This window comes from Artibeus jamaicensis, unplaced genomic scaffold, assembly GCF_021234435.1.
Source record: "Artibeus jamaicensis isolate MK-2021 breed Jamaican fruit bat unplaced genomic scaffold, CSHL_Jam_final contig_1879, whole genome shotgun sequence".
NCBI lineage: Eukaryota > Metazoa > Chordata > Mammalia > Chiroptera > Phyllostomidae > Artibeus > Artibeus jamaicensis.
The window spans coordinates 3,517-134,510 of record NW_026521383.1 but is presented as its reverse complement, the minus strand read 5'-3'; the positions used below and the strand labels follow the sequence as shown (position 1 = coordinate 134,510).

At 42.8% G+C, this 130,994-nt stretch overlaps 1 protein-coding gene, 1 long non-coding RNA gene and 1 pseudogene across 2 annotated transcripts; all 3 read left to right on the top strand.

Moving 5' to 3' along the window:
- Positions 1-9,499: 9,499 nt before the first annotated feature.
- On the top strand, positions 9,500-10,414 carry LOC128628397 (heterogeneous nuclear ribonucleoprotein A1-like 2; annotated as a pseudogene).
- A 9,673-nt stretch (positions 10,415-20,087) lies between these two features.
- LOC119044118 (uncharacterized) lies at positions 20,088-96,621 on the top strand. The gene is made up of 26 exons (XM_053672062.1): positions 20,088-20,324; positions 21,455-21,562; positions 22,231-22,341; positions 23,059-23,169; positions 25,222-25,415; positions 26,007-26,099; positions 26,738-26,933; positions 27,046-27,288; positions 46,417-46,524; positions 47,184-47,294; positions 48,012-48,122; positions 50,141-50,334; positions 50,938-51,030; positions 51,669-51,823; positions 51,972-52,216; positions 54,765-54,911; positions 76,893-77,000; positions 77,669-77,779; positions 78,493-78,603; positions 80,654-80,847; positions 81,449-81,541; positions 82,180-82,337; positions 82,486-82,730; positions 84,732-84,877; positions 95,780-95,970; positions 96,123-96,621. Exons 2-26 carry the CDS (start codon positions 21,545-21,547, stop codon positions 96,314-96,316), a joined length of 3,681 nt encoding a protein of 1,226 aa, XP_053528037.1. The 5' UTR covers positions 20,088-20,324; positions 21,455-21,544; the 3' UTR covers positions 96,317-96,621.
- Positions 96,622-115,867: 19,246 nt separating this feature from the next.
- LOC128628398 (uncharacterized) lies at positions 115,868-121,581 on the top strand. The gene is made up of 3 exons (XR_008392787.1): positions 115,868-117,301; positions 118,596-119,054; positions 120,978-121,581. It is a non-coding gene; the product is annotated as an uncharacterized LOC128628398 (long non-coding RNA).
- The last annotated feature ends 9,413 nt before the right edge of the window (positions 121,582-130,994 follow it).

The following is a 130,994-nucleotide window of genomic DNA, read 5'->3' as shown; positions in this document are numbered from 1 at the left end:
ATTTTGGTGTTCTCTTTTCCCCCCTTGCTCAATGAATCTTACTAAGGGCTTGTAATTTTTATGCATGTTTATAGAATCAGCCTTTATGTTTAAAGTGTTCTCTATTGTGTTTATTTTGTTTATTTAGGATCTGGCTTTTATTATATTTTTTACTAACTTGTTTGGTTCTTTTTTATTTGTTTCTTCTGGGGTAAATTTAAATACTGTTTGGGGGAAGATTATTTCTGCTTTTAAGGTAGATCTGTATTAACCAGAAATGTTTCTGTTTTCCTTCATACCATATATTCTTAGGTTATATTTTTCATGTTGATTTCTGTCAGGTGAGATAAGTGCTTTTTTCCCCCTTGGCATTTCAGAGGAGTAAAGTGAAAGGCAGTGTAACTATTTTAAAGTCACAGCACTCACTTGTGGCATTTCCATGTTTTTGACCTAGAACCATGTGTTTCCTCAGGCATCCATATCCTATTAAAAATGTAGAAAGGAGCCCTGGCTGGTGTAGCTCAGTGGATTGAGCGCCGGCCTGCAAACCAGACAATCGCGGTTCGATTCCCAGTCAGGGCACATGCTTGGGTTGCAGACCAGTTCCCTGCAGGCCAGTTCCCAGCAGGGGACGCACGTAAGGCAACCATACATTGATGTTTCTCTCCCTCTCTCCTTCCCTTCCCCTCTAAAGATAAATAAATAAAATATTTAAAAAAATGTAGAAAGGAAATTCAGGGAGCTTAAGGAGAAAGCTGGAATAGACTATTAAGGGGCTGTGAGCAAGGGGCTCTCAGCAGTGTTTGTACAAGTGACTCCGAGGTTCTGAACTTCACAGAGTCTAGGCGCAGGTCCACTGTGTGACACAGGACTAAGATGGTAAAGGTGATGCTGAAAAGACCTCAGGGAAGGGCGAGCTGGTGAGATGGATAAAGAACAAGCCACTATCTTAGAACGGGATTGGACCAAATCCAGGGTACTGCCAGGCCCTCCTCACCCACAATGCCATTCTCTCCTCCCCAGCACATGAAATGTAAAAGCAGGAGGCCCTTCCTCTGAATTCAAACAGCACTACCTACTTTTATGGTCTTGGAATCCATCTTCCAGCTCCATACATGAGAAATTCCTCCACATGCAAAGAATGATATGTCATTATCCTCTAGGATATATGTGGAGAAGACCTCAGGTGATATGTAATTTGACTGTCTGGTTCTCTGACTGAAACTGAAGAGCAGTTAAGTGTTTCAGGGAGGGCTTACTAGAATAAAGAGTATCAGACACAGAGTTGAATGAATAAACTGTACCCAAAATTATACCTAGTATCTGAGGAGGGACTTTTCTACTGCCCCTAAATACAAATATTAAAATTTTTTTTAATGCATAGAAAAACTACTAAGTGATGAGGAGATAGCCAAGCTATCAGATGCAGAGTTCAAAACCCTGGTAATCAGGATTCTCAGAGAAATGATTGAGTACAGCCACAAAAATCAAGGAAGAAGTGAGGGGTATGCAAAGTGAACTAAAGAAAAATATACCAACAGTGAACTGAAGAAAACCATGACTCAAATCAATGATTTGGAGCAGAAGGAAGAAATAATATTTCAACCAGAAGAGAATGAAGAAACAAGAACTCAAAAAAAAAAAGAAAAAGAAAAAAGAAACAGGAGAATTTAGGAACCTCTGGAAAAATTTTAAATGTTCCAACATCAGAATCATAGAGGTTCCAGAAGGAGAAGAGGAAGAGCAAGAAATTGAAAATTTATTTGAATATGTAATGAAGAAAATGTCCCCAACTTGGTGAAGAAAATAGATATCCAAATCCAGGAAGCTCAGAGAGTTTCAATAAATTAGACCCAAAGAGGAACACACCAAGACACATCATAATTACATTACCCAAGATGAGAGATAAGAAGACAATCTTAAAAGCAGCAAGAGAAAAGAAGAGAGTTACTTACAAAGGAGTTCCCATAAGACTGTCAGCTGATTTCTCAAAAGAAACCTTACGGGCAAGAAGGGGCTGGAAAGAAGTATTTGAAGTCATGAAAAGTAAGGACATACATCCAAGATTACTCTTTCCAGCGAAGCTATTTTTTAGAATGGAAGGGCAGATAAAGTGCTTCCCAGGTAAGGTCAGTCTCAAGGAGTTCATCATCACTGAGCCCTCATTATATGAAATGTTAAAGGGACTTTTATAAGAAATAAAAGAAGCTCAAAATATGAACAGTAAGATGACAACAAACTCACAACTATCAACAACTGAACCTAAAACAAACAAGAACAAACACAAACTAAGCAAACAACAAAAACAGGAACAGAATTACAGAAATGGACATCGCATGGAGGATTATCATTGGGGAGAGAAAGGGGGAGAATGGGGGAAAAAGTATAGGCAATAAGAAGCATACTTGGCAGGCACAACAGACAGGGGAAGGTTAAGAATAGCGTAGGAAATGGAGTAGCCAAAGAACTTATACGTATGACCCATAGACATGAAGTAAGGAGGGCAGGACAGAGTGGGATAAAAGGGAGAAAAAAACTAGACAACTGTAAGAGCATAATCCACAAAATATACCCAGAAAAAGAATTTGATTTACATTCAGCCTTTTAGAGTTTCATCTATTGAATGAAATAGGATTTAATTTTATTGAAAAAGAAAGAAAGAAAGGCTATAATAAAAGCAATGTTTTAAGTCCTGGCCAGGTAATTGATGAGAGAAAAAGTCACACAAACCAGGAATCACAGAGAGTCCCAATCAAGAGGAACCCAAAGAGGCCCACTTCAAGACACATTATCATTAAAATGGCAAAATTCCAAGACAAAGAAAGAATCTTAAAGGCAGCAAGGGAGAAAAAAGAAGTAACATATAAGGGAGCCCCAATAAGGTTAGCTACTGACTTCTCAATGGAAACACTCCAAGCAAGAAGAGAATGGCAAGAAATATTCCAAGTAATGAGAACCAGAGGCCTACAACCAAGGCTACTTTATCCAGCAAGGCTCTCAATCAAGATAGAAGGCCAAATAAAGAGCTTCCAAGACAAAAGAAGTCTGAAAGAATATGCCTCCACCAAACCAGCCCTACAAGAAATACTAAAAGGATAGCTTTAAGGAAAGGAAGGAAAAGAGGGAAACAGAGAGGAACACAGGTACAAAAATGGCAATGAATAAGTACCTATCAATAATAACCTTAAACGTAAATGGATTAAATGCTCCAGTCAAAAGACACAGAATAGCTGAATGGATAAGAAAGCATGGCCCACACATATGCTGCCCACAAGAGACCTAACTCAGGACAAAAGACCATCACAGACTAAAAGTGAAAGGCTAAAGACAAATTTTCCAAGCAAATGGACAAGGAAAAAAAAGCTGGGGTAGCAATTCTCATATTGAACATAATAGACTTCAAAAAAAGGGTCATAAAGAGAGACCCAGAAGGTCACTTCATAATACTCAAGGGAAGAATCCACCAAGAAGACATTAACATCATAAATATATATGCACCAAACATAGGGGCACCCAAATATATCAAGAAAATCTTAGAGGAATTCAAGAAAGATATTGACAGCAACACAATTATAGTAGGGGATTTTAACACCCCACTATCAAAAATGGACAGATCTTCCAAACAAAATATCAACAAAGATATTGCGGCATTAAACAACACCCTAGATGAAATGGAGTTAACTGAGATATATAGAGCCCTTCATCCCAAAGAAGCTAAATACACATTCTTTTCAAATGCACATGGAACATTTTCAAAGATAGACTACATGATAGGACACAAAACGAGCCTCAAAAAATGTAAGAAAATTGAAATCATACCAAGCATCTTCTCTGACCACAAGGGACTGAAATTGGAAACCAACCCCAAAGGAAAAAACCCAAAGCACCCAAAAACATGGAGACGGAATGGTATGCTATTAAACAATGAATGGGTCAAAAATGAAATTAGGGAAGAAATCAAAAAGTTTCTGGAAACAAATGAAAACGATTTCACAACAACCCAAAACTCATGGGACACAGCAAAGGCAGTCCTGAGAGGGAAGTTTATAGCAATACAGGCCTACCTAAAGAAGATAGAAACATTTCAAACAAACAACCTAACCCTACGCCTGCAAGAACTCCAGGAACAACAACAAAGACAGCCCAGAGCAAGCAGAAGGAAGGAAATAACCGAGATCAGAGGAGAATTAAATGACATAGAGACTAAAAGCACAATTCTAAGGATCAATGAATCCAGGAGTTGGTTCTTTGAGAAGATAAACAAAATAGACAAGCCTTTAAGTAGGCTCATCAAGAAAAGAAGAGAGAGGACACAAATAAATACAATCAGAAATGAAAGAGTGTAGATTACAACTGATACCACAGAAATAGAAGGGATTGTAAGAAATTACTATGAACAACTGTATGCCAAGAAATTTGAAAACCAAGGGGAAATGAACACACTTCTAGAAAAAGACACTCTTCCAAAACTCAATGAAAAAGAAGCAGAAAATCCAAACACACGAATAACAGCAAAAGAAATTGAAGCAGTAATCAAAAACCTCCCATCACACAAAAGCCCTGGACCAGATGGTTTAACAGGAGAAATCTACAAAGCATTTAAGGTACAGCTAACCCCTATTCTCCATAGACTATTCCAAAAAATTTAGAAGGATGGAAAACTCTCACATTCTTTTTATGAAGCCAGCATCATCCTAATTCCAAAACCAGACAGAGACACAACAAAGAAAGAACTTCAGGCCAATATCGCTGATGAACATAGACGCTAAAATCCTCAACAAAATATTGGCAAATTGCATCCAACAATATATCAAAAAGATCATACACCGTGACCAAGTGGGATTCATTCCAGGGATGCAAGGATGGTTCAATCTTTGCAAATCAGTAAATGTAATACATCACGTAAACAAAAGCAAAGATAAAAACCACATGATCATATCAATAGACGAGGAAAAAGCTTTTGATAAGGTACAACACCCATTTATGATAAAAACACTTAGCAAAGTGGGAATAGAGGGAGCATTCCTCAATATAATAAAGGCCATATATGAGAGACCTACAGCCAATATCATACTCAATGGGAAAAAACTAAAAGCTTTCCACTAAGATCAGGAACAAGATGAGGATGTCCACTCTCACCACTTCTATTCAATATAGTATTGGAAGTTTTAGCCACAGTGATCAGGCAAGAAAAAGAAATAAAAGGCATCCAAATAGGAAAGGAAGAAACAAAACTGTCACTGTTTGCAGATGACATGATAGTGTACATGGAAAATCCTATAGACTCTACCCAAAAAACTGCTCGAACTAATTAATGAATTTGGCAAAACAGCAGGATACAAAGTCAATATCTAGAAATCAAAGGCATTTTTGTATACCAACAATGCATCAGCAGAAGCAGAAATCAAGGAAAAAATCCCATTCGATATAGCAAAAAGAAAAATAAAATATCTGGGAAGAAACCTAACTAAGGAGGTAAGAGACCTGTATGCAGAAAACTACACAGCCCTGAAGAAAGAAATCAAGGAAGACACAAACAAATGGAAACATATACCTTGTTCATGGATTGGAAGAATTAACATCATCAAAATGTCCATACTACCCAAAGCAATTTACAGATTCAATGCAATACTTATTAAAGTATCAATGGCATATTTCACAGACATAGAACAACCACTTCAAAAATTTATATGGAACCATAAACGAGCCCGAATAGCAGCTGCACTTTTGAGAAAGAAGAATAAAGTAGGAGGGATCACAATACCTGATATCAAACTGTATTACAAGGCCACTGTAATCAAAACAGCCTGGTACTGGCATAAAAACAGGCACATAGACCAATGGAACAGAACGGAGAGCCCAGAAATCAACCCAACTCTCTACAGTCAATTAATATTTGACAAAGGAGGCAGTAACATAAAATGGAGTAAAGCCAGCCTCTTCAACATATGGTGTTGGGAGAACTGGACAGCTACGTGCAAAAAAAGGAAACTTGAACACCAACTTACACAATACACCAAAATAAATTCAAGGTGGATAAAAGACTTAAATATAAGCCTTGAAACCATGAAAGTCCTAGAGGAGAACATTGGCAGAAAAATCTCAGATATTTCATGCAGCAATATTTTTACTGATATGTCCATAGAGCAAGGAATATAAAGGAAAGAATAAACAAATGGGATCTCATCAAAATAAAAAGCTTCTGCGTGGCTAAAGAAAACAGTATTAAATTGAAAAGACAAGCAACTGTATGGGAAAGCATATTTGCCAATGATACCTCAGACAAAGGTTTAGTCTCCAAAATATACAAAGAACTTACATGACTCCACTCTAAGAAGACAACCAACCCAATTAAAAAATGGGAAAAGGACTTGAACAGACACTTCCCCAAGGAGGACATACAGAAGATCTAGAGACACATGAAGAAATGCTCAATATCCCTAGCTATTGGAGAGATGCAAATTAAAACCACAATGAGATGCCACTTTACACCAGTCAGAATGGCTATCATAAACAAAGCAACCAACAACAAATGATGGAGAGGTTGTGGGGAAAAGGGGACCTTAGTTCACTGTTAGTGGGATTGCAGACTGGTACAACCATTATAAAAAACAGTATGGAATTTTCTCAGAAAAATAAAAATTGACCTGTCTTTTGACCCAGCAATTCCACTGCTAGGATTATATCCTAAGAACCCCAAAACATCAATTTCAAAGACCCTATGCACCACAATGTTCATAGCAGCACAATTTACAATAGCCAAGAGTTGGAAGCAACCTAGGTGCCTATCAGTAAATGAATGGATCAAAAAATTGTGGCACATATACACCATGGAATTCTATGCAGCAGAGAGAAAGGAGGAACTGCTGCCCTTTGCAACAACATGGATGGAACTGGAAAGCATTATGCTGAGTGAAATAAGCCAGGTGTTGAAAGACAAATACCATATGATCTCATCTTTAACAGATAGCCAAACAACAAAACAGACAAGCAAGCAAAATAAAAACAAATACACTGAAATAGAGAATGGGGACAGCGACCAGAAGAGAGAGGGGAGGAAATTTAAAGGGAAAAAATGGGAGGGATTTAGAAGAACAATAACTAAGGGGAGTGGAAGTGGGAGGGAGGTGGGGTGCATGGGGGACGGGTAGGCTGAGATGGGAGAAATAAACAGAAAACTGTACTTGAAAAATAACTAAATAAAAAAAACTTGCTAAAAATTTGCTCTGGTGTATGTAATATTATTACGTTTGTGCATTTTTCGTGCTTTCTGTCATTGAAAGTGTTATAGAAATGGTAAAGAGATGAGTGCAGAAAAAACTTGGGAACATATTTTTAAATTATACTTTTTATTAGCTATATTTTGTATTGTTTGCTTCTTGGTAGCAAAGGAGGTACACAGTACCTGTATATTAGTAAAACAAATGTGGTATTGTTGGGGAAAAAGTCACTCACACTCAGTTAGGATGGTGGAGCACTCTATTACGCACGGGCTCAGAGGAGTCAGTCTCCAAATTCTGAGCCTTGTTCTACGGGTTGGTCTTACTTTTAAAGGTTGCGAAGTGGGTTACAGAAGCAGAAGGCGGTTAGATATTTTCTTATCTGGGGTGCACACAGTTCGGGCAGAGGCTAAGCACACTCTATCTTACTAAAATGTTACAAAAACATCTTTGAAAAAGGGCACTTCATTCCCCCCTTTGATGCTTAGACAGCTTCTTTGCTAGTCTCAGCATCTGAAATACAGCACTTCCATGACCCTATCCTGCTTCAGTATAGCTTGAAATGTAAAAATAGGTGAGTTGGATGTAATATGCACCTTTTATTTATGTCAAAATACTCTTGAAAAAAATACACTAGTTGCTTGATAATAGGCCAAAAAGACAGGAAACAAAGCAGACAAATAGGTTTTGGCCTGTGTTAAAGTATTGTATTCTAATGTGTGTTATCTCAACCACGTATTTCACTTTTCGTAGAAGAAACATTTTGGGGAAAATATACTAGTTGGACTGTGACCTTTCAGCTGAAACATACTTGGGCGCTCTTATTTGCAGATGAGAAAACAGGCTCAAAGAAATGAAGTGTTTTACATAGTTGGTTACTAATTCAGTATTAGAATGCAGGTTCTGTTTTACCCTCAGTCTAGTGCTCTCTCTGTTTGGAGGTACTACGAATTGGAATATTCCTCAAATCAGGCCCCTTACTGTCCTTTAGACTAGAGAGTGGCTTTCATACTTCCCTTTTTAACAGATTCTGCAGGGTGTAACTTAAGAATCACTACTCTAGGGAATAGAAATCAATACATACGGTACCTGTGACTCAAAAATTTCATTATATCCCAGTGATAATAAAATATTACTGTTAGGTAAAGAGTATGCACAGCAGCTTTTTAAAGAAATCTGTATGCTACCATGGCTTTAGATTTACAGGAAGGTTGTGAATTCCCTTGTACCTCATACTCAATTTCCTGTTATTTTACATTAGTGTGGGACATTTGTCACAATTAAAGAACCAATAGTGACACATTATTAACTGAAGTCTATAGTAAACTTACATTTTCTTAGTTTCTGCCAAATGTCCATTTTCTTTCGCAGGATCCCATCCAGGATACATTGAAGTGTGAAATGTTTGAATACTTCTTATTAAGTTCTACTGGTGTTCCAAGAGAACTCTGAATGCAGATGATTTAAGATACGCAAGTAATGAGAGGCTCAGAAAATATGGAACATTTTTTCTCTGCTAGTAGTTTCGTGTAGTTATATGGGTGGAAAACAAAACCTAATTAACTTAGGTTTTGTTTTCCTACCTCTACAGAAGTAAGAATCATTGTGCATCCTGGAAGCAGAACTGTGTTTTAATGGCCCCGTTGCTCTTGATCGATTAACTGTGCCATGAGGGGCATGCCAGTCAGTCATTCCCCAGCCCTTTTTTGCAAAGGTTGGATAACATGCTTTTGTTTTTCCCCCTTCAAGATGAAGACACTTGGATGTGGGCAGAACTTAGGAGTAGTAACAGAAAAAATTCGCACGTGTATATGGCACATTGAATCTGGGAAGCAAATGATACAAGAACTGAAATGCAGCAGGCCAGATTATTTCTATCTTGAGTCCTCAATAATAGGCCTAGTGGATTTTGTAGGTTAGTTAGGAACTGGGATGCTTTAGATAAATGTTGGCTGTTGATAATATCATTGAATAATACATCCTTACTATCCAGGCCAATAGTATGGGGTGGTAAAAATGACCATTCAAACTGAAACTTCAAATGAGTCCTGCTAAGTGAGAAAAATTACAATCATTCTGTGACATTTGGAAGTGTTTGCTAAATGGTTAGAAACGCTTCTTGTGGAAAAAAAAAGAAACTTTTCTTGTGGAGATACTTTCATTACATTACTCCTTTCTGCCCATGGATGCTGCTGAGTAACATCGTTGAAGTCCCCTCTCCAGCAGTCATCATGTCCAAGGAAGAGCCCCCCAAGGGTAGGAAGAGCCCCCCAAGGGTAGGAAGAGCCCCCCAAGGGTAGGAAGAGCTCCGGAAGCTATTTATTGAAGGTTTGAGCTTTGAAACAGCAGATGAGAGTCTGAGGAGCCATTTTGAGCAATAGAGACCACCACAGACTGTGTGGTGATAAGAGATCCAAACCCCCAGCGCTCCAGAGGCTTTGGGTTTGTGACCTATGCCACTGTGGAGGAGGTGGATGCAGCCATGAGTGCAAGGCCACACAAGGTGGGTGGAAGAGTTGAGGCGCCAAACAGGGCTGTTTCAAGTGAAGATTCTCAAGGACCGGGTATCCACCTCACACTGTGAGAAAGATTTTTGTAGGTGGTACTAAAGAAGTCACTGGAGGACATCACCTTAGCGATGATTTTGATCAGTGTGGGAGAGGTGAAGTGATTGAAATCATGACTGACCAAGGCAGTGGCAAAAACAGAGGCTTCACTTTTGCAACCTTTGAGGACCATGAATGTGTAGACAACACTGTCCCTCAGAAATAACATGCTGGAAGTGGCCACAACTGAGAAGTAAGGAAGGAACTATTGAAGCATGAGATGGCTAGTGCTTCATCCAGCCAAAGAGGTTGAAGTGGTTCTGAAAACTTTGGAGGTGGTCATGAAGGAAACATCATTTGGCCAGGTTCCGGCCGGGCGGTGGTCGAGGTGGCTTGGGTGGTAGTTGTAGTGGTGGTGGATATGGTGGCAATGGGGATGGCTATAATGGATTTGGTAATGATGGAAGCAGTTGTGAAGGTGGCAGAAGCTACAATGATGTTTGCAATGACAACAGTCAATCTTTAAATTTTGGACCCATGAAAGGAGGAAACTTTGGAGGCAGAAGCTCTGGCCCCTATGGTAGTGGAGGCCAATACTTTGCCAAACCACAAAGTCATGGTGGCTGTGGTGTTTGCAGCAATAGCTGTGGCCATGGCAGAAGGTTTTAATTACTGTTGGAAAGAAAGCTTAGCAGGAGAGGAGAGCCAGAGAAGTGACAGGGTAGGTACAGGTCACAAGAGATTTGTGAACTCAGTCAAGCACAGTGGTGGCAGGGCCTAGTTGCTATAAAGAAGACATGTTTCAGACAATACTCATGTGAATGGGTGGAAACCACCAGGACTGTATTTGTGACTAGTTGTATAACAGGTTATTTTAGTTTCTGTTCTGTGGAAAGTATAAAGCATTCCAACAAAGGGTTTTTAATGTAGTCTTTCTTTTCTTTTTTTTTCTGCCTTCCCTCCCTCCCTCCCGTCCTTCCTCCCTCCCTCTCTCCCATGCTATTGATTGCTCAGTATAGTCTGATCATGATGGTGAATAAATGTGTCTTTAAAAAAACCCCAAAATCTTCTTTTGGTTACAGTGTATAGGATATTATAAAATAGTAAACTCATGTTTGTTTAGTAGGCTGTCGTTCCAACTGTGGAGACATTAAGAATTAGAGTTTTATTTCTTTATAAATTTCACAAGTGCAGTTTGAACAGTGCTGCCTTTTTCTTCGGAGTAGACAGCTTGTGATGCAGCACAAGCATATCTTCTATGCTTTGGTGAATTGTCATACACCTAAGTTGGGATCAGCTTCCAGTGTTTTGTACTTTGTGCCTTCACTGTTAGGAAATCTCTCTGAGAGGATATTCTGAGGTTTTCCACTTCCTCTGGAACCTTGCCATCCCTTCTTCACAGTTACTTTCCTCATTTCCACACACAAACTCACCTTCACAAAGTTCCTCTGGCTGCTCCTCTAGAGTCTCAAGTATTCACGTGGTGGTGGGGGGTTTTCTTCTCTAACCTATTTCCATGTGATTTATATTTCACTTCCAGCATTGCCAGTTATTGTTTCTTTCCTGCACTTTCATCTTTGTGGGCTAATTTTCTTTTCTGAGTATTTTTATAGAATATCACATGGCTTTCCTCCCCACTCTTAGACAAGTAGGCAGCACAAGTACATGCTTTGCTATCTAAGTGAACTGAGTGACAAACGTGCAGTGACTCATCATCAAACAGACTTTGAAGGGTGTAAAGCCATTGGTAGTGTGCTCAACTCTTATTGACATAGTGATTTCTGGACTGAGGAAATAGCAGCCAAGTTGGCACTTTATGCAGTTTCTCCCAGTTAGTGTACAGTGGTCCTGAAGTCTGAACTGTGTTGTTGGGAAAGTGGTGTTATTTAACGCAACTATGGTTACTGGAATCATCAACAATGAAAGCAAAGATTGCCCAGATGTGGAAACAATGAAAGCAAAGATTACCCAGATGTGGAAACTTCTACATTGCATTTATTTGGGGTGTTCTTTGATATAAAAGAGGAGTTCAGAGAAGCATATATGGGGCATGTATATTGGAAGAAATAGAATAAACTGTTATGTCTAAAAGCTTGTTTTAAAAGGAGTTGACTTTTTAAAGAGCAGATGTATTTTTAAATATATTTAATCGATTATGCTACTACAGTTGTCTCAGGTGTTTTCTCCCCTCTATTTCTCTTCACACTTTACCTTCTTCCCTCTAGGATTTGCCATGGTTTTAAGTTTTAAAAATAAATTTTGAATATTAAGCCATTATGAGATGTATTAGCTTATAATTGCTTTCATTCTGTAGGTTGTTTTTTATTTCTTGATGGTTTTCTTTTCTATGCCAAAACTTTTTAGTTTGGTGTCGTCCCATTTGTTTATTTTCCCTTTATATCCGTCGGCCAGTGGTGTATTGGTGAAAATATTACTGTGTGGGATACAATAAATTTTCCTGACAATGTTCTCCTCTAGGGTTTTTATTGTGTCATGACTTATGTTCAAACCTTTTATCCATCTCGAGTTTATTTTTGTGTATGGTGTAGTCGTTGCTTTAGTTTTAATTTATTTTGTAGATTTTATTTATTTATCTTTAGAGGGGAAGAGAAGGAGAGAGTGAGAGAAATATCAATGTATGGCTGCCTTTCGTGCATCCTCCACTGGGAACTGGCCTGCAACCCATGCATGTGCCTTGACTGGGAATCGAACCTGGATCCTCTGGTTTGCAGGCCCATGCTCAATCCATTGAGCTACACCAGTCAGGGCTAATTTTTTTTTGCATGTACATGCCCAGATCTCCCAACACCTCTTATTACAGAGGCTATTTTCAGTTAACTTTGTCCTCCTACTCCCTGAATCTAATATAAATTGAACCTGGCAATGGCAATTGTAGTTGAGCCCTTTTGAAAAGCCCAGTATGTGTATTGTGGTATAGAGGTGCCCAGCCAGTGGATCAGTTCTCCCGTGGGGTATCATGACTGCATTACAACTAGGCTGCTGCGTGACTTGCTCCTGTTAAAACTTTCTCACCATGAGTTGAGGCAGCAAATGCTTACTGTGTATGTTTAAAGTAACTCCCTGAAGTTTGTGGTTATTCTCCCAAAAATTGAAGTGTTACCAGACCAATTACTCTTATCATTTGTGACATTTTTCTTGTTAATCTGTAAGAAGTAACCAGGAACATCCCTTCCATTGCTATCTGTAAAAAGTAATTACCTAATGGAATTTTATGCAGCAGAAAGAAAGAAGGAGCTCCTACCCTTTGCAACAGCATGGATGGAAATGGAAAACATTATGCTGAGTGAAATAAGCCAGACGATGAAAGACAAATGCCATATGATCTCACCTTTAACAGTTAGCTAAACAACAAAACAAACAAGCAAGCAAAATAGAACCAAAGGCACTGAAATAGAGGACAGGCTGACAGTGACCAGAGGGGAGAGGGGAGGGAATTTGAAGGGAAAAGGGGAAGGATATACAGGAACTAGTATAAGGACATATGGACAACAACTAAGGGGGGTGGGAATGGCAGGGAGGTGGGCAGTCCTGATGAGGTGACTGGCTGGGATGGGAGTAAAAGTCAGAAAACTGTACTTGAACAATTGAGTAAAAAGTGTAATTACCTAAAGCAAACCTAAGCATAGTGAATGAAAACCTTCTTTGATGTATGCTATTAGAAAGCCAATAAAAGCCTGTCAAGGCAAGGGCCAACATGCTTTCTTTTGAGAGAGTGGTCGTGCCATCCCTTTTCCTGCACAGGAGTTGGTAGTCCATCTGAATTTGTCTCATATCTCATCCCTAATGCTGCAGACACTGTGGGCCAGTGTCGGCATCCATTTCTGTTTCTGATATTTTATTGTTGTTGTACAAAAATGCCTTTGATTTTTTGAATATTGGCCTTCTATCCCACTGTTTGCCGAAGTTCATTTATTAGGTCTATGAGCATGCTGATCACCAGTGTTTTGAACTGTGCATCTGATAGGTTGGGTGTTTTTTGGTGGCTTAGGGTTATTGGCTTTGGGGCTTTGAGTTCTTGAGCCATGTTTTGGTCTGTTTGTGCCTGGTATGTATGAGTAGCCAAGCCCTAGGTGTTCACCAGGGTGGAGCAACTCAGTTGCTGGGTTGTGACATTGTATGTGGGGGTGGGGTTAAAGAGGGGCAGTGGTGGTCCCCTCTGCTGCTTCCTGCTGCTGGGACATGCATGGTCTGTCTCACTGCTGGCTCCTTCACCCGGTTTATCTGCGTGCCAATGTGTGACCGGGGTCAGCCTGCTGCCTTGCGCCCTCACTGGGTCCACCCATTGCTACCCCACAAGTGGGATCTGCCCACGGCTGCCTGGGTGTCTGGGTCAGTCCAGTGGATCTTTCTTGCCCAACTCTGCTCCGCCACTGGCTCTGCCTTTCTTACCAGTCTGCCTGAATGGTTCGTTGTTGTCGGACTTTCCTATAGTTCAATTTTCTGTGTTTGGCTGCATTTTTGTTATTAAAACTTTGTTGTCTTTAAACTTGGTTGTGTGGGGAGGCTCGGTGTTCCCACCTAGTCCTCCATGTTGGCTGGAAGTTGACAAGTTCATTAATTAGGTTGACTAGGTTTTGGGGGGAGTCTGTAGGATTTTCTGTGTACACTGTCATGTCATCTACAACCAATGACAGTTTTACTTCCTCCTTTGCAATTTGGATGCCTTTTCTTTTTTTTTTTTCTCGTTTCACATTTCACAATCTTGTTTGATTGCTGTGGCTAAGACTTTCCATACTATGTTGAATAGGAGTGGTGAAAGTGGGCATCCTTATCTTGTTCCTGAATTAGTGGGAAAACGTAGTTTTGGCCCATTGATTATGATGTTGGCTGTAGGTCTCTCATGTCTGTGCTTTCTTATGTTGAGGAATACTCTATTCCCACTTTTCTGTGTTTTTCTTATAAATGGGTGCTGTACCATGTTCAATCCTTTTTGTGCATCTGTTGATATGATCATGTGATTTTTGTCTTTGATTTTTTTAAGGTTAGTTCTTTTTTTTGACTTTAAATATATTTTTTTATTTTGTTGATTATGCCATTACATTTGTTCTATTCCCCCCTGTTCTCCTCCACCCTGCACACCCTTCCCCCCACCATTTCCCCTCTTTAGTTCATAAACACGTGTCTCAAATTCTTTAGATTCTATATTTCCCCTGGGGGGTTGTGGGGGAGAGGGGGGGGTGGGGGAGGGATTCTTATCCTCCCCCTATCTATTTTCTATCTACTGTCTGTGCTACTTATTTTCTGTACCTTCTCTTTCCTTCTCCTTCTCCCACTCCCCTGTTGCTAATCCTCCACGTGATCTTTCTTTCTATGGTTTGCTCCTGATCTAGCTGTCCTCTTAGTATGCTTTTGTTTTAGGTATTGTTGTTGATAACTTGAGTTTGCTGTCCTTTCCCTGTTCATCTTTTTTATCTTCTTTTTCTTAGGTAAGTGCCTTTAACATTTCATATAATAAGGGCTTGGTGATGATGAACTCCTTGAATTTGGTCTTATCTGAGAAGCACTTTATCTGCCCTTCCATTCTAAATGAAAAGTTTGCTGGAGAGAGCAATCTTGATTGTAGGACTTTGGTTTTCATGACTTGGAATACCTCTTTCCAGCCCCTTCTTGCCTGTAAGGTCTCCTTTGAGAAATCTGCTGACAGTCTGATGGGAACTTCTTTGTAGGTGACAGTCCCCTTATCTCTTGCTGCTTCTAGGATTCTCTCCTTGATTTTAATCTTGGCTAATGTAATGATGATGTGCCTTGGTGTGTTCCTTCTTGGGTCCAACTTCTTTGGGACTCTCTGAGCTTCCTGGATTTCCTGGAAGTTTGTTTCCTTTGCCAGAACGGGGAAGTTCTCTTTTATTATTTGTTCAAATACGGTTTCCACTCGTGACTGTTCCTCTTCCCCTTCTGGTACCCCTATAATTTGGATGTTGGAATGTTTAAAGATGTCCTGGAGGTTCCTAAGCCTCTCCTCATTTTTTTGAATTCTTGTTTCTTCATTCTTTTCTGTTTGGTCATTTTTTCCTTCCTTTTGGTCTGCTCCCTTGATTTGAGTCCCAGTCTCCTTTCCATTACTATTGGTTTCCTGTGCATTACCATTCATTTCCATTAGTTTCGCTTTCATATGTTTCTGTAATTTGTGACTAAAATCAACCAGTTCTGTGAGCATGCTGATCACCAGTGTTTTGAACTGTGCATCTGAAAGTTTGGCTATTTCTTGATCGCTAGATTTATTGGCTCTTGGGCTCTAAGTTTTTGTTGAGCCATGTTTTTATCAGGTTGTGCCTGTGATGTATGAGGAGAGGCGCCTTAGTCGTTCACCAGGGCGGGGCCACCCAGGTCCCTGGTGTGTGATGCTCTATGTTGGGGCGGGGTCAGAGAGGGAGCAATGGTGGTCCTTTCTGCTTGCCCAGTCTGCCTCACTGCTCGCCCCCTGCCTGTTTATCTGAGTGCAAATGTGCAAGCCCGCAGTCCTGCGCCAGGGCCTGTGCAATCTGTCTCAATGCTCACCTTTTCACTGGTTTATCTGCATGCAAATGCGCGACCAACCGCAGACAGCCAGCTGCACCTCTTCCCTAGTCCTCCCATAGCTACCCTGCACCTAAGATCCGAGCCCCCTATTGCCTGTGTACTGCCTGGCTCAGGGGATCTTCCCTGCCCAACCCGCTCTGGTACTGGCTTTGCTACTCTTACCTGTTTAGCTGTGTGGTTTGCTATTTTCAGACTCCGTGTTGTCAACTTTCTGTGTGGTTTGGTTGCATTTATTGTTGTTAAAACTTTGTTGTTTTTAGGTTTGGTTGAGCGAGGTCGCAAAGTGTTTCCACCCACACCTCCATCTTGGCGGAAGTCCTGTCTTTGATTTTTTAAAATGTGGTGTATTACATTTATTAATCTTCAAATCTTGTACTATCTTTGCATTCCTGGGATGGATCCCTCTTCATCATGGTGTATGATTTTTTTTAATGTATTGGTGTTGTGAATGCCAGTATTTTGTTGAGGATTTGATCATCTATGTTCATCAGCAATATTGGCCTGTGTGTTCTTTCTTTGTTGTGCTTTTCTCTGGTTTTTGGTTTAGGATAATGCTGGCTTCATAAAAAGAGTATGGAAGTGTTCCATGTTCTTGGAATTCGTAGAATAGTCTGAGAAAGATGGGGTTGGCCCTTCCTTAAATGCTTTGTAAAATTCTCCTGTGAAACCATGTGGTTCAGGGCTTTTGTGTGTGAGAAGCTTTCTGATTAGTGTTTTGATTTCAGCAGCTGTTATTGGTCTGTTCAGGCTTTCTGCTGCTTCTTCATTCACTTTTGGAGGATTCTGTTTTTCTAGAAATTTGTCCATTTCACCTGAGTTTTCCAATTTCTTGGCATATAGCTTTTCATAGAAATTTCTTAGGATCTTTTTTATGTCTGTGGTGTCACTTGTACTCTCTCTTGTTTTATTTGTGATTGTGTTTATTTGGGTCCTCTCTCTGTTTTTCTTGATGGCCTCGCTTTAAGGCTTGTTGATTTTGTTCATCCTTTCAAAGAACCAGATCCTGTATTTATTGATCCTTAGAATCACTCCTTTAGTCTGTATGTATTTTAATTCTGCTCTGATCTTGGGTATTTCCTTTCTTCTACTTGCCCTGGGCTGTCTTTGTTGTTCTTCAAGTTCTCGTAGGTGTAGGGTTATGTTGTTGATTGGAAATGTTTCTTTTCTTTTCTTTTTTTTTCCAGATAGACCTGTATACCTGTTACCTTCCCTCTCAGGACTGCCTTTGCGATGTTGCATGCGTTTTGGGTGGTTGTGAATTTCTTTACATATGTTTTGAGGAAGTTTTTGATTTCCTTCTTGACCTCTTTCTTGATGCATTCATTGTTTAATAGCATGCTATTGAATTTCTATGTCTTTGAGTGTTTTTTGCATGTGTTTGTTGAGGTTGTTTTCTAGTTTGAGTCCCTTGTGGTCTGAGAAGTTGTTTGATATGATTTCAGTTTTCTTGAATTTGTTGAGGCTTGTTTTGTGTCCGTCATGTGGTTTATCTTTGAAAATATTCTTTGTGCATTTGAAGCCATGTGTATTTTGCTGCTTTGGGATGAAAGACTCTCTATACATGAGTTAAGTTCATTTGATCTAGGGTGTTTTTCAGTGCCACAATATTTTTGGTTATATTCGGTTTGGAATATCTGTCAATTTTTGAAGGGGGGATGGCTTAAGACCCCCTAGAATAACTGTGTTTCTGCCTATCATCTTTCTTGAATTCCTCTACAATTTTCTTTATGTATTTGGGTGCTCCTGTGTTGTGTACATATAAGTTTATAATGATTATGTCTTCTTATTGGACTCTTTCCTTGAGTATTATGATGTGTCCTTCTGGTTATTTTTTTTATGGCCTTGTTTTTGAAGTCTACTTTGTGTGATATGTGTATTGCTAGCCTGGCTTCTTTTTCTCGTTCATTTGCTTGGAAAATTTGTTTACATACCTTCTCTTTCAGTCTGTGTAGGTCTTTTGTTCTGAGGTGGGTCTTTTGTAGGCAACATATGTTTGGGTCATGTTTTCTTATCCATTCAGCTACTCTATGTCTTTTTATTGGAGCATTGAATCCATTTACATTTAAGGTGATTATTATGATTTCTTTTTCTGGCACATATTTAAAAATTAAATTGTTGCTCAAGTACCGTTTTCTATCATTCAATCCCATCCCCAGATCACCTTCCCTACTGTTCCCCACCTCCTTCCCATTTCCACCCCCCCTTAGTTGTTGTCCATGTGTCCTTTATACTCGTTCCTCTAAATTATTCCCCTTTTCCCCTGAAATTCCATCCCCTCTCCCCACTGGTCAATGTCGGCCTTTTCTCTATTTCAGTGTCTTTGGTTTTATTCTGTTTGCTTGTTTGTTTTATTCTTTAGCTTCCTGTCAAAGGTGAGATCATATGGTATTTGTCTTTCAATGCCTGACCTATTTCACTCAGCATAATGCTTTCCAGTTCCACCCATGCTGCTTCAAGGGTTCAGGAGCTCCTTCTTTCTTTGTCTTGCATAGAATTTTATTGTGGAAATGTACCATGGTTGTTTGATCCACTCATTTACTAATGGGCACCTAGGGTGCTTTCAGCACTTGGCTATTGTAAATTGTGCTGCTATGAGCATTGAGGTGTGTAGGTTCTTTTGGATTGGTGTTTCAGTTTTCTTAGGGTTTAATCCTAGCAGTGGAATTGCAGGCTGAAAAGGCAAATCTATCTGTAGTTTTCTAAGACAATTCCATACTGTTTTTGCTTGTGGTTGTACCAGTCTGCAATCCCACCAACAGTGCCCCAGGGTTCCCTTTTCTCCACAACCTCTCCAACACTTGTTGTTTATTGCTTTGTTTATGATGGCCATTCTGACCGATGTGAAGTGATATCTCATTGTGGCTTTAATGTGCATCTGTCTGATAGCCAGAGATAGTGAGCATTTTTTCATGTGTCTCTGGATCCTCTGTATGTCCTCCTTGTAGAAGTGTCTGTTGAAGTCCTTTTCCCATGTTTTAACTGGGTTGTTTGTCTTCTTAGTGAGGAGTCGTATAAGTTCTTTATATATTTTGGAGATTAAACCCTTGTCTGAGGTATCATTGGCAAGTATCTTTTCCCATACAGTTGGTCCTTTTTTTTTTATTTTAATACTGTTTTCTTCATCCATGCAGAATCTTTTTATTTTGATGAGATCCAATTTGTTTATCCATTACTTTATGTCCCTTGCTCCTGGGGAAATATCAGTAAAAAAGCTGCTTGTGTGAAGTATTTGAGATTTTCCTGCCCATGTTCTTCCCTGGGATTTTAATGGTGTTATGGCTTATATTTCAGTCTTTTGTCTACCTTGAGATTATTTTTGTGACACATGAGCAAACACTAGGGTGGATGGATATGGAATAAAGAGGGGAGGGCTGTGTGTGTGGGCTGGGATGGGAGTAAAAGACAGAAAACTGTACTTGAACAACACTTAAAATAAAAAGAGCTTAGATGCAATAAAATACCAGTGGGGTGTAAACATGGGAAGGAGTTGAGGAGGTATGGGTTGGTGGGCGGTGTTGGGAGGATAAAGGTAGAAAAGTGTACTTGAAAACCAGTAAAAAAATGTTAAAAAGTAATAAATAAAATGGGCAGAGATTTGAACAGATATTTTACTAGAAGCCACTGTGAAGGTTCCTAACACAAAAAATAACATGAGGCAGTTGGTTTGCTTTTAAGTTTAACAAAAGATTACTGGAAGATTTTATGCATGTAGAAGATAATAACTGATCTTTTTGTAATTTCATCTCCTTAAGGTGCAGACCTAAAATCAGGCTTAGTTGGACCCTGTGTTCCTAAGCTCAAAAGGTTGTCCTTGGGCCAGTTCAGATCGATGTTCCACAATATGCCCCAAATGTCCTTGTAAATCTTTCATAAAAGATTGTATTCATTTATTTTTGGAGAGATGAGAAGAGAAGGAGAAAGAAGGGAGAGAAACATCAATGTGTGATTGACTCTTAAGCATCTCCTACTGAGGACCTGGACCAAAACTCATGCATGCGTCATAGACTTGGAAGCGATCCAGCAACACTTTGGATTGCAGGTGCGCATTCAAGCCACTGATCTACAGCAGCCAAGGCCTTTCTTGTAACTCTATTACCTCTGTTTTTCAACATCAGATTCATGGGATGTCAGTCCTTGGGCATTAAGAGACATTATGTCATTCATACTTGAGGATGCCCTTAGATAATGGTTTTCTCCTCAATGTGAAACCTGGGAGACTGGGGAGGCCCTGAAAGCCCAAAGGCTTCCTCAGGACACAAAACTGGTGAGAAACAGGAATTCTGAACTAAGCTTTGTCCCCCAAACCAAGGACCTAATATGTTCCCAGGGACCTGTGGAGAAGATTGTGTTCACTGTCAGTGTACAGATACAGAGATGACATGAGAGTGGAGGGTGAGGACTCAACATCTTCCACGGGACATTGAGAGGCTCTGATTGGAGGAAGAGGCTCAGGTCATAGAACCTTGAAGGGGTGACCTCACTTTCTTTATGACAGACCCCCAAGAGAAATTAGAACTCTGGTAACTAGGCAACCCTATTCTAGAGACAACTGCCCATCCAGGTCAGTTGACTGTAGACAGTCAAGAGGCTGGGATGCCTGTTTGTTGTTTCCCCGTTTTTCGAGGCTCTAGGCCAAAGAAAGTTGATAGTGAGAAAAGTTTCTCATGCTTTAGATGGTGGCGCAAGGGCAGGCGTCATCACCACCTCCCACCACTTGGCAGGATACACCCTCAGGTAATGGTGGGTATGAAGGGCTGGTGCATTCACCCCAGGCTAGCAGCACTGGGATCCCACTTGGGCTGCATCCCAGCACTTGTCCCTCTTCTTGCATATATGTGTGTGTGTTGGAGGTGGGGAGGGACTCCAGATAAAGGGTGCTCATGCTTGGTACAAGACGCTTGTTAGGTGCTAGAAACCTGAAGGGACTGTCAAAGTCATACCGCAGGTCATGGCAGGCAAGATGGGAAGGTGAGTGTTGGAAACAACTCCTCTTCTCACTGGGCCCTCAAGGTGTCATTTTAGTTCTTCCCAGACTGGAGGTGTTTTCAGGTGCTTCTCTGTGCCTTCCTGGTGTGGGGAACAGAAATTGTGGTGGGAACATGCTCCAGTGTCAAGGTGTAGACAGGCCCCTGGCAGCAGCTGACCATTTACTGGGCTTGGTCTTTGCAGAAGTCCAAGGAGGATATCGTAGAGCTGGCTGATGGCTTCTCTTATGCCATTGGCCTGTACAGTGGACCAGTGCCCCAGGCCAGGAACACCATGCAGTGCCGGGCTGAGGTGAGAGCTGTCCCACTCCCAGGGCCCTGAGGTGAATGGGGTGAAATCATAACCTAGAATCAAACGTGGGGCTTTGAGGATTTCACATGCCCACTCCCAAATGACTCTGTACCTGCAATCCTACTACCAGGTTTCTGGTAGGGCAGAAAGCCATTCTTCACATTTGTAAAATCATAGAGAAATCTTGCTGTTCCATTATACTTGTTTTGAATATTTACCTTCCTGTAAAATGTACCTTGTGGAGCCATCACCTCTGCTGTGCTTGAACATCTTCATGTCTACATATCATGACACAGAGAGGGTGGTTTTGCTAAAACCACAAAGAAACCAACATGGGAGGAATGTACATATTTGTTACTATTTGTCTGCAACTTGGCATCTCACAGAACACACAAACCATTTTAAGCCAGGCAGCTCAGCAGCTGTGGACTCGTATATCTCCATATTACCCTGTAGAGAAGGTAATTTTTCTCAGTGATTTTCTTGTTAGACCTTGACATGATGCCATTCTGCTGTAATTTCAGCAGTGTGAGTAGAAACAGCCTCACCGTCTCCTCATAGACTCATAGACTGTGCACTAGTTTGCTAGGTCTCCATTACACAGGGATGCATTTTGTATGGAACGTTACTGAGGACTCCTGGCTCAATACACGGCTGTGTCTTTGCAGAGCTCCCATGATGACATACTTGAGGAGCTAGTGCACGAGAAGGACCATAACATCTACAAGGTAAAGGTACAGGTGCACCAGACCTACACCACCAACCAGCAACAGGCTCAGGTTAGAGCTGGCCCAGGGAGTCTCCACCCCCAGGAAGCCGAGGGGACATGAGGGGACCTACCATATAAGCTCAAATATGAGGATGGTTGCCTCATGGCCCTCCCAGTGCTCTTTCTAAAGTGTTCCACTATCCCCTGCACAGAAGAATCTGGACCTCCCCTTCTCCCACCAGCTATATAAGTCAGGAGAAAGACATTCCTCACATGTTTGTGAGAATGTTCATGAAAAATGTTACACTTCAGAGTAGAGATGGTGAACATGAGCATCTTGCTCTTTTCATTGATTTTCCTAGCAGCCCCAGAATTCTGGTTGAGTAGTCAGCTCTACTGTCCTTGCAGGCCTCCAGATCTTACACATCATCACACTGGATTAGAGGTGTTGTACACAAAATTGACATAGTCAAATATAGGATCATTCCTCTGCACCTTTTCAGTTCACAGAGCAGGACAAACCATGGTAATTTGGCCAATTTAAACAATTTGACTTCATTTACATCTGTACTATCTTATAAAGGAGGTTGTTTCCACAGTCAGCCATTCACTGACTTTGGACTTTGACATGATTCAGTTCTGCATCTCCTTCATCAGGGCTGCCAGGAATGTCCTCACTGTGTCACGCTAGAATGGACACCCTTGTCAGGGCGGCCTTAAGACAGATGCGCAGGTTGCTTGGAGGTTTCTGATGCTTACTGCCCTGATACGGGGTTTGTCTTTGTAGAGTTTGAATGAAGACATCTTGGAAGAGCTTGTCAATGGATTTAACCATTCTACTGCACTAGACAAGGGCAAGGTGCTTTGGTCCACTGATGCCAGCATATGTTGCTCTGAGGTGAGAACTGGGTCGGGAGAGACTCTACATCCGAGACCAAAAGATGACATTCAGGTGTCCAGGAGCAGGATCAATTTGGGGACTCCCACAGGGGCACCCAGTGGCATTCCCAACACTGACCCACAGCCAATGGGATACACAGGAATATGGACTTCATTTTCTCCCACCACCTAGAAGGGAGACTAGAAGTAAAATACTTGTTGTAACCCGAATACTCGGAAAGATCTTTTTGTCATGATACACAACAAGCATATTTGTATTTATCTTAATCTTTTCTCATTGTTTTTTAAATTACCTGACCACTTACTATGCAGAGCAGTGAGTACAACAGTCATTGAAGACAGTCTCCAATAATGGAGGGTGTTCGCCACAGCTCTGCAGCCTGTCAGTGCTGGTAGACATGGTGTCCTTCACCTCAGATGCCATGTCAGCAGTCCGCCAGATCACTTCAGTGTGTCCCAAGGGTCTGGAGTATTGCTGAGGTTGCCATAACATAGGACCCCCTGAGTGATGTAAAGGGCAGACACTTAATTTTTCACAATTTCAGAGACTAAAAGCTAGAAGTGGGGCTGTGGGCACGGCGAGTTCTTTTAGAAAGGTTCTCCCAAGTTCATACATGGCTGTCCCTGACTCTGTGTCACATGCAATCTAGTCTGTGCCTCCTTGTCTTTTCCCTTCTTCTTCTAAGGGCACTGGTCATATTGGGCTAAGACTCACATCACTGAACTCTTTCCACCTTAACATTTCCCCTTCAGTTCATACTCAGAGGCATATTTTGAAGCTCCAGGGCTTCCACAGATGTGGAAGTTGGGTGATACTCTTAAGCCCTCAATGTTTACCTGCACTGTCCTCAGCTGAAAGGACATGCGCACGTAAACTTTTAGTGACCACATCCAGATTCCGAAAGGAAAACTAGTGTTACAGTGCCAACAGAACTTTTGTGATAAAGGCTGCTCCCTTGCACCCCGTGAGTGTTTCTCATTCGTTGTTCTTTAGAGCAATGTGGGGACAATAGGGACAACTGTAACTGAACAACAATTTAAAAGGAAAATAATGAAAACATTGCCAATCCGGTTATAATGTGTCTGTGGCGGTCCCGGTACGTTTTGGTTTTGCTTTTTCCCCAGCACACTTCCACTCACTTGTCAGTGTGTGTCCATCCACAGAAATGGGATCTAAGTGAGTCAGACTCTGAGTCCTGCCTGGTGACCAGCTTTCTCCAGTCAGGTGTCACCAGGCATTTGTCCCAATGCTGTTTCTGCATCCCAAAGTGAGTTTTAATGTGCGAGGGAGGAAAAGAAGTGTTGTTTTGGAAATCACTGGTTTTCATAGGCTGTGTGTGTCCATCATGCACACTTCCCACATAGGGAGAGATGGTGTTCCCCCACCACTTCCGCCCATGTCAGGAACAGATGCGTCTCCGGTAGCTAAGAGGAAATGCCAGGCATCACTAGCTTTGGACAGTTCTCACTTCTAACCTGCATGCCATTCACCAGCTATTTGACATGCACGAGCCTGTGTGATTTCTTCGTTGTAATGACAGTCTGTTTGCTGTTTCCTGGGTGGAAAGCTCTTCCTAAGATGCTGTCTATGGAAATATGTCACTCCTTATCTTACAAAAATGTCTAAGAAACTAATAAATGAATACCCATATTCCACTAAAAATTGATAGTACGTTTTTTGAAATATTTTTGCAGCTCTTTTTAATTTTAATTGTTCAAGTACACTTTCTTGTCTTTTACTCCCATCCCAGCCAAAACACCAAGCCCTTAGAGTAAGTTCCCACCCTCCTACCTCCCTTCCTTTTCCACCCCCCCCTGTTATTGTCCATGTTTCCTTTATACGTGTTCACACGAACACTTCCCCTCTTCTGCTGTAATTTTCTCTTTTTAAAACAACTTGATAAAATCCTATTGAATATGGGTACTCCTCACTCTTCTCTTGCACAAGTCCCTGATGGTCCTGGCAATTTTGGATGAACTCCATACCTCATTCCTCCCCATTGGTTCATAATGATGCCACTGAGTTGATGACTGTCCTGGTCCCACACAGGGTGCATCTGAGTTGACACTGAAATTGACAGAACCCTGCCGACTGCGGGCCCTCCAGGGAGGCACAATGAAGATATTGGCGGAGTTCGTGTCTCCAGCGATGAAGGGTGGAAACTTCTCCCACCTGTCTACCTTCGGGACCCTGCAGCCATCCTTCTCCCGAGCCCTAGTGCTCTTGGGTGATCTGCTGACTTGGTGAGCAAGTGCCATCTTTTCCGCACAGCTCTTATTCTGCCTGCTGCAATCAGAGTGCCATAGAAATGTCAGCACATCTCCCTATGCCCGAGTTAGCTCTTTGAAATGTGGGGTGACAGAGGACAAACCTCATAATATTGTCACGGGGACTATGGAGGGAACAATCCACATAGGTTTCACCTGGCACCTGTCCCTGCAGAAAGGCTTCTGGATGTGCTGTGGCAGTTCATGCCAATTTCTTTTTCTGTCCACCTGGGAAAGTCTCCTGCCTCATCCATCATGCACAGTGTCATTTCTGAGCTTGGAAAACTATCTGTCAAGATGTTAGGGAAAATATTTCATGGACACTTGCACTTATCTTTGATATTGCCACATTAGGAATCTCTGGAAGTAGCAGGAGAATCCAGGCCAACTGAGATATTTGGGATGGTTCTGGTTGGACTTCATTTATTCCACCATTTGTATGAAGTACCAAGTACAAGTAGGTCCCATTAGAAGCATTAAGCATAACTCAAAGAATGAAGCAGACACAAACCCAGACCCTCAGTTCTACTCAGTGAATCAATCAGTCATAATCAGTATCTTTTTCAGGTCCTGTCCTTCAGCCATTGGTTCTGATACAATCAGCATCGTAGGGACACCTCTAGACCTACTGAATAATAACGTCAATGGACATGGTTCAAGGTATGAAATACAAAGCTGGGTGTAGGAAGAAAGGTCTCCCTTATTTGGAAGCACACTGGCTTAGGCAGGGAGGTTCTTCCACCAAGGACATATTCTAGATGTGATTTCAAAGGGAGACCTGTACTCTAGTGGCTTCTATCCCCAGAGGACAGAATTAAGAGAATGTTGGATGGGGTCCCTGGCCTCATACAACCAGAAGGAAGCCAGGCTGCATGTTGCCTTAGGGGCCAAACCCCATCACATTCCACTCCCACTCAGCCTGCCTCTCCTCAGAGTCAACTCTCCCAACCACCATCCCAGGCTCTAAACAGGAGATGTGATCATAGCTTACTCAGCAATCTCCTGCTAAGTTCAGTGTAGATGAGCATGTGCATCAAGTGTTGGGTTAGGCAGTGTATAGACCTTGAGGAGAAATGCCATTGGAAAGAAAAGCCTCACAGGGTCTCCATGACAAGCCTGCTGCATTCCCAGGCCTGATCCTCTAAAGTCATCCATACAGGGGTCGAGGTTGGCATCAGGGTGTTCCCTGATTGGACATGGGCATGAACAAAAGCCCCTCCCAAACAAGACTGTCCTGGGATGGTGCATTGAAATAGGATTCCAGACCCTAACTCTGCTGCCCAACTGTATCTCCTCAGGGCCAAGTCTTCTCCAATGGGCCCCTGGCCAGTCCAGGTCCAGGAGTTTGGAGAGCCCCTACATTTGTCCTTCTTCCATCTGAAGCTGGTCTTGTGCGAGGCCCACCTTCTTTGTGTAGATCTGGAGTATCCTGAGCCCCTGGATGTAAGAGCAGAAGGTGAGGGAAGTACAAGTCCGGGTGATGATCTAGGACAGGTTTTTTCATGGGCAGGACTTCCCTAAAAGGCACCAAGAACATTCCTATCCCTGGAAAGGCAAGTGAAAACCAGGTATGTGTTTAAATCTGTTTCTTTCTGATGCTCCAGAGCCACCTGCAGAGCTGAGACTCACTGCAGAGTTACAGGAAGAACTTGCTCAAGGGCTAGTGCCTGTGTCAGCCAGAGGCCTAGCCCTTGGTAGACCTGGTCTGAAGAACTCCCAGAAGCCAGGATGCAGACATCTTTGTGACAGTCACATCTTGATGGTTTTGGTGAAAGAGTTGAATTACTCTTCTTTGTCGGAGAAGTGGAAGATGCATGAGGCCAATGACAGCAGACAGTGCCTCCCTGAGGTGAGACCTAGCCCGGAGGGGTTCCATACTCATGACAAGAAGGTTATATTCCAGTGCCCCAGAGCCGACTCAGTATAAGGTCTCCCCCAGGGACGTTCAATGATTTTCTCTACACTGTCCAACAGGAAAAGTATAAAAACCCCTTGGACGTTCACTTCCCCTGTACTTTCAAGTACCTTAGAAAGAAAATATGGTATGAATAAACATATTAGGAAAATATGTTCTTTTATTTTAGGGTACACAACAAGCATATTTTCTCTTTACCTTTCTTGTTTGGTTCTTTTGGTTTTGCTTTAAACTAGCTGTCCCGACACACTGCTGAACAGTCAGGTGCAGTCCTTGCAGACATTCTCCAACAGTGCAAGTTGTTTACAACAGTGATGCAGGCTCTCACTGCTGGGTGACATGCTGTGTGATTGACTTCAGGTTCCATTTCATCAGTGCTACAGAAAATTCACCAGAGTGTCCCAAGGATGTAAAAGTTTTCTGGTGTTGCCATAACATAGGACCCCACTGGGTGGTGTATAGAGTAGACACTGGATTTTTGACGATTCCAGAAACTGTTAGAATTGAGAGTGTCTCAGGGCTCCTGTCTTTTCAGGCTTCCTTCCCTTGCTTATATACATGGCCACCTTCTAATGTTGTGACACAGAATTTGTTTTGTGCTTCTATATGTAGTCCCCTGTCACTCTAGGGACACTGGTTATATGGATGTGAGACCCACATCACTGAATTCGCTTAATCATAACTAGTTACTTAAGGACTGCCTGGTGTGGGGAACAAAATTTGTGGTGGGAATCAGATAGAGGCAATGGCCAGACAGACCCGCAATGTCACCTAGGGCAGTAAAGGGCTCAGTCTTTGCTCAAGTCCAAGGAGGCCTTCATAGCACAGTTGGCTGATGGGTTCAATGATGCCGTCAGCCAGTAAAAGCCACAAGTGTAGCAGGCTGGGGATACCATCCCTTATAGGTCTGAGCTGAGAGGCAGACAGTCCAAGAGCCCTGAAATGACAGAAGTGGGATCATGATCAAGACTCAAACGTAGGTCCTGAAGGTTTTCACATACCCACTCCCACATTCATCTGTACCCCAAACCTACTAAATAAGTTGCTGTATGATAGAAGTCCTGGCCTCAAATAGGTTAAAACAAAGAGAAAACCCATCTTCCTTCTTCCGTTTTGATCCTTTCCATTGTGTAACTAAATGTAACACGTATTTTGATGAGTAGAAGATGAACTGGCCTTGAACTTCTTCAAGTGTGCTCAACATTATACAGAGAGGTGATTTCTAATAAGCAAAAAAAACCCCCAAAACATTGGATGCATTAACATATTTGACATAATTGTCTGTCTGTTGACATTTCAGAGAGCATGGAAACCATTTTGAAAGCAAAATGTTGGATCGTTTCCTTCAAAGACCATAGAAAATCATTATAATCTGAAAGTTTAGTAGCTGTGCCTTATTCATGTCCATGTTATCAAACAAAGATGGTAATTTCACAGTGCGACTCAGCATTTCACTGTTGATAGATGCAGACAGGATAACATTTTGCACTGATTTCAGGCATGCTACTAGACAAATTCTCCCTCTGTGCTAATAGACTGTTGACACCTTCGTGGGGTATGCTGTCAGCTGGGAGCAGAGATTCTTGGAAGGTCCCTGATGCCTAGCCTGTCAGTACCCGACGGTACTTTTTAAGACTACCAGTAGTAATATCTTCCACCAGCTGCTCAATGAGCCCTTCCATTATTACTACTACTCGGAAAGGGTGACATGCAGCAGTACCACACTGTCCATCCAGAGGTGGACTTAAGTTGAGAGCTATTCAACTGGAGAATATTCTGGAGAATGCTGGGTATTCTCCAGAACCGGGAGTGAAAGGAGACCTGAGAGGACCAAGGACTAGGCTTAAATATGAGAATGGCTTCCTAACAGCACTCCCAGTGCTTTTCATACACTGACGGACAATCGCATGCAGATGACACTCCACACGTCCACTTCTTCCACCAGCTTCATGGGACAGGAAAATGACACTCCTCACGTATTGCAACCAATAGTAGAAAAAGATGCATGTTCCATTTCACTGTAGAACGTGTACATTTACACTTTGCATTTGTTTTTGTTTTGTCTATCAGTTCCAACTTTCAGCTGCAGTAGACACGTCCCCGGTCCTTGTAAGGCACCACCTGTCCACATCACCACTCTAGAAGGAAGAGGGCATGATACAGCAAAATGGGGACAAAATAAAATGATGGGCATTTCCTGTACACTTTCCCTTCGCAGACCATAGGAAACCTTTGTGCAATGGGCAGATTAGTAGCTGTGTCCTCATGTGATCTCCTGTTATGGTATAACGACCGTAATTTGCTAGAGTGCTTCAGCTTTTCACTTTTGTGAGAGGTGGTCATGATAACAAGTGCTGTGAATTCACCAGTGAGACTGAGAACATTCTCCCCATGTCAGGATAGGGGAACCATCCTTGCATCCCTGGGTGAATCCCACTTGATCATGGTGTATGATCTTTTTGATATATTGTTGGATGCGATTTGCCAATATTTTGTTGAGGATTTTAGCATCTATGTTCATCAGCGATATTGGCCTGGTTTTCTTTCTTTGTTTTGTCTCTGTCTGGTTTTGGAATTCAGATGATGCTGGCTTCATCAAAAGAATTTGGGAGTTTTCCATCCTTCTGGATTTTTTGAAATAGTCTGTGGAGAATAGGGGTTAGCTCTTCCTTAAATGCTTTGTAGAATTCTCCCGTGAAACCATGTGGTCTGGGGCTTTTGTGTGATGGAGTTTTTTGATTACTGCTTCAATTTCTTTTGCTGTTATTGGTGTATTTAGATTTTCTGCTTCTTTTTCACTGAGTTTTGGAAGATTGTATTTTTCTAGAAATGTGTCCATTTCCCCTAGGTTTTCAAATTTCTTGGCATACAGTTCTTCATAGTAATTTCTTACAATCCCTTTTATTTCTGTGGTATCAGTTGTAATCTACCCTCTTTCATTTCTGATTGTGTTTATTTGTGTCCTCTCTCTTCTTTTCTTGATGAGCCTACTTAAAGGCTTGTCTATTTTGTTTATCTTCTCAAAGAACCAACTCCTGGATTCATTGATCCTTACAATTGTGCTTTTAGTTTCTATGTCATTTAATTCTGCTCTAATCTTGGTTATTTCCTTCCTTCTGCTTGCTCTGGGCTGTCTTTGTTGTTGTTCCTGGAGTTCTTGCAGGCGTAGGGTTAGGTTGTTTGTTTGAAATGTTTCTATCTTCTTTAGGTAGGCCTGTATGCTATAAACTTCCCTCTCACGACTGCCTTTGCTGTGTCCCATAAGTTTTGGGTTGTTGTGAGATCGTTTTCATTTGTTTCAGAAACTTTTTGATTTCTTCCTAATTTCATTTTTCACCCATTCGTTGTTTAATAGCATACCATTCAGTCTCCATGTTTTTGGTTGCTTTGGGTTTTTTCCTTTGGGGTTGGTTTCCAATTTCAGTCCCTTGTGGTCAGAGAAGATGCTTGGTATGATTTCAATTTTCTTGAATTTTTTGAGGCTCGTCTTTTGTCCTATCATGTAGTCTATCTTTGAAAATTTTCCATGTGCATTTGAAAAGAATGTGTATTTAGCTTCTTTGGGATGAAGAGCTCTATATATATCAGTTAAGTCCATTTCATCTAGGGTGTTGTTTAATGCCACAATATCTTTCTTGATAATTTGTTTGGAAAATCTGTCCATTTTTGATAGTGGGGTGTTAAAATCCCCTACTATGATTGTGTTGCTGTCAATATCTTTCTTGAAGTCCTCTAAGATTTTCTTGATATATTTGGGTGCCCCTATGTTTGGTGCATATATGTTTACAATGTTAATGTCTTCTTGGTGGATTCTTCCCTTAAGTATAATGAAGTGACCTTCTGGGTCTCTCTTTATGGCCTTTTTTAAAAATTCTATTTTGTCTGATATGAGAATTGCTACCCCAGCTTTTTTTTTCTGGTCCATTTGCTTGGAAAACTTGTTTCCAGCCTTTCACTTTCAGTCTGTGATGGTCTTTTGTCCTGAGGTGGGTCTCTTGTAGGCAGCATATGTGTGGGTCATGCTTTCTTATCCATTGAGCTATTCTGTGTCTTTTGATTGGAGCATTTAATGCATTTACGTTTAAGGTTATTATTGATAGGTACTTATTCATTGCCATTTTTGTACCTGTGTTCCTCTCTGTCTCCCTCTTATCCTTCCTTCCCTTAAAGCAGTCCTTTTAGTATTTCTTGTAGAGCTGGTTTGGTGGAGGCGTATTCTTTTAGGCTTCTTTTGTCTTAGAAGCTCTTTATTTGGCCATCTATCTTGATTGAGAGCCTTGCTGGGTAAAGTAGCCTTGGTTGTAGGCCTCTGGTTCTCATTACTTGGAATATTTCTTGCCATTCTCTTCTTGCTTGGAGTGTTTCTATTGAGAAGTCAGTAGCTAACCTTATTGGGGCTCCCTTGTATGTTATTTCTTTTTTCTCCTTTGCTGCCTTTAAGATTCTCTCTTTGTCTTGGAATTTTGCCATTTTGATGATGATGTGTCTTGAAGTGGGCTTCCTTGGGTTCCTCTTGGTTGGGACTCTCTGTGATTCCTGGATTTGTGAGACTTTTTCTCTTATCAAATTAGGGAAATTTTCTCTCATTACTCATTCAAATATGTTTTCTTTTTTCTTCTTCTTTTTTTATTCCTTTTTTTCGGATATTATTGTTTCAACTACAGTATTCTGTCTTGCATTTCTCTTAATCCGTCTTCATTCTTTCGGAGCCTCTTCATTTTCTTGCTCTTTGTGTGAGATGCTTTCTACCTTGTCCTCCAACTCACTAATCCTATCCTCCGCTTCATCTATCCTACTTTTGAAACTTTCTTCTGTGTTCTTCAATTCAGAAATTGTATTCTTCTTTTCCTCTTGTCTCTTACTGATAGTTTCCATTTCCTTTTTCATGTTGCTGTAGTTTGCAGAGAGATCATTGTAGTTCCCCTGTAGTTTCTGGTAGTTCACTGTGAGCTCTTTGAACTTCGTCATAACCAGTGCTTTGAATTCACTATCTGATAGTTGATCAGCGTCTATTTCATCTAACATTCCTTCTGAAGTTTCTGCTTTTTCTTTCATTTGGGGATTGTTTCTTTGTCTTCCCATTGTTTGAGACTCTTCTTGTTAGTCTCTGCTTCTAAAATTGATCTGTTCTGAAAGCCTGGTTTTATGGTGTGAACTTCTGTGGTATGATCCTTGAGAAGTTCAGTGGTGCAGACTCCTTGAAGTTTCTTGATGTTCTTCGTCTCCACCTACACTCGCGCTGGTCCCTGCGTTGGTCGCCTACCACTGCTGAATGTCCCGGCTCTAGTAGCTGCCTCCTCAAGCACCCAGGCCCGTTACTAAGGCAGTGGCACAGAGGCTGGGAATGTCCCGGCTCCCGTCTCTGGCTCTCTCTGCCAGGGCGTACAGGGTTTTGGGGCGTCCGTACGTGACTCCCGGACTGTCTCTATGGCAGTGGCACAGAGGCTTAGAATGTCCCAACTCCCGTACCTGATTCCCCAGAGTCCAGTCCCGTCACTATGTGAGCAGCACAGGGGCTGAGAACGTCCCGGCTCCCGTAGCTGGCTCCTCTGCTGCATCACAGGGGTTTGGAGAGTCCCGGCTTCTGTACCTGACTCCCTGGCGTACAGTCTTGTCGCTATGGCAGCTTCCATTGCTGGCTCCTCAGGGCCCAGGCCTGCCTCTATGGTGGCGTCACAGGGGCCTTTGGTGTCCCAGCTCCTGCAACTGACCCTTTTGTTGCCCAGGCCAGTAGCTATGGCATCAGCACTAGGACCGAGAATGTCCCCGCTCCGGTTCCTGACTCCTCTGTCTCCCAGGACAGTCACAGGGGCTTGGACTGTCCGGCTCCCGTACCTGACTCCCTGGCTCCCAGGCCTGTTAGTCTGGAGGCAGCACAGGGGCCGTGTGAGACCCAGCTCCAGTAGCTGACTTTGCCACCGTCTGGTGTTTCAACGTCGGTCACAATCTCTGGTCTTTTAATTTCATAAATGCTGGGTAACCGATGGTTTATTGTGCTGTTTCCCTATAGATCTGCCAGGATTTTCACCCATGAGTACAGGAGCTAGCATCAGCTCCATCTTACTCCGTCGCCATCTTTCTTCCCAGCATGTCCCAGAGATGGTTTTGATAGTGCTTCTCAATCCCATGCCCTTAGGACTCTGGACTTCCAGCTTTTTCTGCAGCTTTGTTGAACAGGAAAGTGACATTCTTCACATATTTCAACCAATAGTAGAAAAAGAATTATGGTCCACTTTACTCTATAACATGTCCATTTAGACTTTGCTTCCTTTTTTGTTTTTCCTACCAATACCAACTTTCAGCTGCAGTAGCAATATCCTTTGTCTCAGTACAGCACCACCTTTACACATCACCTCCATAGAAGGTTGTGCACATTATACAGCAATATGGGCACAAAGAGAATTTTGCATACTTTCTGCAAATTTTCACTTCACAGTTCATAGCAACCCGTTGAATCCTTGCACATTTGGAGTGGTGGCTCTGTTCATCCCCATGGTACAGTATAAACGTTGTCATTTTCCACAGTTGTTCTTTCTTGCACTATTCTTAGATGTGGACGTGGTGTTTTCCTCTACGTTTTCAGTACTTTGACTGTACATATTCTCTCTGAGTACTTATAGACTTGTTTACTAGGCCTGCCATTACAGAAGCCCACAGATTGCATGCAGTGTCCCTGCTGTTTACTGTCTGTGACCCAGCTCTATCTTTGCAGCAATCAGAGGGTGACATCATCCAGGAGCTAATTCAGGAGACCAATTACAACATCCAGTTGGACAGTTTTACGTTACTCCAACAGCACCGTCTAGTTTTGTTCTAAGTTGAGAGCTGATCTGGGGCATTCTTCAAACCCAGGAACCCAAAAAGACTTGAAAGGGACAACCACGTACGCTCAAACATCGCCCTCAGAGCTCTCCTAGTTTTTTTCTTTATAAAGTATCTTACAATTGCATTCTCATAGGTAACAAGACCTCCACTTTTCCCACCAGCTCTATTGAATGGGAAAAAGACAGTCACATACTTGAAAGAATATTAGTGAAAACTGTTACACTTCACAGTAGTTGACATGAGCATTGACATTTTAGTGTTTTGTTGTTTTTCTACCAGCTCAAGTTTCTGGTGGGTTATTCAGCTGCAATTTCCTTGCAGACCTCTGAGTCTTCTACATGACCCCCATGGACTGTGGCTGGGGGGTGTTGTACACAGAAATGAAGAGAAGCTAAAATGCTGGATTATTTCTCTGCAAGTTGTGAGTTCAGAGGTCAGAATAAACCTTTGTAATATACCCAGGTAGGGGATGTCACCTTATTCTTCTCTATATGATGTCTTAAAATAGGTAGTTAACCCAGTGTTCAGTCATTCCCTGATTTTGGACTTTGAGGTCATTGAATTCTGCTTATACTTCAGCAGGGTTGCCAGGAACAACGTCACTGAGTCCTATGAAGTGTATCAGTTGGCCAAGGCTGCTTTAAGGATGAAACAGAGGTCATTTGGAATGTTTCTGATGCCTACTGTCCTGGTAGTGCCTTTGTTTTTGTAGAGTTTCAGTGAAGACATCCTGGTGGAGTTTGTCAGTGGGTTGTACTATTAACTCTACCTGGATAGACAGGTGATAGGTGCATCAGGCCACTGACACTAACACATGTTACACTGAGGTGAGAGCTATGACATAAGGGTCTCCAAACCCGTGACCCAGAGTTTACGCTCTGTTGCCCATGACCATACTCAATCTGTGGTTTCCACCAAGGTTTCCAGTGTTTTTTTCTTCCCTGTCCCACAGTGCCATCCATATACAGAGGAATCTGGAGCCCAAATTCTTCCTTCAGCTACAAATGAGGATAAAATGAAAATCCTTTTTATAATAGTAATAGTAGGAAGCATGTTTTTTTTGTAGTAATAGACACTATGATATTTACGTTTTTCTTGGTCTTGACAGTTTTGATCTCTTTAATTTTTATTAATTTTGTATTGATGTTGGAATACCATTTTCTCCATTTCAAACCACAGCTTTGCAACAACTCACCCTCCCCCAAATCCTTTCTCAATGCCATCCCCCTTTGGCTTTGTCCATGTGTCCTTTATATATGTTCATTTATGACCCTTTCCCCTCTTTCCTACGTAATATCCCTCTCCTCTCCCCTCTGGTTAGTTTGAATTTGTTTCTAATATATATGTCTCTGGTGATATGTTACTTACTTGTTGGTTTGTTAATTAGGATCCACTAATGGGTGAGATCATACGGTATCAGTTTTTCACAGCCTTGCTTTGTTCACTTATTAGCGTAATGCTCTCCAGTTCCAAACATGTTGTCGCAAAGTGTAGGAGGTACTTCTTTTTTCCTGCTGTGCAGTACTGCATTGTGTAAATGTCCCACAGTTTATTGATCCACTCATTTAATGATGGGTACCAAGACTGTTTCCAGCACTTGGCTATTGTAAATTATTGTGCTGTGAAGTTGGGGTGCATAGGTTCTTCTGACTTAGTGTTTCAGGATCCTTAGGGTATGATCCCAGCAATTCCATTTTCAGATTCTTGAGGAAATTGCATACTCTTTTCCACAGAGGCCGCAGCAGTTTTCATTCCCACCAACAGTGCACTAGGGTTGTCTTTTCCTCCCAAGCCTGCCAGCACTTGTTGTTTCTTGATTTGTTTGTGATGGCTATTCAGACTAGTGTGAAGTGGTATCTCATTGTGGTTTTAATGTGTATCTCTCTGAGAGGTAGTGATGGTGAGCATGTTTCATATGTCTCGGTGCTGTCTGTGTGTCCTCCTTGGGGGGCTGTCTGTTCAGGTCTTTTTCCCATGTCTGAAATGCATCGTTGGTCTTCCTGATATGGAGTCATGTGAGTTGTGTATATATTTTGGAGATCAAAGCCTTGTCTGAGATATCATTGGCAAATAAATTTCCCGTATTTTGGCAAACAGTTGTTGCCCTTTTCATTTCGCTAATGTCTTCTTTAGCCATGAAGAAGCTTTTTATTTGGATGAAGTCCCATTTGTTTATTCATTTCTTTTATGTCCCTTGCTATCTTGGATGTATCAGTGACACAGTTGCTGTGTGGACTGAGAGCTTCTTGCCTATGTTCTCTTCTAGGGCTTTAGTGGAATGATGACTTGTATGTTAGCCTTATCAGTCTTGAGTTTATTTTTCTGTATTAAGTGAGTTGGTGGTGGAGTTCCATTTTTTTTTGCATGTAGCTGTGTGGATCTCTGAAAACCATTTGTTGATAAGCATTTTCTTATTCCATTTTGTGCCTCTCCCTTCTTGGTCGGTTATTGCTGGACCATAGGACACATGGGTTAACTTCTGGGATGTCTGCTTTGTTCCATTGATCTATGTGTCTGTAGTTACTCCAGGGCCACACTGTTTTCATTACTGTTGCATTGCAATAGACTTTGATGTCAGATATGGTGATCCCAGCTCTTTTTGTTTTCTTCTTTTTGATCCAAATTGCTGCAGCTATTCAGGGTTGTATGGCTTCATATAAATTTTTGAAATGTTTGAAATACTGAGAGTTAGGAAGAAAGTCCAGACTAAATGAAAGTTAAACTGCAATTAGTGATGTGAAAGAACAGAAAAAACATGACTCCATAAAATTGTGACATAAGTCATTGGTAATTAAATAGGGATTGCATTGAATCTATCTATTGTTCTGGGGTAGCATGGACATTTTGATGTTTCAAATTCTTTTAATCCATGAACATGGTATGTGCTTCCACTTATTTCTGTCTTCCCTAATTTCCAGCCTGCCTTTGATGACTTGTACTGTGTTCTTTAATTGAGAAAGTCTATTCTTCATGTCTTCATGGCCCTTGTTGATATTCTCTGTGTCCTTTTCTATGCTGATACAGTTTTCAAAGAAGTTTCTCCTAATTTCCCTCTAGGTTTTGTCATTCACGCTGAGTTCATTTAGCTTCCTTATAACTATTATTTTGAAGTCAGTATCTGATAGTTGACTTACTTCCAGTTCATTTAGAATTCTTCCTGAGGATTCTTCCTTTCCTTTTGATTTGGAGCTGTGTCTTCCTTTCCCATGGTTAGTGGGACAACATTTTTTGGCTTCTGTTTCTTAAATTGATCTGTTTGGACTTTCTGACTAGGTGGTGTGAACTTCTGTGTTGGGAGGCCTGTGAGATTCAGTGTTGCAGATTCCTTGATTAGCTGAACTTAATGTTCTGGGGATGACATTTATGTCTTTTATGTTGAATTTCTGCATGCAGTTGGGTTTTTTCATGGGTCCTTCCATGTCACTGTTTGAGGGTTATTGTGGCAACACATCTTGTGTGTTGTAGTGCACGTACTGCCTGAACAAAACTACAGAGTTCAAGAAGCAAACCCACACCTGCAAATAGAACTCCTTCCACAATCTCACTATCAATAGCAGATGAAACAATATTAATAAGGGTGTATCAAGATTAAGATGACTATCAGAAAAAAAGGGTGTGTGCATAGGTTCTTTGAAAAACATCAATTTCAAAGAACCTATGCACCACAATGTTCACAGCAGCACAATTTACAATAGCCAAGAGTTGGAAGCAACCTAGGTGCCAGTCAGTAAATGAATGGATCAAAAAATTGTGGTACATATACACAATGGAATTCTATGCAGCAGAGAGAAAGAAGGAGCTAGTACCCTTTGCAACAACATGGATGGAACTGGAAAGCATTATGCTGAGTGAAATAGGCCAGGCATTGAAGGACAAATACCATATGATCTCACCTTTAAGAGGAAGCTAACTAACAAAATAAACAAGCAAATAGAATAAAAACAAAGACACTAAAATAGAGAACAAGTGGGCAGCAACCAGAGGGGAGAGGGAAGGGAATTTAAGGGGAAAAATGGGAAGGGATTTTGAAGAACAAGTATGAAAGACTCAGGGATGAGGACTGTGTGGGGGGAATGGGAGGGAGGTGGGGAGACGGGGCGGGGGGGCGGCTGGGATGGGAGAAATAGACAAAAAAAAACTGTACTTGAAAAATAACTAAATAAATTTTTTTTAAAACCTGGGTGGATACTGAAAGAGAAATGATTTTGAGAAGGAAGAGGGAGGAGCACTAATAAGAGTTGAGATTTGGGGCAATGGAAGGAGAGAAGGTAACGTTTACCTCAGGAATGAAAAAGAGAATGAAGAGTGTGAAATGCAGTATGAGAAGTGACATGTATAATATTAGGTTTAAAAAGAAATGAAAATACTATAAAGTAAAATGAAGTGAGAGAGAGAGAAAGGGAGGAACATAGCAAATAATTAATAAAAATATAGTAGCCAAATTGGAGAGAAAGGTCTACTGGAGTACTATCAACAACACACAGACTAAAATTAATATAGGTGGCATGGGAATAAGAGGACAAAAGAAACAAAGAAAAGTCTAAGGGATATTTAGAGGACTGGGAATTGCTTTTGTAATGATAGAGGGAGAGGGAATACTGAGAGTTAGGAAGAAAATCCAGACTGAATGAAAGTTAAACGGAAATTAGTGATGTGAAAGAACAGAAGAAAAAGAGAAATGAGGAAAAAATGAGGGCAGAATGTAAGAGAAAGGGAAAAAAGACAAAAAAAAAAGACGAAGAAACAAGCAGAATGAAAATTTGAGTCAAAAACAAATGAGTAGGAGAGGGGCCCAGTAAAATGTGGTATTTGAAATACAGAATGAGTGAAGCTCCAAAGATGACCTTTGAAAACTAATGCAACAACATCTACCCTGTCCACAACCAAGGATAAAATGTGTTAAAGGTGTAGAGAGAATGCCCGTAATTTAGGAGGTTGGCATCAGGATACGAAATGAGCCTTGAGAGGAGAATTCGTTTTGAGTGTCTGGACAGGTGAGAAACAGTAAGAGTGTAGAATGGGAACAAGTTATAGCTAGGGAGAAAACCATATTTGAATGAAAATACTGCAAAGAAAGAGGAAGGTAAAATGGGCTAAGAGAAGGGAGGAGCAAAAGATGTGAATTAAAATGCCCTATTGTACGAAATCTAGTGACTTCTTATATATAAACTGGCTGGATAGGAAATGAATGTTATAAAGCTATGCAGGAAAAAGAGAATATGGCAACTTATCCAGGAGACCAGGGTGTCTTTTGTCTCAGTAGCCTTTTGTATTTACCAGTGTTTTTTCTTTGTGGATCTGCCTCTGGTGATGTCAGATCTTGGCCCCATGTGATGGACCCCATCAGACTTTAGGCAGCCCGCTCCATACTTGCAGTGATATGCTCTCACTGGCTGTCTCCTTCAATTGGTAATTTGGTTCCTGTGAACTCAGCAGTGATGTGGAAGCACCATAGGGTAGGGTGAAGTTTCTGTTGGTGTGCAGGCTACTGTGTCCCCTCAGGCTGCTGGTCTGCCTGAGCACCGTGGTTCCTGCATATGGGTGTTTGCTGAGCACTGCAACCTGCTGGCTACTTTCTCAGTTCTCTGTCTCAAGGCTATGTCCCCAGTCTTTCATCAAGTCAGAGTGAGTCCACTCTGCCCCAGCCTTGCCAGGGATCCGCTGTCTCTGGTAACTCCACTGGCGGTTCTTCTGGTGTCTAGAACTCAGCAGTCAAGCTTAGTCACCAAATAGGCAGAGCAGGGAGCCTCCTAGGATTTTTAGGGCTATTGTATTTTCTCAGGGTCCTGCAGCTGGGAGGGGAGTGGTCTGTCTGAAAGCAAAGGCTGCTTCCTGTCTGGGGGATGAGTCAGAAGTGGGATCCCAGTGGCTACTCTCTCAGTTCTCTTCTTCCAGGCTTCTGTCCCCCATGTGTCCACAGGCATCTGCAGCCCACTATGCCCCCTCCTTTGCTGTCACTCCAGTTAAGAGGCTACAAATGAAAATGTGTGTGTGGGCCTTTCAAAGTCCCTTGGGTGTCCAAGCATCTGTTTCTGACAGAGAGCAAGCCTACCAATTTCCACCACTGGTTGCTATTTGTGTACTTTTTGGGCCCTGGTGTTCTAGGGTGAGAATCCTAGGCTAGGGTTTAGACCCCAGTCTTCTGCAGGGGATGTAACAAGCTGCTTTTTTTTTTTAATTTTAATTTTATTTAGTTTTTTTTCAAGTACAGTTTTTTGTCTATTTTTCCCATCCCAGCCTCCCCCGCCCCTTGCTCCCCACCTCCCTCCCATTTTCACCCCCCCCCTTAGTTCTTGTCCCTGTATCCTTCCTATTTGTTCCTCCAAATCCCTCCCCCTTTTTCCCCTTAACTTCCCTTCCTTCTCCCCTCTGGTCACTATCCCCTTGTTCTCTATTTCAGTGTCTTTGTTTTTTGGGTTTTTTTTTTCTGCTTGCTTGTTTGTTTTGTTGTTTAGCTTTCTGTTAAAGGTGAGATCATATGGTATTTGTCTTTCAGCACCTGGCCTATTTCACTCAGCATAATGCTTTCCAGTTCCATCCATGTTGTTGCAAAGGGTAGTAGCTCCTTCTTTCTCTCTGCAGCATAGAATTCCATTGTGTATATGTACCACAATTTTTGTATCCATTCATTTACTGATGGGCACCTAGGTTGCTTCCAACTCTTGGCTATTGTAAATTGTGCTGCTATGAACATTGTGGTGCATAGGTTCTTTGAAATTGATGTTTTAGGATTCTTAGGATATAATCCCAGCAATGGAATTGCTGGGTCAAAAGGCAGGTCGATTTTAATTTTTCTGAGAAAAATCCATACTGTTTTCCATAATGGTTGTACCAGTCTGCACTCCCACCAACAGTGAACTAAGGACCCCTTTTCCCCACAACTCCTCCAACATTTGTTGTTTGTTGCTTTGTTTATGATAGCCATCCTGACTGGTGTAAAGTGGTATCTCATTGTGGTTTTAATTTGCATCTCTCTGATAGCTAATGATATTGAGCATCTCTTCATGTGTCTCTGAATGTTCTGTATGTCCTCCTTGGAGAAGTGTTTGTTCAAGTCCTTTTCCCATTTTCTAATTGGGTTGGGTGTCTTCTTAGAGTGGAGTCGTGTAAGTTCTTTGTATATTTTAGAGATTAAACCTTTGTCTGAGGTATCATTGGCAAATATGTTTTCCCATACAGTTGGTTGTCTTGCTAATTTAATACTGTTTTCTTTAGCCACGCAGAAGCTTTTTATTTTGATGAGATCCCATTTGTTTATTCTTTCCTTTACATTCCTTGCTCTAGGGGACATATCAGTAAAGAAGTTGCTGTGTGAAATATCTGAGATTTTCTTGCCAATGTTCTCCTCCAGGACTTTAATGGTGTCACAACTTACATTTAAGTCTTTTATCCACCTTACAAGCTGCTTAATTATCTTCCTGATGCTGCTGCCAGGCAGCATCCAAACAGCACTCTTGACTCTGTACCCACCTCCTTATCAGAAAGGTTTTGCCAAAGCTCCTGCTGTATGTGTGACATCATATGCTTCTCTCTTGCTCTTGCTCAGTTTTTTGTTCCAGGTGATTACTCCAAATTGAGTTGAATTTCCATATTGGTTCTGAGAGGACATCAGTGTGATTCCCATTCACTCCTCTGCCATCCCACTTCTCAGTATATGTGTTTAACGCAATTCCACTGCTAGGATTATATGCCAAGAATCCTAAAACATCAATTTCAAAGAACCTATGCACCACAATGTTCACAGCAGCACCGTTTACAATAGCCAAGAGTTGGAAGCAACCTAGGTGCCCATAGGTAAACGCATGGATCAAAAAATTGTGGTACATATACACAATGGAATTCTATGCAGCGGAGAGAAAGAGGGAGCTACTACCCTTTACAACAACATGGATGGAACTGGAAAGCATTATGCTGAGTGAAATAGGCCAGGCATCGAAGGACAAATACCATATGATCTCACCTTTGACAGGAAGCTAAAGAATAAAACAAACAAGCAAACAGAATAAAAACAAAGACACTGAAATAGAGAACAAGTGGGCAGCGACCATAGGGGAGAGGGAAGGGAATTTAAGGGGAAAAAGGGGGAGGGATTTTGAGGAACAAGTATGAAAGACACAGGGATGAGGACTGAGAGGGGGAAATGGGAGGGAGGGGGGAGACGGGGCGGTGGGGGTGGGATGGGAGAAAAGATAAAAAAAAATGTACTTGAAAAATAACTAAACAAAATTTATTTAAAAAAAAAAGTTTCTTTTCTTTTTTTTTTCCAGATAGTCCTGTATACCTGTTAACTTCCCTCTCAGGACTGCCTTTGCAATGTCGCATGCATTTTGGGTTGTTGTGAATTTCTTTACATATGTTTTGAGGAAGTTTTTGATTTCCTTCTTGATCTCTTTCTTGATGCATTCATTGTTTAATAGCATGCTATTGAATTTCTATGTCTTTGAGTGTTTTTTGCATGTGTTTGTTGAGGTTGTTTTCTAGTTTGAGTCCCTTGTGGTCTGAGAAGTTGTTTGATATGATTTCAGTTTTCTTGAATTTGTTGAGGCTTGTTTTGTGTCCTATCATGTGGTTTATCTTTGAAAATATTCCTTGTGCTTTCAAACCATGTGTATTTTGCTGCTTTGGGATGAAAGATTCTCTATACACGAGTTAGGTTCATTTGATCTAGGGTGTTTTTCAGTGCCGCAGTATTTTTGGTTATATTCGGTTTGGAAGATCTGTCAGTTTTTGAAGGGGGGATGGCTTAAAACCCCCTAGAATAACTGTGTTCCTGCCTATTATCTGTCTTGAATTCCTCTACAATTTTCTTTATGTATTTGTGTGCTCCTGCGTTGTGTACATATAAGTTTATAATGATTATGTCTTCTTATTGGACTCTTTCCTTGAGTATTATGATGTGTCCTTCTGGTTATTTTTTTGTGGCCTTTGTTTTGAAGTCTACTTTGTGTGATATGTGTATTGCTAGCCTGGCTTCTTTTTCTCGTTCATTTGCTTGGAATATTTGTTTACAGACCTTCTCTTTCAGTCTGTGTAGGTCTTTTGTTCTGAGGTGGGTCTTTTGTAGGCAACATGTGTTTGGGTCATGTTTTCTTATCCATTCAGCTATTCTATGTCTTTTTATTGGAGCATTTAATCCATTTACATTTAAGGTTATTATTATTATTTCTTTTTCTGGCACATTTTTAAAAATTAAATTGTTGTTCAAGTACCGTTTTCTGTGTTTCAATCCCATCCCCAGATCACCTTCCCCACTGTTCCCCACCTCCTTCCCATTTCCACCCCCCCTTAGTTGTTCTCCATGTGTCCTTTATACTCGTTCCTCTAAATTATTCCCCTTTTCCCCTGAAATTCCATCCCCTCTCCCCACTGGTCACTGTCTGCCTGTTCTCTATTTCAGTGACTGTGGTTCTATTTTGCTTGCTTGTTTGTTTTGTTGTTTAGCTTCCTGTTAGAGGTGAGATCATATGATATTTGTCTTTCACCACCTGGCTTATTTCACTCAGCATAATGCTTTCTAGTTCCCTCTATGCTTTTGCAAGGGATTAGGAGCTCTTTCTTTGTGTTGCATAGAAATTTATTGTGGAAAGGTATCATGGTTGTTTGATCCACTCATTTGCTAATGGATACCTAGGTTGCTTTGAGAACTTGGCTATTGTAAATCGTGCTGCTATGAACATTAGGATGTGTAGGTTCATTTGGATTGGTGTTTCTGGTTTCCCAGGGTGTAATCCTAGCAGCGGAATTGCAGATTCAAAAGACAAATCTATTTGTAGTTTTCTACGAAAATTCCATACTGTTTTGCACAGTGGTTGTACCAATCTGCAATTCCACCAACAGTGCCCCAGGGTTCCCTTTTCTCCACAACGTCTCTGACACTTGTTGTTTATTGCTTTGTTTATGATGGGCATTCTGACGGATGTGAAGTGATATGTCATTATGGCTGTAATTTGCATCTGTCTGATAGCCAGAGATATTGAGCATTTTTTCATGTGTCTCTGGATCCTCTGTATGTCCTCCTTGTAGAATTGTCTGTTGAAGTCCTTTTCCCATTTTTTTAATTGGGTTGCTTGTCTTCTTAGTGAGGAGTCGTATAAGTTCTTTATATATTTTGGAGATTAAACCCTCGTCTGAGATATCATTGGCAAGTATGTTTTCCCATACGGTTGGTTCTCTTTTTATTTTAATACTGTTTTTTTCAGCCATGCAGAAGTGCTTAATTTTGATGAGATCCAGTTTGTTTATCCATTAGTCTATGTCCCTTGCTCCTGGGGACATATCAGTAAAAAACCTGCTGCGTGAATTTTCTGAGATTTTCCTGCCTATGTTCTTCTCGGGGATTTTAATGGTGTTATGGCTTATATTTCAGTCTTTTATGTACCTTGAGATTATTTTTGTGACACATGAACAAACACTAGGGTGGATGGATATGGAATAAAGAGGGGAGGGCTGTGTGCGTGGGCTGGGATGGGAGTAAAAGATAGAAAACTGTACTTGAACAACAGTTAAAATCAAAAGAACTTAGGTACAAAAAATAACAGTGGGGTGTAAACAGGAGGAGTTGAGGAGGTGCAGGTGGTGGGCAGTGTTGGGAGGGTAAAGGTAGAAAAGTGTACTTGAAAACCAGTAAAAAATGTGAAAAAGTAATGAATAAAATGGGCAGAGATTTGAACAGATATTTTACTAGAAGCCACTGTGAAGGTTCCTAGCACAAAAAATAACATGAGGCAGTTGGTTTGCTTTTAAGTTTAACAAAAGATTACTGGAAGGTTTTATGCATGTAGAAGATAATAACTGATCTTTTTGTAATTTCATCTCCTTGAGGTGGAGACCTAAAATCAGGCTTAGTTGGACCCTGTGTTCCTAAGCTCAAAAGGTTGTCCTTGGGCCAGTTCAGATTGGTGTTCCACAATATGCCCCAAATGTCCCTGTAATCTTTGATAAAAGATTGTATTCATTTATTTTTGGAGAGATGGGAAGAGAAGGGGAAAGAAGGGAGAGAAACATCAATGTGTGATTGACTCTTAAGCATCTCCTACTGGGGACCTGGACCAAAACTCATGCATGTGCCATAGACTTGGAATTGATCCAGCAACACTTTGGATTGCAGGTGTACATTCAATCCACTGATCTACAGCAGCCAAGAGTTCCTGTAACTCTATTACCTCTGTTTTTCAACATCAGATTCATGGGATGTCAGTCCTTGGGCATTAAGAGACATTATGTCATTCATACTTGAGGATGCCCTTAGATAATGGTTTTCTCCTCAATGTGAAACCTGGGAGATTGGGGAGGCCCTGAAAGCCCAAAGGCTTCCTCAGGACACAAAACTGGTGAGAAACAGGAATTCTGAACTAAGCTTTGTCCCCCAAACCAAGGACCTAATATGTTCCCAGGGACCTGTGGAGAAGATTGTGTTCACTGTCAGTGTACAGATACAGAGATGACATGAGAGTGGAGGGTGAGGACTCAACAGCTTGCACGGGACATTGAGAGGCTCTGATTGGAGGAAGAGGCTCAGGTCATAGAACCTTGAAGGGGTGACCTCACTTTCTTTATGACAGACCCCCAAGAGAAATTAGAACTCTGGTAACTAGGCAACCCTATTCTAGAGACAACTGCCCATCCAGGACAGTTGACTGTAGACAGTCAAGAGGCTGGGATGCCTGTTTGTTGTTTCCCTGTTTTTCGAGGCTCTAGGCCAAAGAAAGTTGATAGTGAGAAAAGTTTCTCATGCTTTAGATGGTGGCGCAAGGGCAGGCGTCATCACCACCTCCCACCACTTGGCAGGATACACCCTCAGGTAATGTTGGGTATGAAGGGCTAGTACTTTCACGCCAGGCTAGCACTGGGATCCCACTTGGGCTACATCCCACCACTTGCCACTCTTCTTACATATATGTGTGTGTGTGTTGGAGGAGGGGAGGGACTCTGGATAAAGAGTGCTCATGCTTGGTACAAGACGCTTGTTAGTTGCTAGAAACTTGAAGGGACTGTCAAAGTCATACCGCAGGTCATGGCAGGTAAGGTGGGAAGGTGAGTGTTGGAAACAACAAGTCCTGTTCTCGCTGGGACCTCAAGGTGTCATTTTAGTTCTTCCCAGACTGGAGGTGTTTTCAGGTGCTTCTCTGTGCTTGCCTGGTGTGGGGAACAGACATTGTGGTGGGAACATGCTCCAGTGGCAAGGTGTAGACAGGTCCCTGCTAACAGCTGACCATTTCCTGGGCTTGGTGTTTGCAGAAGTCCAAGGAGGACATCGTAGAGCTGGCTGATGGCTTCTCTTATGCCATTGGTCTGTACAGTAGACCAGTGCCCCAGGCCAGGAACACCATGCAGTGCCGGGCTGAGGTGAGAGCTGTCCCACTCCCAGGGCCCTGAGGTGAATGCGGTGAAATCATAACCTAGAATCAAACGTGGGGCTTTGAGGATTTCACATGCCCACTCCCAAATGACTCTGTACCTGCAATCCTACTACCAGGTTTCTGGTAGGGCAGAAAGCCATTCTTCACATTTGTAAAATCATAGAGAAATCTTGCTGTTCCATTATACTTGTTTTGACTATTTACCTTCGTGTAAAATGTACCTTGTGGAGCCATCACCTCTTCTCTCCTTGATCATCTTCATGTCACAACACAGAGAGGGTGATTTTCTAAGACCACAAAGAAACCAACACGGGAGGGATTTACATATGTGTTACTATTTGTCTGCAACTTTGGGTCTCACAGAACACACAAACCATTTTAAGTCAGGCAGCTCAGCAGCTGTGGCCTCATACATGTCCATATTACCCTGTAAAGAAGGTAATTTTTCTCAGTGATTTTCTTGTTAGACCTTGACATGATGCCATTCTGCTGTGATTTCAGCAGTGTGAGTAGAAACAGCCTCACTGTCTCCTTATAAACTCATAGACTGTACACTAGTTTGCTAGGTCTTCATTACACGGGAATGCATTTTGTGTGGATCATTACTGAGGACTCCTGGCTCAATACATGGCTGTGTCTTTGCAGAGCTCCCATGATGACATACTTGAGGAGCTAGTGCACGAGAAGGACCATAACATCTACAAGGTAAAGGTACAGGTGCACCAGACCTACATCACCAACCATCAACAGGCTCAGGTGAGAGCTGGCCCAGGGACTCTGCACCCCCAGGAACCTGAGGTGACATGTGGGGACCTAGCATATAAGCTCAAATATGAGGATGGTTGCCTCATGGCCCTCCCAGTGCTCTTTCTAAAGTGTCCCACTATCCCATGCACAGAAGAATCTGGACCTCCCCTTCTCCCACCAGCTATATAAATCAGGAAAAAGACATTTCCTGACATGTTTGTGAGAATGTGCATAAAAAATGTTACACTTCAGAGCAGAGATGGTGAACATGAGCATTTTGCACTTTTCATTGATTTTCCTAGCAGCCCCAGAATTCTGGTTGAGTAGTCAGCTCTACTGTCCTTGCAGGCCTCCAGGTCTTACCCATCATCATACTGGATTGAAGGTTTTGTACACAAAAGTGACAAAGTCAAATATAGGATCATTCCTCTGCACCTTTTCAGTTCACAGAGCAGGAAAAGGCATGGTAATTGGTCAATTTAAACAATTTGACCCCATTTGCATCTGTACTATCTCATAAAGAAGGTTGTTTCCTCAGTCAGCCATTCACTGACTTTGGACTTTGACATGATTCAGTTCTGCATCTCCTTCATCAGGGCATCCAGGAATGTCCTCACTGTGTCACACTAGAATGTAGAGCCTTGGCAGGGCAGCCTTAAGACAGATGCGCAGGTTGCTTGGAGGTTTCTGATGCTTACTGCCCCGATACGGGATTTGTCTTTGTAGAGTTTGAATGAAGACATCTTGGAAGAGCTTGTCAATGGATTTAACTATTCTACTGCACTAGACAAGGGCAAGGTGCTTTGGTCCACTGATGCCAGCATATGTTTCCCTGAGGTGAGAACTGGGTCAGGAGAGACTCTACATCCATGACCATTAGGTGACATTCAGGTGCCCAGGAGTAGGCTAAATTTGGGGACTCCCGCAGGGGCACCCAGTGGCATTCCTGACACTGACCCACAGCCAGTGGGATACACAGGAATATGGACTTCATTTTCTCCCGCCACCTAGAAGGGAGACTAGAAGCAAAATACTTGTAATCAGAATACTCGGAAAGATCTTTTTGTCATGGTACGCAACAAGCATATTTGTATTTATCTTAATCTTTTCTCATTGTTTTAAAAAATTACCTGACCACTTATCATGCAGAGCAGTGAGTACAACAGTCATTGAAGACAGTCTGCAATAATGGAGGGTGTTTGCCACAGCTCTGCAGCCTGTCAGTGCTGGTAGACATGGTGTCCTTCACCTCAGATGCCATGTCAGCAGTCCACCAGATCACTTCAGTGTGTCCCAAGGGTCTGGAGTATTGCTGAGGATGCCATAACATAGGACCCCCTGGGTGATGTCAAGGGGAGACACTTAATTTTTCACAATTTCAGAGACTAAAAGCTAGAAGTGGGGCTTTGGGCCTGGCGAGTTCCTTTAGAAATGTTCTCCCAAGTTCATACATGGCTGTCCCTGACTCTGTGTCACATGCAATCCAGCCTGTGCCTCCTTGTCTCCTCCCCTCTTCTAAGGGCACTGGTCATATTGCACTAAGTCTCACATCACTGAACTCTTTCCACCTTAACATTTCCCCCTCAGTTCATACTCAGAGGCATATTTTGAAGCTCCAGGGCTTCCACAGACGTGGAAGTTGGGTGATACTCTTAAGCCCTCAATGTTTACCTGCACCGTCCTCAGCTGAAAGGACAGGTGCACGTAAACTTTTAGTGACCACGTCCAGATTCCGAAAGGAAAACTAGTGTTACAGTGCCTACAGAACTTTTGTGATAAAGGCTGCTCCCTTGCACCCCGTGAGTGTTTCTCATTCGTTGTTCTTTAGAGCAATGTGGGGACAATAGGGACAACTGTAACTGAACAAGAATTTAAAAAGAAAGGAAGGAAAACATTACCAATCTGGTTATAATGTGTCTGTGGCATTCCCGGTATGCCTTGGTTTTGCTCTTTCCCCAGCACACTTTCACTCACCTGTCAGCGTGGCTCCATCCACAGAAATGGGACCTACGTGAGTCAGACTCTGAGTCCTGCCTGGTGACCAGCTTTCTCCAGTCAGGTGTCACCAGGCACTTGTCCCAATGCTGTTTCTGCATCCCAAAGTGAGTTTTAATGTGCGAGGGAGGAAAAGAAATGTTGTCTTGGAAATCACTGGTTTTCATAGGCTGTGTGTGTCCATCATGCACACTTCCCACATAGGGAGACATGGTGTTTCCCCACCACTTCCGCCCACGTCAGGAACAGATGCGTCTCAGGTAGCTAGGAGGAAATGCCAGGCATCACTAGCTTTGGGCAGTTCTCACTTCTAACCTGCATGCCATTCACCAGCTATTTGACATGCACGAGGCTGTGTGATTTCTTTGTAATAATGGGCAGCTTGCTGTTTCCTGGGTAGAAAGCTCTTCTTAAGATGCTGACTATGGAAGTCTGTCACTCCTCATCTAAAAAAGTAAGAAAATAGTAAATCAATACCCATATTCCACTAAAAATTGATAGTACATTTTTGAAATATGTTTTACAGCCCTTTATAATTTGAATTGTTCAAGTACACTTTTCTGCCTTTACCCCCATCCTAGCCAACCTACAGACCCTCCTACGTCCCTTCCTTTTCCACCCCACCTTGTTATTGTCCATGTGTCCTTTATTACTTTTCATGCAAACACTTCCCTTCTTCTGTTGAAATCTTCTCTTTTTAAAACAACTTGGTAAAATCTTATTTAGTAGGGGTACTCCTCACTCTAGTCTTGCACAAGTCCCTGATGGTCCTGCCAGTTTTGGATGAACACCATACCTCATTCCTTTCCACTGATTCATAATGATGACACTGAGTAGATGACTGTCCTGGTCCCACACAGGGTGCATCTGTGTTGACACTGAAATTGACAGAACCCTGCAGACTGCGGGCCCTCCAGGGAGGCATAATGAAGACATTGGCGGAGTTCATGTCTCCAGCTATGAAGGGTAGAAACTTCTCCCACCTGTCTACCTTCAGGACCCTGCAGCCATCCTTCTGCCGAGACCTAGTGCTCCTGGATGATCTGCTGACTTGGTGAGCAAGTGCCATCTCTTCTGCACAGCTCTTATTCTGCCTGCTGCAATCAGAGTGCCATAGAAATGTCAGCACATCTCCCTATGCCCGAGGCAGTTCTTTGAAATGTGGGGTGACAGAGGACAAACCTCATAATATTGTCACAGGGACTATGGAGGGAAGAATCCAAATACGTTTCACCTGGCACCTGTCCGTGCAGAAGGGCTTCTGGATGTGCTGTGGCAGTTCATGCCAATTTCTTTTTCTGTCCACCCGTGAAAGTCTCCTGCATCATCCATCATGCACATTGTCATTTCTGAGCTTGGAAAAGCAAGTGGAAAACTATCGGTCAAGATGTTAGGAAAAATATTTCATGGATACTTGCACTTATCTTTGATATTGCAACATTAGGAATCTCTGGAGTTAGCAGGAGAATCCAGGCCAACTGAGATATTTGGGATGGTTCTGGTTGGACTTCATTTATTCCACCATTTGTACGAAGTACCAAGTACAAGTAGGTCTCATTAGAAGCATTAAGCATAACTCAAAGAATGAAGCAAACACAAACCCAGAGCCTCAGTTCTACTCAGTTAATCAATCAGTCATAATCAGTATGTTTTTCAGGTCCTGTCCTTCAACCATTGGTTCTGATACAATCAGCATCGTAGGGACGCCTCTAGCCCTACTGAATAATAATGCGAATGGACGTGGTTCAAGGTATGAAATACAAAGTTGGGTGTAGGAAGAAAGGTCTTCCTTATTTGGGAGCACACTGGCTTAGGCAGGGAGGTTCTTCCACCAAGGACATATTCTAGATGTGATTTCAAAGGCAGACCTGTACTCTAGTGGCTTCTATCCCCAGAGGACAGAATTAAGAGAATGTTGGATGGGGTCCCTGCCTTCATACAACCAGAAGGAACGTAGGCTGCATGTTGCCTTAGGGGCCAAACCCCATCACATTCTACTCCCACTCAGCCTGCCTCTCCCCAGAGTCAACTCTCCCCACCACCATCCCAGACTCTATACAGGAGATGTGATCATAGCTTACTCAGCAATCTCCTGCTAAGTTCAGTGTAGATGAGCATGTGCATCAAGTGTAGGGGTAGGCAGTGTATAGACCTTGAGGAGAAATGCCATTGGAAAGAAGAGACTCACAGGGTCTCCATGACAAGCCTGCTGCATTCCCAGGCCTGATCCTCTAAAGTCATCCACACAGGGGTCGAGGTTGGCATCAGGGTGTTCCCTGATTGGACATGGGCATGAACAAAGGCCCGTCCCAAACAAGACTGCCCTGGGATGGTGCATTGAAATAGGATTGCAGACCCTAACTCTGCTGCCCAACTGTATCTCCTCAGGGCAAAGTCTCCTCCAATGGGCCCCTGGCCAGTCCAGGTCCAGGAGTTCGGAGAGCCCCTACGTTTGTCCTTGCATCTGAAGCTGGCCTTGTGGGAGGCCCACCTTCTTTGTGTGGATCTGGAATATCCCGAGCCCCAGGATGTAAGAGCAGAAGGTGAGGGAGCTGCAGGTCGGGATGATGATCTAGGACAGGTTTTTTCATGGGCAGGACTTCCCTAAAAGGCACCAAGAACATTCCTATCCCTGGAAAGGCAAGTGAAAACCAGGTATGTGTTTAAATCTGTTTCTTTCTGATGCTCCAGAGCCACCTGCAGAGCTGAGACTCACTGCAGAGTTACAGGAAGGACTTGCTCAAGGGCTAGTGCCTGTGTCAGCCAGAGGCCTAGCCCTTGGTAGTCCTGGTCTGAAGAACTCCCAGAAGCCTGGATGCAGACATCTTTGTGACAGTCACATCTTGATGGCGTTGGTGAATGAGTTGAATTACTCTTCTTTGTCGGAGAAGTGGAAGATGCATGAGGCCAATGACAGCAGACAGTGCCTCCCTGAGGTGAGACCTAGCCCGGATGGGTTCCATACTCATGACAAGAAGGTTATATTCCAGTGCCCCAGAGCCGACTCAGTATAAGGGCTCCCCCAGGGACCTTCAATGATTTTCTCTACACTGTCCAACAGGCCAAGTATAAAAACCCCTTGGACATTCACTTCCCCTGCAGTTTCAAGTGCTGTAGAAAGAAAATACGGTATGAATAAACATATTAGGAAACTATGTTCTTTTATTTTAGGGTACACAACAAGCATATTTTTTCTTTACCTTTCTTGTTTGGTTCTTTTGCATTTTGCTTTAAGCTAGCTGTCCCGACATACTGCTGAACAGTCAGGTGCAGTCCTTGCAGACATTCTCCAACAATGCAAGTCATTTACCGCAGTGATGCAGGTTCTCACTGCTGGGTGACATGCTGTGTGATCGACTTCAGGTTCCATTTCATCAGTGCTACAGAAAATTCATAAGAATGTCCCAATGATGTAAAAGTTTTCTGGTGTTGCCATAACATAGGACCCCACTGGGTGGTGTATAGAGTAGACACTGGATTTTTGACGATTCCAGAAACTGTTAGAATTGAGAGTGTCTCAGGGCTCCTGTCTTTTCAGGCTTCCTTCCCTTGCTTATATACATGGCCACCTTCTAATGTTGTGACACAGAATTTGTTTTGTGCTTCTATATGTAGTCCCCTGTCCCTCTTGGGACACTGGTCGTATGCGTGTGAGACCCACATCACTGAATTCACTTAATCATAATTAGTTACTTAAGGACTGCCTGGCGTGGGGAACAAAATTTGTGGTGGGAATCAGAGGCAATGGCCAGACAGACCCGCAATGTCACCTAGGGCAGTAAAGGGCTCAGTCTTTGCAGAAGTCCAAGGAGGCCTTCATAGCACAGTTGGCTGATGGGTTCAATGATGCCATCAGCTAGTAAAAGGCACAAGTGTAGCAGGCTGGGGATACCAGCCCTTATAGGTCTGAGCTGAGAGACAGACAGTCCAAGAGCCCTGAAATGACAGAAGTGGGATCATGATCAAGACTCAAACGTAGGTCCTGAAGGTTTTCACATTCCCACTCCCACGTTCTACACATTCTGTACCCCAAACCTACTAAATAAGTTGCTGTATGATAGAAGTCCTTGCCTCACATAGGTTAAAACAAAGAGAAAACCCATCTTCCTTCTTCCGTTTTGATCCTTTCAATTGTGTAACTAAATGTAACACGTATTTTGATGAGTAGAAGATGAACTGGCCTTGAACTTTTTCAAGTGTGCTCAACATCATACAGAGAGGTGATTTCTAATAAGCAAAAAAAACCCCAAAAAACATAGGATGCATTAACATATTTGACATAATTGTCTGTCTATTGACATTTCACAGAGCATGGAAACCATTTTGAAAGCAAAATGTTGGATTGTTCCCTTCAAAGACCATAGAAAATCATTATAATCTGAAAGTTTAGTAGCTGTGCCTTATTCATGTCCATGTTATCAAACAAAGATGGTAATTTCACAGTGCGACTCAGCATTTCACTGTTGATAGATGCAGACAGGATACCATTTTGCACTGATTTCAGGAATGCTACTAGACAAATTCTCCCTCTGTGCTAATAGACTGTTGACACCGTTGTGTGGTATGCTGTCAGCTGGGAGCAGAGATTCTTGGAAGGTCCCTGATGCCTAGCCTGTCAGTACCCGACGGTACTTTTTAAGACTACTAGTAGTAATATCATCCACCAGCTGCTCAATGTACCCTTCCATTTATTACTACTACTCGGAAAGGGTGACATGCAGCAGTACCACACTGTCCATCCAGAGGTGGACTTAAGTTGAGAGCTATGCTGGGTATTCTCCAGATCAAGGAATGAAAGGAGACCTGAGAGGACCAAGGACTAGGCTTAAATATGAGAATGGCTTCCTAACAGCACTCCCAGTGCTTTTCATACACTGACAAACAATCACATGCAGATGACACTCTACACGTCCACTTCTTCCACCAGCTTCATGGGACAGGAAAATGACACTCCTCACGTATTGCAACCAATAGTAGAAAAAGATGCATGTTCCACTTTACTGTAGAACATGTACGTTTATACTTTGCTTTAGTTTTTGTTTTGTCTATCAGTTCCAACTTTCAGCTGCAGTAGACATGTCCCCTGTCCTTGTAAGGCACCACCTGTCCACATCACCACTCTAGAAGGAAGAGGGCATGATACAGCAAAATGGGGACAAAATAAAATGATGGGCATTTCCTGTACACTTTCCCTTCGCAGACCATAGGAAACCTTTGTGCAATGGGCAGATTAGTAGCTGTGTCCTCATGTGATCTCCTGTTATGGTATAACGACCGTAATTTGCTAGAGTGCTTCAGCTTTTCACTTTTGTGAGAGGTGGTCATGATAACTAGTGCTGTGAATTCACCAGTGAGACTGAGAACATTCTCCCCATGTCAGGATAGAGTGTGTAGTAGTGTGCTTGGTCTGACTTTCTGTGGCTGACAGAATGGGTGAAAGATTCCTGGTGCCTTCCCTCTCAGTACCCAACTGTTCCCTTTCAGACTGCAAGTGGAGACATCATGCACCAGCTGGTGACACCAACCACTCTATGTATGATCTTGAGCACACTTCAAGAGTCTTTGTCTTCCTGCCACCCCAAGAGTGTGCATGTACGACAGTACCACTCTTTTGTGCAGTCCTGGATTGTGGTGAGTGCTGTGCTTGGGAATTTTCCCTGCACTAATCCCAAGAAGACCCGAAAGGGGCAAGTATGTCTGTTCTGAGTGCGTGTGTACTAGCTTCCTGGGTATGCCTTTATATTGGACCACAGAATGGGTGAAAAGTTTCTGATGCCTGCCCACTCAGTATCTAACTGTATGTTTTCAGACTGCAAGTGGTGCCATCACCCAACTGCTGGGTGATGAGTCCCTCTTCTACTGCTAAGCAGACAGGGTTCAAGTTTACCGGTAGACATCTATTGTCCTTTTATAATGTTCAGTGACTGCTCAGACAGGGCAATCTCCACATTCAGGAAGCCAGGAAGACTAGAGAAGGCCAAGTGTCTAGCCTAAAATATGGTGATGGCTTCCTAAGAGGTCAGAGATTTTTTTTTAAATAATTAATTTTATTTAGTTATTTTTCTTTTTTTTTAAATTTTATTTATTTATCTTTAGAGGGGAAGGAGAGAGGGAGAGAAACATCAATGTATGGTTGCCTCTAGTGCATCCCCTTCAGGGAACTGGCCTGCAGGAAACCTGTCTGCAACCCAGGCATGTGCCCTGACTGGGAATCGAACTGCAATCCTCTGATTCACAGGCCCGTGCTCAATCCACTGAGCTACACCAGCCAGGGCTTATTTAGTTATTTTTCAAGTACAGTTTTTTGTCTATTTTTCCCATCCCAGCCTCCCCCGCCCCTTGCTCCCCACCTCCCTCCCATTTCCACCCCCCCTTAGTTCTCGTCCCTGTTTCCTTCCTATTTGTTCCTCCAAATCCCTCCCCCCTTTTCCCCTTAACTTCCCTTCCTTCTCCTCTCTGGTCACTATCCCCTTGTTCTCTACTTCAGTGTCTTTCTTTTTTTGTCTTCTTGCTTATTTCTTTTGTTGTTTAGCTTCCTGTTAAAGGTGAGGTCATATGGTATTTTTCTTTCAGCACCTGGCCTATTTCACTCAGCATAATGCTTTCCAGTTCCATCCATGTTGTTGCAAAGGGTAGTAGTTCCTTCTTCCTCTCTGCAGCATAGAATTCCATTGTGTATATGTACCACAATTTTTGGATCCATTCATTTACTGACTGGCACCTAGGTTGTTTCCAACTCTTGGCTATTGTAAATTGTGCTGCTATGAACATTGTGGTGCATAGGTTCTTTGATATTGATGTTTTAGGATTCTTAGGATATAATCCTAGCAGTGGAATTGCTGGGTCAAAAGGCAGGTCGATTTTTATTTTTCTGAGAAAATTCCATACTGTTTTCCATAATGGTTGTACCAGTCTGCAATCCGAGCAACAGTGAACTAAGGACCCCTTTTCCCCACAACCTCTCCAACATTTGTTGATTGTTGCTTTGTTTATGATAGCCATCCTGACTGGTTTAAAGTGGTATCTCATTGTGGTTTTAATTTGCATCTCTCTGATAGCTAACGATATTGAGCATCTCTTCATGTGTCCCTGAATGTTCTGTATGTCCTCCTTGGAGAAGTGTTTGTTCAAGTCCTTTCCCCATTTTTTAATTGGGTTGGGTGTCTTCTTAGAGTGGAGTCATGTAAGTTCTTTGTATATTTTGGAGATTAAACCTTTGTCTGAGGTATCATTGGCAAATATGCTTTCCCATACAGTTGGTTGTCTTGCTAATTTAATACTGTTTTCTTTAGCCACGCAGAAGCTTTTTATTTTGATGAGATCCCATTTCTTTATTCTTTCCTTTACATTCCTTGCTCTAGGGGACATATCAGTAAAGAAGTTGCTGCGTGAAATATCTGAGATTTTCTTGCCAATGTTCTCCTCTAGAACTTTAATGGTGTCATGGCTTATATTTAAGTCTTTTATCCACCTTGAATTTATTTTTGTGTATGGTGTAAGTTGGTGCTCAAGTTTCATTTTTTTGCACGTAGCTGTCCAGTTCTCCCAACACCATTTGTTGAAGAGGCTATCTTTACTCCATTTGATGTTACTGCCCCCTTTGTCGAATATTAATTGACTGTAGAGAGTTGGGTTGATTTCTGGGCTCTCTGTTCTGTTCCGTTGGTCTATGTGCCTGTTTTTATGCCAGTACCAGGCTGTTTTGATTACAGTGGCTTTGTAATACAGTTTGATATCAGGTATTGTGATCCCCCCTACTTTGTTCTTCTTCGTCAAAAGAGCAGCTGCTATTCGGGCTCATTTATGGTTCCATATAAATTTTCGAAGTGTTTGTTCTATGTCTGTGAAATATGCCATTGGTACTTTAATAGGTATTGCATTGAATCTGTATATTGCTTTGGGTAGTATGGACATTTTGATGATGTTAATTCTTCCAATCCATGAACAAGGTATATGTTTCCATTTGTTTGTGCCTTCCTTGATTTCATTCTTCAGGGCTGTGTAGTTTTCTGCATACAGGTTTTTTACCTCCTTAGTTAGGTTTCTTCCCAGATATTTTATTTTTCTTTTTGCTATATCAAATGGGATTTTTTTCTTTATTTCTGCTTCTGCTGATTCACTGTTGGTATACAAAAATGCCTTTGATTTCTGGATATTGACTTTGTAACCAGCTGTTTTGCCAAACTCATTAATTAGTTTGAGCAGTTTTTGGGTAGAGTCTATAGGATTTTCCATGTACACTATCATGTCATCTGCAAACAGTGACAGTTTTGCTTCCTCCTTTCCTATTTGGATGCCTTTTATTTCCTTTTCTTGCCTGATCGCTGTGGCTAAAACTTCTAATACTATATTGAATAGAAGTGGTGAAAGTGGACAACCTTGTCTTGTTCCTGATCTTAGTGGAAAAGCTTTTAGTTTTTTCCCATTGAGTATGATATTGGCTGTAGGTCTCTCATATATGGCCTTTATTATTTTGAGAAATGCTCCCTGTATTCCCACTTTGCTAAGTGTTTTTATCATAAATGGGTGTTGTAGCTTATCGAAAGCTTTTTCCGCATCTATTGATATGATCATGTGATTTTGGTCTTTGCTTTTGTTTATGTGATGTATTACATTTACTGATTTGCGAATATTGAACCATCCTTGCATCCCTGGGATGAATCCCACTTGATCATGGTGTATGATCTTTTTGATATATTGTTGGATGCGATTTGCCAATATTTTGTTGAGGATTTTAGCATCTATGTTCATCAGCGATATTGGCCTGGTTTTCTTTCTTTGTTTTGTCTCTGTCTGGTTTTGGAATTCAGATGATGCTGGCTTCATCAAAAGAATTTGGGAGTTTTCCATCCTTCTGGATTTTTTGAAATAGTCTGTGGAGAATAGGGGTTAGCTCTTCCTTAAATGCTTTGTAGAATTCTCCTGTGAAACCATGTGGTCTGGGGCTTTTGTGTGATGGAAGTTTTTTGATTACTGCTTCAATTTCTTTTGCTGTTATTGGTGTATTTAGATTTTCTGCTTCTTTTTCACTGAGTTTTGGAAGATTGTATTTTTCTAGAAATGTGTCCATTTCCCCTAGGTTTTCAAATTTCTTGGCATACAGTTCTTCATAGTAATTTCTTACAATCCCTTTTATTTCTGTGGTATCAGTTGTAATCTACCCTCTTTCATTTCTGATTGTGTTTATTTGTGTCCTCTCTCTTCTTTTCTTGATGAGCCTACTTAAAGGCTTGTCTATTTTGTTTATCTTCTCAAAGAACCAACTCCTGGATTCATTGATCCTTACAATTGTGCTTTTAGTTTCTATGTCATTTAATTCTGCTCTAATCTTGGTTATTTCCTTCCTTCTGCTTGCTCTGGGCTGTCTTTGTTGTTGTTCCTGGAGTTCTTGCAGGCGTAGGGTTAGGTTGTTTGTTTGAAATGTTTCTATCTTCTTTAGGTAGGCCTGTATGCTATAAACTTCCCTCTCACGACTGCCTTTGCTGTGTCCCATAAGTTTTGGGTTGTTGTGAGATCGTTTTCATTTGTTTCCAGAAACTTTTTGATTTCTTCCCTAATTTCATTTTTCACCCATTCGTTGTTTAATAGCATACCATTCAGTCTCCATGTTTTTGGTTGCTTTGGGTTTTTTCCTTTGGGGTTGGTTTCCAATTTCAGTCCCTTGTGGTCAGAGAAGATGCTTGGTATGATTTCAATTTTCTTGAATTTTTTGAGGCTCGTCTTTTGTCCTATCATGTAGTCTATCTTTGAAAATGTTCCATGTGCATTTGAAAAGAATGTGTATTTAGCTTCTTTGGGATGAAGGGCTCTATATATATCAGTTAAGTCCATTTCATCTAGGGTGTTTTTTAATGCCACAATATCTTTGTTGATATTTTGTTTGGAAGATCTGTCCATTTTTGATAGTGGGGTGTTAAAATCCCCTACTATAATTGTGTTGCTGTCTATATCTTTCTTGAAGTCCTCTAAGATTTTCTTGATATATTTGGGTGCCCCTATGTTTGGTGCATATATGTTTACAATGTTAATGTCTTCTTGGTGGATTCTTCCCTTAAGTATAATGAAGTGACCTTCTGGGTCTCTCTTTATGGCCTTTTTTTTTAAAATTCTATTTTGTCCGCTATGAGAATTGCTACCCCAGCTTTTTTTTCTTGTCCATTTGCTTGGAAAACTTGTTTCCAGCCTTTCACTTTTAGTCTGTGATGGTCTTTTTTCCTAAGGTGGGTCTCTTGTAGGCAGCATATGTGTGGGTCATGCTTTCTTATCCATTGAGCTATTCTGTGTCTTTTGATTGGAGCATTTAATCCATTTACGTTTAAGGTTATTATTGATAGGTACTTATTCATTGCCATTTTTGTACCTGTGTTCCTCTCTGTCTCCCTCTTATCCTTCCTTCCCTTAAAGCAGTCCTTTTAGTATTTCTTGTAGAGCTGGTTTGGTGGAGGCGTATTCTTTTAGGCTTCTTTTGTCTTAGAAGCTCTTTATTTGGCCATCTATCTTGATTGAGAGCCTTGCTGGGTAAAGTAGCCTTGGTCGTAGGCCTCTGGTTCTCATTACTTGGAATATTTCTTGCCATTCTCTTCTTGCTTCAAGTGTTTCTATTGAGAAGTCAGTAGCTAACCTTATTGGGGCTCCCTTGTATGTTATTTCTTTTTTCTCCCTTGCTGCCTTTAAGATTCTCTCTTTGTCTTGGAATTTTGCCATTTTGATGATGATGTGTCTTGAAGTGGGCCTCCTTGGGTTCCTCTTGATTGGGACTCTCTGTGATTCCTGGATTTGTGAGACTTTTTCTCTTATCAAATTAGGGAAATTTTCTCATTACTCATTCAAATACGTTTTCTTTTTTTTTTATCTTTTTTAAAAATTATTTTTCAACTACAGTATTCTGTCTTTTACTCCCATCCCAGCCCATCTCCTGTGCCCCCCACAAACATATCTTTTAAAACCTAAATTAAAAAGTCCTTTCACATACCTTAGTTAATCTGCACAACAAGTTCTAGCTGATGAAGTAGTCGTAGGACTGATATCTCCTATTGAGTGCTTATTCTTTTTTCTTTTAATGATTATGCCATTACATTTGCTCTATTTCCCCCCTCCATTCCCCTCCACCCTGCATACCCCTCCCCCACCCTTTCCCCCTTTAGTTCACCATCTACGTCTCCATCCTACATCTCCATGTACGTCTCCACCTAGGTCTCCATCTTGGCGGAAGTCTCAAATACGTTTTCTATCCCTTGTTCTTCTTCTTTTCCTTCTGGTATTCCTATTATTCGGATATTATTATGTTTCATATTGTCTTGCATTTCTCTTAATCCCTCTTCATTCTTTCTGAGCCTCTTCATTTTCTTGCTCTTTGTGTGAGATGCTTTCTACCTTGTCCTCCAACTCACTAAACCTATCCTCCACTTCATCTATCCTACTTTGGTAACTTTCTACTGTGTTCTTCAGTTCAGAAATTGTATTCTTCATTTCCTCTTGTCTCTTACTGATAGTTTCCATTTCCTTTTTCATGTTGCTGTAGTTTGCAGAGAGATCATTGTAGTTCTCCTATAGTTTCTGGTAGTTCACTGTGAGCTCTTTGAACTTTGTAATAACCAGTGCTTTGAATTCACTATCTGATAGTTGATCAGCCTCTATTTCATCTAACATTCCTTCTGAAGTTTCTGCTTTTTCTTTCATTTGGGGATTGTTTCTTTGTCTTCCCATTGTTTGAGACTCTTCTTGTTAGTCTCTGCTTCTAAAATTGATCTGTTCTGAAAGCCTGGTTTTATGGTGTGAACTTCTGTGGTATGATCCTTGAGAAGTTCAGTGGTGCAGACTCCTTGAAGTTTCTTGATGTTCTTCGTCTCCACCTACACTCGCACTGGTCCCTGCATTGGTCGCCTACCACTGCTGAATGTCCCGGGTCTAGTAGCCGCCTCCTCAAGCACCCAGGCCCGTTACTAAGGCAGTGGCACTGAGGCTGGGAATGTCCCGGCTCCTGTATCTGGCTCTCTCTGCTGCCCAGGGCCGTCACAGCGTTTTGGAGTGTCCCAGTTTCCGTACCTGACTCCCTGGCGTCTAGTCCTGTCTCTATGGCAGTGGCACAGAGGCTAAGAATGTCCCAACTCCCGTACCTGATTCCCCAGTGTCCAGTCCCGTCACTATGTGAGCGGCACAGGGGCTGAGAACGTCCCGGCTCCCGTAGCTGGCTCCTCTGCTGCGTCACAGGGGTTTGGAGAGTCCCGGCTTCTGTATCTGACTCCCTAGTGTACAGTCCCGTCGCTATGGCAGCTTCCGTAGCTGGCTCCTCAGGGCCCAGGCCTGCCTTTATGGTGGCGTCACAGGGGCCTTTGGTGGCCCAGCTCCTGCAACTGACCCTTTTGTTGCCCAGGCCGGTAGCTATGGCATTAGCACTAGGGCCGAGAATGTCCCCGCTCCGGTTCCTGACTCCTCTGTCTCCCAGGACTGTCATAGGGGCTTGGAGTGTCCGGCTCCCGTACCTGACTCCCCGGCTCCCAGGCCTGTTACTCTGGCGGCAGCACAGGGGCCGTGTGAGACCCAGCTCCAGTAGCTGACTTTGCCGCTGTCTGCTGTTTCAACGTCGGTCACAATCTCTGGTCTTTTAATTTCATAAATTCTGGGTAACCGATGGTTTATTGTGCTGTTCCCCTATAGATCTGCCAGGATTTTCACCCATGAGTACAGGAGCTAGCATCAGCTCCATCTTACTCTGTAGCCATCTTTCTTCCCAGCATGTCCCAGAGATGGTTTTGATAGTGCTTCTCAATCCCATGCACTTAGGACTCTGGATTTCCAGCTTTTTCTGCAGCCTTGTTGAACAGGAAAGTGACACTCTTCACATATTTCAACCAATAGTAGAAAAAGAATTATGGTCCACTTTACTCTATAATGTGTCCATTTAGACTTTGCTTCCTTTTTTGTTTTTCCTACCAATACCAACTTTCAGCTGCAGTAGCAATGTCCTTTCTCTCAGTACAGCACCGCCTTTACACATCACCTCCATAGAAGGTTGTGCACATTATACAGCAATATGGGCACAAAGAGAATTTTGCATGCTTTCTGCAAATTTTCACTTCACACTCCGTAGCAACCCGTTGAATCCTGGCACATTTGGAGTGGTGGCTCTGTTCATCCCCATGGTACAGTATAAACGTTGTCATTTTCCACAGTTGTTCTTTCTTGCACTATTCTTAGATGTGGTCGTGGTGTTTTCCTGTGCGTTTTCAGTACTTTGACTGTAAATATTCTCTCTGAGTACTTATAGACTTGTTTACTAGGCCTGCCATTACAGAAGCCCACAGATTGCATGCAGTGTCCCTGCTGTTTACTGTCTGTGACCCAGCTCTATCTTTGCAGCAATCAGAGGGTGACATCATCCAGGAGCTAATTCAGGAGACCAATTACAACATCCAGTTGGACAGTTTGTACGTTACTCCAACAGCACCGTCTACTTTTGTTCTAAGTTGAGAGCTGATCTGGGGCATTCTTCAAACCCAGTAACCCAAAAAGACTTGAAAGGGACACCATGTAACCTCAAACATTTACCTCAGAGCTCTCCTAGTTTTTTTCTTTATAAAGTATCTTACAATTGCATTCTCATAGGTAACAAGACCTCTACTTTTCCCACCAGCTCTATTGAATGGGAAAAGACAGTCACATACTTGAAAGAATATTAGTGAAAACTGTTACACTTCACAGTAGTTGACATGAGCATTGACATTTTAGTGTTTTGTTGTTTTTCTACCAGCTCAAGTTTCTGGTGGGTTATTCAGCTCCAATTTCCTTGCAGACCTCTGAGTCTTCTACATGACCCCCATGGACTGTGGCTGGGGGTGTTGTACACAGAAATGAAGAGAAGCTAAAATGCTGGATTATTTCTCTGCAAGTTGTGAGTTCAGAGGTCAGAATAAACCTTTGTAATATACCCAGGTAGGGGATGTCACCTTATTCTTCTCTATATGATGTCTTAAAATAGGTAGTTAACCCAGTGTTCAGTTATTTTCTGATTTTGGACTTTGAGGTCATTGAATTCTGCTTATACTTCAGCAGGGTTGCCAGGAACAACGTCACTGAGTCCTATGAAGTGTATCAGTTTGCCAAGGCTGCCTTAAGGATGAAACAGAGGTCGTTTGGAATGTTTCTGATGCCTAGTGTCCTGGTAGTGCCTTTGTTTTTGTAGAGTTTCAGTGAAGACATCCTGGTGGAGTTTGTCAATGGGTTGCACAATTTATTCTACCTGGATAGACAGGTGATAGGTGCATCAGGCCACTGGCACATGTTACACTGAGGTGAGAGCTATGACATAAGGGTCTCCAAACCCCTGACCCGGAGTTTACGCTCTGTTGCCCATGACCATACTCAATCTGTGGTTTCCACCAAGGTTTCCAGTGTTTTTTTCTTCCCTGTCCCACAGTGCCATCCATATACAGAGGAATCTGGAGCCCATATTCTTCCTTCAGCTACAAATGAGGATAAAATGAAAATCCTCTTTATAATAGTAATAGTAGAAAGCATGTTTTTTTTTGTAGTAATAGACAGTATGATATTTACATTTTTCTTGGTCTTGACAGTTTTGATCTCTTTAATTTTTATTAATTTTGTATTGATGTTGGAATACCATTTTCTCTATTTTAAACCACAGGTTTGCAACAACTCACCCTCCCCCATATCCCTTCTCAATGCCATCCCCCTTTGGATTTGTCCATGTGTCCTTTATATATGTTCATTTATATCCCTTTCCCCTCTTTCCTACGTAATATCCCTCTCCTCTCCCCTGTGGTTTCTTTGAATTTGTTTCTAATATATATGTCTCTGGTGATTTGTTACTTACTTGTTGGTTTGTTAATTAGGATCCACTAATGGGTGAGATCATATGGTATTAGTCTTTCACAGCCTTGCTTTGTTCACTTATTAGCATAGTGCTCTCCAGTTCCAAACATGTTGTCGCAAAGTGTAGGAGGTACTTCTTTTTTCCTGCTGTGCAGTACTGCATTGTGTAAATGTCCCACAGTTTATTGATCCACTCATTTAATGATGGGTACCAAGACTGTTTCCAGCACTTGGCTATTGTAAATTATTGTGCTGTGAACTTGGGCTGCCTAGGTTCTTCTGACTTAGTGTTTCAGGATTCTTAGGGTATGATCCCAGCAATTCGATTTTCAGATTCTTGAGGAAATTGCATACTCTTTTCCACAGGGGCCGCAGCAGTTTTCATTCCCACCAACAGTGCACTAGGGTTGTCTTTTCCTCCCAAGCCTGCCAGCACTTGTTGTTTCTTGATTTGTTTGTGATGGCTATACAGACTAGTGTGAAGTGGTATCTCATTGTGGTTTTAATGTGCATCTCTCTGAGAGGTAGTGATGGTGAGCATGTTTCATATGTCTCGGTGCTGTCTGTGTGTCCTCCTTGGGGGACTGTCTGTTCAGGTCTTTTTCCCATGTCTGAAATGCATCGTTGGTCTTCCTGATATGGAGTCATGTGAGTTGTTTATATATTTTGGAGATCAAAGCCTTGTCCGTGATATCATTGGCAAATAAATTTCTCGTATTTTGGCAAACAGTTGTTTTCCTTGTCATTTCGCTAATGTCTTCTTTAGCCATGAAGAAGCTTTTTATTTGGATGAAGTCCCATGTGTTTATTCATTTCTTTAATGTCCCTTGCTATCTTGGATGTATCAGTGACACAATTGCTGTGTGGACTGAGAGCTTCTTGCCTATGTTCTCTTCTAGGACTTTAGTGGAATGATGACTTGTATGTTAGCCTTATCAGTCTTGAGTTTATTTTTCTGTATGAAGTAAGTTGGTGGTAGAGTTCCATTTTTTTTTTTGCATGTAGCTGTGCAGATCTCTGAAAACCATTTGTTGATAAGCATATTTTTTCTTCCATTGTGTGCCTCTCTCTTCTTGGTTGGTTTTTACTGGACCATAGGAGACATGGGTTAACTTCTGGGATGTCTGTTTTGTTCCATTGATCTATGTGTCTATAGTTAGTCCAGGGTCACACTGTTTTCATTACTGTTGCATTGCAGTAGACTTTGATGTCAGGTATGGTGATCCCAGCTCTTTTATTTTTTTCTTTTTCATCCAGATTGCTTCAGCTATTCTGGGTTGTTTATGGCTTCATATAAAATTTTGAAATATTTGTTGTATAATTGTGAAATATGTCATTGGTAATTAAATAGGGATTGCATTGAATCTATCTATTGTTCTGGGGTAGCATGGACATTTTGATGTTTCAAATTCTTTTAATCCATGAACATGGTATGTACTTCCACTTATTTTTCTCTTTCCTAATTTCTTTCTTTAGCATTGTACACTTTTCTCAGTACATGTCATTTACCTCTTTGGTTAGGTTTCTTGTTAGGTACTTTATTTTTGTTGTTGCAATAGAAAATGGAATTATTTTCCTGCTTTGTGTTTCTGACATTTCACAATTTGTGTGCATCAAAATGCTTTTGAGTTCTGAATATTGACTTTGCATTCGGCATATTCATGTATTAGGTTGAGTAGTTTTCTAGTGGTTTCTGTAGAGTTTGTTTGACACTATGATGTCATGTGTAAACCATGACAGTTTTCCTTCTTTTTTTTCAGTTTGTATGCTTTTTACTTTTGGTTTTTTTTTTTTTGGTCTAGTGTTTTCTCTTTTTTTGGTCTGGTTATTGTGGCTAGGACTTCCAATATTGTGTTGAAAAGAAGGGGTCAATTTGGACATCCTTGTCTTTGTGCTGATCTTAGAGGGAAAGCTTTCAGTTTCTGCCTATTGAGCATGATGTTGTCTGTAAGTCTCTTGTATATGGCCTTTATTACTTTGAGGAATGCTCCCTCTATTCCCACTGTCCAGAGTGTTCTTTTTTATAAATGGTGCTGCAGTTTATCACATGCTTTTCCGCATCTGTAGATATGAGCATGTGATTTTTGCCTTTCCTTTTGACATGTGATGTATTACCTTTATTGATCTATGAATATTGTACCATCCTTGCATCCCTGGGATGAATCCCACTTCATCGTGCTTAATGGCTTTCTAGTGACTTCCTGGGTGCAGTTTGCCAATATTTTGTTGTAGCTTTTAGCGTCTATGTTCGTGAGCAACATTGGCCTGTAGTTTTCTGTCTTTGTTGTGTCTTTATCTGGGTTTGTGTTTAAGATGATGCTCATTTCACTAGAAGAGTTTGGGAGTCCTTTGTCATCTTGGATGTTTTGGAAAAGTCTGTGAAGTAGAGGGGTTCGCTACATCCAGGCCAGGGTGTTTTGTGCTGGTAGTTTTTGATTACTGCTTCGATTTTGTCCGCTGTTATTGGTCTTTCAGGCTTTCTGCTTCTTCTTCATTCAGTTCTAGAAGATTATCTTTTTCTAGAAATTTGTCTATTTCACCTAGGTTGTCAAATTTCTTATCATATACTTCTTCATAGTACTTTTCTACCATCCTGTGTATTTTTGTCAGGCCAGTTGCAATCATTTCTCTTTCATTCCTAATTGTGTTTCTTTGGGTCCTTTCTCTTATCTTCTTGATGAGCCAGCTGAAAGGCTTCTTGATTTTGCTTATCTTTTGAAAGAATCAGCTCAAGGACTTCTTGATTTTTAGAATTGGTCCTTTAGTCTTTATGTCATTGAATCCTGCACTGATGTTGGTTATTTCCTTTCTTCTACTAGCTCTGGGCTGTCTTTGTTATTGTTCCTCCAGCTCTTGTATCTGTAGGGTTATGTTTTTTACTTAAAATGTTTCCATCTTTTCTAGGTAGACCTGTGTCACTCTGAAGTTCCCTCTGAGAACTGCCTATTTTGGGTCCCATGAGTTTTGGACTGTTGTGAGGTCATTGTGTTTATTTCCAGAAAGATTTTATTTTGTCCTGGATCTAATTCTTAAGCCATTCATTGTTTATTAGCATTCTATTCAATGTCCATGAGTTTTAGTGTTTTTGAGTAATGTCCTTGGGGTTGGTTTCTGCTTGGACTCCCTTGTGATCTGAGAAGATGCTTGATATGATTTCAATTTTCTTGAATTTGTTGAGGCTTGTTTTTTGTCCAGTCATGTGGTCTGTCTTTGAAGATGTTCCGTGTCCATTAGTTAAAAATGTGTATTTTGCTTCTTTATGATGAAAAGTTATATAGACATAGACACAGATGTACACACACACACATACATATCAATGAAGTCCATTTGACTAGGGCATTGTTCAATGCCTCAATAGCCTTGTTGATATTTTGTTTGGAAGAGCTATTCATTGTTGACAGTGGGGTGTTAAAATTTTCTAGTCTAAGTGTGTAGCTGTCTACATCTGTTTTGAATTTTTCCCAAATTGTTCTTCTGTATTTCGGTGTTTCTATGTTGGTTACATAAACGTTATAATATTTCTATATATTTTTAAAATATTTTATTTATTTTTTGAGAGAGGGGAAGGGAAGGAGAAAGAGTAGGAGAGAAATGTCAATGTATGGTTGCTTCTCATGCATCCCCTACTGGGAACTAGCCTGCAACCCAGGCATGTGCCCTGCCTGGGAATCGAACCGCGATACTCTGGTTTGCAGGCCCGCGCTCAATCCACTGTGCTATGCCAGCCATTTCTATATTCTTTTTTTAAAAAAATATTTATTTATCTTCAGAGGGAAAGGAGAGAGGGAGAGAAACATCAATGTATGGTTGCCTCTAGAGCTTCCCCTGCTGGGAAATAGCCTGCAGGGAACTGGCCTGCAACCCAGGTATGTGCCCTGACTGGGAATCAAACCGCGATCCTCTGGTTCGCAGGCCTGCGCTCAATCCACTGAGCTACACCAGCCAGGGCCCTATATTCTTGATAAACCCTTCTCTTTATGAAGAGTGTTATGAAGTTTCCTTCCAGGGCTCTTCTAATGGCCTTTGTTTTGAATTCTTTGTGATAGTTGTAAGTGTTGCTACTGCAGCTTTTTCTTCCTTCCCACTCACATGGACTATTTGTTTGCAGCCCTTCACTTTCAGTCTTTGTAGGATTTTTCTTCTCAGGTGGGTCTCTTATAGGCAGCATATATGTGGGTCCTGTTTTCTAATCCATTCAGCTACCCAATATCTTTTAATTGGAGCATTTAATCCATTTACACTGAAGGTTATTATTCATAGGTTCTTATTCATTTCCTTTTACTACCATCGTACCTTTGTTTGTTTCTCTCTCACTGATTTTCTTACTTAAAAGGGTCCTTTTAGCATATCTTACAGTAGATAGGGTTGGTTATTAAGTAGCTATGTTGCTGGGTTGGTGGAGGTGGAATCTTTCAGCCTTCTTTTGTCTGGGAAGCTCCTTATTTGGCCTTGTAGTTTAATTAACAGCCTTGCTGGATACAGTAGTCTCAGTGCAGGCTTTCATTTTACATCACTCAGAATATTCCTTGCCCTCCCCTTCCGGCCTACAATGTTTCTGCTGAGACGTCACCTGCTAGCCTTATTGGGGTTCCCTTGTATGTTACTTCCTTTGTCTCCCTTGCTGTCTTTAAGACCCTGTCTTTGTCTTTCAATTTTGCCATTATACTTAGGATGTGTCTCACAGTGGGTCTGTTTGCATTCCTCCTGATTGGGACCCTCCCTGCTTTCTGGACCTGTGTGGTTGTTCTCTCATCAGATTCGGTAATTTTCCTCATTTTTTAAACAGGTTTTCTCTCCCTTGCTTCTCTTCTCCTTATGGTATCCCTATTTTACAGATATTACTTTGTTTCACATTATCGTGCATTTTTTTAAGCCCTCCTTATTCGTTTTTAGTCTTTTTTTCCTTTCTTGCTTTTCTGGGGAGTGGTTTTTTTTTTTGTCCCCCAGCTCACTGATTCAGCCCTCTGCTTTTTTCATTTTGCCTTTGATGACTTCTACTGTGTTCTTTAATTGAGAAAGTCTATTCTTCATGTCTTCATGGCTCTTGTTGATATTCTCTGTGTCCTTTTCTATGCTGATACAGTTTTCAAAGAAGTTTCTCCTAATTTCCCTCTAGGTTTTGTCATTCACGCTGAGTTCATTTAGCTTCCTTATAACTATTATTTTGAAGTCAATATCTGATAGTTGACTTGCTTTCAGTTCATTTAGAATTCTTTCTGAGGATTCTTCCTTTCCTTTTGATTTGGAGCTGTGTCTTCCTTTTCCATGGTTAGTGGGACAACATTTTTTGGCCTCTGTTTCTTAAATTGATCTGTTTGGACTTTCTGACTAGGTGGTGTGAAGTTCTGTGTTGGGAGGCCTGTGAGATTCAGTGTTGCAGATTCCTTGATTAGCTGAACTTAATGTTCTGGGGATGACATTTATGTCTTTTATGTTGAATTTCTGCATGCAATTGGATTTTTTCATGGGTCCTTCCATGTCACTGTTTGAGGGTCATTGTGGCAACACATCTTGTGTGCTGTTGTGCAGGTACTGCCTGAACAAAACTCCAGAGTTCAAGAAGCAAACCCACACCTGCAAATAGAACTCCTTCCACAATCTCACTATCAATAGCAGATGAAACAATATGAATAAGGGTGTATCAAGATTAAGATGACTATTAAAAAAAAAAAAAAAAAAAAAAAAAAAAAAAAAAAAAAAAAAAAAAAAAAAATTAAAGAGGGTTGGGGGGTGGAGGGGGGGGGGGGTAGAAAAAAAAAGGATAAAAAAAATTTGGGTAATTAAAAAGAAAGGGAGGGAAAGAAGGAGTAAGTGGTGGAGTTAGTGGTGGTGGTGGGAGGGGGGGGGGGGGGGAAGGAAAAATAAATTTTATTCTATATTTTAAAGAAAAAAAAAAAAAAAAAAAAAAAAAAAAAAAAAAAAAAAAAAAAAAAAAAAAAAAAGGGGGGGGGGGGGGTGGGGGGAAGAAAAAAGGGTGGATACTGAAAGAGAAATGATTTTGAGAAGGAAGAGGGAGGAGCACTAATAAGAGTTGAGATTTGGGGCAATGGAAGGAGAGAAGGTAAAGTTTACCTCAGGAATAAAAAAGAGAATGAAGAGTGTGAAATGCAGTATGAGAAGTGACATGTATAATATTAGGTTTAAAAAGAAATGAAAATACTATAAAGTAAAATGAAGTGAGAGAGAGAGAAAGGAAGGAACATATTAAATAATTAATAAAAATATAGTAGCCAAATTGGAGAGAAAGGTCTACTGGAGTACTACCAACAACACACAGACTAAAATTAATATAGGTGGCATGGGAATAAGAGGACAAAAGAAACAAAGAAAAGTCTAAGGGATATTTAGAGGACTGGGAATTGCTTTTGTAATGATAGAGGGAGAGGGAATACTGAGAGTTAGGAAGAAAATCCAGACTGAATGAAAGTTAAACTGAAATTAGTGATGTGAAAGAACAGAAGAAAAAGAGAAATGAGGAAAAAATGAGGGCAGAATGTAAGAGAAAGGGAAAAAAGACAAAAAAAAAGACGAAGAAACAAGCAGAATGAAAATTTGAGTAAAAAACAAATGAGTAGGAGAGGGGCCCAGTAAAATGTGTTATTTGAAATACAGAATGAGTGAAGCTCCAAAGATGACCTTCGAAAACTAATGCAACAACATCTACCCTGTCCACAACCAAGGATAAAATGTGTTAAAGGTGTAGAGAGAATGCCCGTAATTTAGGAGGTCGGCATCAGGATAGGAAATGAGCCTTGAGAGGAGAATTCGTTTTGAGTGTCTGGACAGGTGAGAAACAGTAAGAGTGTAGAATGGGAACAAGTTATAGCTAGGGAGAAAACCATATTTGAATGAAAATACTGCAAAGAAAGAGGAAGGTAAAATGGGCTAAGAGAAGGGAGGAGCAAAGGATGTGAATTAAAATGCCCTATTGTATGAAATCTAGTGACTTCTTATATATAAACTGGCTGGACAAGAAATGAATGTTATAAAGCTATGCAGGAAAAAGAAAATATGGCAACTCATCCAGGAGACCAGGGTGTCTTTTGTCTCAGTAGCCTTTTGTATTTACCAGTGTTTTTTCTTTGTGGATCTGCCTCTGGTGATGTCAGATCTTGGCCCCATGTGATGGACCCCATCAGACTTTAGGCAGCCTGCTCCATACTTGCAGTGATATGCTCTCACTGGCTGTCTCCTTCAATTGGTAATCTGGTTCCTCTGAACTCAGCAGTGATGTGGAAGCTCCATAGGGTAGGGTGAAGTTTCTGTTGGTGTGAAGGCTACTGTGTCCCCTCAGGCTGCTGGTCTGCCTGAGCACCATGGTTCCTGCATATGGGTGTTTGCTGAGCACTGCAACCTACTGGCTACTTTCTCAGTTCTCTGTCTCAAGGCCATGTCCCCAGTCTTTCATCAAGTCAGAGTGAGTCCACTCTGCCCCAGCCTTGCCAGGGATCCGCTGTCTCTGGTAACTCCACTGGCGGTTCTTCTGGTGTCTAGAACTCAGCAGTCAAGCTTAGTCACCAAATAGGCAGAGCAGGGAGCCTCCTAGGATCTTTAGGGCTATTGTATTTTCTCAGGGTCCTGCAGCTGGGAGGGGAGTGGTCTGTCTGAAAGCAAAGGCTGCTTCCTGTCTGGGGGATGAGTCAGAAGTGGGATCCCAGTGGCTACTCTCTCAGTTCTCTTCTTCCAGGCTTCTGTCCCCCATGTGTCCACAGGCATCTGCAGCCCACTATGCCCCCACCTTTGCTGTCACCCCAGTTAAGAGGCTACAAATGAAAATGTGTGTGTTGGCCTTTCAAAGTCCCTTGGGTGTCCAAGCATCTGTTTCTGACAGAGAGCAAGCCTACCAATTTCCACCACTGGTTGCTATTTGTGTACTTTTTGGGCCCTGGTGTTCTAGGGTGAGAATCCTAGGCTAGGGTTTAGACCCCAGTCTTCTGCAGGGGATGTAACAAGCTGCTTAATTATCTTCCTGATGCTGCTGCCAGGCAGCATCCAAACAGCACTCTTGACTCTGTACCCACCTCCTTATCAGAAAGGTTTTGCCAAAGCTCCTGCTGTATGTGTGACATCATATGCTTCTCTCTTGCTCTTGCTCAGTTTTTTGTTCCAGGTGATTACTCCAAATTGAGTTGAATTTCCATATTGGTTCTGAGAGGACATCAGTGTGATTCCCATTCACTCCTCTGCCATCCCACTTCTCAGTATATGTGTTTAACGCAATTCCACTGCTAGGATTATACGCCAAGAATCCTAAAACATCAATTTCAAAGAACCTATGCACCACAATGTTCACAGCAGCACAATTTACAATAGCCAAGAGTTGGAAGCAACCTAGGTGCCCATAGGTAAACGCATGGATCAAAAAATTGTGGTACATATACACAATGGAATTCTATGCAGCGGAGAGAAAGAGGGAGCTACTACCCTTTACAACAACATGGATGGAACTGGAAAGCATTATGCTGAGTGAAATAGGCCAGGCATTGAAGGACAAATACCATATGATCTCACCTTTGACAGGAAGCTAAAGAATAAAACAAACAAGCAAACAGAATAAAAACAAAGACACTGAAATAGAGAACAAGTGGGCAGCGACCATAGGGGAGAGGGAAGGGAATTTAAGGGGAAAAAGGGGGAGGGATTTTGAGGAACAAGTATGAAAGACACAGGGATGAGGACTGAGGGGGGGAAATGGGAGGGAGGGGGGAGACGGGGCGGTGGGGGTGGGATGGGAGAAAAGATAAATAACATGTACTTGAAAAATAACTAAACAAAATTTATTAAAAAAAAAGTTTCTTTTTTTTTTTTTCTTCCAGATAGTCCTGTATACCTGTTAACTTCCCTCTCAGGACTGCCTTTGCCATGTCGCATGCATTTTGGGTTGTTGTGAATTTCTTTACATATGTTTTGAGGAAGTTTTTGATTTCCTTCTTGATCTCTTTCTTGATGCATTCATTGTTTAATAGCATGCTATTGAATTTCTATGTCTTTGAGTGTTTTTTGCGTGTGTTTGTTGAGGTTGTTTTCTAGTTTGAGTCCCTTGTGGTCTGAGAAGTTGTTTGATATGATTTCAGTTTTCTTGAATTTGTTGAGGCTTGTTTTGTGTCCTATCGTGGTTTATCTTTGAAAATATTCCTCGTGCATTTGAAACCATGTGTATTTTGCTGCTTTGGGATGAAAGACTCTCTATACATGAGTTAAGTTCATTTGATCTAGGGTGTTTTTCAGTACCGCAATATTTTTGGTTATATTCGGTTTGGAAGATCTGTCAGTTTTTGAAGGGGGGGTGGCTTAAAACCCCCTAGAATAACTGTGTTCCTGCCTATTATCTGTCTTGAATTCCTCTAAAATTTTCTTTTATATTTGTGTGCTCCTGCATTGTGTACATATAAGTTTATAATGATTATGTCTTCTTATTGGACTCTTTCCTTGAGTATTATGATGTGTCCTTCTGGTTATTTTTTTGTGGCCTTTGTTTTGAAGTCTACTTTGTGTGATATGTGTATTGCTAGCCTGGCTTCTTTTTCTCGTTCATTTGCTTGGAATATTTGTTTACATACCTTCTCTTTCAGTCTGTGTAGGTCTTTTGTTCTGAGGTGGGTCTTTTGTAGGCAACATGTGTTTGGGTCATGTTTTCTTATCCATTCAGCTACTCTATGTCTTTTTATTGGAGCATTGAATCCATTTACATTTAAGGTGATTATTATGATTTCTTTTTCTGGCACATTTTTAAAAATTAAATTGTTGTCCAAGTACCGTTTTCTGTCTTTCAATCCCATCCCCAGATCACCTTCCCCACTGTTCCCCACCTCCTTCCCATTTCCACCCCCCCTTAGTTGTTCTCCATGTGTCCTTTATACTCGTTCCTCTAAATTATTCCCCTTTTCCCCTGAAATTCCATCCCCTCTCCCCACTGGTCACTGTCCGCCTGTTCTCTATTTCAGTGACTGTGGTTCTATTTTGCTTGCTTGTTTATTTTGTTGTTTAGCTTCCTGTTAGAGGTGAGATCATATGATGTTTGTCTTTCACCACCTGGCTTATTTCACTCAGCATAATGCTTTCTGGTTCCCTCAATGCTTTTGCAAGGGATTAGGAGCTCTTTCTTTGTGTTGCATAGAATTTTATTGTGGAAAGGTATCATGGTTGTTTGATCCACTCATTTGCTAATGAACACCTAGGTTGCTTTGAGAACTTGGCTATTGTAAATTGTGCTGCTATGAACATTGGGATGTGTAGGTTCATTTGGATTGGTGTTTCAGGTTTCCCAGGGTGTAATCCTAGCAGTGGAATTGCAGATTCAAAAGACAAGTCTATTTGTAGTTTTCTATGAAAATTCCATACTGTTTTGCACAGTGGTTGTACCAATCTGCAATTCCACCAACAGTGCCCCAGGGTTCCCTTTTCTCCACAACGTCTCTGACACTTGTTGTTTATTGCTTTGTTTATGATGGGCATTCTGACGGATGTGAAGTGATATGTCATTATGGCTGTAATTTGCATCTGTCTGATAGCCAGAGATATTGAGCATTTTTTTCATGTGTCTCTGGATCCTCTGTATGTCCTCCTTGTAGAATTGTCTGTTGAAGTCCTTTTCCCATTTTTTAATTGGGTTGCTTGTCTTCTTAGTGAGGAGTCGTATAAGTTCTTTATATATTTCGGAGATTAAACCCTCGTCTGAGATATCATTGGCAAGTATGTTTTCCCATACGGTTGGTTCTCTTTTTATTTTAATACTGTTTTTTCAGCCATGCAGAAGTGCTTAATTTTGATGAGATCCAATTTGTTTATCCATTAGTTTATGTCCCTTGCTCCTGGGGACATATCAGTAAAAAACCTGCTGCGTGAATTTTCTGAGATTTTCCTGCCTGTGTTCTTCTCGGGGATTTTAATGGTGTTATGGCTTATATTTCAGTCTTTTATCTACCTTGAGATTATTTTTGTGACACATGAACAAACACTAGGGTGGATGGATATGGAATAAAGAGGGGAGGGCTGTGTGTGTGGGCTGGGATGGGAGTAAAAGATAGAAAACTGTACTTGAACAGCAGTTAAAATCAAAAGAACTTAGGTACAAAAAATAACAGTGGGGTGTAAACAGGAGGAGTTGAGGAGGTGCAGGTGGTGGGCAGTGTTGGGAGGGTAAAGGTAGAAAAGTGTACTTGAAAACCAGTAAAAAATGTTAAAGGGTAATAAATAAAATGGGCAGAGATTTGAACAGATATTTTACTAGAAGCCACTGTGAAGGTTCCTAACACAAAAAATCACATGAGGCAGTTGGTTTGCTTTTAAGCTTAACATTACTGCTTTTAAGATTACCGGAAGGTTTTATGCATGTAGAAGATAATAACTGATCTTTTCGTAATTTCATCTCCTTGAGGTGCATACCTAAAATCAGGCTTAGTTGGACCCTGTGTTCCTAAGCTCAAAAGGTTGTCCTTTGGCCAGTTCAGATTGGTGTTCCACAGTATGCCCCAATGTCCCTGTAATCTTTCATAACAGATTGTATTCATTTATTTTTGGAGAGATTGGAAGAGAAGGGGAAAGAAGGGAGAGAAACATCAATGTGTGATTGTCTCTTAAGCATCTCCTACTGGGGACCTGCACTGAAACTCACGCATGTGCCATGGACTTGGATGCGATTCAGCAACATTTGGATTGCAGGTGTACACTCAAGTCACTGAACTACAGGACCCAGGAGTTTCTTCTAACTCTATTACCTCTGTTTTTCAACATCAGGTTCATGGGATGTCAGTCCCGAGTATTAAGAGGCATTATCTCATTCATACCTTAGGATGCCCTTAGAAAATGGTTTTCTCTTTAATGTGAAACCTGGGAGATTGGGGAGGCCCTGAAAGCCCAAAGGCTTCCTCAAGACACAAAAGTGGTGAGAAACAGGAATTCCGAACTAAGCTTTGTCCCCCAAACCAAGGACCTAATATGTTCCCAGGGACCTGTGGAGAAGATTGTGTTCACTGTCAGTGTACAGATACAGAGATGACATGAGAGTGGAGGGTGAGGACTCAACAGCTTGCACGGGACATTGAGAGGCTCTGATTGGAAGAAGAGGCTCAGGTCATAGAACCTTGAAGGGGTGACCTCACTTTCTTTATGACACACCCCCAAGAGAAATTAGAACTCTGGTAACTAGGCAACCCTATTCTAGAGACAACTGCCCATCCAGGTCAGTTGACTGTAGACAGTCAAGAGGCTGGGATGCCTGTTTGTTGTTTCCTTGTTTTTCGAGGCTCTAGGCCAAAGAAAGTTGATAGTGAGAAAAGTTTCTCATGCTTTAGATGGTGGCGCAAGGGCAGGCGTCATCACCACCTCCCACCACTTGGCAGGATACACCCTCAGGTAATGTTGGGTATGAAGGGCTAGTACTTTCACGCCAGGCTTGCACTGGGATCCCACTTGGGCTACATCCCACCACTTGCCCCTCTTCTTACATATATGTGTGTGTGTTGGAGGAGGGGAGGGACTCTGGACAAAGAGTGCTCATGCTTGGTACAAGATGTGCTAGAAACCTGAAGGGAGTGTCAAAGTCATACCGCAGGTCATGGCAGGTAAGGTGGGAAGGTGAGTGTTGGAAACAACAAGTCCTCTTCTTGCTGGGACCTCAAGGTGTCATTTTAGTTCTTCCCAGACTGGAGGTGTTTTCAGGTGCTTCTCTGTGCTTGCCTGGTGTGGGGAACAGAAACTGTGGTGGGAACATGCTCCAGTGGCAAGGTGTAGACAGGCCCCTGGCAACAGCTGACCATTTCCTGGGCTTGGTGTTTGCAGAAGTCCAAGGAGGACATCGTAGAGCTGGCTGATGGCTTCTCTTATGCCATTGGCCTGTACAGTGGACCAGTGCCCCAGGCCAGGAACACCATGCAGTGCCGGGCTGAGGTGAGAGCTGTCCCACTCCCAGGGCCCTGAGGTGAATGGGGTGAAATCATAACCTAGAATCAAACGTGGGGCTTTGAGGATTTCACATGCCCACTCCCAAATGACTCTGTACCTGCAATCCTACTACCAGGTTTCTGGTAGGGCAGAAAGCCATTCTTCACATTTGTAAAATCATAGAGAAATCTTGCTGTTCCATTATACTTGTTTTGACTATTTACCTTCGTGTAAAATGTACCTTGTGGAGCCATCACCTCTTCTCTCCTTGATCATCTTCATGTCTACATATCATCACACAGAGAGGGTGGTTTTGCTAAAACCACAAAGAAACCAACACGGGAGGGATTTACATATTTGTTACTATTTGTCTGCAACTTTGCGTCTCACAGAACACACAAACCATTTTAAATCAGGCAGCTCAGCAGCTGTGGCCTCACACATCTCCATATTACCCTGTAAAGAAGGTAATTTTTCTCAGTGATTTTCTTGTTAGACCTTGACATGATGCCATTCTGCTGTGATTTCAGCAGTGTGAGTAGAAACAGCCTCACCGTCTCCTTATAGACTCATAGACTGTACACTAGTTGGCTAGGTCTTCATTACACGGGAATGCATTTTGTGTGGAACGTTACTGAGGACTCCTGGCTCAATACACGGCTGTGTCTTTGCAGAGCTCCCATGATGACATACTTGAGGATCTAGTGCATGAGAAGGACCATAACATCTACAAGGTAAAGGTACAGGTGCACCAGACCTACATCACCAACCATCAACAGGCTCAGGTGAGAGCTGGCCCAGGGACTCTGCACCCCCAGGAACCTGAGGTGACATGTGGGGACCTAGCATATGAGCTCGAATATGGGGGTGGGTGCCTCATGGCCCTCCCAGCGCTCTTTCTAAAGTGTCCCACTATCCCATGCACAGAAGAATCTGGACCTCCCCTTCTCCCACCAGCTATATAAGTCAGGAAAAAGACATTTCCTGACATGTTTGTGAGAATGTGCATAAAAAATGTTACACTTCAGAGCAGAGATGGTGAACATGAGCATTTTGGTCTTTTCATTGATTTTCCTAGCAGCCCCAGAATTCTGGTTGAGTAGTCAGCTCTACTGTCCTTGCAGGCCTCCAGGTCTTACCCATCATCATACTGGATTGGAGGTTTTGTACACAAAAGTGACAAAGTCAAATATAGGATCATTCCTGTGCACCTTTTCAGTTCACAGAGCAGGAAAAGGCATGGTAATTGGTCAATTTAAACAATTTGACCCCATTTGCATCTGTACTATCTCAGAAACAAAGTTGTTTCCTCAGCCATTCACTGACTTTGGACTTTGACATGGTTCAGTTCTGCATCTCCTTCATCAGGGCATCCAGGAATGTCCTCACTGTGTCACACTAGAATGTAGAGCCTTGCCAGGGCAGCCTTAAGACAGATGCGCAGGTTGCTTGGAGGTTTCTGATGCTTACTGCCCCGATACTGGATTTGTCTTTGTAGAGTTTGAATGAAGACATCTTGGAAGAGCTTGTCAATGGATTTAACTATTCTACTGCACTAGACAAGGGCAAGGTGCTTTGGTCCACTGATGCCAGCATATGTTTCCCTGAGGTGAGAACTGGGTCGGGAGAGACTCTACATCCATGACCATTAGATGACATTCAGGTGCCCAGGAGTAGGCTAAATTTGGGGACTCCTGCAGGGGCACCCAGTGGCATTCCTGACACTGACCCACAGCCAGTGGGATACACAGGAATATGGACTTCATTTTCTCCCGCCACCTAGAAGGGAGACTAGAAGCAAAATACTTGTAATCGGAATACTCGGAAAGATCTTTTTGTCATGGTACACAACACGCATATTTGTATTTATCTTAATCTTTTCTCATTGTTTTTAAAAATTACCTGACCACTTATCATGCAGAGCAGTGAGTACAACAGTCATTGAAGACAGTCTGCAATAATGGAGGGTGTTTGCCACAGCTCTGCAGCCTGTCAGTGCTGGTAGACATGGTGTCCTTCACCTCAGATGCCATGTCAGCAGTCCACCAGATCACTTCAGTGTGTCCCAAGGGTCTGGAGTATTGCTGAGGATGCCATAACATAGGACCCCCTGGGTGATGTCAAGGGCAGACACTTAATTTTTCACAATTTCAGAGACTAAAAGCTAGAAGTGGGGCTTTGGGCCTGGCGAGTTCCTTTAGAAAGGTTCTCCCAAGTTCATACATGGCTGTCCCTGACTCTGTGTCACATGCAATCCAGTCTGTGCCTCCTTGTCTCCTCCCCTCTTCTAAGGGCACTGGTCATATTGCGCTAAGACTCACATCACTGAACTCTTTCCACCTTAACATTTCCCCTTCAGTTCATACTCAGAGGCATATTTTGAAGCTCCAGGGCTTCCAAAGACGTGGAAGTTGGGTGATACTCTTAAGCCCTCAATGTTTACCTGCACCGTCCTCAGCTGAAAGGACAGGCGCACGTAAACTTTTAGTGGCCACATCCAGATTCCGAAAGGAAAACTAGTGTTACAGTGCCAACAGAACTTTTGTGATAAAGGCTGCTCCCTTGCACCCCGTGAGTGTTTCTCATTCGTTGTTCTTTAGAGCAATGTGGGGACAATATGGACAACTGTAAGTGAACAACAATTTAAAAAGGAAAATATTGCCAATCTGGTTATAATGTGTCCATGGCATTCTTGGTGTGCCTTGGTTTTGCTCTTTCCCCAGCACACTTGCACTCACCTGTCAGCGTGTCTCCATCCACAGAAATGGGACCTACGTGAGTGAGACTCAGAATCCTGCCTGGTGACCAGCTTTCTCCAGTCAGGTGTCACCAGGCATTTGTCCCAATGCTGATTCTGCATCCCAAAGTGAGTTTTAATGTGTGAGGAAGGAAAAGAAGTGTTGTTTTGGAAATCACTGGTTTTCATAGGCTGTGTCTACCCATCATGCACACTTCCCACATAGGGAGAGATGGTGTTTCCCCCACCACTTCCGCCCATGTCAGGAACAGATGCATCTCAGGTAGCTAGGAGGAAATGCCAGGCATCACTAGCTTTGGACAGTTCTCACTTCTAACCTGCATGCCATTCACCAGCTATTTGACATGCACGAGGCTGTGTGATTTCTTCTTTGTAATAATGGGCAGCTTGCTGTTTCCTGGGTAGAAAGCTCTTCCTAAGACGCTGACTATGGAAGTCTGTCACTCCTCATCTAAAAAACTGTCTAAGAAAATAATAAATCAAACCCATATTCCACTAAAAATTGATAGTACATTTTTGAAATATTTTTTACAGCCCTTTATAATTTGAATTGTTCAAGTACACTATTCTGCCTTTACCCCCATCCTAGAAACCAACCTTTGTTACAGTGAGCCCATCCCAGCCAACCTCCAAACCCTCCTACGTCCCTTCCTTTTCCACCCCACCTTGTTATTGTCCATGTGTCCTTTATTACTTGTTCATGCAAACACTTCCCCTCTTCTGCCGTAATTTACTCTGTTTAAAACAACTTGATAAAATCCTATTTAATGTGGGTACTTCTCACTCTGATCTTGCACAAGTCCCTGATGATCCTGGCAGTTTTGGATGAACTCCATACATCATTCCTCCCATTGATTCATAATGATGCCACTAAGTAGATGACTATCCTGGTCCCACACAGGGTGCATCTGTGTTGACACTGAAATGGACAGAACCCTGTAGACTGCAGGCCCTCCAGGGAGGCATAATGAAGACATTGGCGGAGTTCGTGTCTCCAGTGATGAAGGGTAGAAACTTCTCCCACCTGTGTACCTTCAGGACCCTGCAGCCATCCTTCTACCGAGACCTAGTGCTCCTGGATGATCTGCTGACTTGGTGAGCAAGCGCCATCTTTTCTGCACAGCTCTTATTCTGCCTGCTGCAATCAGAGTGCCATAGAAATGTCAGCACATCTCCCTATGCCCGAGTTAGCTCTTTGAAATGTGGTGTGACAAACAACAATCCTCATGATGTTGTCACGGGGACTGTGGAGGGAACAATCCACATAGGTTTCACCTGGCACCTGTCCCTGCAGAAAGGCTTCTGGATGTGCTGTGGCAGTTCATGCCAATTTTTTTCTGTCCACCCGGGAAAGTCTCCCGCCTCATCCATCATGCACAGTGTCACTTCTGAGCTTGGAAAAGCAAGTGGAAAACAATCTGTCAAGATGTTAGGGAAAATATTTCATGGATACTTGCACTTATCTTTGATATTGCCACATTAGCAATCTCTGGAGTTAGCTGGAGAATCCAGGCCACTTGAGATATTTGGGATGGTTCTGGTTGGACTTCATTTATTCCACCATTTGTATGAAGTACCAAGTACAAGTAGGTCCCATTAGAAGCATTAAGCTTAACTCAAAGAATGAAGTAAACACAAACCCAGAGCCCCAGTTCTACTCAGTGAATCAATCAGTCATAATCAGTATTTTTTTCAGGTCCTGTCCTTTATCCATTGGTTCTGATATAATCAGCATCGTAGGGACACCTCTAGGCCTACTGAATAATAAAGTCAATGGACGTGGTTCAAGGTATGAAATACAAAGCTGGGTGTAGGAAGAAAGGTCTCCCTTATTTGAGAGCACACTGGCTTAGGCAGGGAGGTTCTTCCACTACGGACATATGCTAGATCTGATTTCAAAGGCAGACCTGTACTCTAGTGGCTTCTATCCCCAGAGGACAGAATTAAGAGAATGTTGGATGGGGTCCCTGGCCTCATACAACCAGAAGGAAGGTAGGCTGCATGTTGCCTTAGGGGCCAAACCCCATCACATCAACTCCCACTCAGCCTGCCTCTCCCCAGAGTCAACTCTCCCCACCACCATCCCAGGCTCTGAACAGGAGATGTGATCAGAGCTTACTCAGCAATCTCCTGCTAAGTTCAGTGTAGATGAGCATGTGCATCAAGTGTTGGGGTAGGCAGTGTATAGACCTTGAGGAGAAATGCCATTGGAAAGAAGAGCCTCACAGGGTCTCCATGACAAGCCTGCTGCATTCCCAGGCCTGATCCTCTAAAGTCATCCACACAGGGGTCGAGGTTGGCATCAGGGTGTTCCCTGATTGCACATGGGCATGAACCAAAGGCCCGTCCCAAACAAGACTGCCCTGGGATGGTGCATTAAAATAGGATTGCGGACTCTAACTCTGCTGCCCAACTGTATCTCCTCAGGGCAAAGTCTTCTCCAATGGGCCCCTGGCCAGTCCAGGTGCAGGAGTTCGGAGAGCCCCTACGTTTGTCCTTCTTGCATCTGAAGCTGGCCTTGTGCGAGGCCCACCTTCTTTGTGTGGATCTGGAGTATCCCGAGCCCCAGGATGTAAGAGCAGAAGGTGAGGGAGCTGCAGGTCGGGATGATGATCTAGGACAGGTTTTTTCATGGGCAGGACTTCCCTAAAAGGCACCAAGAACATTCCTATCCCTGGAAAGGCAAGTGAAAACCAGGTATGTGTTTAAATCTGTTTCTTTCTGATGCTCCAGAGCCACCTGCAGAGCTGAGACTCACTGCAGAGTTACAGGAAGGACTTGCTCAAGGGCTAGTGCCTGTGTCAGCCAGAGGCCTAGCCCTTGGCAGACCTGGTCTGAAGAACTCCCAGAAGCCAGGATGCAGACATCTTTGTGACAGTCACATCTTGATGGCGTTGGTGAATGAGTCGAATTACTCTTCTTTGTCGGAGAAGTGGAAGATGCATGAGGCCAATGACAGCAGACAGTGCCTCCCTGAGGTGAGACCTAGCCCGAGATGGGTTCCATACTCATGACAAGAAGGTTATATTCTAGTGCCCCAGAGCAGACTCAGTATAAGGTCTCCCCCAGGGACCTTCAATGATTTTCTCTACAGTGTCCAACAGACCAAGTAAAAAACCCCTTGGACGTTCACTTCCCCTGCAGTTTCAAGTGCTGTAGAGAGAAAATACGGTATGAACAAACATATTAGGAAAATATGTTTTTTTAATTTTATAGTACACAACAAGCATATTTTTTCTTTACCTTTCTAGTTTGGTTGTTTTTGCATTTTGTTTTAAGCTAGCTGTCCCAACATACTGCAGAACAGTCAGACGCATAGTCCTGTGCTTGTATGTGTGAGAATATATGCTTCTCTCTTGATCTTGCTCAGTGTGTGAGTCTTGCTCAGACTTTCTTCAATGATAGAGTTTGTTTCCCACACCAGTGCACCCTCTCAGTGCTGGTGGACATGTTGTCATTTACTACAGGTGCCAAATCAGCAGTCCTTGAAAAATCACTTACGTGTGTAGAGTGCCTGAATAAGTTTGCTAGGGCTGCCATAACGTAGGACCCCAGTGGATGGTGTACGGAGCAGTCACTTAATTTTTCACAATTGCAAAGGAGCAGAGTTAGAAGTGAGGGTGTCAGCAGGGCTGGTTCCTTTAGAGGGGTTTCTTTCATGCTCCCTCACCACCATCTCTCAGTTTTTGTAACATAGGACCCCTTCTGAGCTTCCAGGTGTCATTTCATCGTCTTCTATGGTCACTGGCCATATTTCATTAAGGCACATATCACTGAATTAATCTTCACCTTAATAACTTTCTTTAGGACATACTCATACAGGCACATTTTGAAGTCCTAGCGTTTCTGAAGTCATGGAATTTGGATTACATATTTGAGACCAGAATGTTTACCTGTGCTATGCTCAGTTCAGAGCACATGCAGAAGTAAATTTTTATCATCCAATGCCAGATTCCAAAATGCATATCTGTAGCAGTGCTGTTTTATCACAGCTTATGTGTTGATGGCTGCTGCCGTGTACCCAGGCTGGCCCAAGTGTTTCTCATATTTTTATGTTTAGAGCAATGCAGGGAAAATAAGGACAATTATCATTCAACAACAGCATATTTAAAGAAAAGAATATATATACAGTAATATATATAAAAAAGACTAATTTACCAATCGTATTTCAACGTGTCAACACAATCCCAGTGTTCCTTGATTTTCATTCTGCCAGATTGCTTTGACTCACCTGTCAGCCTTTTCCATCCACATGGATTGGACCTTCCTTAGTCATAGGCTGAGACTCATGCTTAGTGATGAGCTATGCCCAGTGAGGCATCACCAGGAATTTGCCCTTGTGCCGTTCTGCGTCTCAAAATTATTTTTCATGTAAAAGAAAAGAAAATATGTGTCATTTTGGAAGTCACTCCTTTCCATAGGCCATGTCTTCCCCTCTTGTACACACTCCCCAAATGGAGAGAGACAGTGTTCCCCAAACCATTGCCATGCAAGTGAGGAATAGAGGCTCAAGTATCTAAGAGGAAGTGCCATACATCCCCAGCTTTGGACAGTTCTCAGTGCCAACCTGTGTGACCTTCAGGAGTCATTTGACACACCCAAACCTGTGTTATTTATCTCTATAATGAGGGCGCTCTTCGAGGTCTTGTGGGTACAAAACTCTTCATACAGGTTATTTACATGGAAAATCTATTATGCCTCCTTTTAAATAAAATGTCTAGAAAATAAAAGGGGTATCAACAGCCCCATCCTACAAACTTGGGAGATACTTTTGACACCTGTTGATAAAATTCTATTCAGGATAGGCTCTCCTCACCCTTCTCTTGCACAGGTCCTTGAGGGGCTTGAAGTTTTGGCTGAGATCCAGACCTCAGTACTCTTGATGTTTCATGGTGGTGCTGCTGATGGATGTCTATACTGGTCCCACCCAAGATGCAGTTGAATTCATGCTAAACTTATATGATTCCTTCAAATGACAGGCTCTCAAGGGACCAATGCTGAAGAACGTGGCAGATATTGTGGCTCTAGATTTCCTCAGTGGAAACATCTCTCTCCTCACCATGTTCAATTCCAGACATGCAGCTTTTTCCAGATCCCAAATGTTCCTGGATGATCTGCTTTCTCGGTAAGCACATGTTCCCTTTCCAAAACATCTGTGATTCTGCCCACTTCTAGCAGAATTGTGTGAAAATGTCACCACATCACCATGAGCCTCAGTTTCTTCCTTTGAAATGTGGGGTGACCAAGGGAACACCTCATAACATTCTCACAAGGACTACAGTGGGGACAATCCAGGCAAGTCTTAGCTGGCTCCTGGCTCTGCAGTTAGGGCTTCTGGACATGCTACAGCAGGTCATGGCAATTAATGTTTCGTGTGTCCACCACGGAAATTCACCTGCCCCACCCACCATCCCAATGGCATTTCTGAGCTTGGATATGAAATGGAAAATGATCTGTCAAGAAGATGGGGAAAGAACTTCAGTAAGCTTGGTGCTGTCTTTGGAACGTCCATATTGGAATTTTCTAGGGATACTTGTGTTCCCCTGGATCATTCTGATATCTGGGAGGGTTCTGGTTGGACTTCATTTATTCTCCAGTATGTATAAGTAGAATATCTACCTCGTACAAGTTGGTCCTACCTTTCACCTCATACAAGCAGGTCCTACTAGAAACACTAAGCATAACTCAGTGAATGAAGCAGACACAACCCTAGGGCCTCAGTTCTACTCAATGAATCAGTCAGTGACAATAGATATTCGCAGGTCCTCTCCTCTACCCATTCCATTGGAGACCATCAAGGTGCTCTTTTTTTTTAATATTAAATTTTATTTAGTTACTTTTCTTTTTTTTTTTTTTTTTTTTTATAAAGATTTTATTTATTTATCTTTAGAGGGGAAGGGAAGGAGAGAGGGAGAGAAACATCAATGTATGGTTGCCTCTCATGTGTCCCCTGCTGGGAAATGGCCTGCAGGGAACGGGCTTGCAACCCAGGCATGTGCCCTGACTGGGAATGGAACCGCGATTGTCTGGTTCACAGGCCCGCGCTCAATCCACTGAGCTACACCAGCCAGGGCTTTTTTTTTTTTTTTTTTAAAAGATTTTATTTATTTATCTTTAAAGGGGAAGGGAAGGAGAGAGGGAGAGAAATATCAGTGTGTGGTTGCCTCTCATGCATCCCCTGCTGGGAACTGGCCTGCAACCCAGGCATGTGCCCTGACTGGGAATTGAACTGTAATTGTCTGGTTCACAGGCCCACGCTCAATCCACTGAGCTACACCAGCCAGGGCTATTTAGTTACTTTTCAAGTACATTTTTTTTAATCTATTACTCCCATCCCACCCCACCCCCCGCCCGGTCTCCCCCCTCCCTCCCATTCCCCCCCTCATCCAGTCCTCATCTCTGTGTCTTTCATACTTGTTCCTCAAAATCCCTCCCCCTTTTTCCCCTTAAGTTCCCTTCCCTCTCCCCTCTGGTCGCTGCCCACTTGTTCTCTATTTCAGCATCTTTGTTTTTATTCTGTTTGCTTGTTTGTTTTATTCTTTAGCTTCCTGTCAAAGGTGAGATCATATGGTATTTGTCCTTCAATGCCTGGCCTATTTCACTCAGCATAATGCTTTCCAGTTCCATCCATGTTGTTGCAAAAGGTAGTAGCTCCTTCTTTCTCTCTGCTGCATAGAATTCCATGGTGTATATGTACCACAATTTTTGGATCCATTCACTTACTGATGGGCACCTAGGTTGCTTCCAACTCTTGGCTATTGTAAATTGTACTGCTATGAACATTGTGGTGCATAGGTTCTTTGAAATTGATGTTTTAGGATTCTTGGGGTATAATCCTAGCAGTGGAATTGCTGGGTCAAAAGGCAGGTCAATTTTTATTTTTCTGAGAAAATTCCATACTGTTTTCCATAATGGTTGTACCAGTCTGCAATCCCACCAACAGTGAACTAAGGTCCCCTTTTCCCCCACACCCTCTCCAACATTTGTTGTTTGTTGCTTTGTCTATTATAGCCATCGTGACTGGTGTAAAGTGGTATCTCATTGTGGTTTTAATTTGCATCTCTCTGATAGCTAACGATATTGAGCATCTCTTCATGTGTCTCTGGATATTCTGTATGTCCTCTTTAGAGAAGTGTCTGTTCAAGTCCTTTTCCCATTTTTTAATTGGGTTCGATGTCTTCCTAGAGTGGAGTCGTGTAAGTTCTTTGTATATTTTGGAGATTAAACCTTTGTCTGAGGTATCATTGGCAAATATGTTTTCCCATACAGTTGGTTGTCTTTTTAATTTAATACTGTTTTCTTTAGCCATGCAGAAGGCTTTTATTTTGATGAGATCCCATTTGTTTATTCTTTCCTTTATATTCCTTGCTCTAGGGCACATATCCGTAAAAATGTTGCTGCGTGGAATATCTGAGATTTTCTTGCCAATGTTCTCCTCTAGGACTTTAATGGTGTCATGGCTTATATTTAAGTCTTTTATCCACCTTGAATTTATTTTGGTGTATGGTGTAAGTTGGTGCTCAAGTTTCATTTTTTTGCACGTAGCTGTCCAGTTCTCCCAACACCATTTGCTGAAGAGGCTATCTTTACTCCATTTTATGTTACTGCCCCCTTTGTCAAATATTAATTGACTGTAGAGGGTTGGGTTGATTTCTGGGCTCTCTGTTCTGTTCCATTGGTCTATGTGCCTATTTTTATGCCAGTACCAGGCTGTTTTGATTACAGTGGCTTTGTAATACAGTTTGATATCAGGTATTGTGATCCCTCCTACTTTGTTCTTCTTTCTCAAAAGAGCAGCTGCTATTCGGGCTCGTTTATGATTCCATATAAATTTTTGAAGTGTTTGTTCTATGTCTGTGAAATACGCCATTGGTACTTTAATAGGTATTGCATTGAATCTGTATATTGCTATGGGTAGTATGGACATTTTGATGATGTTAATTCTTCCAATCCATGAACACGGTATATGTTTCCATTTGTTTGTGTCTTCCCTGATTTCTTTCTTCAGTGCTGTGTAGTTTTCTGCATACAGGTCTTTTACCTCTTTGGTTAGGTTTATTCCCAGATATTTTATTTTTCTTTTTGCTATATCGAATGGGCTTTTTCCCTTGATTTCTGCTTCTGCTGATTCATTGTTTGTATACAAAAATGCCTTTGATTTCTGGATATTGACTTTGTATCCTGCTGTTTTGCCAAATTCATTAATTAGTTTGAGCAGTTTTGGGGTAGAGTCTATAGGATTTTCCATGTACACTATCATGTCATCTGCAAACAGTGACAGTTTTGTTTCCTCCTTTCCTATTTGGATGCCTTTTATTTCCTTTTCTTGCCTGATGGCTGTGGCTAAAACTTCCAATACTATATTGAATAGAAGTGGTGAAAGTGGACATCCTTGTCTTGTTCCTGATCTTAGTGGAAAAGCTTTTAGTTTTTGTCCATTGAGTATGATATTGGCTGTAGGTCTCTCATAAATGGCCTTTATTATATTGAGGAATGTTCCCTCTATTCCCATTTTGCTGAGTGTTTTTATCATAAATGGGTGTTGTACCTTATCGAAAGCTTTTTCTGTGTCTATTGATATGATCCTGTGGTTTTTATCTTTGCTTTTGTTTATGTGATGAATTACATTTACTGTTTTGCGAATGTTGAACCATCCTTGCATCCCTGGGATGAATCCCACTTGGTCATGGTGTGTAATCTTTTGGATATATTGTTGGATGCGATTTGCTAATATTTTGTTGAGGATTTTAGCATCTATGTTCATCAGCGATATTGGCCTGAAGTTTTCTTTCTTTGTTGTATCTCTATCTGGTTTTGGAATTAGGATGATGCTGGCTTTATAAAAGGAGTTTGGGAGTTTTCCATCCTTTTGGATTTTTTGGAATAGTCTGTGAAGAATGGGGGTTAGCTCTTCCTTAAATGCTTTGTAGAATTCTCCTGTGAATCCATCTGGTCCAGGGCTTTTGTGTGATGGGAGTTTTTTGATTACTGCTTCAATTTCTTTTGCTGTTATTGGTCTATTCAACTGTTCCACTTCTTTTTCATTGAGTTTTGGGAGATTATATTTTTCTAGAAATGTGTCCATTTCCCCTAGGTTCTCAAATTTCTTGGCATACAGTTTTTCATAGTAATTTCTTACAATCCTCTGTATTTCTGTGGTATCAGTTGTAATCTCTCCTCTTTCATTTCTTATTGTGTTTATTTGTGTCCGTTCCCTTCTTTTCTTGATGAGCCTACTTAAAGGCTTGTCTATTTTGTTTATCTTTTCAAAGAACCAACTCCTGGATTCATTGATCCTTAGAATTGTGCTTTTAGTCTCTATGTCATTTAGTTCTGCTCTGATCTTAGTTATTTCCTTCCTTCTACTTGCTTTGGGCTGTTTTTGTTGTTGTTCCTCGAGTTCTTGCAGGCGTAGAGTAAGGTCATTTGTTTGAAATGTTTCTTTTTTTTTTTTTTTAAGGTAGGCCTGTATTGCTATAAACTTCCCTCTCAGGACTGCCTTGGCTGTATCCCATAAGTTTTGGGTTGTTGTGAGATCATTTTCATTTGTTTCCAGAAACTTTTTGATTTCTTCCCTAATTTCATTCTTGACCCATTCATTGTTTAATAGCATACCATTCAGTCTCCATGATTTTGGGTGTTTTGGGTTTTTTCCTTTGGGGTTGGTTTCCAGTTTCAGTCCCTTATGGTCAGAGAAAATGCTTGGTATGATTTCAATATTCTTTTTTTTTTTTTTTTTTTTTTGGTAGTTGAGAGATTTATTACAAAGATACATAGAGAACTTGCTGAGGTGATGGAAATGTTCTCTTTTAATTTTTTTTTTTTTTATTTAGTTACTTTTCAAGTACATTTTTTTTTCCCTTCCCCCCCCCCCCGCCCGGTCTCCCCCTCCCTCCCATTACCCCCCACCCCCAGTCCTCAACTCTGTGTCTTTCATACTTGTTCCTCAAAATCCCTCCCCCTTTTTCCCCCTCAAGTTCCCTTCCCTCTCCCCCTCTGGTCGCTGCCCACTTGTTCTCTATTTCAGCGTCTTTGTTTTTATTCTGTTTGCTTGTTTGTTTTATTCTTTAGCTTCCTGTCAAAGGTGAGATCATATGGTATTTGTCCTTCAATGCCTGGCCTATTTCACTCAGCATAATGCTTTCCAGTTCCATCCATGTTGTTGCAAAAGGTAGTAGCTCCTTCTTTCTCTCTGCTGCATAAAATTCCATGGTGTATATGTACCACAATTTTTGGATCCATTCATTTACTGATGGGCACCTAGGTTGCTTCCAACTCTTGGCTATTGTAAATTGTGCTGCTATGAACATTGTGGTGCATAGGTTCTTTGAAATTGATGTTTTAGGATTCTTGGGGTATAATCCTAGCAGTGGAATTGCTGGGTCAAAAGGCAGGTCAATTTTTATTTTTCTGAGAAAATTCCATACTGTTTTCCATAATGGTTGTACCAGTCTACAATCCCACCAACAGTGAACTAAGGACCCCTTTTCCCCACAACCTCTCCAACATTTGTTGTTTGTTGCTTTGTTTATGATAGCCATCCTGACTGGTGTAAAGTGGTATCTCATTGTGGTTTTAATTTGCATCTCTCTGATAGCTAACGATATTGAGCATCTCTTCATGTGTCTCTGAATGTTCTGTATGTCCTCCTTGGAGAAGTGTTTGTTCAAGTCCTTTTCCCATTTTTTAATTGGGTTGGGTGTCTTCTTAGAGTGGAGTCGTGTAAGTTCTTTGTATATTTTGGAGATTAAACCTTTGTCTGAGGTATCATTGGCAAATATGTTTTCCCATACAGTTGGTTGTCTTTTTAATTTAATACTGTTTTCTTTAGCCATGCAGAAGCTTTTTATTTTGATGAGATCCCATTTGTTTATTCTTTCCTTTATATTCCTTGCTCTAGGGCACATATCCGTAAAAATGTTGCTGCGTGGAATATCTGAGATTTTCTTGCCAATGTTCTCCTCTAGGACTTTAATGGTGTCATGGCTTATATTTAAGTCTTTTATCCACCTTGAATTTATTTTGGTGTATGGTGTAAGTTGGTGCTCAAGTTTCATTTTTTTTGCACGTAGCTGTCCAGTTCTCCCAACACCATTTGCTGAAGAGGCTATCTTTACTCCATTTTATGTTACTGCCCCCTTTGTCAAATATTAATTGACTGTAGAGGGTTGGGTTGATTTCTGGGCTCTCTGTTCTGTTCCATTGGTCTATGTGCCTGTTTTTATGCCAGTACCAGGCTGTTTTGATTACAGTGGCCTTGTAATACAGTTTGATATCAGGTATTGTGATCCCTCCTACTTTGTTCTTCTTTCTCAAAAGAGCAGCTGCTATTCGGGCTCGTTTATGATTCCATATAAATTTTTGAAGTGTTTGTTCTATGTCTGTGAAATACGCCATTGGTACTTTAATAGGTATTGCATTGAATCTGTATATTGCTTTGGGTAGTATGGACATTTTGATGATGTTAATTGTTCCAATCCATGAACAAGGTATATGTTTCCATTTGTTTGTGTCTTCCTTGATTTCTTTCTTCAGTGCTGTGTAGTTTTCTGCATACAGGTCTTTTACCTCTTTGGTTAGGTTTATTCCCAGATATTTTATTTTTCTTTTTGCTATATCGAATGGGATTTTTTCCTTGATTTCCGCTTCTGCTGATTCATTGTTTGTATACAAAAATGCCTTTGATTTCTGGATATTGACTTTGTATCCTGCTGTTTTGCCAAACTCATTAATTAGTTTGAGCAGTTTTTGGGTAGAGTCTATAGGATTTTCCATGTACACTATCATGTCATCTGCAAACAGTGAGAATTTTGTTTCCTCCTTTCCTATTTGGATGCCTTTTATTTCCTTTTCTTGCCTGATCGCTGTGGCCAAAACTTCTAATACTATATTGAATAGGAGTGGTGAAAGTGGACATCCTTGTCTTGTTCCTGATCTTAGTGGAAAAGCTTTTAGTTTTTGTCCATTGAGTATGATATTGGCTGTAGGTTTCTCATAAATGGCCTTTATTATATTGAGGAATGTTCCCTCTATTCCCATTTTGCTGAGTGTTTTTATCATAAATGGGTGTTGTACCTTATCGAAAGCTTTTTCTGCGTCTATTGATATGATCATGTGGTTTTTGTCTTTGCTTTTGTTTATGTGATGAATTACATTTACTGTTTTGCGAATGTTGAACCATCCTTGCATCCCTGGGATGAATCCCACTTGGTCAGGGTGTATAATCTTTTGGATATATTGTTGGATGCGATTTGCTAATATTTTGTTGAGGATTTTAGCGTCTATGTTCATCAGCGATATTGGCCTGTAGTTTTCTTTCTTTGTTGTATCTCTATCTGGTTTTGGAATTAGGATGATGCTGGCTTCATAAAAGGAGTTAGGGAGTTTTCCATCCTTTTGTATTTTTTGGAATAGTCTGTGAAGAATGGGGGTTAGGTCTTCCTTAAATGCTTTGTAGAATTCTCCTGTGAATCCATCTGGTCCAGGGCTTTTGTGTGATGGGAGTTTTTTGATTACTGCTTCAATTTCTTTTGCTGTTATTGGTCTATTCAGGTGTTCTACTTCTTTTTCATTGAGTTTTGGGAGATTATATTTTTCTAGAAATGTGTCCATTTCCCCTAGGTTCTCAAATTTCTTGGCATACAGTTCTTCATAGTAATTTCTTACAATCCTCTCTATTTCTGTGGTATCAGTTGTAATCTCTCCTCTTTCATTTCTGATTGTGTTTATTTGTGTCCGTTCCCTTCTTTTCTTGATGAGCCTACTTAAAGGCTTGTCTATTTTGTTTATTTTTTCAAAGAACCAACTCCTGGATTCATTGATCTTTAGAATTGTACTTTTAGTCTCTATGTCATTTAGTTCTGCTCTGATCTTAGTTATTTCCTTCCTTCTACTTGCTTTGGGCTGTTTTTGTTGTTGTTCCTCGAGTTCTTGCAGGCGTAGAGTAAGTTCATTTGTTTGAAATGTTTCTGTTTTCTTAAGGTAGGCCTGTATTGCTATAAACTTCCCTCTCAGGACTGCCTTGGCTGTATCCCATAAGTTTTGGGTTGTTGTGAGATCATTTTCATTTGTTTCCAGAAACTTTTTGATTTCTTCCCTAATTTCATTCTTGACCCATTCATTGTTTAATAGCATACTGTTCAGTCTCCATGATTTTGGGTGTTTTGGGTTTTTTCCTTTGGGGTTGGTTTCCAGTTTCAGTCCCTTATGGTCAGAGAAAATGCTTGGTATGATTTCAATATTCTTGAATTTGTTGAGGCTTGTTTTGTGCCCTATCATGTGATCTATCTTTGAGAATGTTCCATGTGCATTTGAAAAGAATGTGTATTTAGCTTCTTTGGGGTGAAGAGCTCTGTATATATCAGTTAGGTCCATTTCATCAAGGGTGTTGTTTAATGCCACAATGTCTTTGTTGATATTTTGTTTGGAAGATCTGTCCATTTTTGATAGTGGGGTGTTAAAATCCCCCACTATAATTGTGTTGCTGTCTATATCTTTCTTGAATTCCTCTAAGATTTTCCTTATATATTTTGGTGCTCCTATGTTGGGTGCATATATATTTATGATGTTAATGTCTTCTTGGTGGATTTTTCCCTTGAGTATTATGAAGTGACCTTCTGGGTCACTCTTAATGGCTCTTTTTTTGAAGTCTATTTTGTCTGATATGAGAATTGCTACCCCGGCTTTTTTTTCTTGTCCGTTTGCTTGGAAAATTTGTTTCCAGCCTTTGATTTTTAGTCTGTGATGGTCTTTTGTCCTGAGGTGGGTCTCTTTGTAGGCAGCATATGTGTGGATCATACTTTCTTATCCATGACGCTATTCTGTGTCTTTTGATTGGAGCATTTAATCCATTTACATTTAAGGTTATTATTGATAGGTACTTATTCATTGCCATTTTTGTATCTGTGTTCCTCTCTGTCTGTCTCTTTTCCTTCCTTTCCTTAGAGCAGACCTTTTAGTATTTCTTGTAGAACTGGCTTGGTGGCAGCAAATTCTTTTAGACTTCTTTTGTCTTGGAAGCTCTTTATTTGGCCTTCTATCTTGATTGAGAGCCTTGCTGGGTAAAGTAGCCTTGGTTGTAGGCCTCTGGTTCTCATTACCTGGAATATTTCTTGCCAATCTCTTCTTGCTTGGAGTGTTTCCATTGAGAAGTCAGTGGCTAACCTTATTGGGATGCCCTTGTATGTTATTTCTTTTTTCTCCCTTGCTGTCTTTAAGATTCTCTCTTTGTCTTGGAAGTTTGCCATTTTAATGATGATGTGTCTTGAAGTGGGCCTCTTTGGGTTCCTCTTGAATGGGACTCTGTGAGATTCCTGGATTTTTGTGACTTTTTCTTTTGTCAAATTAGGGAAATTTTCTCTCTTTACTCTTTCAAATATGTTTTCTATCCCTTGTTCTTCTTCTTCTCCTTCTGGTATTCCTATTATTCGGATATTATTACGTTTCATATTGTCTTGCATTTCTCTTAATCTCTCTTCATTCTTTCTGAGCCTCTTTTCCCTTTCCTGTTCTTTCTGTGAGATGCTTTCTACTTTGTCCTCCAATTCACTAATCCGATCTTCTGTTTCATCCACCCTATTTTTAATGCTTTCCACTGTGTTTTTTAATTCAGAAATTGTATTCTTCATTTCCTCTTGGCCCTTGCTAATAATTTCCATTTCCTTTTTCATGTTGGTATAGTTCACAGTGAGATCATTGTAACTTCCCTGTAGTTTCTGGTAGCTGATTGTGAGCTCTTTGAACTTCCTGACCACCAGTGCTTTGAATTCAGTATCTGATAGTTGACTTGCCTCTGTTTCATCTAACATTCTTTCTGAGGATTCCTCCTTTCCTTTCATTTGGGGATTGTTTCTTTGTCTTCCCATTGTTTGTGAGACTCTTCTTGTTAGCCTCAGCTTCTTAGATTAATCTGTTTTGACACCCTGGGTTTATGGTATGAACTTTTGTGGTGGAATGCCTGTGAATTTCAATGGTGCAGCCTCTTTTGGTTATCCTGTTGTTCTCTGCTTCCACCTACTCAAATATGCAGCAACTTGTGGCTTCTCTCCTACAACAATGTGCAGTTTGTCTCTCTGACTCTACTATTGGGAGGCCTCTTCTATGGGTCCAGCTCTGGTCTTTTCATATTTTCAAGTTGATTGTGACTCGTCTGGTTCCTCCGTGACCGATGAGGTTTCTGGTCTCTTATTTTCATATATGCTTGGCAACTGCTGGCTTGCTGGCCTCACCTCCTCCGATCGGATAGGTTTCTGTCTCTTTTGTACTAGGAACTGGTATCTGCTCCGTCCTAGTCCACCGCCATCTTGAAACCCCCCCATCAAGGTGTTCTTGGCAGCTGTAGGACAACCTGCTTATAATGACCATGATCAGTCACCAAGGGATCAAGTGAAAAGCAGGGGGGGGGGTTTGTGTCCAAAAGATAGACACCCTGTGTCCTGTGCACACTGGATGTGGGAGGAAAGGTCTGGCAGCAGCGAGATCTTATAGATCTGATATCTGAGGGCAGCCTGATCCCTGGTGGCTTGTAGCCCAACAAGATAGAATTCGGAGAAGTGTGGATAGGGACTCTGGCCTCATAGAATTGGACAAATGCTGGGCTGAATTCTGCCCTAGGGTCCCTAACCCAACAGAGTCTGCTCTGCTCAGCTGACCCCTCTCCAGAGTCAACTCTCCTCACCACCATCCTCAGGCTTCAAGCAGGAGATGTGGTCAGAGCCTTCTCACCAATCTATCTCAAACCTCAGTCTAGATGAGCAGGTTCACGAATGGTTGGGGAAGGCATGGTATAAACCTTGAGAAGAAATGTCATTGGAAAGAAAAGACTCACAGGGTTTTGATGCTAAACCCATTGCATTTCCATGCCTCCTCTTCCTTGGACAGCCCACAAGCGTCAGGGTTGGCCTTGGGGTGGCCCCTGGTTAGACATGGGCATGCAGAGAGGTGTAGTCCCAAGAAGTGTTGCCCTGGGAGGACAGCTTAGAAGGAGAATTCCAGACTCTGACTGTGCCGCCCAACTGCCTCTCCCCAGGACTATTGCTTCTCCAGAAGGAGCCTGGCTGGACCAGGTTCAGGAGTTTAGCCAGCCCCTACGTTTGTCTTGGTTCCATCTGAAGCAGGACTTGGTGTCCTTCAACTTTGCTGATTCACAGCAGCTGTGGGAGGCCCAAGTACTTGGGGTCAATCTGGAATATCCAGCGCCCCAGGGTGCTTCACCAGAAGGTGAGGGGACTGCACTTTGGGAAGATGCCCTGGGAAGGGGAGGTTCATTGGCAGGAGTTTTCTTAAAGCAGTGACACCATTCCTGTCTCTAGAAAAGCCAGGAAAAATCATGTATGTGTGTGTGAATGTTTATTTTTCTCCTGCTCCTCTAGATGCACTTTCAGAGTTTGAGGGCAGTGCCCATCCACAGGAAGTATATGCAGACTTGCTAGCACCTCGTCCAGCTAGTTGTCTCACCCTGGCCTGGCCTGGCCTGATGCAGTGCCTGAAAGCAGGATGGAGGCTTTTGGTGTGCTTTATTTTCCTTGCCCTCTTAGGAGTTCTAAGCTTTATCCTAAATAAATAAGAGAATCATACCCCCACAAGAGATTTATAACAGCCTAAATGATAATTTTCAGCAATACCAGTTTGTATAAAACAATAATTTATGAAATAAAATATTGTCAAAGAAATAAAAATAATGCTGTTCATTAGACAGTAGTGTGGACAATATGTGCTCATATACATAACATTTTGTATATACATATATGGGCGATTGTAAAAACTGTTCACTATAGCACATAATTTTTAAACTAACTCCTGAAACAGAGTTAAAGCTTGTACTTCAACAAATATAAAGTGATAGAATCATGAAATCAAGTTAGAAATGTATGCGCCAATATGTTACCAGTAGTAACTGTAGAAAATGGAACTAAAGGAAATGACTGCTCCTTCCCTTTTTGTTATAAGTTTTCCTCTGAGCATGAACTTACTTTTATCCACACCTGCTGATGTCTGGAAATTTCATTATGATTTAGTTAAAATGTTTATTTTCCTAGAATTTGCTCTGAACTTCTAATTAGGGATTATTTCAAAACGCATTGTTCACTCACTAATCCATGGGTGAGTTTCTGCTCCTCATTCTGTTGTTACTGATTTCTAGCTCAGTCCACTTTGTTCAAAGAACAGGGTCCGAATGATTTCACATCTTTGAAATTTGCAGGCTGTCTGATGGATGCCATGGGAAACACCAGTAGATGTCCCGAGTGCATTTGCAACAAAGTTGCACTCTGTCCTTGTCGGCTGGGGTGTGGAGGGCAGACACATGCGCAGGTGCGCAGGCCTCTCCGCGCCCCAGCGAGGTTGTCGTCGGGCCCACGGGGCTGCCGCTCCCCCCCCCCCCCCTCGAGTGCCGGTTCTTTCTGCGCTTCCAGTGCCTGCTCTGACTGGAGTTTCCGTCTCCTGCTCTGCTGCCAACTGTCCTGGTGGATGTTCCAACAACCGTCCCTCTGATGGTGCACCCTTGGCGGGGTCTGCCCAGCATACAACGGCCATGTCCCCGTGGTGGTCTGGTTACTGTGTCTGCGTGACCCTCCAGGCTCTGCAGCTGCAGCCGTGGAGAGGATGGGTCATACGGGGTGCCCTCGCTGTCTGCAGAAACAGGGGACTCGGTGGTTCCCTTTCATTCATTTAACGTATATTTGCATTTCTTGGATTCAAACTTCTCTACTTCCATGGCTTAAGAAGGAAATACCTAAGGCTGCCTGAAGTTTGCTCCAACCCAGGCACCGCTCATCCTCTGTGCCCGCCTCCCCTGTAACATTTTAGCTTTTCCCTCCATCGCTGCCCCTTCGTTATAGCAGACCCCAGAGAAATGAGTGCTTTTCTGGGGAATGTTCTTCTCCCAAAACCAGGAAATTGTGTCTCCTTTTAGAGGCCTGCAAAAACAGTATTGGAGAATATTGCAAAGACCCACTCAGTTCCTCGTAGTGATTGTTTTGGGGTGAAAGCCCCCCACCATGTGGTGGAGTCAAGCCCTTATACACTGATTGTTCTGACAGCAGCAGCAAACACACCCCCATGCGGATTCCGTCTTAGCGAGTCCCCCCCTTCTGCACGGCCCCTTGCCACCAGAGAGGGACACATTTGCAAAAGCGATGAAACAAAATTGGTTGGTTTTAACTTCCCTGTTGGTGATTTGCACTTTCTCACTCCTAAGTCTCCTGCCAGTAAGAACGAGGCCCTGAGCCTTTCAACGGCCCCCGCTCCTCTGCGCATGCTCTCTGCCGCTCTGGCCGCTCCCGGTGCTCCGCGCCTGTCCCGCAGCTGCCACTGGTTGACCAGAGCACAGACCAGTTCTTTTTGGGGTTGGCGGGCCCGAGAAGAACCAATTTCAGATTAAGACTATCTGTTGTTATAATCTTGATTATTTTGTGGTAATGTCAGCCAAATGTCCCCAAACCTTGGCGTGTGTTTCTCTTATAAGAAAAACAAAGTTGGGAAGTTATTTTCTTTAGTGTATTTCTTTTTTTTAATATTAAATTTTATTTAGTTACTTTTCAAGTACATTTTTTTATATTCTCCCTCTTCCCCCCCCCGCCCGGTCTCCCCCCTCCCTCCCATTCCCCCCCCCCAGTCCTCATCACTGTGTCTTTCATACTTGTTCCTCAAAATCCCTCCCCCTTTTTCCCCTTAAGTTCCCTTCCCTCTCCCCTCTGGTCGCTGCCCACTTGTTCTCTATTTCAGCGTTTTTGTTTTTATTCTGTTTGCTTGTTTGTTTTATTCTTTAGCTTCCTGTCAAAGGTGAGATCATATGGTATTTGTCCTTCAATGCCTGGCCTATTTCACTCAGCATAATGCTTTCCAGTTCCATCTATGTTGTTGCAAAAGGTAGTAGCTCCTTCTTTCTCTCTGCTGCATAGAATTCCATTGTGTATATGTACCACAATTTTTTGATCCATTCATTTACTGATGGGCACCTAGGTTGCTTCCAACTCTTGGCTATTGTAAATTGTGCTGCTATGAACATTGTGGTGCATAGGTTCTTTGAAATTGATGTTTTAGGATTTTTGTTTATCTAAGTATACCTCGGCAAGGGTCAGTTATAGGGCAGAGAGGAGGTCCCAATTGGGAGCAAAAGGAGAATTTTTTTGTAGAATATTGTTATGAATGGAGAGGAAGAAAAGTAAGCCCACTTCAGAGTTCTGAAAAGAGAAGACTAATCCTGTGATTATTTTGTGGTAATACAAATCCACTCGTGTGTGCTCTTTAGAAAAACAGTTGGGAGTTATTTTTTCTGGCGTTCCCATTGGAATCTGTTCATTTTCCACTAAGCTTCAAGGAAAAAAACGGGCAAAATGAAGGATTTAAAAGAAAGAGAGAGAGAGACTCTGACCACCCTGATGAATTGCAGCCTTCTCCTCCTTCCACCCTTGTTTGAAAATGCAAATGGGGCTTGAGTGAAAGGCCTGCCTGATGCCCGAGTTGCAGACCCTCGAACGGACAACAACCCGCCGTGCATGTGGGTGCACAGCTTGGGGGTGTCAGCGACCAGGGTGTAACAGTCACAAATGCACAAGAGGCCACGTGTGTGTCTCCCTAAACTCATGTGTGGAAGCCCTCACCCCATGTGATTGTTTGGAGACGGAGCCTTGGAAGAGATGACCAAGTGAGAAGGGGCCGTGACCCCGTCAGACCGATGTCCTTGTCAGAAGACAGACAAACACCAGGGATGCGCCCGGAAGGAAGACCAGTGGAGGGAATTTGGAGGCCTGCAAACTGAGGGAAGGGGCCTTGGGAGGAAGTAGCCTGGCTGACGCCTTGACCTTGGACTTGCAGCCTCCAGAACCATGAGAAAACACAAGTCTGGTTTTAAGCCCCTGTGTCCTTGGGACATTATTATGGGACCTCTAACAAACTAGGGCCACTGTGGAAAGTGACGGACTCTTAGTTGTCAGGTGGTTCTGAGACTGCTGGTGCTGCGGGCTGGCTGGTTCAAGGCACTCTGAGACGGGCCAGTGCTGTTTCTCTCAAAGGCATCCGGTGACTGGACGGACACAAAATATTAAATGGTTTTTGGTGACTCCAGCTGCCCGAATTGTATTTTGATTAGTATTTTCATTACCTTTGGTCTGACCTCAGCTTTATGCTGCATCTAAATACCAAGTGCTGGAAGTAAGCAGGCTGGGTGCCCGTCAGTTTAATGATGTTCTGTGTGCTGTGTCCCTGACAGGCCATTATTCTTCAGATGAAGGTAACCACGCTTTCAGCTTAAAAGGCCTCTAAAATCATGTCACTTTCATTTTAGTCAATTTGTACGGACATTAAAACCTGTGAGTGGGGCCAGTATGAGTAGCGGAGATGTATCATTTTCTACAAGATTCACCACATTTTTATAAAGGACAGAATCTGCTGTTTTGAATATTGTGGAAAGTGCTGGTTCCAATTTTCTGAATGACAGTATCTCTTGGGGATATGTCCATTTGGATAAAAAGAGAGCTAATCATGCACATTTGATTTATTTTTGTGATGCATTCTAGAGGAAATTCAAATTGTGTTTGAAAATGAAAGCAGGGGACTCACAGCTCACTGCCACGGTGCCCGTGTGGACTCGCACCTGACATTTTGGAAAACGATACCTGGATGGGATGACATTTGAGCAAGGCATTTCAGAACGCAGCTTCTTAAAAAAAAAGCAGTCTTATGAGATAAACACTGACTCCGATCTAAGTTTGTGGGAGCTGTACGGAGCCAGAGATAGCATGAAGGTAAACTTCATCTTCCTGTGTGTGAGGGCCCCAGAGGACCTCCAGACCACAGAGAACACGGATGGATCGAGAGACCCCTTCTGTGGACCCGCCACTGTCCTGTGTCCTGCAGGCAGCACCAGACGCCAGCTCTCTGAGACCTGGGTGCCGTGGCCCAGGCAGCTGGCGATGCCCAAAGGGAAGCAGGTTTGGCCTTAGGGACTGCCCAGTGGATGCCGGGCCAGCCCTCATTCAGTGAACTGGGAATGCTTGCCGGCTCTCCAGCTCGGAGCAATGGGGGGCGGGGTGGGGGCAGGTCCCAGTGCAGTGGCCACAAGAACCACATGCAGGCCCCAGTTGGGCATTTTCTCAACAAAGTGGGGCACGTCAGGAAGCTCAGAAAGGTGGTAAAGTTAACGCAACAGGTGTGTGGGAAACCTGGCCATCGGTTAAGCATGATAAAGCCCTGGTTGCTTTATTCTGTCACTAACCACCAGCGAAGTCCTCGCTGAAGAATGGTGTCTCCCCTACTACCAACGCACTGTGTCTCCTCCTGTGCACCCCCACTGTTGTCAGGAAACAGCGTCCACCCCTCCTCCCCCAGAAGAAAGTCTGTGTGTTGAACCCCTTCACACACACTCGCTTGTTCGTGTGTGTGTGTGTGTGTGTGTATGTGTGTGAATGGCAGTTACCAGGCTCTCCTGTCACGTTTGGAAGACTTAACTTTATTTAAATTTTCTGCTACCACAATACTTGATTCCTCCTGGTTTAGACAGCAGCCCACTTTCCTTTCAGATACAACTTATTTTGTTGCATAATTTTCCAAAATACAGCGACGCTCATTAATACGAATTCCATTTTATTCTGTTATAACACTTTGGAAACCCATCGCATGAAAAGACCACCCGTGCCAATCACAGTTAAGGTGAAGTTCGATGCACTCCTCACAATCCACCCCCTTGCCTCCCTCCTGAATACAGAATGAAGAGCAGCGATTTGCATGCGTAAATTACTTCTCTCTGCAGAGAACCCAGATGACATGGAGTTGAGAGTATTAAAAATTCATGGGGAAGATATCAAATATCTAGATATTTCGCTGATAGGGGCCGTGTGGGGTTGGCCTGTACTCTAAAAAGATTTCCATTTTCATTGGATTTGGCATGCCTAAGAGATAGACAAACCATGGATTGGAATGAGAAAATGTCGTTATGCTGAGTGAAATAAGCCAGTCAGAGGGAGACAAACACCGCACGATTCCACTTATGTGTTCGCTCTGATGGACAGTCTGAACTAACAAACCAAGTAGAAACAGAGGCCGGGATGGAGAGAGCCGGCTGACGGCTGTCAGACGGGAGGGGCTTGGGGGGCCGGGTGGAAAGGGTGAAGGGGCTGAGCAAGGAAAAAAACTCGCAGACTTGGATAGCAACATGGTGATTTGACCACAGGGGAGGGGGTGGGGGAGGTGGGGGAGTGTTCGGGGCAGCTCGGTGGTGACAGAAGGAAACTTGACTTTGGGGGTTCACAGACAGTACAGTGTTACAGGTGACGTGCTACAGAATTGTACACCTGAAACCTGTACAACTTTATTAACCAACGTCACCCCAACAAACTCAATAAGGTTCCATAAAGATGCACTTAGAAAATTGAACTGTATTATTTCTTTTATACCAGTATTAAATTCAGAAAAAAAAATCACAAATGGAATGACAGTGTATCTTCTATGACTAATTTGAAACTTTACATATGGTTACAACTGTTGTTAAATTATCCATGGCTAATTGCCCTTAAACTGAAATAGACAATTAAGCATGTTCTGGACTATTAACTAGTTTATATTTTAGGTATTTGCCTAATTAGACATTTCCAAAACTATTCATTTGCTTTGGTTAATTTTTCTATGGCATTCTATTGTGAATTTTTTAAACTATCGTTTTCTTTGATGTTTATGCTTTTGAAGTTATCTCCATAAGGATGTAGATATTGTAAAACATAATCGACTATAATTGTAATCATTGCCGTGGACTTACTTTCTCAGCCTGTAAAGAAAACTATGGCACAATACAGAAATAGGAATTTCAGCTTCTTGGGGTACATGGGGAGCTTTGATGCATGTACACACCCACACACATATATTTTTAAAGGGGAGAGTATAATTTTACTTGTCACACAGAAATAGCAATATATAATTTAAACTAATTTAAGCTTTACAATTTTACTTATAGTAAAACTTAAAAGAAAAATATCCATTGGTTTCCGGGTCAGTTTACTCTCAGAATGTTTATGTTTCTGAGGTTTAGCAAAAGTGTCCAAAAACACATTAAAACATGGTGGCAATGCAGTGTGATAAGCAGGGAACAATAAGCATTTGTCTCAGTAAGTTTGTCATAGTTGTTAGAGTTAGGACTTTTATTTTTTTAACGAGTAAACATATCATAGATGAAGTTTTGGGGGTGGTCGCTGTGTCCCTCTTTGGCATTGTGCTCGGCAGAATCTTCTCCATGGCACCTTAAAGATCATGAGCGCAGGTGCAGTTTTTGTTCCTCACACCTTGGGGACAGGGAGGTGAGGTCTGAGTCTCAGGAAAGGGCCATTTCCCTCAAGAGAGAGAGCTTGTGCTTCCCGGCCACCAGCAAGGGGCTCCCGCTGCAGAAAGCTTCAGCCGCAAGGTATAGAAAACTCTACACCTTGCTACAGTATCCTCGGGAGTGCGGTGAGAACCCACTCGCTGGTGAGTGATGAGTGTGCAGGGGACAAATGGCTCTCCAGGTGAGTGAGCGCTGTGAAGGTGAGAGATGATTGTGCAGGTGAGTGATGAGAGTGCAGGAGAGAGATGGCTGTGCAGTTGAGAGGAGATTGTGCATGTGAGTGAGGAGTGTACAGGTGAGAGATGGATGTGAAGTTGAGTAATGAGTGTGCAGGTGAGAGATAATTTTCCAGGTGACAAATGAGTGTGCAGGTTAGAGACTGCTTAGAAGGTGAGTGATGAGTGTGCAGTTTAGAGATGGCTATGAGGGTGAGAGATGGCTTTGCAGGTGAGTGATGAGTATTCAGGTGAGTGATGTGTGTGTAGTTGAGAGATGAGTGTGCAGATGAGTAATGCTTGTTGAGTGATGCCTGTGAAAGGAGAGATGAGTTTGCAGGTGAGAAATGGTTGTGTAGGTGAGTAATGAGTGTGCAGGTGGCAGATGGCTGTGCAGGTGACAGATGACTGCACAGGTTTTTGATGGATGTGCAGGTGAATGAAGGTTGTGCAGGTGAGAGATGAGTGTTCAGTTTTTTGATGTGTTTGCAGTTGAGAGATGAGTGTGCAGATGAGTGATTAGTGTGCTGGATAGTGATGGCTGTGAGGGTGAGAGATGATTGTGCAGGTGAGAGATGGCTATGCAGTTCAGACATGGCTGTGGAGGTGAGTGATGAGTGTGCTGGTGAGAGATGGCTGTGCAGGTGAGTAATGGTATCGCAGGTCAGTGATGAGTATGCAGGTGAGAGATGAGTGTGAAGGTGAAAGATGATAGTGCAGGTGAAAGGTAACTGTGCAGGTGAGTGATTCTGTGCAGGTGAGAGATGAGTGTGAAGGTGAAAGATAATAGTGCAGGTGAAATGTAACTGTTCAGGTGAGTGATTACCGTTGAGATAAGAATAACTGTGCATGTCAGTGATGGCTGTTTAGGGGGAGATGATTGGGCAGGGGAGAGTGAGAGTGCAGGTGAGAAATGATTGTGCAGGAGAGTGATGAGTGTGCAGGTTAGAGATGACTGTGCATATGAGAGATGACTGTGAAGGTGAGTGAAAATTGTGCAGGGAGTGATGAGAGTGCAGGTGAGTTATGGCGGTGCAAGTGAAAGATAACTGTGCAGGTCAGTGATGGCTGTGCAGCGAGAAATGAGTGTGCAGGTGAAAGATCATAGTGCAGGTGAGAAGGAACTCTGAAGGTGAGAGATGACTGTGCATGTGAGAGTTAACTTTGCAGGTGAGTGATGACTGTGCACGTGAGAGATGACTGCGCAGGTCAGTGATTGTTTTGTAGCGAGAGATGACTGTGCAGGTGAGAACTGTCTGTGCAGGTGAGTGAAGAGTATTCATTTGAGTGATGTGTGTGCAGTTGAGAGATGAGTGTGCAGATGAGTGATGAGTGTACAGGTGAGTGATGACTGTGCACATGAGAGATAATTGTGCAAGTTCGAGATGGCTATGCAGGTGAGAGATGGCTGTACAGGTGAGTGATACTGTGCAGGTGAAAGGTGAATGTGCATCTGAGAGTTGGTTTTGCAGGTGAAGGTTCAGTATGATGTTGAGTGATAAGTACGCAGGTGAGTGATGAGTGTGCAGGTGACAAATGGCTCTCCAGATGAGTGAGTGCTGTGAAGGTGAGAGATGATTGTGCAAGTGAGTGATGAGTGTGCAGGAGAGAGATGGCTGTGCAGTTGAGAGAAGATTGTGCAGGTGAGTGATGAGTGTACAGGTGAGAGATGGATGTGCAGTTGAGAGATGAGTGTGCAGATGAGTTATGAGTGTACAGGTGAGTAATGACTGTGCACATAAGAGATAATTGTGCAGGTTAGAGATTTCTATGCAGGTGAGAGATGGCTGTACAGGTGAGTGATAGTGTGCAGGTGAAAGGTGCAGGTGAAAGGTCGTCACGGTGGCAATGTTTCCCAATCCATGTGTATCGAACCAGCCGGTTGTCTCCTCAAGCCCACGCAAGGTTACAGGCCAGTTGTATCTCCACGGAGCTAACTGTTCCCTCGAATGAGCAACTGCTGGGAGAGCGCAGCCCGGGAGCAGGTGAAGGCGGGTGGTGGGGAGAAATGCAACACACCTGGTGCGGTGCGTGGGCGGCACCGAGTTGCAGGATTGGGAGAAGACCTGGGAAGTTCAGCGTGAACCCGGAGCTCAGGGTTAGGTCTGGGGAAGAAGCATCGCCCAGATCTCAGGGAAAGGCTCCCCAGAAGGCGTGACTGGGCATAAGGGGGGGAAAGGGAAGGGCTGGTTCCAGCGCCTGGTTCTGCCATGGGGGCCTGAGAGGACGAGGAGGGACGTGACAGGAAGGGGCTTGCGCTATGCCTCCCACGATTCTCCATCCTGGAAATGCGGGTGAGTTGCCGATTCACACAGTGGGATCCGCGCCCCCCAGACTGGATAGACAGTCCGCGCAGGGGCCTGCTGTCCGGTCCCGGTACCGACCTCAAACCTGACTGGGTCATCCCCACAGGAAAATTGGAAACGCTGGTTTCGGGCCGGGTCTCTCTGTTGGGGTTCTCAGAAACCAGCAGAACAATACCAGGGAGGGACGCTTCATAAATAGTCTCTCACCCTTAGGTGAGGAAGGGCCTGGGTCCGTTTAAAGACCTTATTATTTCTCCCCCGATCAGCATGACTTTCTCCTCCATTGTTCCTGGAAGATCAAGTGCATCGGAAAAGCCTCGCTACACTCGGATCATTTTTTCTGCTTGATAAGCTATATGCTGAAAGATTAAAGAAAGTATCAGGAACAAGAAATAGGGTTCCAAAAGATATTCAAATATAGCTCTTAGAAGCAGAAATTGGACCAGCCAGTGATATAAAAAAAAGAATCCGTCTTAAGGTTTGTTCTCCACCAGGTGTTGGTGTTTCTTATCCTAGAAAAACGCCCAGACTGGCCCCAACTAACCCTGCGCAGCTTCAGCACCAGCTCGGGGAATCAAAGGCATTCACCTTCCAGGTATATCCAGAGCACCTGCTGGCGGTCAAAGGTCGGAGTAAAGCCAGAGCGCTCAAAACAAACAGAGCGGGGTGCAGGCTCCCAAGAAAGCCATAGACCAAGCAAAGAGGCAGGTGCGTGAAGAGAGACACAGCTGCAGCTGAGAACAACACAAATGCCTTTCTGTGTCCGCACACAGGGTCTTCGGGGGGACTGTCCCAGGGGCTGCCAGCTATGGCAGGGGCACTTCTTTCATCTTGGCCCTCATGCCCTTGATTCCTCCATAGATAAATCACACCCACATCGATAAGCAAATTCTACTCCCTGGGTGGCTCCCTCCAGCAACTTTTCGGCTTCTGAACTCTGAAATATATAGACCCTGGGTATTTGGGGCATCCCTAGAGCTCACATGACACATGCTTCCAAGGTTGTCCATTTCATGTCTTCTGGGATGTTTCTCAGCTTCTCTGGAAACTTCTTTTTTATTTTTATTTTTTAAATTTATTTTTAAATTGATTATGCCATTATAGTTGTTCTATTCCCCCCTTCATTCCCCTCCACCCTACCCCCATCACCCCTTTAAGTTTATGACCATGTGCCTCAAGTTCTTTAGATTCTATATTTCCCATGCTATTCTTGCCCCCCCATCTATTTTCTATCAACTGTCTATGCTACTTATTTTCTTTTTTTTTTGAGTCTTCTGTTTTACCTTCTGGTTTTTTTTTTTTAAGGATTTTTTTTTTTTTATATTAAATTTTATTTAGTTACTTTTCAAGTACATTTTTTTTAAATCTATTTCTCCCATCCCACCCCCCCCCCGCCCGGTCTCCCCCCTCCCTCCCATCCCCCCCCCCCAGTCCTCATCTCTGTGTCTTTCATATTTGTTCCTCAAAATCCCTCCCCCTTTTTCCCCTTAAGTTCCCTTCCCTCTCCCCTCTGGTCGCTGCCCACTTGTTCTCTATTTCAGTGTCTTTGTTTTTATTCTGTTTGCTTGTTTGTTTTATTCTTTAGCTTCCTGTCAAAGGTGAGATCATATGGTATTTGTCCTTCAATGCCTGGCCTATTTCACTCAGCATAATGCTTTCCAGTTCCATCCATGTTGTTGCAAAAGGTAGTAGCTCCTTCTTTCTCTCTGCTGCATAGAATTCCATGGTGTATATGTACCACAATTTTTTGATCCATTCATTTACTGATGGGCACCTAGGTTGCTTCCAACTCTTGGCTATTGTAAATTGTGCTGCTATGAACATTGTGGTGCATAGGTTCTTTGAAATTGATGTTTTAGGATTCTTGGGGTATAATCCTAGCAGTGGAATTGCTGGGTCAAAAGGCAGGTCAATTTTTATTTTTCTGAGAAAATTCCATACTGTTTTCCATAATGGTTGTACCAGTCTGCAATCCCACCAACAGTGAACTAAGGTCCCCTTTTCCCCACACCCTCTCCAACATTTGTTGTTTGTTGCTTTGTCTATTATAGCCATCCTGACTGGTGTAAAGTGGTATCTCATTGTGGTTTTAATTTGCATCTCTCTGATAGCTAACGATATTGAGCACCTCTTCATGTGTCTCTGGATATTCTGTATGTCCTCTTTGGAGAAGTGTCTGTTCAAGTCCTTTTCCCATTTTTTAATTGGGTTCGATGTCTTCCTAGAGTGGAGTCGTGTAAGTTCTTTGTATATTTTGGAGATTAAACCTTTGTCTGAGGTATCATTGGCAAATATGTTTTCCCATACAGTTGGTTGTCTTTTTAATTTAATACTGTTTTCTTTAGCCATGCAGAAGCTTTTTATTTTGATGAGATCCCATTTGTTTATTCTTTCCTTTATATTCCTTGCTCTAGGGCACATATCCGTAAAAATGTTGCTGCGTGGAATATCTGAGATTTTCTTGCCAATGTTCTCCTCTAGGACTTTAATGGTGTGATGGCTTATATTTAAGTCTTTTATCCACCTTGAATTTATTTTGGTGTATGGTGTAAGTTGGTGCTCAAGTTTCATTTTTTTGCACGTAGCTGTCCAGTTCTCCCAACACCATTTGCTGAAGAGGCTATCTTTACTCCATTTTATGTTACTGCCCCCCTTTGTCGAATATTAATTGACTGTAGAGGGTTGGGTTGATTTCTGGGCTCTCTGTTCTGTTCCATTGGTCTATGTGCCTGTTTTTATGCCAGTACCAGGCTGTTTTGATTACAGTGGCTTTGTAATACAGTTTGATATCAGGTATTGTGATCCCTCCTACTTTGTTCTTCTTTCTCAAAAGAGCAGCTGCTATTCGGGCTCGTTTATGATTCCATATAAATTTTTGAAGTGTTTGTTCTATGTCTGTGAAATACGCCATTGGTACTTTAATAGGTATTGCATTGAATCTGTATATTGCTTTGGGTAGTATGAACATTTTGATGATGTTAATTCTTCCAATCCATGAACATGGTATATGTTTCCATTTGTTTGTGTCTTCCCTGATTTCTTTCTTCAGTGCTGTGTAGTTTTCTGCATACAGGTCTTTTACCTCTTTGGTTAGGTTTATTCCCAGATATTTTATTTTTCTTTTTGCTATATCGAATGGGATTTTTTCCCTTGATTTCTGCTTCTGCTGATTCATTGTTTGTATACAAAAATGCCTTTGATTTCTGGATATTGACTTTGTATCCTGCTGTTTTGCCAAATTCATTAATTAGTTTGAGCAGTTTTTGGGTAGAGTCTATAGGATTTTCCATGTACACTATCATGTCATCTGCAAATAGTGACAATTTTGTTTCCTCCTTTCCTATTTGGATGCCTTTTATTTCCTTTTCCTGCCTGATCGCTGTGGCCAAAACTTCTAATACTATATTGAATAGAAGTGGTGAAAGTGGACATCCTTGTCTTGTTCCTGATCTTAGTGGAAAAGCTTTTAGTTTTTGTCCATTGAGTATGATATTGGCTGTAGGTCTCTCATAAATGGCCTTTATTATATTGAGGAATGTTCCCTCTATTCCCATTTTGCTGAGTGTTTTTATCATAAATGGGTGTTGTACCTTATTGAAAGCTTTTTCCGCGTCTATTGATATGATCATGTGGTTTTTGTCTTTGCTTTTGTTTATGTGATGAATTACATTTACTGTTTTGCGAATGTTGAGCCATCCTTGCATCCCTGGGATGAATCCCACTTGGTCATGGTGTATAATCTTTTGGATATATTGTTGGATGCAATTTGCTAATATTTTGTTGAGGATTTTAGCGTCTATGTTCATCAGCGATATTGGCCTGAAGTTTTCTTTCTTTGTTGTATCTCTATCTGGTTTTGGAATTAGGATGATGCTGGCTTCATAAAAGGAGTTAGGGAGTTTTCCATCCTTTTGGATTTTTTGGAATAGTCTGTGAAGAATGGGGGTTAGCTCTTCCTTAAATGCTTTGTAGAATTCTCCTGTGAATCCATCTGGTCCAGGGCTTTTGTGTGATGGGAGTTTTTTGATTACTGCTTCAATTTCTTTTGCTGTTATTGGTCTATTCAGCTGTTCTACTTCTTTTTCATTGAGTTTTGGGAGATTATATTTTTCTAGAAATGTGTCCATTTCCCCTAGGTTCTCAAATTTCTTGGCATACAGTTCTTCATAGTAATTTCTTACAATCCTCTCTATTTCTGTGGTATCAGTTGTAATCTCTCCTCTTTCATTTCTGATTGTGTTTATTTGTGTCCGTTCCCTTCTTTTCTTGATGAGCCTACTTAAAGGCTTGTCTATTTTGTTTATTTTTTCAAAGAACCAACTCCTGGATTCATTGATCCTTAGAATTGTGCTTTTAGTCTCTATGTCATTTAGTTCTGCTCTGATCTTAGTTATTTCCTTCCTTCTACTTGCTTTGGGCTGTTTTTGTTGTTGTTTCTCGAGTTCTTGCAGGCGTAGAGTAAGGTCATTTGTTTGAAATGTTTCTGTTTTTTTTAGGTAGGCCTGTATTGCTATAAACTTCCCTCTCAGGACTGCCTTGGCTGTATCCCATAAGTTTTGGGTTGTTGTGAGATCATTTTCATTTGTTTCCAGAAACTTTTTGATTTCTTCCCTAATTTCATTCTTGACCCATTCATTGTTTAATAGCATACCGTTCAGTCTCCATGATTTTGGGTGTTTTGGGTTTTTTCCTTTGGGGTTGGTTTCCAGTTTCAGTCCCTTATGGTCAGAGAAAATGCTTGGTATGATTTCAATATTCTTGAATTTGTTGAGGCTTGTTTTGTGCCCTATCATGTGGTCTATCTTTGAGAATGTTCCATGTGCATTTGAAAAGAATGTGTATTTAGCTTCTTTGGGGTGAAGAGCTCTGTATATATCAGTTAGGTCCATTTCATCAAGGGTGTTGTTTAATGCCGCAATGTCTTTGTTGATATTTTGTTTGGAAGATCTGTCCATTTTTGATAGTGGGGTGTTAAAATCCCCCACTATAATTGTGTTGCTGTCTATATCTTTCTTGAATTCCTCTAAGATTTTCCTTATATATTTTGGTGCTCCTATGTTGGGTGCATATATATTTATGATGTTAATGTCTTCTTGGTGGATTCTTCCCTTGAGTATTATGAAGTGACCTTCTGGGTCACTCTTTATGGCTCTTTTTTTGAAGTCTATTTTGTCTGATATGAGAATTGCTACCCCAGCTTTTTTTCTTGTCCATTTGCTTGGAAAATTTGTTTCCAGCCTTTCACTTTTAGTCTGTGATGGTCTTTTGTCCTGAGGTGGGTCTCTTGTAGGCAGCATATGTGTGGGTCATACTTTCTTATCCATGACGCTATTCTGTGTCTTTTGATTGGAGCATTTAATCCATTTACATTTAAGGTTATTATTGATAGGTACTTATTCATTGCCATTTTTGTACCTGTGTTCCTCTCTGTCTGTCTCTTTTCCTTCCTTTCCTTAAAGCAGACCTTTTAGTATTTCTTGTAGAGCTGGCTTGGTGGCAGCAAATTCTTTTAGACTTCTTTTGTCTTGGAAGCTCTTTATTTGGCCTTCTATCTTGATTGAGAGCCTTGCTGGGTAAAGTAGCCTTGGTTGTAGGCCTCTGTTTCTCATTACTTGGAATATTTCTTGCCAATCTCTTCTTGCTTGGAGTGTTTCCATTGAGAAGTCAGTGGCTAACCTTATTGGGACGCCCTTGTATGTTATTTCTTTTTTCTCCCTTGCTGCCTTTAAGATTCTCTCTTTGTCTTGGAATTTGGCCATTTTAATGATGATGTGTCTTGAAGTGGGCCTCTTTGGGTTCCTCTTGAATGGGACTCTGTGTGATTCCTGGATTTTTGTGACTTTTTCTTTTGTCAAATTAGGGAAATTTTCTCTCATTACTCTTTCAAATATGTTTTCTATCCCTTGTTCTTCTTCTTCTCCTTCTGGTATTCCTATTATTCGGATATTATTACGTTTCATATTGTCTTGCATTTCTCTTAATCTCTCTTCATTCTTTCTGAGCCTCTTTTCCCTTTCCTGTTCTTTCTGTGAGATGCTTTCTACTTTGTCCTCCAATTCACTAATCCGATCTTCTGTTTCATCCACCCTATTTTTAATGCTTTCCACTGTGTTTTTTAATTCAGAAATTGTATTCTTCATTTCCTCTTGGCCCTTGCTAATAATTTCCATTTCCTTTTTCATGTTGATATAGTTCACAGTGAGATCACTGTAGCTTCCCTGTAGTTTCTGGTAGCTGATTGTGAGCTCTTTGAACTTCCTGATCACCAGTGCTTTGAATTCAGTATCTGATAGTTGACTTGCTTCTGTTTCATCTAACATTCTTTCTGAGGATTCCTCCTTTCCTTTCATTTGGGGATTGTTTCTTTGTCTTCCCATTGCTTGTGAGACTCTTCTTGTTAGCCTCAGCTTCTTAGATTAATCTGTTTTGACATCCTGGGTTTATGGTATGAACTTTTGTGGTGGAATGCCTGTGAATTTCAATGGTGCAGCCTGTTTTGGTTATCCTGTTGTTCTCTGCTTCCACCTACTCAAATATGCAGCAACTTGTGGCTTCTCTCCCACAACAATGTGCAATTTGTCTCTCTGACTCTACTATTGGGAGGCCTCTTCTATGGGTCCAGCTCTGGTCTTTTTATATTTTCAAGTTGATTGTGACTCTTGTGGGTAAAAGAAAGAAATGATAAGGAAAGAAATAAAAGGAAGAAAGAAAAAAATGGTAGGGGAATGGAAGAAAGAGCAATAAGTTTAGAAAGAAAAGAAAAAGAAATAAAACAGAAAATCCGGGAAAAGAGGACAAAAGTATGGAAAGATGAAACAGTAATAAAGTTTAAAAGAAATAACAGATTACTTTAAAAAAGCAAAAAGATAAAGAAAAGGAATGGAGAAGGAAGAAAGGTAGATAAAAAAAAGAAAGAATAATGATAAAATAAAGTAAAAAAACAACAAAAAACGCACCAAAATAATCTCTCAGAAACACCCTCAGAAAAAGGAATGTCACTTGTTGGCTTCAAACTAGCCGAACCGGTTTTTCTGGTTGCAGTTGGCTGAGGGTCGATTGTTGTGATTTTTTTTTTTCCAGCCAGCCCCTCTCAGGATCCAGACACTTGGCGCCTCTCCCCCAGCTCCCTACAATGGGGAACTAGGACTTTCTCGCAGCGCTCCCCTCCCAGGGGTTACTGCCATAGTCTGGTTTGCTGTGTTTGCAGGCACCTGCACCGGCCTAGTTGCCTGGTTCCCTCGGGATTGAGCACAGGCCTGCCCCCGTTCAGTTGGGAAGCCCCAGACCCTCTGCCCAATCCTGGGCTCGCTGCCAAGCTGGGTGTGAAGCAGACCAGGCTGCCGTGGCTACTGGATTCAGAGCCCCAGGCTGCACCTCTGAGTTCTCCTGGGCTGGTAACCACAGAGTCTTTGGTTGGGGCCCTTTGTCCTCCGCACCCTCTCTGTAAACTCTATCAAACAAGTCTCTCCTGGCCCCCCACCTTGCTTGGCCAGAAAGGGAGGGGGTTGAGGGTCTCAGCTCTTTTCCCAGGACCCCTCAGCCTCCCGGGCTTCCAGATAGTCTGAGGGGGGTAGACTGGAAGCCGGGAGCCGATCTGAGGACTGGGCGCAGACCTAGAAACTCTGTGTGCTCGTCATGGCAGGCTGCGTGGTGTGTATCCCTTCTGCTCCTGTGTTTGTCTGGGTCCCCTGGCCAACCTCTGGCAAAAAAAAAAACCCCACAAAAAACCCCCCAAAAAACAAAAAAACCCTAGGGATGTAGCAGCACCAGGCCGGGTGCTGGACCCAGAACTGTGTGCAGGCTGAAATCTCCTCTGCTCCCCTCTGGTTGGGTCTCTTGGCCGGTCCGGGCCCAAAAATCCTAGGGAGGGAGCTTTCTGGGCGCTGAACGTTGGCCTAGGCGCCCTCAGGCACTTGCCCAGACACACCTGCGTGTGGAGCTACTAGTTCCCCAACTTGCGCGCAGGCTGAAGTTTCTTCCACACCTTTTTGCCTGGGCCCCTCGGCCTGCCCGGCAGAAAAATTCCAGGGAGGGAGCCGTCCGGGCGCTGAACGCTGTCCCAGGCGCCTTTAGGCACTCTCCCAGACACAGTTCCCACCAGGCGCTGAACCTCCGAGCTATGCACAGACTGAAATCCCCTCTGCTCCCCTCTGGTTGGGCCACTTGGCAGGTCCCCGGCCCAAAAATCCTAGGGAGGGAGCTTTCCGGGCGCTGAATGTTGGCCTAGGTGGCCTTGGGCACCTTCCCAGACACACTGCGAGTGGAGCAACTAGTTCCCCAGATTGCGCGCAGGCTGAAATTTCTTCCACACCTCTTTGCCTGGGCCACTCGGCCTGCCCGGCAGAAAAATCCCAGGGAGGGAGCCGTCCGGGCGCTGAAGGCTGCCCCAGGAGCCGTTGGGCTCTCGCCACAGGGCTCTGGTTCCCCTACCCTGCACCGGCTGTTTCTCCCTGCTCCGTCCCAGAGACTACTGTACCGCTGCTGTCTCCCTACCGTCTGGTTCCCCCGTGACTGATGAGGTTTCTGGTCTCTTATTTTCATATATGCTTGGCAACTGCTGGCTTGCTGGCCTCACCTCCTCCGATCGGATAGGTTTCTGTCTCTTTTGTACTAGGAACTGGTATCTACTCCGTCCTAGTCCACCGCCATCTTGAAACCCCTTATGTCTATGCTACTTATTTTCTGTACCTTCTCCCCCCTTCTCCTCCTCCCACTCCCCTGTTGCTAACCCTCCTTGAGATCTTCATTTCTATGTTTCCACTCCTGATCTAGCTGTCCTTTTAGTTTGCTTTTGTTTTAGGTGTGGTTGTTCATAACTGTGAGTTTGTTGTCCTTTCACTGTTCATGTTGTTTTTTAACCTCGTTTTGTTAGATAAGTCCCTTTAACATTTCATATAATAAGGGCTTGGTGATGATGAACTCCTTCAATTTGGTCTTATCTGAGAAGCACTTTATCTGTCCTTCCATTGTAAATGAAAGTTTTGCTGGATAGAGCAATCTTGGTTGTAGGTCTTTGGATTTCATGACTTGGAATACCTCTTTTCAGCCCCTTCTTGCCTGTAAGGTCTCTTTTGAGAAATCCGCTGACAGTCTGATGGGAACTCCTTTGTAGGTGACTGTCCCCTTAGCTCTTGCTGCTTCTAGGGTTCTCTCGTTCATTTTAATTTTGGCTAATGTAATGATGATGTGCCTTGGTGTGTTTGTTCTTGGGTCCAACTTCTTTGGGACTCTCTGAGTTTCCTGGATTTCCTGGAAGTCTATTTCCTTTTTCAGACTGGGGAGATTCTCCTTTATTATTTGTTCAAATAAGTTTTCCACTGGTGGCTGTGCCTTTCCCCCTTCTGGTACCCCTATAATTCGGATGTTGGAGTGTTTAAAGATGTCCTGGAGGTTCCTAAGACTCTCCTCATTTTTTTGAATTCTTGCTTCTTCACTCTTTTCTGTTTGGCCATTATTTGCTTTCTTCTGGTGCACTCCATTGATTTTAGTCCCAGTTTCCTTTTCATCGCTATTGTTTTCCTGTGCAATTCCATTCATTTCAATTAGTTTCGCCTTCATATGTTTGTCTAATTTGTGGCTATAATCAACCAGTTCTGTGAGGATCCTGATCACCAGCGTTTTAAACTGTGCATCTGAGAGTTTTGCTATTTTTTCATCGCTTAAATGTATAGGTTCTGGAGCTTTGAGATCTTCTTGAGCCATTTTTGTCTGTTTGCGCCCATTAAGTATGAGGACCGAAGCCTTGGACTCCCAGGTCACTGGGTTGTGATGCCGTATGTGGAGGCGGGGTCAGAGCGGGGAAATGGCGGCCCCCTCTGCTGTTTCTCGCAGCTGGGTGAAGAGCAGAGCCTTAGGTTGTTCACTGGGGCAGGGCCACTTAGGTCGCTGGATTATGACGCAGTCAGGCTGAAGAATTTGTTGTGATCAGACTTCTGAAAAGTTCAATTTTCTGTGTTCTGGCTGTGTTTTCTGTTGCTCTTATTTAGTTCTCTCTAAACTTGGTTGTGTGAGGAAGCACGCGTCTCCACCTATGCCTCCATCGTGGCAGAACTCGAAACTTGTTTTTTATTAATGGCTCATCCAAATAGAGAGAAATGCTCTCCCTGGGCATGCCTTTTCCCTCATGACTGCAGACTGGCTGCCATTGCTCCAGCCATCACAGCCACGTCAAAGGCCGACAGGCCCAATGTGTGGAGTAGGAGAGGACTGACAATGGCCACACTTTTGTATCAAGAAAGCCCCAAATTTCATAGCAGTTCCCTGGCCCTATTATGAGCCTTATTGACTTCAATTTTTTTAAAGATTTTATTTGTTTATTTTTAGAGGGGAAGGGAAGGAGAGAGGGACAGAAACATCAATGTATGGTTGCCTTCATGCGTCCCCTGCTGGGAACTGGCCTGCAACCCAGGCATGTGCCCTGACTGGGAATCGAACCACGATTGTCTGGTTTGCAGGCCCGCGCTCAGTCCACTGAGCTACACCAGCCAGGGCTGACTTCAATTTCTATCTCATCGGCTAGAATCTGGCCTCAAGCCCCTCCCTCCCCCACCAGAGATGCAGAGGAACCTAGGAAAAAAGAGAAGGAACATGTTTAATATCATCATAATTTATCACCTGGAGAGGAGTGAGAAATTCCCCAGTTTCAACTTGGGTTTTGATGATAACAGAAGGGAAATGAACTGCTTTAAAACATGTTTCTCTTTGAGGATCAATGAACGACCCCACACTTCCCCTCCAAATAAAGACCGGCCCTCCACCTGTAACTGTGGGGTGGGATGCTCCTGCTCCTACACTCAGGGGCTCTGCATCTTGGTGGGACTCCTGACAACTCCCACCCCCAAACGCCCCCAGTTGTTTCATTTGGGGCCTTAGAACACAGCGGTGCGTGGAAATGGTAAGTTTGTGGATGCAGGCCCTCACCAATGCAGCTTTCTTTTCGGGTTGGGCAGTAGGGGCTTGGGTGTGCCCTAAGCTTGTATTGGGGAAAACGGTTCACGCTGAACTCACCTGTGTCTGCACCCGTTGTTCTGAGGATGTGTGTGTGCCTGTGTGTGTGTGTGACAGAGACCCGAGCAGATGTTCTGATGAGAAGGGTAGAAGCATCACAAGAGTGTGTGTCCCTGCGGTCCTTCTTGTGAGGTGGCACATGGCTTTTATTCCTGAGGACAATGGGGCAGCTTGTGCAAAAGCCAACACGCCATTGCCGCTGTCACGGCGTCAGCCCCAGGACCCTGAGCATGGCTCCCTGTGTGTTTGTTATGAGTTGCCAGGAGAAAAACAGATTACTGTCTCTCATTTTTTTGTTTGACCCAGGTTCTTGTGGCAAATGTGCAAGAAGAGAGGAAAAAAAAGACCTGAGCTTTAGAACTTTGTATCGATTTTATTTTGATGTTTTTAAATAACAAATTATTGAATGTTTAAAAATTTAATTCAGTGTGTACTTACACATACATTATGTGCATTCCAACATTCAGCTGGAGCTGTCTCTAAAGTCACCAGTGCCTGGGCGAGAGGCACTCATCTGCTGCTGGTGGAATGTGCTGCCCCCCACGCCGGTCGTGGAAGAGCGGAGAAGGAGTTCTCGCCCTGCACAGAGGCAGCGAGGCAGCTGCAGGTGGTCTGCGGAGGCGCTGCCGTGACCGATCCCGTGGATGCCGCCAGCCTGCTCCCAGGCTTCTGAGGGCCAGGGCCTCCTCCACATGCCCGAACTGGGCAGGCAGGTCAGTGTGGGCATCGATCATCAGAATCCTGTAGGTAGAGTCTGGCCTTTCTTCACATTAGAGATGAAAACAAGCCCCAGAGTAGAACTCTGGAAAAAAACAACACACACGCCCGTGAACTAGGTAGAAGATAAATACACACAGACGTATGGATGGAATCCTAAAGAAGAACAGCAAATGGATATTTGTGAGGCATAATTTAAAATAAAATTGGAGAAATAAACACTCTGCATCCATGAAAGTGATAGTCATGAAGACCCAGTGCAAGGGGTTAGAGTTAGGAGGCACTGTAAAAATTAGCATCGATTTGTCCTCCCAACGAACCTGGAGACACACTGCTCAACACAGCAGGCAACCCAGAGGCTCGCTCACACTATTGGAGGGGAACCAGTTATGGGTGCTTTTATTTCCTTCTTTACTGTTCTATTGGGTTTAGAATGTAGAAAAACCTTTTAAAAGGAGTGAAAAGTTAATCACTTCCAAACACCAAATATACTTGCACCTGCTGAAAATTTGGTTTCCTGTCAAAGACACGCCCACGATCCTTGTTCCCCAGGCAACAGACACCATTGCAAACTGCACATGGGTGATGTGGGTGTCCTTTTCATGTAGAAGTGTTGCAGTTGAAATTTAGGTGGGCCCTGCTGGGACAATAGGGAGGGACTAGAATGTTCATCTGTTGCTGGGGAGGGTTTAAAAGGGTGTGGCCAGCTTGGAAAACAGTTTGACAGTTTATTAATACGTTAAAATACACTTACCTATGGTTTTATATCCAAGGAAATGGAAATACAGGACTCCCCTGTGAATGTTTCTGGCAACATTTTTTAAAAATGTATTCTATTGGTTATGCTATTACAGTTGTCCCATTTCCCCAATTCACTCCCCTCTACATACCTCTTCCATCCACATTCCCCCACTTTAGTTCATGTCCATGTGTCATACTTATAAATTGTTTATCTTCTATATTTTCCCATACTATTCTTACCCTCCCCTTGTCTATTTGCTACCTACCCATCTATGCTACTTATGCTCTATACCTTTTCCCCCCTCTCTCCCCCTGCAACTACCTCCTATTCCTCCCAAACCCCCCTGTTGCTAACCCTCCATGTGATCTCCTTTTCTGTGGTTCTGTTCCTGTTCTGGTTGCTTGCTTAGTTTGTTTTTGTTCTAGGTGTGGTTGTTAATAATTGTGAGTTTGCTGCCATTTTACTGTACATGCTTTTTATTTTTTCTTATCTAAGTCCCTTTATCATTTCACATAATGTCCTTGGTGATGATGAACTTGACGATGAAGAACTTGACCTTGACAATGATAGTGCAGATGAAAGGTAACTTTGCAGGTGAGTGATGATTCTACACGTGAGAAATGAGAGTGCAGTTGAGAGATGATAGTGCAGGTGAAATGTAACTGTTCAGGTGAGTGGTTACCGTTGAGGTGAGTATAACTGTGCATGTAAGTGATGGCTGTGCAGTGAAAGATGATTGGGCAGGGCAGAGTGAGAGTGCCAGTGAGAAATGATTGTGCATTAGAGTGATGAGTGTGCAGGTTAGAGATGACTGTGCATATGGGAGATGACTGTGAAGGTGAGTGAAAATTGTGCAGGGAGTGATGAGAGTGCAGGTGAGTGATGGCGGTGAAAGTGAAAGATTACTGTGCAGGTCAGTGATGGTTGTGCAGTGAGAGATGAGTATGCAGGTGAGAGATGATGGTGCAGCTGAGTTGTAACTCTGAAGGTGAGAGATGGCTGTGCAGGTGAGTGATGAGTATTCAGGTGAGTGATGTGTGTGTAGTTGAGAGATGATTGCGCAGATGAGTAATGCTTGTTCCGGTGAGTGATTCCTGTGAAGGGTGAAATGAGTTTGCAGGTGAGAAATGGCTGTGCACTTGAGAGATGACTTTGCAGGTGAATGAAAGCTGTGCAGGTGAGAGATGCCTGTGAAGGTGAGTGATTGCTGTGCAGGTTAGAGACGGCTGTGCGGGTAAGTGATGAATGTGCAGGTGAGAGATAGCTTTTTTTGTGAAAGATGAGTGTGCAGCTGAGAGATGACTATGGAGTTTTGAGATGACTGTGCAGGTGAGTGATAATTGTGAAGGTGAGACATGGCTGTTCAGGTGAGTGATGATTGTGCAGGTTAGAGATGCCCATGGAGGTGAGAAATGGCTGTGCAGGGGAGTGATGTGTGTGCCAGTGAGAAATGGTTTGGTAGGTAAGTGATGAGTATGCAGGTAAGTTATTTGTATATAGGTGAGTGATGAGTGTGCTGGTGACACATGGCTGTTCAGGTGAGTGATGGCTGTGCAGGTGAGACATGATTGTGCAGGTGAGTGATGAGTGTACCAGTGAGAGATGAGAGTACAGGTGACCTATCATTGTGAAGTTGAGTGATGAGTATGCAGGTGAGTGTGAGTATGCAAATGAGTGATGAGTGTGAAGGTGAAAGATGGCTTTGCAGGTGAGAAATGACTTTCAGTTGAGAGATGATTGTGCAGGTGAGAGATAGCTGTGCAGGTGAGAGATGGCTGTGAATGTGAGTGATGAGTGTGCAGGTGAGTTATGAGTGTGTAGGTGAGTGATGGGTGTGAAGGTGAGTGATGGCGGCACAGGTAAGAGATGACTGTCCCGGTGAAGATGGCTGTGCAAACGAGAGATGGCTGTGAAGGGGAGTGATTAGTATGCAGGCAGAGATTGAACTGCACGTGAGAAATGACTCTGCAAGTGAGTGATGACTGTGTAGTTGAGAAATGACTGTGCAGGTGAGTGATGGTAGTGCAGGTGAAAGATGGTTTTGAAGGTGAAGGTTGAGTATGCCGTTGAGTGATGAGTATGCAGGTGAGTGATGAGTGTGCAGGGGAAAAATGGCTCTCCAGGTGAGTTAGCGCTGTGAAGGTGAGAGATGATTTTGCAGGTGAGTGATGAGTGTGCAGAAGAGAGATGGATGTGCAGGTGAGTAATGAGTGTTCAGGTGAGAGATGGTTTTCCAGGTGAGAGATGAGTGTGCAGGTTAGAGACTGCTATGCAGGTGAGTGATGAGTGTGCAGGTGAGAAATGGCTATGATGAGACACGGCTGTGCAGGTGAGTGATGAGTATTCAGGTGAGTGATGTGTGTGTAGTTGAGAAATGAGTGATGAGTGTGCAGATGAGTAATGCTTGTTGCTGTGAGGTATGCCTGTGAAGGGAGAGATGAGTTTGCATGTGAGAAATGGCTGTGTAGGTGAGTAATGAGTGTGCAGGTGGCAGATGGCTGTGCAGGTGAGAGATGACTGCACATGTTTTTGATGGATGTGCAGATGAATGAAGTCTGTGCAGGTGAGAGATGCCTTGCAGGTGAGTGATTGTACTGTTCAGGTTAGAGTCGGCTGTTCGGGTGAGTGATGAGTGTGCATGTGAGAGTTGGCTGTGCAGGTGAGAGATGAGTGTGCAGTTGTTTGATGTGTGTGCAGTTGAGAGATGATTGTGCAGATGAGTGATGAGTGTGCTGGATAGTGATGGCTGTGAAGGGTGAGAGATGATTGGGCAGGTGAGAGAATGGCTATGCAGTTCAGAGATGGCTGTGGAGGTGAGTGATGAGTGTGCTGGTGAAAAATGATATGTGCAGGTCAGTGATGGCTTTGCATGTCAGTGATGAGTATGCAGGTGAGTGATGAGTGTGAGCAGGTGAGAGATGGCTGTGCAGATGAGAGATGACTATACAGGTGAGTGAAGATTGGGCAGGGAGTAATGAGCGTGCATGTTAGAGAAGGCTGTGCAGGTGAGTGATGATTGTAAAGATGAGTTATGGCTGTGCAGGTGAAAAATGACTGTGCAGGTGAGTGATGCTGTGCTGGTGAGAGATGAGTGTGAAGGTGAAAGATGATAGTGCCAGTGAATGGTAACTGTGCAGGTGATTGATTACCATTGAGGTGAGAATAACTGTGCATGTCAGTGATGGCTGTGCAGTGAAAGATGATTGGGCAGGGAGAGTGAGAATGCAGGTGAGAAATGATTGTGCAGGTGAGTGATGACTGTGCAGGTTAGAGATTGCTGTGTATTTGAGTGACAAGTGTGCAGGTATGCGGTGGCTGTGCAAGTGTGTGATGAGTGTGCATGTGAGTGATGGCTGTGAAGGTGAGTGATGATTGTGTAAATGAGAGATGGCTATGCAAATAGAGATGTCTGTGCATGTGAGTGATTAGTGTGCAGCTGAGAGATTACTGTACAGGTGAGGGATGGCTGTGCAGTGAGAAATGAGTGTGCAGATGAAAGACGATAGTGCAGGTGAGAAGTAACACTGAAGGTGAGAGATGACTGTGCATGTGAGAGTTAACTTTGCAGGTGACTGATGACTGTGCATGTGAGAGATGACTGCGCAGGTCAGTGATTGTTTTGTAGTGAGAGATGAGTGTGCAGGTGAGAACTGTCTGTGCAGGTGAGTGAAGAGTATTCATTTGAGTGATGTGTGTGCAGTTGAGAGATGAGTGTGCAGATGAGTGATGAGTGTACAGGTGAGTGATGACTGTGCACATGAGAGATAATTGTGCAGGTTAGAGATGGCTATGCAGGTGAGAGATGGCTGTACAGGTGAGTGATAGTGTGCAGGTGAAAGGTGAGTGTGCATCTGAGAATTGGTTTTGCACGTGAAGGCTGAGTATGCTGTTGAGTGATGAGTGTGCAGGTGACAAATGGCTCTCCAGAGGAGTGAGCGCCGTGAAGGTGAGAGATGATGGTGCAAGTGAGTGATGACTGTGCAGGAGAGAGATGGCTGATCAGTTGAGAGGAGATTGTGCAGGTGAGTGATGAGTGTACAGGTGAGTAATGACTGTGCACATAAGAGATAATTGTGCAGGTTAGAGATTTCTATGCAGGTGAGAGATGGCTGTGTAGGTGAGTGATGAGTGTGCAGTTTAGATATGGCTATGAGGGTGAGAGATGGCTGTGCAGGTGAGTAATGAGTATTCAGGTGAGTGATATGTGTAGTTCAGAGATGAGTGTGCAGATGAGTAATGCTTGTTCTGGTGAGTGATTCCTGTGAAGGGTGAGATGAGTTTGCAGGTGAGAAATGGCTGTGCACTTGAGAGATGACTTTGCAGGTGAATGAAGGCTGTTCATGTGCACATGGCTGTGTATGTGAGTAATGATTGTGTAGGTGAGTGATGAGTGTGCAGGTGAGAGATGTTTGTTCAGTGGAGTTATGAGTGTACAGGTGAGAGATGGCTGTGCAGTTTAGAGGAGATTGAGCATGTGAGTGAAGAGTGTACAGGTGAGAGATGGATATGCCGGTGAGAGATGGCTGTACAGGTGAGTGATAGTGCGCAGGTGAAAGGCGAGTGTGCATCTGAGAGTTGTTTTTTCAGGTGAAGTTTTGGTATGCCGTTGAGTGATGAGTATACAGGTGAGTGATGAGTGTGCAGGTGACAAGTGGGTCTCCAGGTGAGTGAGTGCTGTGAAGGTGACAGATGATTGTGCAATTGAGTGATGAGTGTACAGGTTAGAGATGGATGTGCAGGGGAGTAATGAGTATGCAGGTGAGAGATGGTTTTCCAGATGAGAGATGAATGTGCAGGTTAGAGACTGCTATGCAGGTGAGTGATGAGTGTGCAGGTGAGAGATGGCTTTTCTGGTGAGTGATGAGTGTGCAGTTTAGAGATGGCTATGAGGGTGAGAGATGGCTGTGCAGGTGAGTGATGCGTATTCAGGTGAGTGATGTGTGTGTAGTTGAGAGATGAGTGTGCAGATGAGTAATGCTGGTTGGGTGAGTGAAGCCTGTGAAGGAAGAAATGAGTTTGCAGGTTAGAAATGGCTGTGTAGGTGAGTAATGAGTGTGCAGGTGGCAGATGGCATCGCAGATGACTGATGACAGTACAGGTTTTTGATGGATGTGCAGGTGAATGAAGGCTGTTCAGGTGAGAGAATACTGTGAAGGTGAGTGATTGCTGTGCAGGTTAGAGACGGCGGTGCGGGTGATTGGTGAGTGTGCAGGTGAGAGTTGGCTGTGCAGGTGAGTGATGAGTGTTCAGTTTTTTGATGTGTGTGCAGTTGAGAAATGAGTGTGCAGATGAGTGATTAGTGTGCTGGATAGTGATGGCTTTGAGGGTGAGAGATGATTGTGCAGGTGAGAGATGGCTATGCAGTTCAGAGATGGCTGTGGAGGTGAGTGATGAGTGTGCTGGTGAAAGATGAGTCTGAAGATGAGTAATGGTTTTGCAGGTCAGTGATGAGTATGCAGTTGTGTGATGAGTGTGCAGGTGAGAGATGGCAGTGCAGGAGAGAGATGACTATGCAGGTGAGTGATGATTGTGCAGGGATTAATGAGCTTGCAGGTTAGAGAAAGCTGTGCAGCTGAGGGATGATTGTGCAGGTAACTGATGCTGTGCAGGTGAGAGATAAGGGTGAAGTTGAGATATGATAGTGCAGGTGAAAGGTAACTGTGCAGGTGAGTGATGGCTCTTCAGGTGACATGAGTGTGAAGTTGAGAGATGATAGTGCATGTGAAAAGTAACTTTGCAGGTGAGTGATGGCTCCGCAGGTGAGAAATGAGTGTGCAGTTGAGAGTTGATAGTTAAGGTGAAATGTAAGTTCTCAGGTGAGTGATTACCGTTGAGGTGAGAATAACGGTGAATTTCAGTGATGGCTGTGCAGGGAGAGATGATTGGGCAGAAGAGAGTGAGAGTGCAGGTGAGAAATGATTGTGCAGGAGAGTGATGAATATGCAGGTTAGGGATGACTGTGCATATGAGAGATGACTGTGAAGGTGAGTGAAAATTGTGCAGGGAGTGATGAGAGTGCAGGTGAGTGATGGCGGTGCAAGTGAAAAATTACTGTGCATTTCAGTGATGGCTGTGCAGTGAGAGATGGGTATGCAGGTGAGAGATGATGGATGGTGCAGCTGAGAGGTAACTCTGAAGGTGAGAGATGGCTGTACAGGTGAGAGGTAACGATGCAGGTGACTGATAATGTGGACATGAGAAATGATTGCGTAGGTCAGTGATGATTTTGCAGTGAGAGATGAGTGTGTAAATGAGAGATGATTGTGCAGGTTAGAGGTAAATCTGAAGGTAAGAGATGGCTATGCAGTTGAATATGGCTGTGCAGGTAAAAGATGATTGTGCAGGAGAGAATGACGGGGTAGGTGAGAAATGATGCTGCAGGTGAGTACTGAGTGTGCAGGTAAGAGAAGGCTGTGCAGGTGGGTTATGGTAGTGTATGTGAGAGAGAACTCTGCATTGAGGGAAGACAGTGCAGGTGAGTGATGAGTGTGCAGGTAAGAGATGGCTGTACAGGTGAGTGAGTATTTGGCAGGTGAGACATGGCTATGCAGGTGAGAGATGGCTATGGAGGTGAGTTATGTGCCTGCATATGAGTGATGAGCATCCAGGTGAGAGACGGCTTTGCAGGGGAGTGATGAGTGTGCACGTGAAAAATGACTGTGCACGTGTAAGATTTTGCAGGTGAAAAGTGTGCATTTGAGAAATGGCTGTGCAGGTGAGTGATGAGTGTGCAGGTGAGTGATGGTTGTGCAGTTGAGAGATGAGTATGCAGATCAGTGATAAGTTTGCAGGTGAGTGATGACTGTGCATGTGAGAGATGATGGTGCAGGTTAGAGATGGCTATGAAGGTGAGAGATGACTGTGCAGGTTTATAATGGATGTGCCGGTGAGAGAGAGCTTTGCACTTGAGACATGACTTTGCAGGTTAATGAAGGTTGTGCAGGTGAGAGATGCCTGTGAAGGTAAGTGATTTCTGTGCAGGTTAGAGACAGCTGTGTTGGTGAGTGATGAGTTAGCAGGTGAGAGATAGATTTTTTGTTGAGAGATAAGTGTGCAGCTGAGAGATGACTGTGGAGTTTTGAGATGACTCTCCAGGTGTGTGATAACTGTGAAGGTGAGAGATGTTTTTCAGGTGAGTGGTGTTTTTGCAGGTTACAGATGCCTATGGAGCTAAGAAATGGCTGTGCAGGGGAGTGATGTGTGTGCCAGTGAGAATTGCCTTGGCAGGTAAGTGATGAGTATGCAGGTAAGTGATTTGTATATAGGTGAGTGATGAGCGTGCAGGGGACACATGGCTGTTCAGGTGAGTGATGGCTGTGCAGGTGAGTGATGAGTGTACCAGTGAGAGATGAGAGTGCAGGTGACCGATCATTGTGAAGTTGAGTGATGAGTATGCAGGTGAGTGTGAGTATGCAAATGAGTGGTGAGTGTGCAGGTGAGAGATGGCTTTGCAGGTGAGAAATGACTTTCAGTTGAGAGATGATTGTGCAGGTGAGAGATAGCTGTGCAGGTGAGAGATGGCTGTGAATGTGAGTGATGAGTGTGCAGGGAGTTATGAGTGTGTAGGTGAGTGATGGCTGAGCAGGTGAGTGATGGTGGGTCAGGTAAGAGATGACTGTGCAGGTGGAGATGGCTGTCCAGATTAGACATGGCTGTGAAGGGGAGTCATTAGTATGCAGGTCAGAGATGGCACTGCACGTGAGAAATGACTTTGCAAGTGAGTGATGACTGTGCAGTTGAGAGATGACTGTGCAGGTTAGAGATGGTTTTGCAGGTGAGAGATGACTGTTCAGGATAGTGATGGCTGTGCAGTTGAGAGATGACTGTGAAGATGATTGAGAAGTTTGCAGGTGAGATTATTGTGAAGGTTAGTAATGAGTGTGTTGGTGAGAGATAGCTATGCAGGTGAGAAATGGCTGTGCAGGCGAAAGATAGCTATGCAGGTGAGAGCTGACTGTCCAAGTGAGTGATGAGTATGCTGGTGAGTTTGAGTATGCTGGAGAGTGATGAGTGTGAAAGTGAGAGATGGGTGTGCAGGTGAAAGATGACTGTGCAGGTGAGAGATGATAGTGCAGGTGAGAGATGGCTGTGAAGGTGAGAGATTGTTGTTAATTAGAGCAATAAGTGTGTAGGTGAGAGATGATTTTGCAGGTGAGTGATGGCTGTGCAGCTGAGAGCTTACTGTACAGGTCAGTGAAGGCTGTGCAGTGAGAAATGAGTGTGCAGGTGAAAGCTGATTGTGCAGTTGAGAACTAACTCTGAATGTGATAGATGACTGTGCATGTGAGAGTTAATTTTGCAGGTGACTGATGACTGTGCATGTGAGAGATGACTGCGCAGGTCAGTGATTGTTTTGTAGTGAGAGATGAGTGTGCAGGTGAGAACTGGCTGTGCAGGTGAGTGATGAGTATTCATTTGAGTGATGTGTGTGCATTTGAGAGATGAGTGTGCAGATGAGTGATGACTGTACAGGTGACTGATGACTGTGCACATTAAAGATAATTGTGCAGGTAAGAGATGGCTATGCAGGTGAGTGATGAGTGTGCAGGTGAAGGATGAGTGTACCTGTGAGTAATGGCCTTGCATGTGAGTTGTGAGTGTGCAGGTGAGAGATATCTATGCAGGTGAGTGGTGAGTGTGCAGGTCACAGATGGCTCTTCAGGAGAGTGATTGCTGTGAAGTTGAGAGATGATTGTGCAAGTGAGTGATGAGTATGCAGGTGAGAGATGGTTGTCCAGGTGACTGATGAGTGAGCAGGTAAGAGATGGCTTTGCAGGTGAGAGATTATTGTGTAGGTGAGAGATGGCTGTGTATCTGAGTGACAAGTGTGCAGGTGAGCGGTGGCGGTGCAAGTGTGTGACGAGTGTGCATGTGAGTGATGGCTATGAAGGTGAGTGAGGATGGTGTAGATGAGAGATGGCTATGCAAATATAGATGGCTGTGCATGTGAGTGATTAGTGTGCAGGTGAGAGATTAGTGTGAAGGAGAGAGATGCCTGTGCAGGTTACTTATTAGTATGCAGGAGAGTAATTAGTATGCAGGTGAGTGATGAGTGTACAGAAGACAGATGGCTGTGCAGATGAGTGATGGCTGTGAAGGTGAGAGATTACTGTGCAGGTGAGTGATGAGTGTGGTTGTGAGAGATGACTGTGAAGGTAAGAAATGACTGTGCAGGTGGGTGAAGATTGTGCCGGGAGTGATGTGCGTGCAGGTGAGAGACAGCTTTGCAGGTGAGCTATGATTGTTCAGGTGAGTGATGACTGTGCAGGTGAGAGATGATAGTGTGGGTGAGTGACCAGTGTACAGGAGAGAGATGACAGTGTAGGTTAGAGTTGACTGTGCAGGTGAGAAATGCGTGTGCAGGTGACTGATGGCTGTGTAGGTGCATGATGACTTTGCAAATGAGAGATGACTGTGCAGGTGAGTGATGAGTGTCCAGGTGAGAGATGGCATTTCATGTTAGAGATGACTATGCAGTTTAATGAAGATTGTGCAGGGAGTGGTGAGCGTTCAGGTGAGAGAGATCTGTGTAGGTGAGTGTTGATTGTGCAGGTGAGTGATGGCAGTGCAGGTGAGAGATGGCTGTGCAGCTGAGTGATGATTGTGGAGATGAGTGATGGCTGTGCTGTTGAGAGAAGTCCCTTCAGGTGATTGATGGCTATGCAGGTGAGAGATGAGTGTGAAGATGAGACATGATAGTGCAGGTGTAATGTAACTATGCAGGTGAATGATGACGGTGCGGGTGAGTGATGACTGTGCCTGTCCCTGATGGCTGTGCAGTTAGAGATGATTGTGCAAATGAGAGTGAGAGTGCAAGTGAGAGATGGCTGTGAAGGAGAGTGATGATTGTGCAGGTGCGTGATGGCTGTGCAGGTGAGAGATGGGTGTGTATGTGAGTAATTATTGTGTAGGTTAGTAATGAGTGTGCAGGTGACAGATGGCTGTGCAGGGGAATTATGAGTGTACAGGTGAGAGATGAGTGTGCAGATGAGTGATTAGTGTGCTGGATAGTGATGGCTGTGAGGGTGAGAGATGATTGTGCAGGTGAGAGATGGGTATGCAGTTCAGAGATGGCAGTGGAGGTGAGTGATGAGTGTGCTGGTGAGAGATGGCTGTGCAGGTGAGTAATGGCTTCGCAGGTCAGTGATGAGTATGCAGGTGAGAGATGAGTATGAAGGTGAAAGATGATAGTGCAGGTGAAATGTAACTGTTCAGGTGAGTGATTACTGTTGAGGTGAGAATAACTGTGCATATCAGTAATGGCTGTGCAGGGGGAGATGATTGGGCAGGGGAGAGTGAGAGTGCAGGTGAGAAATGATTGTGCAGGATAGTGATGAGTGTGCAGGTTACAGATGACTGTGCATATGAGAGATGACTGTGAAGGTGAGTGAAAATTGTGCAGGGAGTAATGAGAGTGCAGTTGAGTGATGGCGGTGCAAGTGAAAATTTACTGTGCAGGTGAGTGATGGCTGTGCAGTGAGAGATGAGTATGCAGGTGAGAGATGATGGTGCAGCTAAGAGGTAACTCTGAAGGTGAGAGATGACTGTGCAGGCGAGAGGTAACTATGCAGGTGACTGATAATGTGGACATGAGAGATGACTGCGCAGGTCAGTGATGATTTTGCAGTGAGAGGTGAGTGTGTAAATGAGCTATGATAGTTCAGGTGATAGGTAACTCTGAAGCTAAGAGATGACTATGCAGGTGAATATGGCTGTGCAGGTGAAAGATGATTGTGCAGGGGAGAATGACAGATAGGTGAGAAATGATGTTGCAGGTGAGTACTGAGTGTGCAGGTAAAAGATGGCTGTGCAGGTAGATTATGGTAGTGCACGTAAGATATAAATTTGCACTGAGGAAAGAAAGTGCAGGTGAGTGATGAGCATACAAGTAAGAGTTGGCTGTACATGTGAGAGAGTATTTAGCAGGTGAGAGACGGCTTTGCAGGGGAGTGATTAGTTTGCAGGAGAGAGATGGCTATGCAGGTGAGTGATGAGTGTGCAGGTGAGTGATGGTTGTGCAGGTGAGTGATGAGTATTCAGTTGAGTGACGTGTGTGCCATTGAGAAATGAGTGTGCAGATCAGTGATAAGTTTACAGGTCAGTGATGACTCCATTTGAGAGATGATGGTACAGGTTAGAGATGGCTATGCAGGTGATAGATGGCTGTGCGGGGGGGTGATGAGTGTGCAGGTGAATGATGATTGTGCCTATGAGAGATGGCTTTGCATGTGAATGATGTGTGCAGGTGAGAGATGACTGTGTAGGTGAGTTATGCGCCTGCATAGGAGTGATGAGCATCCAGGTGAGAGACGGCTTTGCAGGCGAGTGATGAGTGTGCACGTAAGAAATGACTGTGCACGTGAAAGATTTTGCAGGTGAAATGAGTGTACATTTGAGAAATGGCTGTGCAGGTTAGTGATGAGTGTGCAGGAGAGAGATGGCTATGCAGGTGAGTGATGAGTTTGCAGGTGAGTGATGAGTATTCAGTTGAATGATGTGTGTGTAGTTGAGAGATGAGTGTGCAGATCAGTGATAAGTGTGCAGGAGAGTGATGAGTGTGCATATGAGAGATGATGGTGCAGGTTAGAAATGGCTATGCAGTTGAGAGATGGCTGCGCAAGTGAGTGATGAGTGTGCAGGTGAAAGATGAGTGTGCCTATGAGAGATGGCTTTGCATGTCAGTGGTGAGTGTGCAGCTGAGAGATGGCTATGCAGGTGAGTGGTGAGTGTGCAGGTGAGAGATAGCTGTGTAGGTGAGTGATGAGTGTGCAGTTGAGAAATAGTTTTCTTGGTGAGTGATCAATGTGTAGTTGAATGATGAGTGTGCAGATGAGTAATGCTGTTCAGGTGAGTGATTCCTGTGATGGGAGAGATGAGTGTGCCGGTGAGAAATGCCTGTGTTTGTGAGTAATGAGTGCAAGTGGCAGATGGCTGTGCAGGTGACAGATGCCTGGCAGGATTTTGATGGATGTGCAGGTGAGTGACGGCTGTGCACTTGAAATATGACTTTGCAGGTGAATGAAGGCTGTGCAGGTGAGAAATGCCTGTGAAGGTGAGTGATTGCTGTGCACGTTAAAGACGGCTGTGCGGGTGAGTGATGAGTGTACAGTTGAGAGATAGCATTTTGTTGAGAGATGAGTGTGCAGCTGAGAGTTGACTGTTTATTTTTGACATACTGTGCAAGTGAGTGATAATTGTGAAGGTGAGAGATGGGTGTTCAGGTGAGTGATGTTTGTGCAGGTTAGAGATGCCTATGGAGGTGAGAAATGCTGTGCAAAGGAGTGATGTGTGTTCCAGTGAGAAATGGCTTGGCAGGTAAGTGATGAGTATGGAGGTAAGTGATTTGTATACAGGTGAGTGATGAGCATGCCGGTGACACATGGATGTTCAGGTGAGTAATGGCTGTGAAGGTGAGAGATGATTGTGCAGGTGAGTGATGAGAGTGCAGGTGCCCGGTCATTGTGAAGTTGAGTGATGAGTATGCAGGTGAGTTTGAGTATGCAAATGAGTGACGAGTGTGAAGGTGAAAGATGGTTTTGCAGGTGAGAAATGACTTTGAGTTGAGAGATGATTGTGCAGGTGAGAGATAGCTGTGCAGGTGAGAGATGGCTGTGAATGTGAGTGATGAGTGTGCCCGTGAGTTATGAGTGTGTAGGTGAGTGATGGGTGTGCAGGTGAATTATGGCAGCTAAGGTAAGAGATGGCTGTTCCCGTGGAGATGGCTGTGCAGATGAGAGATGGCTGTGAAGAAGAGTGACTAGTATGCAGGTCAGAGATGGCACTGCACTTGAGAAATGACTTTGCAAGTGAGTGATGACTGTGAAGGTGAGAGATGATTTTGCAGGTGAGTGATGGTAGTGCAGGTGAAATGGTTTTGCTGGTGAGAGATGACTGTTGAGAATAGTGATGGCTGTGCAGTTGAAAGATGACTGTGAAGGTGATTGAGG

Coding starts and splice junctions, on each gene's coding strand:
- LOC119044118 (XM_053672062.1), top strand. Junction 51,824..51,971: donor CCAGGATGTAAGAGCAGAAG/GTGAGGGAGCTG, acceptor CTGATGCTCCAG/AGCCACCTGCAGAGCTGAGA. Junction 84,878..95,779: donor CTGGATGATCTGCTTTCTCG/GTAAGCACATGT, acceptor GCCTCTCCCCAG/GACTATTGCTTCTCCAGAAG.